This window comes from Haemaphysalis longicornis, unplaced genomic scaffold (genome assembly GCF_048455015.1).
Source record: "Haemaphysalis longicornis isolate Haplotype H1 unplaced genomic scaffold, Haemaphysalis longicornis Haplotype H1 scaffold_6, whole genome shotgun sequence".
Classification (NCBI taxonomy): Eukaryota; Metazoa; Arthropoda; class Arachnida; order Ixodida; family Ixodidae; genus Haemaphysalis; species Haemaphysalis longicornis.
Genome location: NW_027526407.1, coordinates 133,821,981 through 133,966,159, shown reverse-complemented (window position 1 = coordinate 133,966,159; position 144,179 = coordinate 133,821,981). Strand labels below are relative to the sequence as shown.

Here is a 144,179-nt window from a genome sequence, read left to right as displayed (position 1 = left end):
GTGAAGAGACGCGGTACGGTGACTGTCGGGTAGGTCGGGCTCCATCTTCGGTTATTATTCGGTGCTTCGCTAGAGGGGTCTGACGTAGTTTTGCGCTCGACGAAAAACATTCGCTATAGCGACGCAGCAAAGCCAATAATTTTTTCCGTTGTTCTTGCGGTAGCGCCGGATTCACGTCGAAGGGCTGCGGGAGCTTGAAGGTTTCTACGGGGGTGCGTTCAAAGTCGGCGACCGCGATCACGTCACTTGCTTCTTGCGTTTCTTCGAGGAATGCAATTGCCGCGCCCTTGTTTATATGCTGGTACTCCTCGGTGAAATTAGTAACCAAAATGTGGGATTGGTGTTCCTTGAAGCGCGCAATGCCTCTTGCGACAGACACACCGCGGTCGAGAAGCAACCTTTGGTCACTCTCCACGATAGCGTCAACGTCGGGAGCAGCACCTTCACAGTAGACGGTGATCATCAAACTTGCGCGGGGTGGCAGGGTGACATGATCATCGGCTATCCTTACAGCTGCACGGTGTTCGGGGTTCGGTTCCGGCGTCGTGGAGTGACCGGAGAAAAAAGTTATCGACTTGGTCTGCTGATCAATTATTGCGCCGCTGTCCGTCAAAAAGTCCATTCCGACAATTACGTCGCGGGAGCAGTTAGGCAACATGACGAACGCGGCAGGGTACGTCGTGCCGTCTATGGTGACGCGTGATGTGCACGTTCCACTTGGCGTCACGAGGTGGCCTCCTGCTGTGCGTATATGCGGACCGTCCCATCTGGTCATAACTTTCTTCAGTTTAGACGCAAATGGTCCGCTCATTACCGAATAGTCAGCTCCCGTGTCTACGAGGGCGACTACGTCAAAGCCGTCGATGGACACCTTGACGTCAGATGCAGTCTTCCTCGAGTTCAGGGTTCGTCGGGGCGTCGTATCTCTGCTTGTACGTGTTGACGGTCGGGCACTGTGCATCGTCGTTGTCGTCGTCTTCTCAACGGACGTCTCGGTCAGGTCGGGTACGCGTCGCGCCGTGTAGCTGTTGTCGTGTTCAGGAGTCTCGTCAGGACTGGGTCGGGTCGTCGGAATGAGGGCATGTCGTGAATCACTGTCTTCGGTGCGTCCTTGCGTCGTTGGAGGGTTTCCAGTATTTCGCCGTAGAGCAACTTCACCTCCAGAAGTTGCTGCTTTTAGTTTCCCCCGCGTGGGCTGGGGGACCTTCCACGTGCGAAATCAGCATTGCTACGGCGGTTAGGCGACTGGTATGGGTAGGGCGATGGCGATCGGTGTGAGCGCGCTGGTCCTCGTTTGGTGTTGGACAGGTATTCGTCGATCTCAGTAGGGCGCTGGCCGGGTCGGGGGCGTGGGGCGTCGACGGAGAAACCACGCAGTCCGAGTCTACTGTATGGGCAGCGACGATAGATGTGATCGGCCTCCCCGCAATGGTAGCACAGCGGACGATGATCTGGCGTTCGCCAAACGTCAGTCTTCCTCGGCGTCTGGGTTTGGGCTGTGTATGGCGGTACGGTCGACGGCGGCGAGAGTGGGGAAAGCGGCGAGAGTGGACGGCGGTACGGTGGAGCTTCTTGTAGACGGTTTGGAGCAGGGCGGGGTCGACGAACAGCCGCAGAATAGGTCATCGCCTGTGGCTCGCGGGGTGCCTCGGATGGCATAGAAGTGCCCAAAGCGTGTTGAACCTCTTCGCGGATGACGTCAGTCAGGGAAGCCACTTGAGGTTGCGGCGTCGTCGGAAAAAGCTTCCGAAGCTCCTCCCTAACCACTGCTCGGATGGTCTCACGCAGTGTGTCGGAGCTTGTAGCCCCGGCACCGATCGTCTCGGAAACCATCACGTTGACCGGGCGATCGTACTGCCTCGTTCGAGCTTCCAGCGTCTTTTCCATCGGGGCCGCCTCAGACGCAAATTCGGCCACCGTATTGGGAGGATTGCGGACAAGGCAAGCAAAAAGCTCCTGCTTTACCGCTCGCATGAGAAACCTTAGTTTCTTTTCTTCTGTAATTTCCGGATCCGCACGTCGAAACAACCACTTCATCTCCTCAACAAAGATCACTACCCCTTCGTTGGGGTGCTGCGTTCTAGTTTCGAGTAAAAGCGCTGCGCGTTCTTTTCTGACCACGGTAGTGAAGGTCTTAGTTAACTCGCTTTTGAACTGAGCCCACTTTGTCAAGGAGCTCTCGTGGTTCTCGAACCAAGTGCGAGCCGAATCTTCCAAGTAAAAGAAAACGTGCCGGAACGTTTCTGCGTCGTCCCACCTGTTGAATTTCCGGACGCGCTCCAGTTTTTCCAACCATTCTTCTGGGTCTTCTGCGGGGGCTCCTCGGAATGATGGCGGTTCCCGTGGCTGCTGCAGAACGACAGGAGGATTGGCTTGGTTGAGCATGGTGCTGGTTGCGACGTCTTTCTTCTTCTTCGTCTTCTCCGGTAGTAGACCGAACTCGGGTGGTAAGCCTTGCACGCGGAGGCTGGCTCTTGTTGGACTGGCTTGGCGGCTTCCAGAGGTTGTAGTGGGCATTAAGGGTGCATACCCCGCACCTCTACCAGATGTCACGAAGACAAGGACGAAGCAGTTGTCTTGAATGCGAAATACGTTTATTGCAGCGAACTTGTGCTCCCCTAACAACTCAAAAGAATACAGAGGCGGCGAAGCAGCGGTCAACAAAGTGACTTGCACAGGCGAGTGTCGTCGAATCGAATCCCCCGGCGTCCGCACTGCAGGCTTTTTATCTTTCGGCGCGCGTGGTTCTCGAAACGTCGATTCGCATCGAGAACATAGTAGATCCAAGAAGATTATTCTGGGCTGTTCACGTTAGATCGAAACGCTCTCCCTATCACAACAGATAACACATGCGGCACAGATAGAAAGAATAGAACACGTGCTTCCCTTGGCGCAGAGATAACGCAGACCGGCGCAGCCGGGCGGTAAAAGCAATCACAAATAAACAAACCGAATGTATGGTTCGCGGCAATATCCATAAAGTATACACTTGTGGAAACAAGAATCCTAAATAACTATACCTTATTAAAAAAATGTACCATGAACATAACTGACAAACAAAGACAAACATTACCAATATGGAATCATGTGCTAATGATCAGCTCACGTCCTTACTAATAACAAAAAATCAATTCGAATTTTTTCGCCCCCCTCCTAGATAGATTCGTGGGAAACGTACGTAATATATAAGCGAACAAATACAGCTAATGACTTCTTCTATAACTGCTAGTACAATTTCTGAAACATTTCCACAAAGGACGAGAATGTTTTAGGCCGTAATGCTGCATGAATTTTGCATATCCTAGGATTTTATGAGGAGACCATTTTCTACTTGTTCAAAACAGACAAGTTCTCTATACAATAACATAAAGTAGGAAAAGCAGCGTTGGTCAAAGAGCTCAATGCTGCCATTGCAACTCGTACCATCGATACCTAAAAATCGTGGTATTAAGGTGGTGTATTGCTAAACAAGTCAAAGAGCAAATACACGAGGTGCTGTATAATCCACTGTTTCGTCTGCGGGAATAAGCTGTCCTCTACATTGCGCAATTTCTTACAGCTTTTACCTGGAGTAATACTTCAGAGTTGCAATGTCGTATTTTAGCGAAGGAATGACACACTTTCAAGAAGAAATAAGAGCGGCCAGAAGACGGAAAAATAACGAAAGTAAAGATAAACATCGCCTCACTGCTTAATTGTTCGCCTGCCTCCATACGGTCTCTCGTCACAGTTCAGCCTTGCAGGCGCCGTTTTTATCCTACATTGTAACAGTAACCAACCAATATATTGTCCTGATGGCTTTCCCCTATTTTTCTATACTTCACCTGACGTCATGTAACAACATTATGTTTTAATAGTGGTGAAGATTGCCTCTACAGTATGAAAACTCCTCAGGATTTACATACGACATTCGAGGTTTCCATTTATTTTCTTCTGTGCACGGCCATTCTGGCCACTTAAGTGGCAGCGGTTGCTTGAACAGTGGAGACATTGGCGGTTTTTGCAATTATCAGGACCGGAGAAATGGAAGGCAACCTGCGCTCTGCCACATGGTGCAAACGCTCTCAGGAGGTTTCGGCGCGTTCGGTAAAGATGCACTAGTTGTATTTCTGCAGGAAAATCGGTACCGAATTTCTCATTAGCTTTTTAACTGATTGAGGGTTGACTAAACATCGGTTGAAATTACAATAATATTAAACTTGTGCAGTGACAAAAGTTACGAACGCTTTTTTACATTTTAACAACATGTTCTTGTTCCATGCTCGATTACACATAATTGAACGTTTTCTTAATAATTCCACTGATGGCGCATTTTACAAACTTATCCTCAAGTAATTCTGCACTCCTCTGGGCAGCATCAAAAAACAGGGTCAATAGGACGAGCTGTCCAGTTGATACAATATCTGCCATTTTTTCCCTCAGAGTTTTAAAACAGCAGTAGCACCTTTTTACAGCAGTAAGGGCCAGACTTCTTTTTTTTTACGGAAGAACCAGTTTCACACGATAGGAGAATTTCCGCAAACTAATGCAGTGACAATTACCGCTGGTGCACCAACTACAACTGTACCACATGCCATGGCTGTATGGCAGGTATAATTTGAGCTTGTGCCAGCGACACAAAACAAGAATAACTCGTTCTAATAGTTGAAGTGTAGTGACGAAACTGCGGGAAAAACCAAAGCGTGTTTGACATCATGCCGATGCTCGGCCAGCCCGCATGCCCACAATGATCACGCTTTTGTACCAAAACCGAAGAGCCAAGATTCGCACCAAATAAACAATTTCTGACCATTCCTAACCGTATCTCCCACGCTCGGATCGAGTCAGCGACCCCAAAGACCCATCGTCTACTTATAATCGCTGCCTGCCCGGCCACCTGAGACTTCAATACTCCTGACCAGGGTCGCAATTCAAGAAGACCCGAGATAGGTCATTTACGAGTTTCCTGCTGCTCGCCTTAAGAAAGTAGCGTTATAAAGCCATCCGATATACCTCAAGGAACACCCTGGCAGCTTCCGTCACGTCTTTCTTCATTAACCGGTACATTATTGTTTAAGTCGGCGGTAAAAAATTCCCCATCAGTGTGTCTTGGATTGAGCATTGTATTTCACTGTCTAAGTGTTCATACTCTTTGCACATTGCGACAAGGATAGAGTGAATCTCAGCCAAAGTCAGGCCCGCTTGGTTACATTTATGAGGCTTGTCGTAACAAATAAAGCTTTTTACCAACGCTTTTGTTCAGTTTTCTGCACACTTCATAGTTATGTTTTTTTTTTCTAACAAAAATATAATACGCCAATGCAGCCTCACGAACTTGCTATGGCGTCACAGATGCGCTGCCGTCAAGATTTGTCTACATTTTACTTTTCTGTTTACCGACGTGATCCTTCGGCATGGGCTAGTGGTTTCTTCAGAGCTCAGCTTCTCTGTCAAATTCTTTTGACAACATTTTTCATCCCTCGCTGCCAAGAAGCCGACAAGTACATGCTATCTAAAACAGGCGTTATTGCATTGCCACGGAACAAATGTTTTCGACACTCCTACATTGTGCCTATTTCATGTCCATTTATATTTCAGTGCGACAGTTTACACGTGCCGTCGCACCTTAATTGCACACCTAGTTACTTTTCTTCGGTAGGGCAAGAGACTACCTTACCTCTCAGCACAATGTCCCCGTATCTGTTTAAGATACCACTTATCCCCCTCTAGGGGACATCCTCTACACCTACCAAGGTTTTCCTTCTGCGTTTAAAACAGTTACCACTGCAGCTGCCACAAACACATTGGCCTGAGAGCTGAGTCTCAAGTCCTCCATTTGCTTTCAATCATTGCTTCTTTCGACTTACAGCTTCCTTTTAAAATGGGTGAGAAATTTACATCTCACTGCAGTTACCTTTTACGCATAAATAATGCGGGAACTTCGTCAAGTTTTATTTTTTCCTCTGGACCGTGCTCTGCTTATTAGCACGCAACTCTTAAACATGTCACCTCTCTGGGCTCAGTCTTTCAATCCCACAATCGACGAATATTCGATGCATTTTTTAAAGCTGCATTTAATCGTACGTTCCATACAGGAACGTTACCACATCATATTTCAGCAGTATTAGCTTGAAGATTATTTAATGAGGTCGCAACAAAACTTCTCTTGCAAGTCCTTGCCCCATCGTGAGAGAATATTAGGAAGAACAGGTTAAAGGCAAGTAAAAAACGATTTTTTTACTTCTGCTACGCAGCTAGAGGCGACAAAGCTGCGAATTTATCAGTCGCGAGTAAAGAGCAGTTCAAAATATATTTTAGGTGTAGTCACATATCTAACTTGCCGCTTGCGAGTGTGTGGTGCCCCCTAATTTCTTCTTACCCCGAGGAACTTGCTCCACCACTAGATAAATGTAGTCCGGGGCTTCTGGAATGGACGAAGGAAACTTTACGTTCAAAACAACAACCACAGTTCATAAATTTTGAACTGTATGTTTCAAACTTAGTTTCTGATTCCTTATTAATAAGAAGCAGTCTATCAGGTTTTCTGGTTTTTATTTAGGTTTGTAATATTTATAGTGTGACGTTTTGTATTGTTGGCAGCAAATACTTTACATTGCCTGTTTTAAACACGTAGTAAAATATCAGAAGTCCTGTAAAAAAAAACTGCGGAGAATGAGCATATCGTATCCTACTTCTGTTTCGTGGTTACCCTCTTCACAGGGACCAGACTCTGCCGGTCCGTAGTCATGCGATGTTATGAGCAATTCTTCCAAGAGAGCAGCCCCCGAAGAAGAAGACTTCAAGAAGAGGGATCAAAAAAAGACACGGGAAGGTCATGGGCAACCCCCAAACGAGGCGACAGCAAGAAGTGGAAGAGAAAGCGGCAGGCCCGTGAAGCGAGGACATTAAGTGATGTTGACACCTGCCATAAAGCTGTAGGCCACGACCCTGGAAGGATGCAGTCCGAGGTTCCAGATAGCAGCTTAAGTCAATGATTCTTAACGTGGTTCCTCACCGTTGACGGTTTCGGAAACGAGCACCAACGGGCTTGCAGTGCTTGAACGCTGGCTTTGCGCACGCAAGACAAGTTCCCAAGGTACCTGTGGCTGCGTACCCTGAATTCCGGCAGCGTGTCCTGCAAGCTTCTCAATTGGTGATCGACTACCTGACCCTTAGAGATAAAGCTACTACCAGGAACGGAGATGACTGGGAAAGTGAGCGAAAGAGTAATGTATATTGTACTTGCGTGGAGAACATTTTGTTACCTCAGTGATGAGTTCAGTCATGTCTGGCGTTGTGCACAATATTTTCCTACCATATTAAACATCTTGTTCTTTTGCATCCGGTTAGGCCTGGTAATTAAAGTGGCCGGCGAGGAGGTGCACGTCAACGTGTGGAATGCGCGGGAAGGGCGATGCCCAGCTGGCAAAACTAATCCATCCTAGTGTGACCAATGCGCAATTGCCCAGACGGGTGATGGTCAACACGGTACGGACATACAACACGAAGCACAGGGAGTGGTAAAACTCTCAAATAACTCAAACAGAATGTTCAAGATTTAGCTTATTGAACCTTTGTCCATCTTGATAGTGGCCCTAATTTGAATTACCATAACAATGAGCATGAGTGCAAGCAGAAATTGAAGAAATGGTAAAATATTTAGCAATCAGAGTCAAACATTTCAATGGTAAGTTTTGACTGTTCAGGCTAGTGCAACAATAGAGGAGCTTAGCAGAACGACGGATAAAACCGATGTCTAAAAAACTGAACTACATACGACAAAGCCTATGGCCAAATGAAAAAAAAACCAGCCTATAATAAATAAACTGCAGTACGGAATGGTTAAATTTTGCCGATCTTGCTTCTGAGACCGATAAAGCATTACAGCTTTACCCCTTACACTTGTGATGCACTTTTTCTTAACGTCAAGTCTTTTCATTGGCGTGCTTTTGTCCAAAATCCGAAATACTATAACTAGGAATCTTACAATAATGAAAATATTGGCAGGAGTAGAATTTCTAATAAAACAACGAAATGCTCATATTAGCATATCGCCCGGCCTATAGACTTGTGGGCATAAACATTTGCCCCTAAACATTTTCCGACAAACAAAGACAATCATTATCAATATGAATAGTGTGCAATATTGGGCTCAAGACTTTACAAATAAGAAAAAATAAATTTGAATTTTTTCGGCTCCCTTCACGATGGATTCGAGAGAAACGTACTCAATATAAAGGCGAACAAATACAGCTAATGACTTTTTCTATAACTGCTCCAGAATTTTGTGAACAATTTCCACAAAGTACGATATAGTTTTTAGCCATGAATGCTGCGTGAATTTGGCATATTCCAGATTTCATGAGAAGAGAATTTTCGACTTGTTTAAAACAGACAAGATGTTCTATACACAATGATATAAAGTTGGAAAAGCAGCGTCGCTGACAGAGCTCAATGCTTCCGTTGTAACTCGTACCATCAATACCAAAAAATCGTGGTATTCAAGTTTTGTATTCCTAAACAAGTCAAAGACAAAATAAAAGGAGTTGCTGAGTAACGCACTGTGTCAGCTGCAAGAAAAAGGCTTTCGTGTGCATTCCGCATTTCGTAACAGCTTTAACTTGGAGTAACAGTTCCTAGTTGCAATGTTGTGTCTTAGATAAGGGATGGCACCCTTTCTAGAGGAGCACAGTTCGGCCAGAAGACGGAAGAATAACGAGAATTATGATAAACGCCGCCTTCCTCCTTTGCTGTTCGCCTGCCTTCATACTGTCTCTCGTCAGATTTCAGCCTTGCAGGCACCGTTTTTACTCTAAATTGTAACACTAACCGCCAAATATGCGGTCCTAATGGCGTTCCCCTACTTTTCTATACTTCACCTCATGTAATGTACCAACAATATGTTTTACTGGCGGTCGGCATTTAATCCACAGTATGAAACCACCTCAGGATTTACATTCGACATTCGAGGTATTCATTTATTTGTATCTGGGCACTGCAATCCTGGCAACTAAAGTGGGAGTGGTTACTTCAACAGAGGATACTTTGGTTGGCGGTTTTTGCATTTATGAGGACAGACGAAGTGCAAGGCAACCTGCGTTCTTGCGTATGGGTATTACCCCCTTTGGAGGTTTCGGCGCGTTAGCTAAAAGATGCACTATCTATATTTCTCCAGGAAATTCAGAAGCCAAATTATGATGACCTTTTTCATGTTTTAGGGTAGGCTAAACGGCGGGTGAAAAAACAATTTTATTATACTTTTGTATTGACAAAAGGTACAAATCCTATGTTACGTTTTAAAGACCTCCAAGAGGACCTCGAAGAGGACAACGCAACTACACATAATAGAAATTTTTCTGAATAACACCCACTCATGGCGGATTTTGCGAACTGATCCTCAAGTATTCCTGCAATGCTCAGGGCTGCATCTATCAAGAGGGTCAATAGGATGAGCTGTCCGGTTGATACACTATCTGCCATCTTATCGCCGACAGTTTTAAATCTGCAGTTGCACCTTTTTAGAGAAATCAGGGCCAGACTGCTTTTTTTACTGAAGCACCAGGTTCTCGTGATAGTAGAAGTTAAAACGAACTGTGCCATAACTAATGCCGCTTGGGCACTAACTACTAGGGCGCCACATGCCATGTACATTTCATTTATAATCTATTGTGCATACACCTTTTCAAAACAAAAAGCGAAAGGCCGATGCTTCGAAACGGGGGGGGGGGGGTGGTTGACTCAAAGATCTGTTGTTTCAACTCCCATTTTATTATTACAAGTAAGAGGATGTACCTAAATAAGCACCGAACTTGTACCAGCCCTTTACCCGAAATTACCCGACAGCCCGGTGAGGATTTCGGACGACGATAACTAAAAAACCTGCGCTGCAGACCTTTCGCCGCCAAACTGACACTAGACCTAGTTTGTAGGCATTACATACGCAGAGCGCCGCCCTCATCGTAATCCTGCTGTGGCACGAAGGTCTTGGTACCATCTGTACTGACTCTACATTCGACGAATAATTAAGCCCCGCAGTCTTGGGCAAGATGCGAGATGAGAATCATGCCATTGCTCCCGTAGACTACTGCTCTGATGACTCAAACGCAACCTGACAATACTTCTACGAAATCCGACAAAGAAATGTCAAACAATGTTGTCAGAATCCTGCCGGAACTCGACGCCTCTGAGTGATCGTTCAGTTTCCGCAAGTAGCCCGTGCACGGAACTCAACCTAAAAAATTGGCTACCACTACTGCCGGTCGAAGGAGTCGCGAAGGTGGATATCAATTCATGATCCCGTCGTCATTTCAATAAATCATATTTTCTTTCAATTAGAAATGGCCTATGGCGCTTTCAGCGCCAGTAGCACACAAGAATAAGTGGCACTAGCACTCAGGAATATTTACACCAGCCGCCTATCCACCACATAACAGGAAGTGACACCGTGCCTAAAACCACTGCCATAGAACAGAGGAAGAAAAACCTCCGAAACACCACAAGCATTACTGTAGGGTACCAAGATTTACAACTTCATGTGCAAATCAAGGGAGCAACTACTTCTGTCCTATTTGTTTTCTAAGCCCAGCTACGATTTTATGTAATTCTGGGGAGCTTACTTTATCGGCGCCGCTCATTCAGTGGTCATGTGCAGGTGTGCCTCTTGTGGGGGAAAGTCGCGCACCACCAGGAAGTGGGCCACAGCCCCGAACATAACAAACCCTGGACCGACTGAGCATTCCAGCAATGTTCTCTCACGTGTAAACTATGCGCTCTTCATCATGCCACTGTGAAAAAGGCTGCTCAGCAGACCTTGCCGACACTTCTAAAAAAAAATTTAACCTCCCTCATAACATGACATCCTACGGTCTACACAGTTCCACTACCCATCACAGGTACGCTGGTGACAAATAGGGGCACACCCCTATACTGCCCAAATACCAATCCTCCTCCCTGCGTATGACTCCCACTACCCGGCCAGTATGAAAATATCAGCCCAACAACTTCAATAAAACGTCGTACAACTGATCAAGCATCAAAACGCGATCATGCGGCCTAGAATGAAGGACCCTCGAGACGACCATAGGAGCTACTCAAAACCTGTGAAAAATAACCCACTCTGCTTAAAGCACACAAACCACGACCCTTTCGATTGCCAAACAGAAGATTTTCCCGCTAAAGCAATAACTTATAAATTCATATTTTAAACCAATATCAAATTGACACTGCCAATCACATTCTGCACAAAATGAATTCACACACCATTAAATGCTGCTACCATTCACCGAAGTATTCATTGGCCGCATCACCATCACCACAAAATAACTATATCATATCTCCCCACAAGCCAAGGAAAGACGAGGAATGACGTAACAATAATAAAATAATCAGCAATGTCCGTTCACTCGTTAACCCTCACTCGGCGCCTGTGGACGTGCCGGTCTTTTGAAAGCAAAGACACCCATGTCTAGCTCTACATCACCAAGAAAACTGGAATATGACCGCTTTGTGAGTAACCGATGCACCCAAGGGTGAATCATGACATTCCAACGCCTACACCCAAAACTCTATACACCGAACAGACATCGTAATGATTTGTACGCTAACCGCCAAAGAGCACAACAACTTATCCCCCATCGCTACAAGATTATTCGAAGTGATCTCAGGGAAGATTGGTCAGACCCGACTCCTCATGCTGAATGTGTAGAGCTCTCTACACCGGCTTCATGGAAGTTACCCCCTGCTGAGGAAATTCGTCGATACAGCCGCCGATAATTATTAAGTTTTCTTGAGGCCTTGAACGTCCTCCACGAATCCTGGAGATATGTACCAAGCTCCAAGAGGCACAGAACTGCCCTACGTTTCCCAGCGTGTTATAATTGATTTCACCGCACTTTGTTGACTTCTACTGTAATTTTGTGTCAGCTCGTAACCATGAAGATATTAGGAAGACCGAAGACCTATAGAAAACGGTGAAAGAGAGTGTAACAACTTTATTAAAACAAGTTGGTTAGCCGACGCGGCGCGAGATGCTCGCGGAAATTGACAGTCAGAGGGCAGTTTGCCGAGTTAAAACCCAGCTTGATGTCTAGTGGGGCCAGAGAAAAAAAACACAAAACAAGGCTTTCATACAAGGAAGTGTTTTGTTCTTTTTTATTTTAAAAGCACAGAAACAAAGCTAGGGTAACCTGCTACACGTTCATCGGTTGTTCAGGTCGTTGGGGCCCTTCGCCGTCGACATCGTTGCGTGGTTAAACCAAACTACATGCCCTATTAGGGGAGGCTCAAGTACAATTTACAATATGCTCGATAAGCCCACATGCTGCGAGATAACAGAGAATAGTACCTCGCACCCCCCTGCATTCGCTGATCACGAGATCAATTCCCAAAAACAACAGCTGTGCTGCTTTACCTAGAAGACTGCTGTAGACGTAGCGTAAGAATTTCACGTTAGAAAGTACCCTAATTGTCAGGAATATTTGACTTGTTGCGTCAAGCTGATTATGCTTATAACACAGGAAACAAGCTTCACGAAGGGTATGCTGCCGGGCCAGTTGGACATTGTTAAACTCAGAAAAACAGCGCAAACGATGGGACGAAGAAAGTTAAGACTACAGGTACCAGCGCCTGTGGTTTAGTCTTACCTTTGTTCGTCCTGTCGTTTGCGCTGTTTTTCTTAGTTTAAGCTTCACGAGTGGGTCTGAAGCCTCAAGTGGCTGCAATACAACTGACCGTCGCAGCTGTTACAAACGACTTGACCTGAGAGATGAGCCTCCAAGCCTTCGTGTACGTTAGATCCTGGCTTCTTTCGGCTTACGGCTTCCTTTTAAAATGGGTGAGAAATCAACGTCTCGCTACCATTACAATTTCCGCATGAAGGGTGCGGGTATTTCATCAAGTTCTAATATTTGTACTGGCACCTGGTCTGTTTATTCGGACACGACACGCCAACGTGTCCGTTCACCAGGCTCAACCCTTCATCTGCACACCATCGACGAATATTTGATGTATCCTAAAAAGCAGCATTGTAACAGTACTCTGGTGCCGGTAAGTTAGCGCAGGGTATTTCGGCAGCATCATGCTTCAAGATTAGTTAATGGTTGACAGCAAAAGTTGTTCTACTAGTCCTTGCCCCATCGTGATAGAATTTTACGAAGAACAGAATAAATACAATAAAAAGGATGCTCTAACTTTAGCTCCGGACCACCAGGCGAAAACCTGCCAAGTTGTCAGCCTCTTGTAATGCGCTATTTTAAATATATTTTAAGTGCGTAGTCTCATACCGAACTTTCCAAGTAAAACTTTGTTGCGAACACTTTGATGTTCTTACCCAGAGGAACTTGCCCCACCATTCGGTAAATATATTCCAGGGCCTCTGCTATGGACAAAATAAATTTGCGTTCATATCAACGAGCACAATTCATTAATCGTGGACTGGTATGTTTGAATGCTTAGTTTCAGATTTCCTATTATTATGAAGTCGTCAATCATGTTTCTTGGTTTTTACCTACGTTTGCGAGTATTTTAAAATGTGCCCAGTTTTGTATTGTTGGTAGCACATATTTTAAATTCTCTGTTTTAAACACGTAGTAAAATATCAAGAAACCTGTCAATAAACACTACGGAGTTTAAGCACACCGTATCCTACGGCTCTTCCGTGGTTACCGTGTTGACCTGGACCCGACTGCGCCAGCGTGCAGGCTTGTGGTGTTATAATCCTCGAAGAGAGCAACCTCTCGAAGAAGACTAGAAGAGGAGGAAGCAAAAAGAGACAAGGGGAAGGTCAAGGGCAACCTCCCAAACAAGGGGACTAGAAGAAGTGGAAGAGGAAGAGGGAGCCGCAAAGAGCGAGGAGAGCAAGTAATGGTGACACCTGCCATAAATCTCTAGGCCAGGACCCTGGAAAGGTGCCCAGCCAGCCTCCAGATAGCGGCTGAAGGCAATGGTCCTGAGCGTGGCAACACACCTTTGACGGCTTCGGAAACGACCACCAGTAGGCCTGCAGGGCTTGAACGCTGCGCTGCGCACCCTAGACAAGTTACGGTGGTACCTGTGGCTACGCACCCTGGGCTCCCGGACCGTGTCCTGCAAGGTTCTCAAGTGGTGATCGAGTATCTGACACTTACAAACTGCAGCTACAGATGACTGCAAAAATGAGCGAAAATAAACTCTATATCGTGCTTGTGTCCACAACCTTTTGTTACCGCAGAAAGGAGTAGCGTGATGTTTGGCGTTGTGCGCATATGTCCTATCATGTTAAGCGTCTTGTTTTTCTGCATCAGATTTGCCCGAGTAGTTGACGTGACATACAAGGAGGGGCACCCGACCATGTCGAATGGTCGGGCATGGCGATTGTCGGCTCGCGCAAGAAATCCGCCCAACCGCGACGAATGTGCTAGTGCCCAGACGGATCCCTGTCAACACGGTTCGCACCTTCAAATGCTTGCCATACGTAGTGCTAAAACTCTCAAATGACTCAGAGAGAATGTTCAAGATTTCATTGGAGCCATGTAAAGAGATAAATCTCCTAAATAACTAAAACAGGATGAACAAGATTTTATTGACCCAACCATTTTGCATCGTGTTAGTAGAGTCACTTCGAAGTTACATCACAAAAACGGTCTGTTCAAGCTCGAGTTAAACGGTAATATATTCAGCTGGCCGAATAAAATATTTCAGCCTTCAATATTGTCTTTTGTGACTAGGGTAGAAATAGAGGAGCATAGCAGAACTACGGGCAGAACCAATGTAAAAACTGAACTTGATATGGCAAAGCTTATGACAACGCGAAGTGAAACAATATTTTATAATAAATGACCTGCAGTTCATGATGTATAACAGTTGCCGACGTTGCTAGTGACACCGATAGATCATTACAGATTCACCCTTCAAGGTTCAGACGCGCTTTTGTTTCGTGTGAAGTCTTTTTTGTTGTAATTCTATTGGCCAAGTTCTAAAATTATAAATAAAACAACGCTACAAACAAGAGAAAATTGTCAGCCGCAAATTTTCTAATAAAATAACAAAATCCTCATGTTTGCATATCGCTCACAGTATGCAGTTATGCACATAACACTGGATTTTTAGTACACATTTTATCAACCTTACCCTACCAGCAAAGAAAAACAACATCAATAATTCATGCCGTACTATGATGGGCAGATCACTTTGCCATAAAAACAGTATGAAGTTTTGTGGTGCTCGTCACGATAATTACGGGGAAATGTGCGCAATATATAGGCGAACGAATAATGAGCTAATGACTTTTTCTATAGCTGTTGGTCTATTTTGTGAACAATTTCCACAAAGTACGAGATAGTTTTTGGCCGTGAATGCTGCGTTATTTTTAATAGCCCAACATTTTATTGGAAGAACAATTTTGACTCGCTCAAAACAGACAAGAAGTTATATATACAATAATATAAACCGGGAAAAGCAGCGTCGCCCACAAAGCTCAAAATTACCATTGCAATTCGTACTATCAATGCCAAAAAATTGTGATCCTCGGGCTTTGTATTCTCCAACAAGTATAAGAGAAAATAAAAGCAGGTGCTGAATAATGCGCTGTTTCAGCTGCGGGAACGAGCTGTCGTGTGCATTGCGCATTTTGTAACAGCTTTAACCACGCGTAACTCTTTCGAGTTGCAATGTCGTATATTAGATAAGGAATCACATTCTTTACAAGAACAAAAAAGTGCAGGCAGAAGACCGAAAAACGACTAGAGTAAAGATAAACGCCATGTAACTGCTTAGAAGTACGCATTGAAACAATATTTTCATCGTTCTGAATATTTGCACAAATGGCCTATAGGATGAGCATCCTAGTTGATGCAATATCTGCCATCGTTTCGCTCCACTTTTAAAGTTGTAGTAGCATCTTTTTGATCAATGAAGAGCCAGGCCGCTTTGTTTACTTGAGCTCCAGTCTTACGCAATATGACAATGTACGGGAAATAATGCCCAGTAAGCAACGGGGTTCCACCTACTACTGTACCACATGCCATTCACTGTACCGCAGACATAATTTGTGTTGGTGGCACATTTTATTTGTAATATATTGTTGATGAACCTTCTGTAAAAAAAAACTCGTGCAAAGGGGGAGCTTTGAAACGTGGGGGGTTTATAGATTATAATGTGCATTGTGTCGACTCCCGTTTTATTATCGCAGGTCAGGGGAGGTACTTTAATAAGCACCGAACCCGTACCAGTATTATACCAGAAACTACCTGACAGCCGGCGGGGCATTTGGATGAAGATAATAAACAAAAAAGCATCCCCGCCGACCTCGTGCCACCAAACGGAAACTAGGCCTGGTAGGTGCAGAACTCCACCCTCATCCTATTCCTGCCTTGGCACGAAGGGCTTGCCGTCATGTTTAATTATTCTATGCTCATTAAGGTACAATACAATTTGACGCCTAAATTAGGCGCAGCAGTCTGGGCCAGAATGCCGGATCATAATCATTCCTTTGCTCCTGTACACCACTGTGCTGATGACTGAAACAGAATGTGAAAGTACTCCTCTAAAATCAAACTTACAAATGTCCGAAATGTAGCCAGAATCCTGATGCACCCCCTCGACGCCACTACTGAGTTATCGTTCAACTACCGCAATTAGCGCGTGCGCGAACATCAACCTATAAAATTGTAAAATTGGCTACAACGAGTGTCGGTCGAAGCATCGCGAATGTGAATATGATTTAATGATCGCCTCGTCATCCTAGTAGATCATATTTTCCTTCAAGTACACACGACGCACGGCAATTTTGTCGCCAGTACCACGCAAGGATAAGTGGCACTACCAGTCAGGAATAATTACCCATACCGCATAGCCACCACACAACAGGAACAAACACAGTACATAGAGCTACTGCCAAAGACGATCGGAAGAAAAAACTTCCTAACGCCACAAGAATTGCTGCAAGCTCGCGAGATTTTTTAACTCCTGCTTGTGCGAATCATGGGCGCTACCACTTCACACCTACTTACTTTTAAACCAACAGCCGCAAATAGCGCGAACAGACAGGGCAATTGTGCATGAGATATTATTCCATGTCATGAATGTTTGAGTGTTTTACGAGCCGCGTATAAGCATTCTCAGACACAGAGCAGCGAGCATGTGTCAACTAGAGAGCGTTTTAAGCAAAAAGAGGAGAAATACGTGAGGCGTATACAGGTTGGAGAGTGTGAGCGTAGACGTGTACAGAAACGCAAGTGAACGTACGCAACCAAGCTATCAAGACAAGTGGCCACAGTGTGAAAGTGCAAGGGAAGGCAGAATGTAAGCACCAAAAGCCGAGTAAGCCACGTTAACTGCAATGGGATGCGCCACAAGAGAAAGAACTGGCCCGAGAATTTCGCGTGATACCACACTGTTCATGACAGGAGAGTGTCGGCGCCCTCAGATACCATTGACCCAGTGCACGCGTGCTTCGCTCATCTGGAAGCCGGTGTCTACCTCCGCAGGTGCCTGTATCACCCCTTCGTCCTCTTCTTCAACCTTCATCTCTGAGGCATCTTCGCAGGGATTGCCATTGATTTTTTTACTTACGGAGAAGCATTGCCATCAGAAGAGTAAAAATACACTGCTAATTTATTATTCTTTCATTTATTATAAACTCACTCTGGAACTCTCCCAGGATTCTTACAGGAAGGCCATATCCAGAACACATGTCAGAGTTTTTGTGCACATTGGGGCCTACGAAATCGGTGGAATATGGGTCACATGAAATGCCCTACTCGACACTTGATCTGAACATGATCTATTGCTTTTGCAATAGAGCAAAACAAGTGAAGGAATACTTTTTACAAGAAACGTTACCATACAAGATCCAGTATTACGGGGTAAAACATTCATTTGCGCATGGATAACTTAATTTATGCTTTTCATTATAAACCCTCTGAAGATTTCACACTGGCGTCACAAGAGGATACACATTCACAAGGAAAGAACCAATTATTTTTATAGTCGGGAAAGTTTTCGCGCCAGTCTTAAAACCTCTTTCAAATTCATGGTACATTTGTGAAACTGGCTAGCGAATTTTCTTCTCTTGTTGCAACTGGAAACAAACCATATTTAAAAAATCTATCTTGAACCGACACTCCGTCATCCTATGGGGATGTTTTCGTCCGATTAATCTTGTCAAGTCATCTGATGTGTTAATTGAGGCTCTAAATTGAAGCGCACCAGAATCAGTTCAAAAAAGAATTTTATTCCGTCTTGCCTTTCATGCAAGGTGAATAGGTCAGCTTGATTTATTAGCTCGGTCAGTGGGTAAATCATTCAATATCGACTATAGTAAAACGACAACATCTCTTGGGATTTTTTTAAACTTAAAGATTATCTTTAATAAAAGGTGCACAAAGATACTGACGTATTCAAGTACGCACCGACGCAGCCGGCTTCGAAGCATAAATAGGCATTTTATGGCGGTAGGCGTGACTTCTTGGCGATTGCCATCTGTAATCGTCAGTTATTCTTATTCCTAGATATCTATGCGCAGTTGCACGTGCAGGGGTATTATTGTTGATAAGATCAAAAAGTCAAAGAGGGCACAGTTGTCTTGAAGAAGGACAAACTTTGCTGGAGTGAACTTTGCTCCACTAACATCTAAGAATATAAGTGGCGGCTAAGCAACAGTCAACAAACTGACGTGCGCCGGCGAGTTTCGGCGATTCATATGCCGTGAGGTCTGCGGCGCAGGTTCTTCAGCAATTATGAATACATTGATAACACTATACACCAAAGAAGACAATTGTAGACTACTGACTTTATGGCGAAACATTCTCTCTATAAAATTAGATATCCCGTTCGGCATCAGAAAGAATACAACACGCCCTTCATTTACCAACAACACAGCTTGGCGCCGCCGTGCGGTGGCAACAAAAACTCAATTTAAAAAATATTGTGCGTGTTTTGCGACCTTACCTCCCTGTAAGAGTACATTTACCCGATTTCTAACTAAAACGGCATTCCAGAGAACCAACCTGAAGTACATCATCTTGCGAAATAATGGTCTAACCGAACAAGGAGGGCGACTTCGGGCGGCGTGCGCCGTCGTGCTATTCCGGAGTCACCATCGCCGAACACCTCATAGGTAAGATGACCAACACGTAGAGTCTAGAATGGTACATAATATTCGTAAAATCGTCTCACTTAGGCACCATCATCGGATGGGAATTCAAACCCAAATAATATCCCTGAGGTGGAATCGGGCGTCTCGGCTTCGGAGGGTGTAACTCAGGGCATCTATCATCTGCTCGTCGGAACTACAAACTAGAGCCAGCTTCCCGGCCTCTCCCTCACACTAAAGGTATCATTGGGCGTCAGCGTGAAGGTCGTCGTCTTCTAGGGGCGGAAACATGGCGTCAAGCATGGTAGTCGGAAGTCTTCCGTAGACAAGCTCGAACGCGGTCACCCACAAAGTTACATTGATTGTCATGTTGCACGCAAACGAACATACGAAGGGACTTTGCCTGAATTCTTTCGATCAACGTCGACGTGCGTAGACAGGATATCCATTATCGCCTTCTTCGGACGTTCCTTTAGTCTTTAGACCTTTAGGGTGGTCCGCTACTGTTCTTGGGTGAACAGTGTTGTTGTAGCCTAAGATGTTTCGCAAGAGCTCCGCCGCAAAAAGTGTTCCATGGTAGGTTAATTGTACTTCAGAGGCTCCAGATCACAGGACAACATAATTGGCGGAGAATTTTCGATTGCTTCTGCTGCCCCTGTCTGAAGAGCGACGGTCTCAGTGGACCGTTTCAAGTAGTCTTTCGCTACGAATATACAATCGCCCTCGAATTGTGACGTAGCGAACGCACCAAGACATTCCAATATTTATTTATTTATCTATTTATAATACCTCAAGGGTCCCAGTCAAGGGGTGTTACATGAGGGGATAGACAGTTCACAAACAGATGATTTGTTCGGTGGCTTCTTTGAAATGGGCGATGCTGGAGCGGTGCACGATGTCAGCAGGAAGATCGTTCCATTCTATTGATGTTTGCACAAAAAATGAAGAGTGATGAGCAGTGGTATGCGCACAGGGTGGATAAACGGCTTTCGAATGGCTAATACGGCATGAAAGACGATGAGCTGGAATGATAACATGGTTTAGGTGCAATGCAAGATAAAATTTATGGAACAAACAGTCTTGAAATTTTTTGGCGTGAAGCCAAGTTAACCATGTTAGCTTGAGATTTTAGTTCGGTGACGCTACTGTGATAGGAGTAGTCTGAATAATTGAATCTGGCTGCGCGATTTTGGATGGATTCAAGTGTTTGAATAAGAGATATATGATGTCGATCCCAGATGGCACATGCGTATTCTAGCTTCGGGCGAACTAGTGTTAGATAGGTTAAAAGTTTAACAGAAGGTGGGGCAAGACGTAAGTTTCTACGGAGATAGCCAAGAACACGGTTAGCGTCATTAGTGATGTTCATTATGTGGGATGACCAGGTCAGATCTGAAGTTAGAGTGATACCGAGGTATTTACATGAATTAGCTGCTATAATTTCAGAATCAAACAGGAAGTATTTATTGGAGGAATAAGATTGACGGCGATGGAAAGAAATGACACAAGATTTTTTTATATTAAGGGACATCAGCCATTCTTCGCACCATAATTGAATCAAAGGAAGGTCAGACTGTAGGATGACAGTGTCGCTTGCATTGTGAATATTAGGATAAATGACACAGTCGTCTGCGAATAGACGAATGTTAGAAGCTAAGTTATTGGGGAGGTCGTTAATATAGATTAGGAATAGTAGAGGACCAAGGACCGTGCCTTGAGGTACACCGGAGGATACCGCGGATAAGGAGGAGCAATGGTTGTTAGCACAAACGAACTGCTTACGGTTAGTCAAGAAGTGATATATCCAATTAAAAACAAGACAAATAAGGTTAAGACGTGAAAGCTTCAAAAATAATCTTTTATGGGGAACTTTATCAAAGGCTTTTTCAAAATCAATGGAAATGGCGTCTACAGGCATGTTAACATCCAGGCTAGAACTCAGGTCGTTAACGAAGAGGGCGAGTTGAGTGTCACGTGAAAGTCCTTTTTGAAAACCGTGTTGGTTAGGGTGAAAGAAATGTACTGAACGTAAACATTGTACTATGTGGGAATAAAGTATGTGTTCCATTAACTTAGAGCATACACTTGTGATCGAAATGGGGCGATGAATTACTCGGCGAAGATGAAAGACCTTTTTTCGGGACAGGAACGATCTTACTAAGCTTACAGTCCTCCGGCACGAATTGGACTGCTGAAATATGTTTGAAAGAATATTGCTTGTTACAGGCTTAGTGTTTTTCAGTATTTTGGAATTAATTCCGTCCATTCCCGCGGATGACGTTAGTTTCAATTCGTCAATAAGTTTTGGAATTTCGTATGAAACGAATGTAATGCCTGGCATGACCGGATAATCAAGGAATGGGGAGTCTGTGAGCTGGCTGAAAGATTCAGGGGTAAATACGGAAGAGAAGGCAGAATTTAATACTTGAGGGGTAATATGATCTGGAATAGGATCACCGAGTTCATCAAGTAATGATAACGTTTTTGTGGGGTTGGGTTAATGGCTCTCCAAAATTGTTTAGGATGACTGCGTAGCATATTAGGTAATGTAGAAGAGAAAAAAGAACGCTTAGCCTTCGCAGCAAGCCATTCAAATTCCTTTGCTGCTCCGCGGTACCTGTTCCAAGCGCTCGCGGTGTTAGACAGTTTAGCCGAGCGATATAATCGCTTTTTCGTATTGTTAAGACGCTTAAGAGATGTGTTAAACCAAGGTGAAGACGCCCGTTCCGTAATTTTAATTGTGGGTATAAGGCTATTGATCAAATCGTGAATTTTGCACTTGATCAAAGGACAGTTAGTTTCAAGGGGGCGTTGGAAGAAGTCGTTTAAATACCAGTAGCAAAATTAGGATAGTTCATTGTTAAAGGCGGCATATTTACCCTTATCATAGAGCGTGAGGGTTTTCTTGGAATGTTTTGGGCCTGGTAGTTGATTAGAAAACGAAGCGTGAAGTACAGCGTGATCACTTATCTCGGGGAGAGGAACTAACGATACAAGATTGCCGGGGTGTGACGTGAGAATGAGGTCAACAATATTTGAAGAGTGCCCAGTAACTCGCGTTGGGAAGCAAACAAGTGGAGATAAACCAAATGTTAAGCACGTGTTAACAAAGTCGCTTTCCATAGTGTGTTTAGATACCGTGAGCGCGAGGTTAGACCAGTTTATTCCTGGAAAGTTGAAGTCACCCATTAAAATAACCGGTGTGTTAGGGTAAGAGGCATTCAGGAAGTTAAGAGCACTGTGAAAATTAACGATAAATGAAGCATCTGAGTCAGGGGGCGGTAACAGACTCCAATGATAACCGGAGGATATGAACTTCTAATATTAGTGTGTACAATTGACAAAGGTTCAGGGTTTAATTTAAGATTCGCTGGGGTGGGAGGTGGTAGCTAGGGGCGGAGGGGATTACTTTTTCAGAACAGCGATCGAAAACGTAAGTAGTGTCGTCAATGGTTAGCTTGTTGTACCGAAGTTTATACGTCTTGCGAGATGCTTTACCCAATTCAATGAGGTGCTTACAGGCCTTGCGCGTGTTGGGGGAAAGATCTTCACTACTGCTGTAGTTGATGTCTTTTGGTTTTTTGGCGTTAGACAGCACTAGTTCTCGGTCCTTGAAATGGAAGAACCGGACAATAATGGGCCTATTTTGAATTGTTTGAAAACGCCCTATGCGGTGAGCGCGTGCAATGTCTCTAGATTGGACTGAGACTTCAAGATTGGCAAGACATAGATCGATGATGCGCTTCTACGACTGTGCCCAAGTCTCGTCACTGTCATCTTCAAAACCGGAAAAGACAAGGTTGGATCGTCGCTGTCTGTCCTCAGAGTCGTCCATCTTGGCGACAAGGCTAGCGATATCACCGCAGTTTTGCTCAGTTAGTGTCTGCAAGCCGTCGACCTTTTCTTTTACCGTGGCTATTACAGAGCAGTTGTCTTCAATTTTAAAGAGTGTTTTAGTAATTTCTTCAAATTTTTCCTCGTGTTGCAGCATCGTAGAACGTATGAATTTCATTTCATTAAGGATGGCTGCCTGTTGGGATTGGATATCGATGAGGACAGACATAATGTCACTAGGCGATTCAGCATTAGCGGACCGAGTTGCAGGGCCAGGGTTAGTCTCGATGTCACCACATACTAGCAACAGCACTCACAGGGCACGAATACAAGTACAAACAATCTCTAAGCAACAGTTGGGGCTTGGCAGCGATAGCAAAGCAGCGTATTTGGTACGCTTGGAAAGTGGGGAACAGAAAGTTTTTACCTGCACAAAAATCAGGCGGTGCGGGTGAGTACGGGCCATCACTGGTGTGCTGCCGAGCCCACTGAAGAGCGCGCGGCCTTTGGTGGCTTATATCGTGGCTGTGTGACGTCAGTTCTGTTTCCGTGCCTCATGACCATGAGGGGAAAGGCAGCAGCAGTGACGGAGGCACCGGCGGGAACATTGAAGGGCATTCGTGCGGTGCGGGCGGCAGGGTATCCACGGCCCAAGGCAGACGGTGAATCCTGGCTGATGGGTCCAAAGCGTGCAGCGGGTGCTTACCCTGGGGGGCCGGGCTCCGATGTGCAGCGTACTGCGGACAACCGGGAAGGATTGAAGACAGGCCACGCAGAGTATCTGCACAAAAAGCAGGCGTTGCAAGTGAGTACGGGCCATCACTGATGTGCTGCCGAGCCCAATCGGTTTTGAGGGTCTTGATAGGAAGCGGACCGTTGTAGAATATGGTGCGTCTCGGCGGCAGCGTTTTTTGTCACTGGAAGTAATTGCACTACCAGTAATTGCACTACCAGATGTAGTGGGACAGATTGGTTGTCAGGCGGGGCCTTTATTTTTTTAATACTGTGGGCTTCGCCTAGCTGTCCGAAGGAGGTGTCGTCATGGCACGCTAAAAAAATGTTGTCTCAAATGGTTACGCGGATGACAATCAGAGAATTCGTTTTTATTCGGGGTTGAAGTTTTTCTTCACGACAGAGTATTTGAGGCTGAATTCTTACAACTTGCTTTCGAAGGCTCTAGAGAATGTGACGATGCGTCCTTGGAGGTAGTCGATCATGAGTTCCAACTAGGGGTCGGCAGGCTCTTTGGTGCTGAGGTCACTCTCCGTCATGACTCCTAAGGACGCGCTGTCGGCATCACAGTCTTGTGGTGGTGGAGCGACCTTCGGGCGAGACAGGCAGTCGTCGTAGGTGTGTTTTCTGCCGAATTTATAGAGGGCTGTAACGTTGAAACCATGCAGGCGCAATCTGCGCCGCCCAAGGCCAACAGGGGGTCGTCGAAGTTGGCGAGCCAACACAGCGCATGGTGGTCTGTCACAACCTTGAACGCGTTACCACACACGTATGGTCAAAAATCTGTTGTGGCCCATATAATGGCGGGGAAACTTTTTCCCAGGATGAGTAGATTTTCTCTTTTTTTTGGAAGACGACGCCTGGCAAAATTGATTACTTTTTTGCTACCTCTTGGCTTTCGGACGACAAAGCATCGAAGTCTAAATAACTGGATCCCGTGTGCATATCCACTTCGGCGTAACTGTTGAATTCAGCGAGCAGGGGTGGGCTTTCCAGACATTGCTGTAGGTACCAGAACGTTACCTTTTGGGCGTTTTTTCAGCCGACACGGGTGCTAATTTTCGTCAGGTCTGTGAGGGACTATGCAATGCGTGCGAAGTTCGCGACGAAGCACCACTACTATGCACACAGACCATGAATTCTTCGCATGCCCTCCTTGTTTTTTATGTCTTCGGAAGTTAGCGATGGCTGAAATTTTCGCCGTAGCCGTATCTTGCAGGAGTATGACGGTGTTGACGACTGGGCCCAAAAACCTGAGCTTCTTGCAGGCAAAACGACACTTGTAGGATTTCAGAAATTATTCCCGATGTAGGACTGCCTTCGAGTATAGAATCCAACCTTGCAAGGTCTTCGTCGACCGTCCTAGCGAATACCTTAACGTCGTCAAGGTATAAGAGACAGGTGAGCCACTTCAAACCAGTTGGCATGTTGTCCATGCATCTTTGAAAACTTGCTGGTGCCATGAGCAGCCCAAAAAGCCTGACCTTGAACTCGCATTGACAATCCAGGGTTATGAATTCTGTCTTCTCTCAGTCTCTTTCGTCCACCTAAATTTGTCAGTAGCTTGTTTTCAGGTGAATCAAACAGAATAATTTCGCATGGGTGAAGTTGTCGCAGACGTCGTCAATTCATGGGACTGGGCAACGTCCTTGTTGGTGATTTTTTTCAGCCGCAAGTAGCCAATACAGAGCTAATGAGCCGTTTTTTTTCTTCACGACTACGACCGTCACAGGCGAGGGGCTTTTTATGGCTGTTTAAAATCGCCGCTCAGCACTTCTTCGAAAAGTGTGCGGATTGCTCCCGCTTCTGTGAAATCCCGTATTTCGGTGACTGTCGCGTAAGTTGGGCTCTTTAGTTTATTAAACGTTGCTTCGCTAAAGGTGTCTGATGTAATTCTGAGCTCGACGAAAAGGATTCAATGCCGCGACGTAGCAAAGCGCATAATTTGTTTTGTCTTTCTTGTGGTAGTGCCTAGTTCACGACAAAAAGACGCAAAGCTTTAAGGCATCTTCTGGAGCGCGTTCAAAGTGGCGACTGCTGTTGCATTACTTGCTTTGTGCATTTCTTCGAGGAACACCTTTGTAGCTGCCTTGTTTTATTTGTGGCAGTACTCGGTGAAATTAGTTACCAGAACGTTGTATTTGCTTCCCTCCAAAGGCGCAGTGCCTCTTGCCAGGCTTACACCATGGTAGAGTAGCAAACTGAGGTCACTCTATATGATATTGCGTGAACCATGCATTGGGTTTGTTTATTTCTGTTTTCTTTTACAACCCGCCTGCGCCGGCCTGGGTTATGTACTGTGCCAAGTAAACCGCATTCAAAATTCTTTATTTTTATGCAGCGTCTGTTATCATGACTAATAGGGACAGCGATTCGAAATAACGTTAGGTGCTTAGAATATTTTTCTTTGATGTACAGTATTCTGGTTCTGATTCAACGGTTGTAGAAGCAATCACGTCCAAAGATAAATGCCCGCAGAGGCAGACGCGGCGGTATTCGGTTCGTTGACACTCGTCTGCGCCCGCCACATTGTTGAGTGCGGCTTCGCCACGTGCGTTTTCTGTGAGTTCCTTGGAGAGAATACGTTCGCCCCAGTAAACTTGTTTTTCTTTCGAGCCAACTGCGTCATCTTTGGATTCGTGACCAATGGTGGTAGGGCGACGTACATGCACCCTAAGACAACTTAAACTCGTTCACCAAGCCCAACGCATTCCCACCGCCGACAGCAATACCTAATGTTCAAATTTGTACTATTGCGGGATGAATTGAAGAGGGAAGTCGTAACGACTGCTTCTATGCATGACGCATCCATGATCACCAACCCATCAAGCACTTCGTTAGCTCTTCAGGAAGCCCGGGATCCACCACTTTTTTTCTTCACCTACACAAGATCCTTAGGAATGGCTGCAGCATCTCGAGAGGGTTCAAACGTGTAACCGATAGGATGAGGACGAAGCACTCGGGCAACTGTTTTGCTACCTCGAAGGCTTCGCACGGATTTCGTTCCAAAACCACGAACTTACGATGGCGACCTAAGAGTTTTTAACACCATGCTTTTGAAAACATTCACGATACCTGTGCCCAAGAAACGGGCTGAGCAGCGGCTGCAGGCACGCACGCTGCATCAAAATGAAAGCGTGACCATGTTCGTTGATCAGTAGAAGCGACTTTTTCGCCGTGCGTACGCAGAAATTAGGGAAGAAAATAAAGTAAGGGTTTTGATGCGAGGGGTTAAACGAGAGCTCTACGCGAGCCTTGTCTAAAACCGCCAGAACACCGTGGCCGAGATTGCCAGTGAGGCAGTGGCATTGGAACAGACGCTTGAAATACAAACGAGTCAGTACGACCACCTAATAACTGAGGTGGTCTCGCAGTCAATTGGTGCCAGGTCTATGAGCTCCGACGCACAATGCCAGACCACCCGTGCAAGTGTGAGGAAACAGCTACAGAAATTTTTCCCGACGAAGCGACAATCCCAAGTGGCTTCAATAACGGACGTGATCCGGGAAGAAGACACGTTTCAGGAACTTCTACACCGTCCAAAAAATTCCGCGAGGCACAGGTTACGACCTATTCTGCGGGTGTTCGTCAAATCGTTTACGCTCCATTCCGTTTAAGAGAAGCTCGTCTGTACCGCGGTCTAATGCCGCCGGCCCGACCCCCGGTAGTCCAAAACCAGATGCCAAAGAAGGCGGCGGTGTGATGAACCCCCGATAATCGTCCTCTGTGCTACTAGTGTGGAAGCGCCGACCGTATCTACAGTCGCTACGCCTACAAGAAAGTCGGTAAGCAAGGGTTTTCGTTGGACGGCCACGTTGTTTCCTTGGCCAACGACCCCGGGAGGTCGATGGCTACCTATTTAAAACCAGCTGTGTCTCAACCCGTTTCAACCGTTCGCCCTACCCCTACCAGACGCGGAGGCTTCGTAGCGATTCTGGCTTCGCGCGTGGAAGAACACAGCCCACGCAGGGGAAACGAAAAGGAGAACGTCTGAGGGCAAAGTTGCACGAACGGCGGAAAAACGGTAATCTTTCAACAGCACAAGGACGCAGTGTGTTACCTCCCTGGGATGCAGGGTTATCTCCCTGAACGTGACAAGCAGGTGACTGTTCTAGTACAGCTCTTTAGCACGCGAGGTAAAAGCGCAGGCTTGTTGGGTGGGCGTATTTGTTGCCCTTCATTGAGGCGTGAGGGGTGTCCAGATGAGTTGAATGTAACCATTAGGGGGTGTTTTTTTAACACGCGCATTGCTGGCCAGGACACCCAAACCTACAGGTAATTCCAGCAGCTTTGCTTAAAATTGATGACTGGCCTCCGAACCCCTTGTTGAGCGAGAGGCAAGGTGATGGCTGCCTCTTCTGCTGCCGTCATTTCTTGGGTCGTAAGCGAGGTATACGCCAAGACGTTAGTTCTGGAGGTAGCCACGATGATGGAGTATTGCTCCCCTCGATGTTAGGAGGCGTCTGTGTAGATAAGTTCATGATCCCCACCCTCGTCATGTGACGGGTGCATATTTTTAGGCAAAGGGAGCATCGTTAGTATTAGTCGTCAATTCTCTGGGAGTACGTCAAGCGGAGTGACATTCTGGGCTGCCCAGCCAATCTAGTGAAGCATGCAGTTACCAGTCACAGTTTTGAGTCGAACCTTCTGGTTAGAAAGATGGCCTTCTATCAGCTCTTACACCGTGTTGTGGAGCCCCGTGCTAAGCAGCCTCTGTGTGGACGCACTCATGAGAAGACCTATTGGCCTGCTCGACCGCCTTTCTAATCGTTATATAAAGCACCTCTATGTCTTCCTTGTCGGGAAAAAGACAGGGGTTGACGTAAGTAACTCTCCAGAGGAAAAAGGCTTCAATTATTCGAAAGGTGCCGGATTCTTTGGGGCCTCGCTTATTGGTGGCAACTCGCCTGATCCTGTGTATGATTTGAATAATACTGTTTTTGAGGCGCTGCATAAAGACGTCACTCTTGGTGTGAGCCTCGAGATGTAGGCCCTGGATCTTGATGATGGGGTTTCGAGTGATGGCCTGGCCATCAAAGAGTATTTGAATGTATTCCTTTGGCGTGAGGGCGGACGACAAGGAGCTGTGATTGATTACTCAAACACTGGAGGCCACAGGCTTTAGCACATTGGCATACTAGAAGTGAGATGGAATGAATTGGTGTGAGGTTCCTTAAATTTTTGTAACTGTTAGTACATGAGCAAGGTGCGCACAGGGCCGCTAGACTGGCGTGAGTGGTCGCGTGACGCTTTCAGGTGTTATTCAGCGACAACGCAGGGGTAAACCCGTAGATGTGCTTGGTGAGTACACCACCTGTCTTCCAAGTCATCTCGTGGACTCGTAGCTAAATCGGTAAGACAACTGGCTCTCTATTTGTTAACCTATTAGTTCCAGGTTCGATTCCCGGCGGTGACAGTAAATTCTTCTCTTTGTTCGCTGGACTTTTCTGCTGACACCAACGGTCGCGAAAGAGCCCTTGGAGGGTAGAGGTACAAAGCTTTGCTTTAAACCAGAAGCGTGTTTGACATCATGCCGATGCTCGGGCAGCAGGCATGCCCACTAAGATGGCACTTTTGTAACAAACCGAAAAGCCATGATTCTCACCAGATGAATGATTTCTGACCATACGTAACCATATCATCCACGGCCTGAACGCGTCAGCGTCCCCAAAGCCCCCCTCGTCTCTTCAATATCGCTTCCTGCCCTGCAATTAGGTCTTCAATACTCCTCACAGGGGCGCTATTCTAGAATGCCCGAGATACGTCATCTCCGAGTTTCTAGCTGCTCGCCTTAACAAACTAGTGTTATAAAACCTTCCGATATACCTCAAAGAACACCACAGAAGCTGCCACAACGTCTCAATGTATCAACCGGTACATCATTTTTTAATTCACGGTATAAAGTTCCCCATAAGTGTGTCTTGGATTGAGCATTGTATTTCACTGTCTAAGTTTTAAACTATTTGCACATTCGACGTGGATAAAGTGAATCTCAGCCAAAGTCAGGACCGATTTGTTACATATTTGGGGCTTGTAACAAAAAAACTTCTTTCCGGCGGTTTTAATCAGTTTTTCGCACGCTTCAATGTTATGTTTCTTTTCTAATAAAAAAATAATAAGGTAATACAGCCTCAACAACTCGCTATGCCGTCGCAGATGCGTTGCAATGAAGATTTGTCTACATGTTACTATCATACTTATATCGAAACAGCGCAAAAAGACGAGACAAAGAAATGACGAAACAAGGCGCTGAGTGAGACGTACGCATGCTTGATGGAGTAGGACAAAAGGTGCGCCTTGCAGACGGCAGCAGCAGGAAAGCTGGAACATGTGGTGGGGTTTCGAAGAAAACATTGAAGGAAAGGGCGCGTAGTACGTGTAATGAACTGCGTTAGAAGGGTGGTTTGGGTTAGCTGCTTTTGAAGACTGAAATTCGAAACAGCGTAAAAAGACGGGACAAAGAAACGACGACACAATGCGCTGAAAGTTTCAGGAAAGTTTCCTTGTCCCGTCTTTTTGCGCTGTTTCGAATTTCAGTATCCACCACCAACTAGACCAAACCAGCGTTCTAACGCCGTCCAGTATCATGTTTACCGCCATGATACTTCGGTATGGGTTAGTGCTCACTGCATAGCTGAGCTTCTATTTAAAAATCTTTTGACAACATTCTTCATACATCGTTGCGAAGAAGTCGATAAGTAGATGTTATCTTAACACAAGTGTTATTGCATTGCCAGCGATCAACATGTTTTTCGACACTCCTACATTGTGCCTGTTTGAGCTCTATTTAAATTTACTACAACAGATTATAAGTACCGTTCCACCTATATCCCACACCTAGTTACATTTTTTGGTCAAGAAAGAGACTACCTTACCCCTAAGCACAGTGTCGTCCGAATCTGTTTAAGATACCACTTATCCTGCTCTAGAGGACATCTTCTACACCTGTAAAGCTTTTCCTTATCCTTTAAACGAGTTACCATCGCAAGCTGCAACAACCATCTAGGCCAAAAAAAGCAGTCTCAAGGCCTCCGTTTACTTTCAATCCTTACTTCTTTGGACTTCCTGCTTCACCTAAAATGGGTGAGAAATTCACGTCTCACTGAAGTTACCTTTTACGCAAGGAGGGTGCAAGAACTTTGTCAAGCTCTAACATTTGTACTGGCCCCAGCTCTGTTTTCGCACGCAAAACTTCAACGTGTCGCCTCACAGGGCTCAACCCTTCAACCGCACACCATCGACAAATATTCGATGTATCTTTTAAAGCGGCACTTTAAAAGTAATTCCGATACAGGAAAGATACCGCACGGTATTTCAGCAGTAATATGCTTGAAGATTATTGAATGATGTTACAACAAGAGTTTTCTTGCAAGTCCTTGCCCCATCGCAAGATAATATGAAGAAGATCAGGTTAAAGAAAAGTAAAAAACGACGCGTTAGCTTTGGCTCCTCGGGTGCAAGCGACAAAGCAGCGAATTTCTCAGTGGCGAGTTATGAGCAGTTTGAAATAAATTTTAAGTGTCATCTGATATCGAACTTGGCGCTTACGAGTGTATTGCGCACACCTATTTGCTCTTACCCTGAGGAACTTGCTCCACCACTAGGCATATGTAGCCCGGGGCCTCTGTGATGGACACAGGAATATATACGTTCAAATAAGCAACCCAGTTCATAAATGTTTGACTGGTATGCCTCAACCGAACGACCGAAGAAATAAGGAAGGCTTTGAAAGCAATGAAAGGGGGCAAATGACCTGGTGAGGATCAAATAACAGCAGACCTCTTGAAAGATGGCGGAGAAATTGTACTTGAAAAACTGGCAAACCTTTATACGCAATGCCTAATGACCGCAATGGTACCGGAATCTTGGAAGAACGCGAATATCACCCCAATCCATAAGAAAGGCGACATGAAGGACTTGAAAAATTATAGGCCGATCAGCTTACTGTCAGTCGTCTACAAGGTATTTACCAAGGTAATCGCTAACCGAATCTCGGCAATCTTAGATTTCAGTCAACCTAAAGAACAAGCAGGGTTCCGTAAACGTTATTCAACAATGGTCCATATTCACACGATCAATCAGGTGATCGAAAAGTGCGCTGAGTATACCGAACCCTTATATATAGCCTTTATGGATTACGAGAATGCATTTGACTCGGTCGAAACCCTAGCAGTTACTCAGGCATTACGGAACCAGGGGGTAGATGAGCATTATGTAAGAATACTAGAGGATATCTACAATGTGTCTACAGCTACCATCATCCTCGATAGGGAGAGCAGTAAAATACCTATAAGGAAGGGTGTCAGACAAGCAGACACAATCTCTGATATGTTATTCACAGCATACTTACAAGAAGTATTCAGAACATTGGATTGGGAACAGGTGGGAGAGGGGGTTAATGGAGATTACCTCTGTAACCTCAGATTTGCTGATGACGTTGCCTTGCTAAGTAACTCGGGGGACGAATTGCAAAGCATGCTTTCCGCCCTGGGCGAACAGAGTAGAACCGTGGGCATGAAAATTAATATGCAGAAAACTAAAGTAATGATCAATAACCTCGGGACAGCACAGCAGTTTGAGATAGGTGGCGAGGCAGTGGAAGTGGTAAGTGAATATTTCTACTTCGGCCAAGTTGTGACCCCAGATCCCAACCACGAGGCAGAGATAATTAGAAGGAGCAGAATGGGGTGGGGTGCATATGGCGGACATTCTCAGATAATGAATAGCAGCCTACCATTGTCGCTGAAGAAGAAAGTGTATGACAACTGCATCTTACCGGTACTCACCTACGGGGCAGAAACTTGGAGGCTCACTAATAGGGTTCAACTTAAATTGAGAACGACTCAGCGGGCAATGGAGCGAAAAATGACAGGTGTAACAGTAAGGAACAAGAAGAGAGCGGAGTGGGTCAGGGAGCAAACTGGTGTTAAAGACATAATAGTAAAAATTAAGAAGAAGCAATGAACGTGGACAGGGCATGTGATGCGAAGGCAAGATAACCACTGGTCATTAAGGGTAACAGAGTGGACCCCAAGAGAAGGCAAGCGTTGCAGGGGGCGGCAGAAAGTTAGATGGGCAAATGAGATCAACAAGTTCGCGGGGATAAATTGGTCACAGTTGGCAGAGGACCGTGATAATTGGAGAATAATGGGAGATGCATTTGTCCTGCAGTGGGCGTAGATAGGCTGATGATGATGATGATGATGATACTTCAAAGTTTAGTTTTCCTTTTCTTGTCGAAATGAAGCAGACTATCAGGTGTTCTGGTTTTTATTTATGTTTGCGTGTCTAAACGTGTGGGGCTTTGTATTGTTGGTAGCACATACTTTACATTGTGTCTTTAAAACACGTAGTAAAATATAAAAAAAACAGTCAATACACAGTACGGAGAAAAAGCACACCGTATCCTACGTCTGTTTTGTGGTTACCATCTTGACCAGGGCCAGACTCCGTAGGCGCGCAGGCATGCGATGTTATGAGCAATTCTCCCAAGAAGAAGACTAGAAGACGAGCAAGGAAAAAGAAACACGGGAAGGTCATGGGCAACCAGACAAAGAAGGAGACTGATAGAAGTGGAAGAGGAATAGGCATGCGCGTGAAGTGAGGTGAGCAAGTGATGGTAACCCTGGAAAGATGCACTGCAGGCACTCCGCGACCCTGGAAAGATGCACTGCGGGCTTCCAGATAGCAGTTAAAGGCAATGATCCTCAGTGTGGTCCCTCGCCCTTGCCGGTTTCGGAAACGAGCATCAACGGGGCTGCAGGGCTTTAACGCTGGCGTTGCGCACGCACGTCAAGTTCGGAGGGCACTTGTGGCTACTAACTCTGAGCTCCGGAAGCGTGTCCTGCAAGCTTCCGCATTAGTGACCGACTATCTGACGCATAAAAAATAAAGCTACCTCCATTAACGAGGAAGACCGGGAAAGTGAGCGAAAGAGTAATGTAAATCGTGCTTGCGTCTAGAAACTTTTGTTACCTCCGGGATGAGTTGCGTCATTTGTGGCGTTGTGCACATTATTTTCCTACCATAATAAGATCTTGTTCTTTTGCATCCGGTTAGGCCTGGTAATTGAAGTCGCATGCGAGGAGGTGCACCTCACCGTGTCCATTGCGTGAGAAGGGCAATGGCCGGCTCGTAAAACAAATTCATCCTAATTGGACGAATGCTCAAGTGCCCAGACGGGTCCTCATCAACACGGTACGCACGTACAACACGAAGCATACGGAGTGCTAAAGCTCTCAAATGACTTAAACAGAATATTCAACATTTTACTTATTGAAACGTTGTCCATCTTGATAGTGGCCCCATTTTGAAGTACCATAAAATTGAGGATGGGTGCAAGCAGAAATTTAAAGAAATGTTAAAATATTCAGCATGCAGAGTCAATTATTTCAATGGTAAATTTTGACTGTTCAGGCTAGTGCAAACTGAAGGAGCGTAGTAGAACTACAGATAAAACCGATGTGTAAACTGAACTAGATACGACAAAGGATATGACCAACGAAAGTGAAACAATCCTATAATTTATAACCTGCCGTACGCAATGATTAAATTTTGCCGATCTTGCTTCTGAGACCCATAAAGCATTACAGTTTTACCCCTTAATTTTGTGATGCACTTTTGCTTCAGGTGAAGTCTTTTAACGGCGTGCTACTGCCCAATACCCAAAATACTCCAAAAAGGAATGCTAGAAAAATGAGCATATTGGCAGGAGTACAGTTTTTAATAAAACAACGAAATCTTCATTATTGCATATCCCCCAAAGTGTACACTTGTGAAAACAACAATCCTAAATAACTATACCTTATTCAAAACAATCTACCATCAATATAACTGATAAAGAAACACAAACATATCAATATGGAATCATGTGCTAATGATCAGCTCATCACCTTACCAATAACCAAAAATCAATTTGAATTTTTTCGCCCCCTCCAAGATGGATTCGTTGGAAACGTACTTAATATATAAACGAACAAATACAGTTATTGACTTCTATAACTGCTAGTACGTTTTATGAAAAATGTCCACAAAGGACGAGATAGTTTCAGGCCGTAATGCTGCGTGAATTCTGCATACCCTAGGCTTTCATGAGACCATTTTCTACTTGCTCAAAACAGACAAGTTTTCTATACCATAATATAAAGTGGGAAAAGCAGTGTCGGTCAAAGAGCTCAATGCTGCCATTGCAACGCGTACCATCGATACCCAAAAATCGTGGTAGTAAGGTTGTGCATTCCTAAAAATTCAGAGAAAATACACGAGGTGCTGTATAATGCACTGTTTCGTCTGCGGGAATAAGCTTTCCTGTATATTGCGCAATGTTTTACAGCTTTAACCTGGAGTAATACTTCAGAGTTGCAATGTCTTATCTTATCGAAGGAATGACACCCTTTCAAGAAGAAATAAGTGCGGCCAGAATACGGAAAAATAACGAAAGTAAAGATAAACATCGCCTCACTGCTTAGTTGTTCGCCTGCCTCCATACGATCTCTCGTCACAGTTCAGCCTTGTAGGCGCCGTTTTTATCCTACATTGTAACAGTAACCAACCAATATGTATTCCTAATGGCGTTCCCCTATTTTTCTATACTTCACCTGACGTATTGTACCAACATTATGTTTTATTATGGGTCGGCATTGCATCTACAGAATGAAAACTCCTCAGGATTTACATACGATATTCGAGGTTTCCATTTATTTGCTTCTGTGCACGGTCATTCTGGCCACTTAAGTGGCAGCGGTTGCTCGAACAGTGGAGACTTTGATTGGCGGTTTTTGCAATTATCAAGACAAAAGAAGTGGAAGGCAACCTTCGCTCTGGCATACGGGGCCTACCCTCTCAGGAGGTTTCGGCGCGTTCGCGAAATATGCACTAGTTATATTTCTGCGGGAAAGTCGGTAGCGGAATTCTCATTAGCTTTTTAACTTATTGAGGGTTCACAAAAGATAGGTTGAAATTACAATAATACTACACTGGTGCAGTGACAAAAGTTAAGAATGCTTTTTTACATTTTAACGACATGTTCTTGCTCCAACCTCCAAGTGAACAACCCAATTACACATAATTGAACGTTTTCTGAATAACTGATGGCGCATTTTACAAAGTGATGGCGCATTTTACAAACTTATCCTCAAGTAATTCTGCACTCCTCAGGGCTGCATCAAAAAACAGGGTCAATAGAACGAGTTGTCCAGTTGATACAATATCTGCCATTTTTTTTCACAAAGTTTAAAGCTGTACTAGCACCTTTTTAGAGCAGTAATGGCCAGACGGGTTTTTTTACTGAAGCACCAGTTTCACACGATAGGAGAATTTACGCAAACTAGTGCAACGACAATTACCACTGGTGCACTAACTACAACTGTACCACATGCCATGTCTGTATGGCAGGTGTAATTTGAGCTTGAGCCAGCGACAAAAACAAGAAAAACTGGTTCTAATATTTCAGGTGTAGTGACAAAACTGCGTGAAAAACCAAAGCGTGTTTGTCATCATGCCGATGCTCGGCCAGCCTGCATGCCCACAATGATCGCGCTTTTGTTACAAAACCGAAAAGCCAAGATTCGCACCAAATAAACAATTTCTGACCATTCCTAACCGTATCTCCGGCGCTCGGATCGAGTCAGCTACCCCAAAGACCCCTCGTCTCTCTAACATCGCTGCTTCTCTGGCCACCTAAGTCTTCAATACTCCTGACCAGGGTCGCAATTCTAGAAGGCCCGAGATAGGTCATTTACGAGTTTCCCGCTGCTCGTCCTAAGAAAGTAGCGTTATAAAGCCATCCGATATACCTCGAGGAACACTCTGGGAGCTTCCGTCACGTGTCTCTCCATTAACCGCTACGTTATTGTTTAGGTCGGCGGTACAAAATTTACCATCAGTGTGTCTTGGATTGAGCATTGTATTTCACTGTCTAATTGTTCATACTCTTTGCACATTCGAACAAGGATAGAGTAAATCTCAGCCAAAGTCAGGCCCGCTTTGTCACATTTATGATGCTTGTCGTAAAGATAAAGCTTTTTACCAACGCTCTTGTTCAGTGTTCTGCACACTTCATAGTTATGTTTTTTTCTAACAAAAATATAATAATGCAATGTAGACTCACGAACTCGCTATGGCGTTGCAGATGCGCTGCCGTCAAGATTTGTCTACATGTAACTTTTGTATTTACCGACGCGATCCTTCGGCATGCGCTAGTGGTTCCTTCCGAGCTCAGCTTCTCTGTCAAATTTCTTTGACAACATTTTTTATCCCTCGCTGCCAAGAAGCCGACAAGTACTTGCTATCTAAAAACAACTGTTATTGCATTGCCACGGAACAACATGTTTTCGACACTCCTACATTGTGCCTATTTCATGACTATTTATATTTGAGTGCGACAGTTAATACGTGCCGTTGCACCTAAATTGCACACCTAGTTACTTTTCTTCGGTAGGGTAAGAGACTTCCTTACCTCTTAGCACAATGTCCCCGTATCTGTTTAAGATACCACTTATCCCCCTCTAGGGGACATCCTCTACACCTACCAAGGTTTTCCTTCTGCCTTTAAAACAGTGACCATCGCAGCTGCCACAAACATATTGGCCTGAGAGACGATTCTCAAGTCCTCCATTTACTTTCAATCGTTGCTTCTTTCGACTTACAGCTTCCTTTTAAATGGGTGAGGAGTTCACGTCTCACTGCAGTTACCTTTTGCGCATAAATAATGCGGGTACTTCGTTAAGTTTTATTTTTTCCTCTGCACCCTGCTCTGCACCCTCCAGCAATGTTCTCTCACGTGTAAACTATGCGCTCTTCATCATGGCACTGTGGAAAAGGCTGCCCAGGAGACTTTGCCGACACTTCTTAAAAAAATTCAACCTCCCTCATAACATGACATCCTACGGTCTACACAATTCCACTACCCATCACAGGTAGACTGGCGAGAAATAGGGGCACACCCCTATACTGTCCCAATACCCATCCTCCTCCCTGCATATGACTCCCCCTACCCAGCCATGATGAAAATATTGTCCCCAACAACTTCAATAAACTTCTTGCAAAAGATAAAGCATCAAAACGCTATCATGCGGCCCAGAATAAAGGACCCTCGAGACGTCTGTAGGACCTACACGAAACCTGTGAAAAATATCCTACTGTGCATAAAGCACACAAACTACGACCCTTCAGATTGCAAGCAAACAGAAGATTTTCCCGCTAAAGCGATAACTTATCAAAATAATATTTTTAATCAAATATCAAATTGACACTGCCTATCACATTCTGCACAAAATGAATTCACACACAATTAAAATGCTGCTACGATCACCAACGTATTCACAGGTCGCATCACAATCACACAAAATTAACCATATCATATCTCCAAACAAGCCAAGAAAAGACAAGGTATCATGTAATAATAATAAAATAATCAGCAATGTCCATTCACCCGTTAACCCTCACTCTGCGCCAGTGAACGTGCCTGTCCTTTGAAAGCAAAGACACCCAAGTCTAGCTCTACATCACCAAGAAAACTGGAATATGATCGCTTTGTGAGTAACTGATACACCCAAGGGTGAATCATGACATTCCAACGCCTACACCCAAGACTCTACACACCGAACAGACATCGTAATGATTTATACGCTAACCACCAAAGAGCACAACAACTTATCCCCCATCGCTACAAGATTATTCGAAGTGATCTCAGGGAAGCTTGGTCAGACCCGACTCCTCATGCTGAATGTGTAGAGCTCTCTACACCGGCTTCATGGAAGTTAACCCCGGCCGATTGAATTCTTCGATACAGACGCCGATAATTATTAAGTTTTCTTGGGGCCTTGAACGTCCTGCACGAATCCTGGAGATAGGTACCAAGCTACAAGAGGCACAGAACTGCCCTATGTTACCCAGCGTTATAATTTATTTCGCCGCACTTTGTTGACTTCTACTGTAATTTTGTGTCAGCTCGTAACCATGAAGATATTAAAAAGACCGAAGACCTATAGAAAACGGTGAAAGAGAGTGCCACAACATTATGAAAACAGGTTGGTTAGCCGACGCGGCGCGAGATGCTCACCGAAAGTGACAGTCAGGGGGCAGTTTGCGAGCTAAAACTACACACCTGTGTAAAAACCCACCTCGCCGTCTAGTGGTGCCAGATAAAAAAACACAGAACAATGCTTTCATGAAAGGAAGTGTTTGTTCTTTTATGCTTAAAAAACACAGAAACCAAGCGCGCGCTCCGTGCTGCATATTCATCGGTTGTTCAGGTCGTTTGGGCCCACGGCCGTCGTCCTCCTTGCGTGGCTAGACCAAACTACATGCCCTATTAGGGGAGGCTAAAGTACAATTTACAACATGCTCAATAAGCCAACATGCTGCGAGATAACAGAGAATAGTACCGCGCGCCACCCTGCATTCGCTGATCTAGAGATCAATTCCTAAAAACAACAGCTGTGCTGCTTAACCGAAAAGACTAATGTTGACGTAGCTCAACAATTTCGCGTTAGAAAGTACCCTAATTGTCAGGAATATTTGACTTTGTGTCGTACAGGAAACAAGCGTCACGAGTGAGTCCGAAGCCTCCAGTGGCTGCAAAGCAACTGACCGTCGATGCTGTTACAAAAGTCTTGACCTGAGAGATGAGCCTCCAAGCCTTCGTTTACGTTAGATCCTCGCTTGTTTAGGCTTACAGCTTCCTTTTAAAATAGCTGAGAATTCAACGTCTTGCGGCAATTACCATTTCCGCATGAAGGGTGCGGGTGCTTCATCAAGTTCTAATATTTGTACTGGCACCTGGTCTGTTTATTCGGATACGACACACCAACGTGTCCGTTCACCGGGCTCAACCCTTCACCCGCACACCACGGACGAATATTTATTGTATCCTTAAAAGCGCCATTGTAACAGTGCTCCGGTGCCGCTAAGTTAGCGCAGGGTATTTCGGCAGCATCATGCTTCAAGATTAGCTAATGATGCCCTGCAAAAGTTCTCCTGCAAGTCCTTGCCCCATCTTGATAGAATGTTACGAAGAACAGGATAAATAAAATAGAAAAGAATGCTCTCATTTTAGCTCTAGACCGCCAGGCGGCAAAACTGCCAAGTTGTTAGCCTCTTGTACTGCGCTATTTGATATATATTTTAACTGCGTAGTCTCATACTGAACTTGCCAAGTACGAGTTTGTTGCGAACACTTTGATGTTCTTACCCAGAGGAACTTGCTCCACCACTCGGTAAATGTAGTCCAGGGCCTCTGCTATGGACAAAACAAATGTACGTTCATATCAACGAACACAGTTCACAAATCGTGGACTGGTATGTTTGAAAGCTTAGTTTCACATTTCCTATCGATATGATCTATCAGGTTTCTTGGTTTTTACCTATGTTTGCGAGTATTTTAAAATGTGTCCGGTTTTGTATTGTTGGTAGCACTTATTCTAAATTCTCTGTTTTAAACACGTAGTAAAATATCTGAAAACCTGTCAATAAACACTACGGAGTTTAAGCACACCGTATCCTACGGCTCTTCCGTGGTTACCGTGTTGACCGCGACCCGACTGCGCCTGCGTGCAGGCTTGTGGTGTTATAATACCCGAAGAGAGCAACCTCCCGAAGAAGACTAGAAGAGGAAGCAAAAAGAGACAAGGGGAAGGCCAAGGGCAACTCCCCAAACGAGGGGACTATAAGAAGTGGAACAGGAAGAGGGAGGCGCAAAGGGCAAGGAGAGCAAGTGATGGTGACACCTGCCATGAATCCCTAGGCCAGGACCCTGGAAAAATGCCCAGCCTGCCTCCAGATAGCGGCTCAAGGCAATGGTTCTGAGCGTGGCAACACACCCTTAACGGCTTCGGAAACGACCTCCAGTAGGCCTGCAGGGCTTGAACGCTACGCTGCGCACCCTAGACAAGTTACGGTGGCACCTGTGGCTACGCACCCTGGGCTGTAGCATAGTTGACGTAGCTTCTTGACGTACTTTGAATGCGTCAAGGATATAAGGCGCGTTCGTAGCCTTTCATTCTGTGTCGGTATTGTAGCGCATTGGGAAGAGCACCATGTACCTCGCGTTCCGCCCACAGGTAGTGAATGCGTTGTATCAGCAGCTCTTGACGTAGTTTGAATGAGTCAAGAAGATAAGGCGCGTTCGTAGCCTTCCATTCTGTGTCGGCTTTGTGGCGCAGTGGGCAGAGCACCATGTACCTTGCGTTCCGCCCGCAGGGTCGTGGGATCGAAACCAGGCGGGGGTAAGTATTATTTTTTTTATAGGGAAAGGGAGAGGGGTGCCGACGCGTTGTTGAGAGCAAGGAGGGTAGCGTGAAGCGGGAGAGAAGTAGTCGGGGAGAGGGCGCACCTGGAACGGCTGTTGCGGACTATCAATGCCAAAAAATTGTGATCCTCGGGCTTTGTATTCTCCAACAAGTATAAGAGAAAATAAAAGCAGGTGCTGAATAATGCGCTGTTTCAGCTGCGGGAACGAGCTGTCGTGTGCATTGCGCATTTTGTAACAGCTTTAACCACGCGTAACTCTTTCGAGTTGCAATGTCGTATATTAGATAAGGAATCACATTCTTTACAAGAACAAAAAAGTGCAGGCAGAAGACTGAAAAAACAAGAGTCAAGATAAACGCCGTGTAACTGCTTATATGTTCAACTGCGTCCATATTGTCTCCTTATGCTCTGACCACCTTCAGAGTACGGCCTTTTAGATATAGTTCGTTTCCTCAAACTTAACGATAACCGCCAAATAAGCTGCAATATTGGCATTCCCCTCTTCTTCAGTACGTCACCCCACATAATGAACCAACCTCTACGTAGGTCTTAAGTCGGAATTGCGTACACAGTGTGACTACGCCTGAGAATTTACATACGACATTCGATGTTTCTGTTTATTTTAATCTGATCACTCCGTCCTCATTACTAAAACGGCACTGGTTATGTCAACAGTAAAGACTGATTTTGCTGTGTTTTGACTTGTGTGGTGAGAAGTGGAAGGCAACCTGCGTTTTGGCGTATTTTTGTGCTTTCTCAAAAAGATGCACTAGTTATATTGGTGCCGAGAAATTCGGAGGCAGAATTGTTATGAGCCGTGTTTACAGTTTTAGCATGTACTGGGCAGCCGATGATATTATGATATTATTACACTTGTGCAATGACAAAAGTTACAAATCCTGTTTTACGCTTTAACATTTTTTTGCTCCACGTCTGAAGATAAGAACGCATTTAAACATTATTTTTATAGTTCTGAATATTTGCACAAATGGCGTATTTTAGCGCCTTTACCACAGGTACTTCGCTGCTGAGCAGTAGGTAAAATTACAGTTTCTATAGGATGAGCATCCTAGGTGATCCAATATCTGCCATCGTGTCGCTCCACTTTTAAAGTTGTAGTAGCATCTTGTTCATCAATTGAGAGCCAGGGCGTTTTGTTTACTTGAGCTCCTGTCTTACGCAATATGACATTGTACGGGAATTATTGCCCGGTAAGCACCGGGGCTCCACCTACTACTGTCCCACATGCCATTCACTGTACCGCAGAAATAATTTGTGTTGGTGGCACATTTTATTTGTGATATATTGTTGATGAACCTTCTGTAAAAAAATCGCGCAAAGGAGGAGCTTTGAAACGGGGGGGGGATTTATATATTAAAGCTGCATTGTGTCGACTCTCGTTTCATTATCCCAATTCAGGGGAGGTACTTAATAAGTGTGGAACCCGTACCAGTATTGTACCAGAAACTACCCAACCGCCCGGCGGTGCATTTGGACGCAGATAATTAAAAAAAGCATCCCTGCCGACCTCGTGCCAAAAAACTGAAACTAGGCCTGGTAGGTGCAGAACTCCGCCCTCATCCTATTCCTGCCTTATCACGAAGGGCTTGCCATCATGTTTAATTATTCTACGCACAATGAGGTACAATACAATTTGACGTCTAAATTAGGCGCCGCAGTCTTGGCCAGAATGCCGGATCATAATCATTCCATTGCTCCTGTACACCACTGTGCTGATGACTGAAACAGAATGTGACAGTACTCCTATACAAATCAACTTAGAAATGTCACGAAATGTAGCCAGAATCCTGACGTACCTCCTCGACGCTACTACTCACGCAATTAACGCGTGCGTGAACATCAACCTACACAATTGGCTACCACGAGTGTCAGTCGAAGCAATCGCGAATGTCAATATGATTTAATGATCGCGTCGTCATGCAAGTTGATCATATTTTCCTTCCAGTACACACGGCACACGGTAATTTTGTCGCCAGTACTACGCAAGGATAAGTGCCACTACCAGTCAGGGATAATTACCCATGCCGCATAGCCACCACGCAACAGGAACTGACACAGTACATAGAGCCACTGCCAAAGACGATCGGAAGAAAAAACTTCCAAATGGCACAAGAATTGCTGCAAGCTAACGAGATTTTTTAACTCCTGCTTGTGCGAATCATGGGCGCTACCACTTCACACCTACTTACTTTTAAACCAACAGGCGCAAATAGCCCAAACAGACAGGGAAATGTGCATGAGAATTTAGTCGATGTCATGAATGATTGAGTGTTTTACGAGCCGCGGATAAGCATTCTCAGACACAGAGCAGGGAGCATGTGTCAACTAGAGAGCGTTTTAAGCAAAAAGAGGAGAAGCACTTGGCACGTATACAGGTTGGAGAGTGTAAGCGTAGACGTGTAGAGAAACGCAAGCGAACGTACGCAACTAAGCTCATATCCAGACAAGGGGCCACAGTGTGAAAGTGCAAGGGAAGGCAGAAAACTAAGCACCAAAAGCCGAGTAAGCCACGTCAAGTGCAATTGGATGCGCCACAAGAGAAAGAACTGGCCCGAGAATTTCGCGTGATCAAACACCGTTCATGATAGGAGGGTGTCGGTGCCCTCAGATACTGTTGACAGAGTGCACGTGTGCTTTGCTCATCGGGAAACCGGCGTCTACCTCCGCAGTTGTCTGTATCACCCCTTCGTCCTTTTCTTCAACCTTCAGCTCTGGGGCATCTTCGCAGTGATTGCCATTGATTTATTATTTAGGGAGAAGAATTGCCATCAGAAGAGTAAATACACACTGCTAATTTATATATTCATATATTTATTATAAACACACTCTGCAACACCCCCAGGGTTCTTACAGGAAGGCCATATCCAGAACACATGTCAGAGTTTTTGTGCACATTGGGGCCTACGAAATCGGTGGAATATGGGTCACATGAAATGCCCTACTCGACACTTGATCTGAACATGATCTATTGCTTATGCAATAGAGCAAAACAAGTGAAGGAATACATTTTACAAGAAACGTTACCATACAAGATGCAGTAATACGGCGTACAACATTCATTGGCACATGGATTACTGAATTTATGCTTTTTATTATAAACCCTCTGAATATTTCACACTGGCGTCACAAAGGATACACATTCACATGGAAAGAACCAATTATTTTTATATTGTGTGAAGTTTTTGTGCCAGTATTAAAACCTCTTTCAAATTCATGGTACAGTTGTGAAACTGGCTAGCGAATTTTCTTCTCTTGTTGCAAATGGAAACGAACCATATTTAAAAAATCTATCTTGAACCGACACTCCGTCATCCTCTGGGGATGTTTTCGTCCGGTTAACCTTGTCAAGTCATCTGATGTGTTAATTGAGGCTCTAAATTGAAGCGCACCAGAATCAGTTCAAAAAAGAATTTTATTCCGTCTTGCATTTTATGCAAGGTCAATAGGTCAGCTTGATTTATTAGCTCGGTCAGTGGGTAAATCATTCAATATCGACTATAGTAAAACGACAACATCTCTTGGGATTTTTTTAAACTTATAGATTATCTTAAAGATTATCTTATAGATAAAGGGACTTTGCCTGAATTCTTTCGATCAACGTCGACGTGCGTAGACAGCATATCCATGATCGCCTTCTTACGACGTTCCTTTATTCTTTAGACATTTAGGGTGGTCCGCTGCTGTTTTTGGGAGAACGGTGTTGGTGTAGCCTACGATTTTTTGCACGAGCTCCACCGCAAAAAGCGTTCCATGGTCGGGTAAATGTACTACAGAGGCTCCAGATCGCAGTACATGATTGGCGGAGACCTTTGCGATTGCTTCTGCTGCCGCTCTCTGAAAAGCGACGGTCTCAGTGGACCGTTTCATGTATTCTTTCGCTACGAATATACAATTTTCCTCGAATTGCGCCATACAGAACGGGCCCAGAAGGTCCATTACAATCGGTTTTGAGTGCCATGATAGGACGCCGACCGCTGCAGAATTCGGTGGGTCTCGGCGGCAGCGTTTTTTGTCATTGGAAGTCATTGCACCTCCAGATATAGTGAACAGATTGGTTGTAAGGCGGTGCCTTCATTTTTTGAATAGTGTGTGCTTCGCCGAGCTGTCCGAAAGAGGAGTCGTCGTGGCACGCTAACAAAATTTTGTCTCAACTTGTTACGCGGATGACAATCGGAAAATTTGTTCTTATTCGGGTTTGAAATTTTTCTTCACAACGACAGAGTATTCCAGGCTGAATTCATAAAACTTGCTTTAGAACGTCCTAGGGAATGTGACGATGCGTCCTTGGAGGTAGTCGATCATGATATCAAACTAGGGGTCGGCAGGCTCCGGTGCGCTGATGTCACTCTCCGTCACGACTCCTAAGGACGCGCTGTCTGCATCACAGTCATGTGGTTGTGGGGCGACCTTGGTGCGAGACATACAGTAGGGGTAGGTGTGTTTTCTGCTGCATTTATAGAGGGTGGTAACGTCGAAACGATGCAGGCGCAATCTGCGCCGCCCAAGCCCACCAGGGGATCTTCGAAGTTGGCGAGCCAACACAGCGCATGGTGGTCTGTCACAACCTTGAACGCGCTACCCCCACGTATGGGTGAAAATATGTTGTGGCCGATATAATCGGGGGGCAAACTTTTTCCGAGGGTCAGTATATTTTCGCTTTTTTTACAAGACGACGGCTGGCATAGGTGAATACTTTTTCGGAACCACTTGGCTTTCGGACGACACAGCACCGGCGACTAAATAACTGAATCCCGTGTGCATATCCACTTCGGCGTAAGCGTTGAATTAGGCCAGCACGGGTGGGATTTCCAGGCATTGCTGTAGCTACCAGAATGCTACCTTTGGGCGTTTTCTCAGCCGACACGGGTGCTAACTTTCGTCAAGTGTGTGAAGGAGTCGGCAATGTGTGCAAAGTTCGCGACGAAGCACCGCTACTATGCACAGAGACCATGAATTCTTCGCATGCCCTCCTTGTTTTTAGGTCTTCGGCAATTTGCGATGGCTGAAATTTTCGCAGTATCTTGCAGGATATCCCGCTGTTGACGACTGGGCCCAAAACACTGCGTTTCTTGGACGCAAAACGACACTTCTAGGACTTCAGCATTATTCCCGATGTAGGAATGTCTTCGACTATAGAATCAAACCTTGCAAGGTCTTCGTCGACCATCCTGGAGAATACCTAAACGTAGTCAAGGTATACGAGGCATGTGGGCCACTTCAAACCAGTTGCCATGTTGTGCATGCCTCTTTGAAAACTTGCTGGGGCCATGAGCAGCCCAAAAAGCCTGGCCTTGAACTCGCATTGACAATCCAGGGTTATGAATTCAGTCTTCTCTCAGTCTCTTCGTTCACCTAAATTTGTCAGTAGCTTGTTTTCAGATGAATAAAACAGGAAAATTTCGCATGGGTGAAGTTGTCGCGAACGTCGTCAATTGCTGGCACTGGGCAACGTCCTTGTTGGTGATTTTTTTCAGTCGCAAGTAGCCAATGAAGAGCCTAATGAGCCGTCTTTTTTCTTCACGACTACAACCGTCACAGTCGAGGGGCTTTTTATGGCTGTTTAAAATCGCCCCTCAGCACTTCTTCGAATGGTGTACCGATTGATCCCGCTTGTGTAAAAACACGCATTTCGGTGACTGTCGCGTTGGTTGGGCTTCTTCGTTCATTTAACGTTGCTTCGTTAAAGTTGTCTGATATAATTTGTAGCTCGAAGAAAAGGAATCACTGCAGCGACGTAGCAAAGCGCATAATTTGTTTCGTCTTTCGTGTGGTAGTGCCTTGTTCACGACAAAACTATGCGAAACCGTGAAGGCATCTTCTGGAGCACGTTCAAAGTGGCGACTGCTGTTCCATTACTTGCTTTGTGCCTTTCTTCGAGAACACCATTGCAGCTGCCTTGTTTTATTTGTGGCAGTACTCGGTGAAATTAGTTACCAGAACGTTGTATTTGCTTCCCGCCAAAGGCGCAGTGCCTCTCGCCAGGGTGACACCATGGTAGAGTAGCAAACTTAAGTCAGTCTATATGACATTGCGCGAACCATGCATTGGGTTTAATTATTTTTGTTTGCTTTTACAACCCGCCTGCGCCGCCCTTGGTTATTTACGTGCTAAGTGAACCGCTAAGTGAATCATGGGTAATAGGGAGAGCGATTCGAATTAACTTTAAGAGCTTAGAATAGTTTTCGTTGATGTACAATGTTCTGGTTTAGATTCAACGGTTGTAGAAGCAATCACGCCCAAAAATAAATACCCGCAGAGCAGACGCGGTGGTATTCGGTTCGCCGACACTCGCCTGTGCCCGCCACTTTGATGAGTGCGGCTTCTCCAGCTGCGTTACAGTAAAGTTGTTTTTCCTTCGACCAAACTGCGTCATCTTTGGCTTCGTGAGATATGGTGGTGGGGCGGCGTACATACACCCTAAGCCCAATTAAACTCGCCAACCAAGCCCAACGCATTCCCACCGTCGACAGCAATACCTAATTCGGGAATTTGTACTATTGCGGAAATATTTGAACGGGGAAGTCTTAACGATTGCTTCTATGAACGACGCATCAATGATCACCAACCCATCAAGCACTTCGTTAGCTCTTCAGGAAGCCTGGGATCAACCATTTTTTTGTTCACCTACAAAAGATCCTGAGAAATGGCTGGAGCATCTCGAAAGGGGTTCGAACGTGTAACCGATGGGATGAGGACGAAGCACTCGGGCAGGTGTTTTGCTACCTCGAAGGCTACGCACGAATTTGGTTTCAGAACCACGAACTTACGATGGTGACTTAAGAGTTTTTAACACCGTGCTTTTCAAAACGTTCACGAAACCTGTGCGCAACAACCGGGCCGAGGAGCTGCTGCAGGCACGCACGCTGCATCAAAATGAAAGCGTGACCATGTTTGTTGACGAGTAGAAGCAACTTTTTCGCCGTGCATACGCAGAAATTAGGGATGAAACAAAACTAAGGGTTTTGATGCAAGAGGATAAACGAGAGCTCTTCGCGAGCCCTGCCTACAAACACCCGAACACCGTGGCTGAGATCGCTTCTGAGGCGGCGGCATTGAAACAGACGCTTGAAATACGAACGAGGCAGTACGACCGCCTAATCAATGATCTGGTCTCGCAGTCAATTGGTGCCGGGTAAATTAGCTACTACGCACAACGCCAGAACACCCGTGCAGGTGTGAGCAAACAGCTACCGAAATTTTTCGCGACGAAGCGACAATCCCTAGCGGCTTCAATAACTGAGGTGATGCGGGAAGAAGACACGTTTCTTGAACTTCTATACCGTCCGAATCAATCCGCGAGCCACAGGTTATGACCTACTCCGCGGGTCTTCGTAAAACCGTTTACGCTCCAATCCGTTTAGAAAAGCTAGTCTGTACTGCCGTCTAATGCCACCAGCCCGACCTCCAGTAGTCCAACACCAGATGCCAAAGAAGACGGCCGTGTGGTGAACCCTTGATAAACGTCCTTTGTGCTACTAGTGTGGAGGTGCCGACCGCTAATACAGTCGCTACGCGTAAAAGAATCTCAGTTTGCAAGGGTGCTCTGTGGACGGCCACGTCGTCTCCCTGGCCAACGACCCCGGGAGGTCGATGGCTACCTATTTAAAACCAGCTGTGTCTCAACCTGTTTCTACCGTTCGCCCTACCCCTACCAACCGCCGAGCCTTCGTAGCGATTCTGGCTTCGCGGCGTGGAAGAACACCGCCCACGCAGGGGAAACTAAAAGGAGTAATGTCTGAAGACTAAGTTTCACGAACGGCGGAAGAACAATAACCTTCCAATGGCACAAGGACGGACTCAGCACCGTGATTCACGACATGCTGTGGGCCCGACGACACGATCTAACCCAGATGTGACTCGCGAAAACGACGACAGCCACACGGTGCGACGCGTACCGGACATCACCGAGCCTACTGTTGAAGCGACGATGACCACTACGACCCACATTATCCGATAGTAGAAACGGACAAGCCGGCAAACAACGCCCCGACGCATCCGGATCTCGAGGAAGGCGGCGCCTGACGTCTAGTTGTTCATCGATGGCGTTCAAGTAGTCGCCGTCATAGACACCGGACCCGACTACGCTGTAAGGAGCTGATCATTCGCGTCTACGCTGAAAAACCTAAGGACCACTTTGAATGGTCCGCACATACACACAGCAGGAGGACAGCTTGTAACGTAAAGTGGAACTCGCAGATCTCTCGTCACCATAGATGGCACCACGAAGCCTGCTACGTTTGTTCTTTAACCTAACTTTTTGAACAAAGTAATTTTCAGAATGATCTTTTTGACGGACAACGGCGAAATAACGGTTCTGCAGGAAAAGTCGATGACTTTTTCTCTTATTACTTCATGACGCCGAAATCGAACACCGAACACCGCGCAGGTGTGAGGATCAACGATGATTATGTCACCCGGCCATCCCGCGGAATCATAATGATCACCATCTACTGTGAGGATGCCGTCTTTTCTGCAGTCGCTATTGTAGAGTGACCAAAGTTTGCTTCTAGTCTTTGGTGTCTTCGTCACAAGGGTTATTACGCACTTTAGGCATAGCAAATCCCACATTCTGGTACCTAATTTTACCCAGCCGTACCAGCATTTAAACATGGGCGCTGCAATTGTGTTCCTCGAAGACACGTACGAACCAGGTGATGTGATTGCGCTCACCCACATTGGACGGGCACCTGAAAACGCCTTTAAGCATCCCCGACCCTTCGACGTTTACCCGGCGCTACTGCAAGGATAACAGGACAAATATTTGGCGTTGCTGGTCCGCTACAGCGAGTGTTTTTTGTCGAACTCAAAGATACGTAAGACACCTCCAGCGAAGCACCTAAAAATAACCGAAGATGGAGCCCGCCCAACCCGCAAAGTCACAGTACCACGTCTATTCACATGAGAGAGAAATGATCCAGAAAGAAGTCGAGGACATGCTCAGCGAAGACATTATAGAGACAACGAAAAGCTTATGGGCAGCGTTCATCGTATTCGTGAAGAAAAAAATGGCACATTAAGGTTCTGCGTCGACTACTGGTAGAAAAATCACCAACAAATGTCGTTGATCGCTCTTCCATAAGAATCGGGTAAAACGGAAGCGAAAGGGGCTTTCCCAGGAGACGTTAAAACGATAAAGGTATTTCCTTCTTGTGCGAAGGGTTCATGAGCCTGACCCCTCCAGACAAATTGACACCGACGCGCAAGAAACAAAATCAAGGGGCGGTGCCTCAATTCCCGCACCTCCCCAGTACACCAAGGCGCCGGCATTGTTGCGCAAGCTCTGGGCGCTCATTAGCGTCATGATGCGCTACTTCACTTCGCCTCTTCTAGATGGGAAGCACCAACTCAATGACTCATAGGGATAAACATAAGGCACGTTCATAACATTTGCTCACGTCTCTGTTCGTAGCGCAGTGGGAAGAGTGCCACGTACCGCCCGTTACGGCCAGATAGTCGTGGGATCGAAACCGGGTGCCGCCGGGTCAATGGCACTTATTCTAGCGACGTCACTTCCTTGACGGATATCACTTCACCGAAATATTTGTGAAGGCGGGCAGGCATGAAACACTTTCGCGTTAAAAAGGACGTGTACCCCCCGCCACCAATCGACGATGACCTCGACCACCTCTGCAATGGGAAGTACTTCTAATTGATGGAGTTGAAGAACGTCAACTTGCACATTCAAGGTGACGGCCGAGACCGAGAGAAGACTGCCTTCATAACCCCGGATGGACTATGCGTGTTCTAGTTGATTTCATTTTGCCTCTCCATGGTGGCAGGGACATTTAAACGAGTCATGTACACTGTGCAAGCTGGCCTGAAGTGGCACACCTGCCTTGTATACCTTGATGGTGGTGTGGAATGCGCCAGGACGTTCCAGTAAGACCTTGCAAGGTTGGCGGGTATGGTCGAGGCTACTCGTACGTCAGGGTTAGCGTTGAAGCCTGAAAAGTGGCGCTTCGCCTGAGAGGAACGCAAGTTCTTGAGACACATTGTCAACGCCACGGCAGTCCTGTTGACCCGGCGAAAACAACTGCCATAGCGAACCTCCCAATACCGAGAGACCAGAAGGCCGTCCTTCGATTTCTCGAACTGTGCAAGTAGTACCTGTGCTTAGTCGAAAACGTCGTACGCATTGCACAGCCACCAACGCACTGGACAAAAGACGCACTGGACATTGCTTTCAGTTGAGAAAACACCCAAGAGGAAGCATTCTACATGCTGAAACAACAGCTGCAAAGCTCACTGCCCTCTCATTTCGACCTAGACGCCGAAACATAAATTCTCATAGACGCCCCTGATATAGGCTTGGGTGCCGTTTTCGTCGTCTGGGGTTAGAAAAAACTGTCAGCAAAGCGTTTTACAAAACGTAACCCGGTATGCCAGCCATGTTCGGATAATAGAAGAGAAAAACTACTCAGCCTCTGATAAGGAGTACCTGGCTTTTATACGGGCCATTTCAAAATTTCAGCCATACGTGTTTGCTAGACCATTTAACGTTGTGATTTACCCAAATCCGCTGTTTTGACTCGCCAATTTGAAGCATCACAGAGGCATCTTTCGGAGGCGAAGCTTGCGCCTACAAGAATTCGACTTTACAATCGTCGATGGACCCTGCAAGAAACACTCCAACGCCGAATGCCTGCCTCGCGCTCTGTCAATCCACCACCACAAGACTGCGATGAAGACAGCACATCTTTCGGAGTCGTGACGAAGACGCCAAGTAGCAATCGTGATCGATAACCTCCAAGGATGTACTGTCGCTGGCCATAGGTCCGTCAAACGCAAGTTACGAGCATTCAGCCTTAAAAACTCGTGTCTTTTGAAAACACATTTTCCCATTTTCATCACCGCAGACTTTCATGACAAAATTTTTATAGCGTGCCCAGATCACACGTCTTAAGGACATATGGGCGCAGCACGCACAATTAGAAAAACCAAGCCCCGCCTTACAACTGTTCTGCCCCACTACAAGGGTACCATGATTTCGAGCGGCGAAAACGCTGCTTACGAGATCCGCCCGACTTCTGTAGCGATTGTCATTCCATCGAGGCCCTTCTAACCGATTACAATAGACCTTCTGGGCCCGCTCGAGGACAAGTAAATATTCGTAAAAACGCACTACAGGACACGCAACGCAGAAGCCTTCACAAACCTTCACAGATGAAGCAATCGGGAAGTTATTTATCAACCAAGTTGGGCTACGATCTGCAGCCCGTGAAGTCGTTTTTACCGATTGTGTAATGTTTTTTTTTTTTGCTTCGGAGCTTATGTAAAAAATCTTAGGGTGCAGCCATACCGATCACCCCGGCACCACGTCGTACCCTCACCAAACGAACGGGCTGACGAAACGTCTGAACAAGACAATCGCGACTATGCTGTCAATGTACAGCGACGTTAAACATTTTACTTGGGACAATGTGCTCCCCTGCGTGCTGTTTGCGTACAACGCGGCTATCCAGTAGACCACGCAGATGACACCGTTTGCGCTTGCCTACGGAGGAGTCCCGACAACGATGATTGCCGCCATGAGTCCGCATGCAGTACACGGTGACCTTACAGCCGACGTCCGAAGATATCTTTAGCGTGTGGAGGAGACCCGTAAGTTCGCTCCAGGTTCTACAATGAACCAGCCGCTTGTGTATGCCGGATGCTACAACCTCCGATGCCAAGAAGTTGAGTACAACCCAGGCGACCGTTTTTGTGTTTGGGCTTCCATCCTACCAGGCGGACTGAGTGAGAAGCGTCGGGAACGTATTCGGGACCCCACGGGATTCTATGACACTTTGGTCAAGTTAGACTTAAGGTGATCCTCCACGGTGCTTCTGGAACATCATAACGGCGCTCGAGCCCGAAGTCGGCCACCTGGTTAGCCTAAAACCTTACTAGGCAAGATGACTGATTTTTGTTTGGACGGTCGTTTATTTTAGCATCAAGACCATGCCCTCTTAGAGGTGGTAATGCTGCGAACCATGCGCCGGGTTTCTATATTGATAGTGTCTCTATATTGAAATGCGACCATAAAAATTACCGCAAAATGTGCTTACGCCCATCGACCTCATTAGCTAAGCACGCTACGCGGACATTCCACGCGATTATTATTTATATAAGCCGCGTTGGCTGCTGCCACAGTTGTGCTGTGGAGTAGTACCTGGTATTAAACCAGTGAGCACGGGTTCGAATCCGACGATGCGATGTTTTTTTGTTTTCATATGTCTTCGGTCATCATGATTTTGGTAATATTTCTTACCATGATTTTTACTATATCCAGAGATCGACGCGCAGACCTTCTTTAACGAGTTGAATTAGCAAAGTATAGGTTATGTTCTGTGTCGTCCTGCTGGTCAAGACTGGGTTTGCTGAAGCTTGCCTGAATTCGGGTTGGTTCTGACGCATTCGGTTAGGGTATGCTAGGTTTGATGAGGTTCTATTGTGTTAGGGGTGGTTGGGACATACTATTATACACCCAATGTTAAGCCTAACAGCTTTTATGGAAACTGTCGTGAGAAATTTCTAGTGGTAGGGAACCTTGTTGATTTGTTTCCTTTTTACCACGCAGATATGCCGGTATGGATTATCTGCATGCACAGTGAAGCGCATTTTCTAGTCCTTATTTTTATGCCGCATGTATTATCTGTTGTATAGAGGCAGCATTTCAAGCTAACGTATTCAGTCTGCTATATTCTTAGACTTACCGTTTTCCCGCTCAAATTTGACGGTTCTAGAAGCACTCGCTCCCAAAGATAAATGAACCACAGAGCAGACGCCGCGGTATTCGATTCCGTGTCACTCACCTGCGCACGTCGCTTAGCTAACTGCTGCTTCGCCACCTTCGCACTCCTTCAGTTAGGGAAGCACAAGTTCGCTAAAATAAACTTGTTTTTCCTTCAAGCCAACTGTGTCACCCTTGGCCTCGTGAAAATATGGTCTGTTAAAGGTGGCATCTTAAGTATATCTTGTGACCAACAAGCTTGCGCGATTTGGCAGGGTGAGATGATCATCACGCGATCCTTACAGCATCACGGTGCTCGAGGTTCGGTTCCGGCGTCACGGAGTGATCGAAGAAAAACTTATTGACTTAATCTGCAGATCACCTATTGCAGTGTGTTCTATGAAAGACTTCATTCTATGAATTTTATCGCGGAGCCATTACGAAAAAAAAAACGAACGCAGCAGATTACGTTCCACCGTCTATGGTGACGCGCCATGTGCACTTTCCACTTGGTGTACAAGATCGCCTCGTGGTGTGTGTATGTCCGGATCGGCCCTTTGGTCTTAAATTTCTTCAGCTTAGACGAAAATGGTCCGCTCATTACGGAGTAGTCGACATCGCTGCCAATGAAAGAAATTACATCAACGTAGTCGATGAAAAACTGGATGTCCGACAGCCCCGTCAGGGTTACATCGGGTGATCGGGCATAAGGCAAGTAGTGAATCGCTGTCTTCCGTGAATCGTTGCGTCGCTGGAGGGTTTTCTTTATCCTGCGGTTATGTAACTTCCCCTCCAGAACACACTGCTTTTAGTTACTGCGGCGTGGGCTAGGGAGCCTTCTGCGTGCGAAGTCAGCATAGCTACTGCGGCTCGGGGATTGGTAGAGGTAGGGCGGAGGCGAACGGTTGAAGCGGGCTTGGCTATGGCTGGTCTGACATACTCGTCGATCTCACGGGGTCGTAGTCTAGGTAGAGGATGAGGTGCGTCTACAGAGAAACCACGCAGTGTGAGTCTATTGTACGGATAGCGACGATGGTTGTGGTTGGACCCTCTGAAGTGGTAGCACAGTGGACGATTATAGGGGGTCCGCCACACGCCGTCGTCCTCAGCACCTAGGTTTCGGCTACACAGGGTTGGGCGGGCAAGAGTGGATGGAGGTACGGCTGGGGCCTCTTCACGGCGGCTTGGAGCAGCGCGGCGTCTGCGTACAGCTTCAGGCAGCCCTTTGATTGTGGCTCAAGAGATACTTCCGACAGCGTAGAAGTTCCCTCTGCCTGTATTACGTGTGTCACGTCTGTCAGGGAGGAGAATTGGGGTAGCGGCGTTTTAGAGAAATGTCTACTGAGTTCTTCGTGCATGAAGGACGGATTGTTTTTCGTTAGTCTACCGCCTCGAATATGGGGACGTTAAAGGAGATTGTTAACAACGCATTGAGGTCTATTGTACTTTCTCAAACTCATGTCCGAGGTACTCTCGAATAGGAAACCTCAGCCATGAAGTAAGCGACAGTTTTTTTAGGGGGGCGGGGGTGCAAACAAGGCAAACGACGATTTCTTGTATAACGCCCCGCTTCAGAAACCTCAGCTTCTGTTCTTGGGCAATTTTGGGGTCAGCTCGTCGAAACACTATTTGCCTCTATTCAGCGATTACTACGACACCTTCGTCCAGGGATTGATTTCGCGTCTGCAGGAATTGGTCAGATCCTTTTTACGCATATCAGTATTGAGTTTTTTTTTAACATTTTCTTCAGAAGGTGCTGCGTGATCGTAGTGCTCTGTCGGAATTTTGAGACGCTACTCGAGCCACGTTTACGAGGCATAACAACGCTTTACTCGGGGATTTCTTTTTCATCCCATCGTTTGAAATTTTGGATGCTTGCGCCTTGCTTCTCCAGCCCTTCTTCCGGGTCTTTACCAGGTGATCCTCGTAATGATGGGGGCTCTGAGGTTGCTACACAAGGATGGGAGGAATGGCTTGTTTATCCATGATGCTCGATGCGACGTTTTCCTCCTTTACTTTCTCCGGTAGTAGAAGGAGCTTGGGTGGGAGGCCTGGCTATCAGCAGATGCCATGAGTGGGACTTGCTTGGAGACCGGCAGATGGTTTAGGGTGCTCGTACACCGCACTTACCAGATATCACAGAACCAAAGAAGACGCAGTTGACTTTAGGGCAGACAATTTATTAGAGCGACCGTGAATTCGCCTAACAAATAAACAATGCACAGTCGGCGAAGCAGCAGTCAACAAATTCAAGCTGTCAAGCGAGTTTCAGTGAATTGAACGCCGCGGTGTCAGCTCTGCGGGCATTTATCTTTAGGCGTAGGGGTTTCTGGAACCCTCAAATTACATCGACAACACTGTATATTGAAGAAGACCCTTCTAGGCAATTTGGGTTAGAGCGCAAGACCCTCTTTATCGAATGAAATCACCCTTGAGGCATAAAAAGGAAAGCATGGAACATGAGCTTCACCTAGGAGCCCGATAGCACTGACCGGAGAAGCCGGCCGGTGAAAACAAAGCAAAAAAAAGGAATGCATGGTTCGCACAATATTCCAAAGAAAGTCTGACGTGTTTGTTGTTCTGCTCACAGTCAGGAGCGAACACTTTTGGAGTTCAGCAGCATTTTATTTTTCTTTCCCAAATCGGCTACTGTCGACGAGGCTTTCTGTAGAATCGCTGTAAATTACACTCATCGCTGTAAATTACCCTCGTCCGCCGAACGTTTTACATTGACTGGTGCTCTTGAAGATAAATCATTATGTATAAAAACAAAGAGAATGGGAGCCAAAACAATTCCCTGAGAAACTCCTGTTGATACCGGTGTGATGGCAGAGGTCTTATTGTTTAATTGTACGTAGTGCCTCCGCTCACTTCGCTAATCTTTTATCCAGTTAACAATTACAGTGTTTCAAGCACACTTTCATCGTTCTTAGTAGTTTTACGTGAGGCATTGTATCAAAAGCTTTCCAAAAGTAAAAGAGATAAAGAAAGTTTGTTTCTGATTATTACCGCATCGTAGTATATCGTACGTAAGTTGGACTTTCTGCGTCACTGTAGATAGACCTTCCTAAAAACCATGCTTATAGTGCAATGGATTGAAGACCTCAAAGACTCTGCTAATGTGTTTAAGGATGACGTTATCTTGTAGTTCGCGTACACTGCTTGTTAAAGAAATGGCACGAAAGTAGACGATATCTTCTTTATTTTAGGTTTAATGCACTTGGAAAACCTTGCCAATTTCGCATTCCCGTGCTAAGACACCGGTTGATAGGGACTTGTTGGAAATGATGCCTAAATATTTAGCTATAAGTTCCGCATGTCTTACAACAATATTTGAATTTCATCCGGGCCCGCTGCTAATTTTGAGTAAAAATCAAAGACACATATTCAGTATTCTATTTGCGGTACAGTAAGTTTGTCAGTCTGCTTGGAGAAAATGTATTTTATTTGAGGTGATTTACTGTTATTTTCTGTGAATACCCACTTAAAGTACTCATACCACGTAATGCACTAAACATGGTAGTCGAAGTGTTGGTTACCTACTCACTAACAGAGTTTAAGTTCTTTTCCAACACAGCCTCAACACTTCTACCGCATAGAAACTGACTAAACGTATTTATTTTCCAATCGGAGAAGAAATAGAACTAGTGGCAGCACAGGAATATTGATATGGACATTGAGCGCCTTCGAGCAAGGAGTTTTCTAGTACGTTGATCGGTGCGCAAACACCTTAGAGACAATATTTACACAGAGAAGGTATATATGTCCCAGTGGTATAGGCTTCACCCGCTGTAGGTGGTTAACTGTCGCAAATTCGGCTGCGTGCGATGCGGTACATGAAATATGCCTTTTTCGCAGACATCACCATTTTGATTGTATGAAAATCATTTCAACACTTATTTCTTACCCGGGTGGACGGCCACTGGAATGAGAAACTGGCCTTGGTAGTCTGCAAAAAAAGACCAAACAAAAAATACGAATAAAATAAACAGTAAATTGTGCTAAAACTGATTTACTTATTTTGGGCAAATTTTTAAAACCTTTTTTATATTCAGACATGATATTTCCGACTTTTTAAAATGTCTTGATATTTTTTTCTGTTCGGTAAAAATATCTTAAGAACGCGTCTTATCTTTCAAGAATTGCACGGAGGCCTTCTCAATGTATTTATAGCGCATGTTGAAGAACGCTAGGTCTTGGGGGGTACTCCAAGGTTAGTGGAATAACTACTCTTTGGCAGTTATTCGCTAGAGGTGTCTGAATGCGAACACCCGGTAATAATCATTATCAGCTGCTCTCCTGCAGGCATAAACACCAGTACGCTAATCGATCACATGGCGAAAACTTCGAGACTTCGCCCGAGCGAAATGCACAGCCGGGTACGGCGGCGATGGGTTTGTATTAGCCGCGCGCACTACGTCCTTCTGCCTTTGACTATAGGCCGTTAGAGCACGGAATACCATTAGATTGGGCCGCACGTGGTGGGACCCCCCCCCCCCCCCCCAGCAGTAACAGCCGGTGTTCAAGAGTTGTTCAAACAGGCCTTATTTACTCGCAGACTCGCGGCTCGCCGACACGAGTCTCCCTTTCTGGTGTCGGCAGCGAAATCCTCTGGACTCCACAGGTCCTTCTCGTCCATCTTTCGACATGGGAGGGTTGCCAGCTACGTGCCTAATAGAAATACAGCTCGTGGGTGTTAGCGATATGCAAACCTGGACACTTCCTTCGTTTAGTGTCCCAATGACATAGATAGTCGTCAAAATATTGTGAGGAAACCAAAGACGACGCAAGTTTCTTGAAGGAAAAACAACTCTCTTGGAGCAAACCTATGCCACCCCCAGCAACTCAAAAAATAAAGACACGGCGAAGCAGCGATCACCGAAGTGGCATGTGCAGGCAGGTGTCAGCGAATCAAAATCCGTTGCTCCTGCTCACCGGACATTTCTCTTTCAGCGTGAGTGTTTCTCGAACCGTCAATTTACGTCCAGAACAGTGTAGATCAAAAACTGTTCTAGGCTATTCACGTTTGGGCGAAATGCTCTCCTTATCAGAATGAGATAACCGCGTGGTATGAAAATAAATAATTGAACACGCGCTTCATTTAGGACTCAGATAACACGGCCGTGCGTGGCCGAGCAGTAAAAGCAAAATATAAACAAATCAGTCCCTGGTTCGCCGCATTACTCCCCCTCTAAAATTGCACCAACACGATAATAAAATAAAACTGCAGTCCCAACAAAAACAACAAAAAAGTCCGTCACCTTGCCCGGTAGGGTTTGATGTAAACCACGTCGACGACTTCTGGCTGCATGAGTCGTCGGTATTTGCTGGAATCGCCATCGTGGATCACTTGCTAGGTAAGTTGGCCAACACGTCGTTGAATCTGGTATGTTCCGATATACCGTCGAAGAAGCTTTTCACTGACTCCACGTTGTCCGACTGGGGTCCAAGAACCACACACGATCCCCTGGGCAGTACTTGGCGTCTCGAATATGGAGGTTGTAGCATCCGGAATAGAAGAGCTTCTAGATCATTTTGCGAAATCGAGCGAGCTGGCGGGCCCCTTCCACACGCTGAAAGCATTCCTGCGTCGGCATTGATGTTGTCGTCTTCAACGTGCGGAGCATGGCGTCATGCATCGTAGTTAACTGTCTTGCGTAGACAAGGTCGAACGGTGTCATATGCGTAGTTTCTAGGATACCAGTGTTGTACGCAAAGGTGACACAAGGAAGATCCTCGTCCAAATATTTATATTCAACGTTAACGTACCTAGACCACATATACGCGATAGTCTTGTTCAGATATTCTGTTAGCCGGTTCGTTAGGTGGTGGTACGCCATCGCTTTACGATGGTAGGTGTTGCTATAGCGTAAGATCTCTTGCATTAGCTCCACAGCGAAGGCCGTTCGTCGGTTCGTTATAAGGATTAACGTGGATTCATGTCACACCCCAGCTTGGTTAATAAGAGGTTGGTGACTTGTTTTGCAGTCCCTCTTGAAAGAGCGGCAGTCTCTGCGAGCGCGTCATCTAGTTTTTCGCTACGACAATCCACGTGTTTTTAAATTGTGATGTAGGCAACGGGGCCAGAAGATCCATTCCAATCTATTGGAAGGACCTCAGTGGGAGGGTGATCGGCCGCAGATGACTGGCGGGTCTTGCGGAGGGTTTTTTGTCGCTGGTGAGCACGGCAACTCCGGACGTAGTGGCTGACGTCAGATGTAAGGCTGTTTCACTAGTACTTCGTCTTGATTTTGCCAATAGTGCGAGGTGTGGTAATGTGTCCGGAAGGTGGGTCGTTGTGGCAAGCTTCCAATTAGGTTTTACGATAGTCTACCGGGATGACAAGAAGATAATTTGTTTTCGTTCCGGGGCTGAAATTATTTTTCGCGAGGACGGAGTTTTTGAGGCTGAATACTGGTAAGTTCCGTATGAACGCCCTAGGCACGGCGACGTTGCGTCCTTCCAGGTAGTCGATCATGACCTGAACTTCGGTGTCCGCATGAACACGAGGAAGGACATCATCTATTTGTGTCAGGTTGTATACTTCTGGGGGATTTTATTCAGTCACGCGTAGTTAACGCAAAACCTTTATGTGCACTCTTTGTTGTTCAAGAGTACGACCAGCGAAGCCCATGGGCTTTTCGATAGCTTGCCTTCCCCTTGTTTCCGGATAGCTTCCCTCTCGTGCGAACTCACGCGGTACGTCGACTCTCGGGTACGTCGCGCACCATCTTCGTTGATATTTCAGTGGTTTACTGGAGGTATATGACGAAACTTAGAGTTCGATAAATAACACTCGCTTTAACGGTACAGCCAAGTCAATTGTTTGTTTCGTTCTTCTGGCTGGAACGCAGCACTCAACTGAAGGGAATGCGGAAACTTCAATGTATCTTTAGTTGAGCGTTGAAATTCGGCAACCGCGGTACCGCGAACACATCATTGTTTCTTGCGTTTCTTCGACGAAAGGAATTACAGCGCCCTTGTTTAAATGGTGCTACTGCTCGGTGAAATTAGTAATCAAAACGTGGTTTTGAAGTAGCGTTAAGCACGCAAATGATCTTGCGACAGATCACCGCGGTCGAGAAGCAGTCTTTGGTCACTCTCAAGGGTAGTGTCCACGTCAGGAGCAGCATCTTACGGTAGACGGTGATCATCAAGCTTTCGCGGGGTTTGAGGGTGACATTACCATTCCCGATCCGTACAGCAGCACTGTGTTCGGTGTTCGGTTGCGGCGTCATGGAGTGATCGGAGCCAAAAGTTACCGACCTTGTCTGTAAATCAATTGTCGCTCCGTTCTTCGTCAAAAGTCTATTCGAAGAATTATGTTGCGCCAGCAGTAAGGAAAATATGAACACCGGCGAGTGCCTGGTACCATCTATGGTGACGCCTGATATGCGCGTTCCACTTGGCGCTACAAGATCGCCTCCTGCTCTGAGTATATTGGGACAGTCATATCTGGCCGTAACTTTCTTCAGCTTAAACGCAAATTATCTGCTCATTCCTGTGTACACGGCGCTCGTGGCTATTAGGACCAATACATAAAAGCACTCGATGGACAAATATACGTAGGACGCCGCTTTCGTCGAGTTCCGGGTGCGTCGGGGCGTCGTATCTCGGGTTCTCTGTGTTGGTGGTCGGGAGCTATGCTGCGACGTTGTCGTCGCCTTGTCATCAGAAAGCCCGGGCATCTCGGGTACTCTTCACCCCGTGGGGCTATCGTCGTTTTTCGGAGTTACGTCCGGTTTACATTGGGTAGTCGTACTTACGGCACGGTGTTTGGTGCGTCTGTGCATCGTTGGGTGTTTTTTTTTATTTTCCCGCAATTGTGGCATCTCACCTTCAGAAGTTACTGTGTTCAGTTTTCCCCGCGTGGGAAAACCTTCCACGTACAAATTCCGCAATGCTATGGGTGTTCGGCAAATGGTATGCTTAAGGCGGTGGCGAACGGTTTAAACACGCTGGGCAACGAATGGTTTGAGATAGGTACTCGTCGATCTCAGTTGGTTGTTGCCCAGGAAGTGGGCGAGGTGCATCGCTTAAGAATCCTCGTAGTCAGAGCCTCTTGTATGCGCAGCGATGATAGATATGATCGGCCTCTCCGCAGTGCTAGCAAAGCTAACGATTGTGGAAGTTCTCCATATGTCGGCCTTTCTCAACGTCTTGTGTTGTACTACAGGGGTTCGGCACGGCGACAGTGGACGGTGGTTGACGAGGGGTTGGAGCAGGACGGGGTTGATGAACAGCTCTGGAGTAGGCGAAAGCTTGAGCTCGCGGGGTGCTTCAAATGGCGTTGAAGTCCCGAGTGCCTGTTGAACCTCTTCTTGTACGACGTCAGTCAGGGAAGCGACTTGAGTGTGTGGCGTCTTTGGAAAAAGTTTCCGAACAGCTTCCTGACGACTATGCGGATTGTCCGCTGTAGTGTACCGGTGCTAATAGCCCGCATTCGATCGTGTGAGAAGCCAGTGCATTGATGAGGCGTTCGTACTGGCTCGTATGAATATGCAGCGTCTTCTCCAATAAAGCACCCTTAGACGTAAATTAGGCCACCGTTTTGGGTGAGTTGCAGACAAGGTAAGCAAACAGTTCTTCCTTCACTCCTCAATCAGAAATCTGAGTTTTTTCTTGCAATATTTAGGTGTCCACGCAGCGAAATAGTCACTTCATGTCCTCCACCAAGATCACGACCCCTTGTTGGGGTGTTGCATGCGCTTTTGGAGTCAAAGTGCGGCTCGCTCTTTCTGTACGATGGTGCGATTGTTTTAACGAACTAGATTTTAAAGGCAGTCGAGTCGGTAAGGCAGCTCGCATGGTTCTCGAACGACGTTCGGGCAGTATCTTCTTAAAAAAGAAAACATGGTGAAAAGTTTCTTCATCGTCCCATCTGTAAAAGATGTGGATGCGCTCCAATTCCTCCAACCAGTCCTCAGGGTCATTACCGGTTATCCGTAGAGCGATGGTAGTTCCCGTGGCTGTTGCAGAACGATGGGAGGCGTCCCTCGTTGAATCGTGTTTTCTGTTTGAAGGGTCTTGCATCTTTCTGGTATGACACAAACTCGGCTGGTAAACATTGCTGTCGGCGGCTGCTCGGCTTGGGCTGGCTTGTCGGCTTCCGAAAGGCGTAGGGAGCATAAAAAATGCACACCTGGCACGTCTGCGTGCACATGAATCCAAAGAGGACGCAGTTGTACAGAAGGAAAAACAAGTTTATTGGAGCAAATTTGTGCTATCCTAACAACTCAATGAATACAGAGGCGGTGACAAAGCGGTCAACAAAATGATGTGTGCAGGCGAGTGTGGGCGAAAAGAATACTGCAGCGTCTGCTCTGCGGGCATTTATATCTAAGGGGCGAGTGATTCTCTAATCGTCGCATTAATCCAGAACGCAGTGGGTCAACGAAGACTATTCAAGGCTGGTGACGTTGGTTCAAAACACTCTCTCTATCAATGGAGATAACACGTGTGTCATAAAGAAATAAACATGCGCTTCACTTTGCCGACGGGTAACAAAGAAAAAATACGGGCGCAGCCGGTTGGTAAAAGCAAAACATAAATAAACAGAGCCAATGCCTGGTTGGCGGCAATATCGATACCCCTCAGTGAAACGACTACGGCCCGCGATACAAATGGCCGCTACAGGGTCGCATTTTGCTTCGGATATGGCGAATGGCGAAAACGTGTCATTTGATTTCTGCAAGCGGGGCTGTAAAGCGGACATATACCATAACACGGCATTTTCCTATGCAGGTGCTTGGAATGAATGTTTACGCAATGATTGACGCTGGCGGTGGTTTATCGCTAACTGGTGATAAAGCTCCGAGCACGTGGTGGCAAGTATCGCAAATGTGACACTCACTTGCAAGTGGCCAAATGTGCTGTTGTTCAAGCACGTGGTGCTGTTGCTTGCACATTTCTTACGTAAACGAAGGTGTCGGCAGAAATGTTTTACGGCCTCGCCTTGGCGTTGCCGGTATTTTGGGCAGACAGTTCATGATTCGTGAAGGCCTACTGCTTCCCTTGGCTGGAGATAGGTAGAGATTGGGAAATGAAGCAGAATTAGAGCTTTTGAGCCATAAACGTATTCAACCTCAGCAAATCATGCCATTGCTTGAAGGGTGTTCTTGCAGTAACTATGAGCGTGAGCAGGTCGTCTGTGTGCATGCGTCGTTTGCTCAATTGTTCACGGAAGCCGCTTGGTGGACAACAGTCCTCGAACATAGCATTGACATAGGGGACGCCCCGCATTGGAGCATCTATACTGCTCAGCATCTAAAGGAATAAAAATCTGAGCGTCATCCTCACGATATGCTGAACCCGGGGAGGTTGGCGCAAAAAAAAACAGCAGTTTGCCTCCCTGATGGGAATAACACCACCTCAACAACGCAACCATAAAAAATACCTGCACTTTTCCAGATGTTTTGTATGTTTTGTTGGCTTGTTACGGCGCGCGTGTTTACGAGTCTGGACTTCTCACGTGGCTTTTTATATATTGAAATGCACCCGCATTATATTTAGAAAACAGGTTTTACGTGCTACAGAGTAATATTGGAGTATGAGAGTATGCTGTTCGGACTAAAGAACTCCCGGAGATCCCTTCAAAAATTACATTACTAGGTTGTTGACGACGCATGCTATTTATAAGTTCCCGATGGCCTGTACTGATGTAATAGTAGTATCTCCGCGCACCTGTGAGGAGTATTTCATGCATCTTGAAACGCCCTTGTCCGCATCAAAAGCGCCTTTCTCATCTTTCATCACAAGCTGCTGCGCCTGGGGAAAGTAGGGTTTACATGTCCATCATTGTTGCTCTCAAAGGGGTGCTTAAGGCAGTTACAAATTACCCATTCCCACGTGACGTTGCGGCTTGCAGCGAGACTCCCGCATGACCGCATTTTACGAAGCTTCATTCCTTATTTCACGGAGCTCTTGAATCCGTCTAAGAAGCTTGTTGGCAGAGGTGTAAGATGGCAATAGGTGAAGGTGGAGCTGCAACGTTTGAGGGATCACAACTCGTGATTGCGGAAACAGCGCCACGAAGATTAAAAGACATAAAAAAGCGGTTTGTTTTACCGACCGATGTTAGCGAGACTTGGAGCAGTGCTGATGCAGGAGTTTGATAGCTTCCTCAGTAAAGTCGCGTTTGCTAGCCATACTCTCACCGCACCTGAGCGTAATTACATGGTCATGGAAGGCGATTGTCTAGCAATTGTCTTCGCCCTAAAAAAATTGTGTCTCGATGGTTTCTCCTTCGCAATTCGGGCAGGCGACATGTAAATAACGTGTCTGCAGCATTTGAAATATTCTCTCGTCGTCTTGAGCACTAGGTGTTTACGCTTTAGCGCTACGATGTACCCATCCAGCGCCCTAAGGATTCCCTGAACCAAGTCACTGCCGCGCTTTCATGCGCTTCCCTACCGTCATCTTCGGATAGGAAGTGCCGGTGTTGGTTGTGGCAGCAGATGCTGATGCACGAAAGTGTACCCTGGTCAGCAGGACCAACCTTCTCGTGGCGTTCCGAGCAGACAGACTCGGTGGGATGTGGATGGGGATTTGGGGTGTACAGGGCGCTTCTTCCAGCAGCATCAGCGACGGGTTTGATTCATACGTGCCTACGCAGGACGGTCTCCTGCAGCACCCCTTCAAAAAGGAAGGGGACGAAGCTAATTCGCCATTTCGTCTTCCCGAACCGCGTCAGCTTCGAGGAGCTTTCTTTTCTTACTTTCTTTATTGAGTACTGGTTAGGCACAGCCCTCGCCGCAAAACCCAGGAGACGTCATCATGGTGCAATGTCTCGTCGCGCGGAGCGACAAAGAAAGTTCTGAGGAATGCCAGGAGCCGTAACTTGTGTCGGACACCAAAAACTCGAGTTGCTTTCTCGTACAAAGTGATAGAGTTGTTCGAAAGTAAGAGCCCCTGGTAAATCGTAGTTTGCTATAACATAGGCTCTTACGCCCGCCAACACCAAGGTAATTGCTATTTCCTTGTAGCGAAAGACCACTTCGAAAGTAGGTACAGTTGTTTCCGCAACGCATCAGCAATACTCATAGAATCAATACTCAGCAGCAATACCCAGTAGAAGTGTTTGCTTCCTTTAGATATCACAACAAACTTATAACCCAAAACGCTTCTTATTCTACAAGCAGGTTGTTTGAGGACACCTGTGTAGCCGAAGGTGTGAAACACAAGCGTACGAGCACATATAACCCGCCGCGAACACCACTAGGCCTGCTCACTGCAATATCAAGTCACTGCTGACTGCTAACACGCAACACATAACGATTAGAAGGTAAGAGGCTTGTGATTGCGTTTCTACTTGTGCAACTGTGAACCGTTCGACCCGGTATACGCCGACTTGTTTGAATTACAGTCGGGAGAAGCACTTTCCTTTCGAGAGCACAAGTCTGCCAGATTCGGAAACGGTTTCTGGTCTGCCGCCCGTTTCTGTGACCATTCGCCAGCTTCTCGGCGAAGCGATACGCGCTGACCGGAGAGCTCAATACGTGTCTTATGTTGAGCAGGTGAACCTATACAATCAGGGCCCTCGAGATCTTCAGTTTGCGGTTGGCAACCAGGTTTTTCGTCGCCACAATCTGCTAAGCGGCACTGCGTACAAGCTTCCTGCGTCGTTAGCCGCTCAACAGGAAGGCGCCTTTGTGGTAAGGGAGAAGCTATCGGCTCCCTCACATCGCTTGTGCAACCATAATATGGGTGAACATATTGGGCCTGTGAACGTTACACACTCTAAACGGTGCCATATTGACTGATCAGGTTGCCTCTTTCTAGATTATGCCCTGTTCTAGCGTTGTGTATGATCATTAGCATAATCATACTACTCAGGCCCACTACAGGAATAAGGCCTTTTGGATTTACCTCCAACTGTCCTGTCTTGCTCTGCTAGAGTACGGAAGTTACACCAAATTTTTCATTTCGTGACTCCGGCGTATTTCTGGCTTTTCCTTTCTTCTAAACCGACTTCTTGGTATCCACTCTGTTACCCTAATGGTCCACCAGTTGTAGGTTGGCCTCACTACAAGGCCATTTCTTACTAACCATCTAGAAGGCAAACGTAGGTCGGATGAATGAACCATGTTAGAAGTAACAAATAGGGAAAGGAAAAGAACTGCCTGGATCAGGGAATTATATAGCGTAAAAGATATCAAGATTGAAATTATAAAAGAAAATGAACTTGCGTATGAGCGTTAGCAAATATTTCACAGAAACATTTTTAGATTTTCTCTTAGTTTTTACTTCTTTTTCTTCCTTGCTCATTCTTGAACGATCCCTTGGTAAAAACGTGATCTGTTAAGAATATTAATTGTGGTGTTCACCTTCCACATATTACCAGCTGCGCTTCCCCTTTCTAATTTTGCCTTAAATATTTTTATTGCGTGTACGTTTTCCTTCGACGAGGTTTCGTAGATGCCCCCCCCGCCCCCCAATCACGAAATTTTTCTAGGCCCTCTATAGGATGGGGTATTTCCGGTCATGCAATCGCACGTTTTCATCACTCGCTTCCCCGAGCGCCAGGTCTTCGCCCTCTATTAACCCTTCGCACCAGGGCCACTTGGACGGTCGTGGAGGCTGATTGCTCGCTTGGATAGGGGTCTCGGCTCTCTGGGATGTTCAGCCACGGGCCGAGGAGGATGGGAATAAAGCGGTCAATGTTCCACAACCTCCATGGGGCCGAGTACTGTCCTGCCTGTTTTACATTTGGTAATTTATTTGTGTCCATAAGGTTTTCAGTGGAACGTCGGAGCCACACTCGGACCAGATACCTTTACTCGATGCAATAATCACATTCATGACACAAAAGTTCTCTAGACTAGGTCATACCAAAAAAAAACATGCCTATATTTACTGCACTGCAGTGGCTGTTTGCATACTCTGTGCTTTCCAATTCCAGGTTTTAACAGCTGTGGGTGAAAAGGTTCGACTGAGACAAAACGAATTTTGACAACAAGGGTGGTTTAGGAGAGCGTGTAGACTGTCTCCAAGCTGTCCCCGGAATTTCGTTACCCAGCAGGCCAGGTAAAAATAGACAGGGGAACGGTTTGCCTTGAAAGTTTATACTATATTTTAGATAACCAGCATAAGGAGCGGCCACCTACTGTGCAAGTAAGTGTTGAAAACACACCCAGTTGAATATCCCGAAAAGCAAGGTTATCTTCTCAATAGAAAATTTTTTAACCCGAGACTGTAAAAACAGCCTGTCTGCCTGCTGGCCTATTCTGTCGATTTAGTATAAAGCCTTGAAACAGCATCCACAAAAACTTTGGCTGTGAAAATATTACACACCCCAACTACAGCAGATGCAGAGAAATGCGAAGCGTGCCAGCAGTTTGTGCTGGACAAAAATAACAAATATTTAAAAATCAGGTAGAAGGTCCATGTATAAGGAGGAAGTCTAAAACTTGATTGTATTTTAATAACCAAGATGCCAGCCGCAACAATCGACAAAAGCAAGCTCTAGCTTTAAAGGAGCGCCGTCAAATAGGCAATCGAAGATTGTCAGCTTACTTCCTTCCTTGATGAATTTTGTTTTAACTTCAGCATTCTGATGATTACTGAAACGTGGTTTACTCCAAATGATATCATACCTGGAATTCCAGGATATAAAAACTTTTCCATTTGCCGAGCGCAAGAACGAGGGGGTGGTGTTGCGATGTATGTTTCCGATGCTCTATCTCCAAAGCTATTGCCACAGTTCACAGCTGTGACGCCTAATTACGAAGCGCTAAGTGTACTAGTCAACAACACAATTTTCGCAGTCTTGTACCGACCGCCCTCTGGAGATGTCAATCACTTCATTGACTTTGTCGATTCTTTGCTCGAGTACGCATCCTATGGAAGATATCGTCTCGTTCTTGGCGGTGATTTTAATATTAACCTTTTCTCCGACACTTCAATGTCTAAATCATTAATAAACCGGGTAACGTCTTGTGGTTTCAAAAATGTAATTAATTCTCCTACGCGCATTACGGCAACTAGTTCGTCAATACTACACATTTTCATCACTAACGCTGATACACCTGTTACAGCCTCGGGAACAATAAGTTCTGATATCAGTGACCACTGCCCAATATTTATAGCATATTCCGTTTCTGCGAAGGCAGCGCAAGCGAGTGGTACTACGTTAAAATGTCAACATATAACACCATTTAATCTTGATGCGTTCAGAGAAAAAATACAAAACAGTAACTGGTCCCAAGTCCTTGCTCAGTGCTCGGCAGATAGTGCATGTGATTCATTTATGGAAATTTTCCAAAAACACTACAGTGAGTCCTTCCCAGTGAAAGAATTTAGGCCCCGGCGACAAATACGAAAACCCTGGATTGGTCCAGAGCAGTTTAAATTATGAATGAAAAGAATAAATTATATCGTCATTTCCTAAGCACGCGAAATTCATCGGTTCTTGCAGCTTTCAAAAAACTCAGAAATCGCTTAACATCTGAGCTGCGAAAAGCGAAGGCTCACTACTATCAACAATTGTTTTCTGACGCGTCACACCGACCGGATTACACATGGAAAATTATAAATGACGCTCTTGGCATGCGCAGAAACCCAACCGACATGCGCGAAATTACTGTAGACGGCGTGGTCCTTTCACGCACTTCGCTCTCTAAACATTTCAATAGGCATTTTATCAGTTCAATTGCAGATACCACGCTTCCTTCAGCTGAACCGTGTACTCTCGGCTTAACCGCCTCGGAAACTCGGTTTTTATTGCCAACTGACTACAGTGAAGTCCATCGCACATTTCTTTCCCTGAAAAACAGTAAAGCCACTGATACCGATAACATTCAAATTAGGCCAGTCAAATATGTCCTCGATTGCATATGCCCGTCCCTTGTACACATTTTCAATCTTTGTCTAGAATCTGGTTGCTTCCCCTCAAAAATGAAACGAGCAAGAGTTTCAGCAATATACAAAGCAGGAGACAAAAATGTTCCCACCAATTACAGGCCGATTTCTGTTCTCCCGGTATTTTCGAAAGGTCTGGAAAAAATCATTCTTTCACGTCTAGAATCATTCTTTTCAAAACACAAAATGTTATCACCTCGCCAACATGGCTTCCCCAAGGGATGTTCTACGGAATCCGCACTGCTTATGCAAAAAGAAATAGTTTTGAAAAATATAGAATTGGATAACCCAACTCTGGGCGTTTTCGTTGATTACAGCAAGGCTTTCGACTCTATTAGTCATGAAACACTTCTAAAAAAATTATATCGGTATGGCGTGCGTGGAGTGCCACACCTTTTGCTGAAGTCTTATCTGACCGATCGCATGCAATCTGTTGTTATGAATGGTTATCCATCTTCGTTTCAAAATATACTGTTTGGAGTTCCACAGGGCAGTGTTCTCGGCCCCTTTTTATTCAATGTGTATGTGAACGATATTGTAAATATTGATGAAAAAACTGAATTCGTTTTGTACGCCGATGATACCAGCCTCTTTATTACTAGTGACAGTACTATGAACCTTTTTTCACGCGCAAATTTTGTTCTGTCCAAATTGCTCGACTGGTCTAACCAAAATAGTTTAAAAATCAACTTTAAGAAATCAAAGGCTATAATATTTACAGCAAAGAACAAACGTATGCATATTAGTAATGAACTATACCTGGGTTCATCACGCATCGATATAGTAAAAGAGCATAAGATCTTGGGGGTGGTATTCGCGCAACGCATGACATGGAACTCTCATATTGAATTGTTAGCGAAAAAGTTATCATCTGCTGTTGGTGCGCTATATCGTTGTCGTGACATTTTTCCAGTAGGTGTTAAACTCCAAATTTACAACGCCCTTTTCAGATCTCACTTGAATTATTGCACTTTAGTTTGGGGCACGACCACTAAAAAGAACATTAATACCCTCCTACTACTTGAAAAAAAAAGCAATCCGATGCATTAGCAATGTTCCGTATCTGCATCCCACCAAAAAGTTATTCGAACAACACAACATAATCAACATTCAGAATCTGTATAAGTACCGCCTCTTGTATTATCTTCATTTTTCGAGCACTGCCCACCATGCTTTTCTTGTTGAATTATCAGGTTTATTATTGCGAACTGAAACAGGTCGAACTCGTGAACGAGATAAATATGTGGTTCCTCGGCGTCGCACCGATTACTACTTACAGTCACTTAGTCACAACATTCCTGTGATGCTGAACCGCTTGCACCCACATACTGCTGAATGTGATAGGTTTAGTCGCAAAGAATTGCACTCTCTAATTTTTAACGATAAATTGTAGTGATGTTCTTATTAACAATGTTTTCTGTTCTTTTTTGCTCTTCTTAGTAACGTTTTCCGCAATATGTTTTATATTTCCCAAAGATGATTTTCTATGATTGTTCAGTGTATAGTAATGTTATTTCTATTTAATGTGTTGTTTCCTACCAAAGTTGCCGCAGCTGCACCGCCACTCTGGCGCCGTCAAGCCGTCTCTACAGCTTCTTGCCAGAGTGACTGTAAACATTGTCCACTGTACCAATGTTGAAAAATAAAATTTGATTTGATTTGATTTGATTTGAAGATCAACTAACTTGGAAACACTTGGGAGGCAAAATTCAGTAAAAGTGCTTTAGAAAAAAACGAATGAAGAGGTACAATATGGCCAGCTGCGACAATTCGAAATGCGGAATCTCGCGTAATGAAACCATAAAATTAGCAAAATTTTTTATGTATTAACATACACAGCATGTGGTCGTTGGTTTATCGAATGAAAAACATGCTATAATCCAGTCAGCCAGGAACCCTTAAATTTGAACCAAGTGAAATTGAACCCAACACGTCCTTATAATATAATAGAATATATAAAAAAAATATTGTTGCAAATAATACAAACAGTGGTAGAAATTTAAAGACTGGAGGAACAAGTTCACCTACTTGTATACACGGCGAGTCACCCCTTGTCTTAATTTTGTTTAGCTTTCAGCCCCCAAGAAGGTTCTGCCAGGCAGTTAGAAAACGGACTGCCTGATGGACCGACACCGGTTTTTGTTGGCCGCCGCAAGCCAGCTAGATAAAAGCGCCGCAGAGACGTGGGGAAGGTGCCAGCCTTTAATTTGCGGTCAAGAAGCCAGGTGATGTTCTTTTTTTGACTAACAGCTTCATCCAGGCATACTCATTTGAAATCGCTGGTGTCGACTTCGTCAGTTCCTTTTCATCAAAAAACATTACTACAAATGTACGCAATCTGGATTCTTGTACAGTGTCACGAGCACAATACACCCAGGAGTTTGCGGGTTGCAATTTGTATCTGACCTTTCTTCTGCTTTTTGCAATGTTTTCTTTACTAAAACTGCTTAGTACAACAACAAAACTTTCAGGAAGTATAAAAGGTAACCCATCACAGTCATTGTAACGCAATGAGGTAAAAAGTGTGCTTTACTCCCAAATAAAACACAACTTCAAGTTACAACGCACGAAACAGAGTCGCGGCTTTACACTCCGCACGGTTAGACTCACTAGTGAGTGGTGAGGAAGAAACTAGGAATACGAGTTTGGAATTTTTAGACCTAAGAATTACGCTCAACAAAGTTACGGAGATATATTTCCACAGTCCCACAAATACACCTACACAGAGGTCGATAAGCTTCCACTGCGCCTTCCAGCTATGTTTTTACTCAAAGATAGACTCACACAGCAATCGAAAGTACATCCCGGTTCAACCTCAGCCAAAGTTTGCTAAAAACAAAATAGCTATCTAATGGAGGAAAAGATGGCAATCTCTTTCTTGATACATAACCTTCAGATGCACGAGGAAAAAACACTCGAGAATACAAAATTGAAACTCCTCTTATTTATTACAGGGTGGGGTTACCTAATAAACCAATGTTCTCCCTACTGGATGCTGCCCCAACTATATGCAAATGGTCTTTTACCTTATTTTCAGGAGCACACTCAAACCTTTGGCCGCAAAAAATGCTAGATATGTTTTTTAAATCAGCCGAAATAGTAAGGCTGGCTCCATAGGAATGATGCTATGGACATTCTGTGACCTCGGGCAAGACGTTTTGTAATGACGTGTCAACAAATTTGTTTTTCCTTGTAAGTTGCTCAGTGTGCGACAATCTTAGGTGCAATATTTTAAAAGAGGACTTGTAACCCAATCATGGCTATTGGCTTCACCTTTGGTAGGCCTTCAAGCAGTTGCTTTGCTGCCCCATGCTTAGTCTCCCCCATGTTTTGCACACTCATCATCACAAGCATCACCACTACATTACCACACCAGCCCTAGTCTGTGCCAGGTAAAAAATTGTTGCAGCTCTTTGTTCTTACCCAGGTGGATGCCCACTGCTATGTGATAGTGGTCGTAGTGGTCTGAAAGCGAAAAGAGAGACCAAAACATAAGAATAAAGTAAACAGAAAAACATTGTCGCAATCTATACTACTCAGTTTCCGCGCATGCTGAAAATTTTTTTTTGTATTCGAAATTATTACAAATTGTGTGTTGTAAAATTTCCTCGGGATTTTTTCGTCTCAGCTGAAATTATCCTACGAAACCCCCTTACATTTCAACATTTGTGACCACGCTTTCTCTATGTAAATATTGTGCACGTTCCAGAACGCTACATCTTATGGGTACTGCAAGACTATCACAATAACTATCCTTGGGCACCCAATCACTTCACATGTTTGGAGGCAAATGCCCTGAAATAGACATTATCAGGTGCTCGGCTGCAGCATTGTTTCGGCATTATATTTTAGTTTTCGTTTTTATGCCTTTTGATGCAAATCAATACGATCGGCTTCTTTTTTGCCGCACAGTGTTCCCCTCTCATTTTAGCTTTTCTTTAACTCCCTTGTGGGCTGGACTACGCCATCAAAACAACTGTCACACGCTGTAGCCTCGAAGGGGACAGAATTTTGTGCAGCTGGTGGCACCTCTTCTGCTCACTGCCATTGCCTTTATTCGTCGAGTGTCACACCCTATTCTACCACATTTGAAAGTTAAAATATTCATTTGTAAATTTTTGTGCGGAACATTCGCGCTGGTTGCTCCTGATTTCTGCTTACGCCCGCATGGCATTATGCAATGAAGACAGTAAAAAACCACGTATACGCCCTTCCCCAGCGGTCAACAAGCTTAGATAGCACACCTCGGAGAACATTACCCTGCTACTGAGCATGTTCGGGATAGAATTTTATGGGGCGACATTTGTGCATTCTGTTTATATAGTTTTAAAGGTCCTCGTCTTGACTGGCACACAAGAACAACGGCAGTTTTTCTGCAGTAGGGGGAGATGACCTCTAAGTGATTTTGACCTAATCTGCCCTAACTTGTAGCTCGTCACTTTATAAATGAAGCCTACAGGGGCGCTGTTCCAGAACGCTCGAGATTGACCGAAACTCAGTAATGAACGAGCTGTGTACCCGCCCCGTGACGTAATGGAAATATTTCAAGGCGGGCCCAAAGTGATTTAAAAATGCGATTCTTGCTCTTTGCTGATTATTGAGGTGACGTAATCGGTCCAGGGCAGTGCGCACCAAGGATGCGCGACTAGGGCGTGGCGCATCTTTCAGTGGTTTCCCTCACTCCCCTGCTACACTGGTGGCTACTGGGGACACGCGAAGCCAATCACTTTATTTTGTTGTACTTTTAATTTATTATTCCGTATTTCAATGCCAAGTCCACTTTATTTTTTATTTCATGCGTTCATATAAGCTTTTTGATAGCACTTTTTTCGTCCTAAGAAGTAGTTTCTGCCGTTGGTGGCACCCAGTGCAATCAAGTCAAGTCATGTCAATATTTATTTTCACAGAGCCTTGCTATGTTGAGGGGCATAGACAAAAAGCCGTTTCTGATCTTTTTTTTCTTTACGTTTCTTTTTATAGGGCTTGACAAAGACCTGTGCCCCGTATACAGTTACAGCAGCGTTGTAGAAAATACATGTGTCCTAAAATTACATAAACCAGAAAACAAAGCACAGCTTCACGATTATAATGTCACATACAAAGACATGTACAATGGGTGTGGGAAATACATGTGCCACAAAATTAAACCAGCATAAAGAAACACGAACAAAAATTATGTCACGATACAAAAGCCAGGAGTGCCAAGGAAACAGGAAATGTAAGAGTACATGGTTAAATCGGGGATGAATTTAGTATAACAGGTAAAATAAATCTAAACATTTGTCTTCCGTAGTTCGTTCGTATATATGGTCTTCTCGAAATGTCTGTACAGCGTGTGTCATAAGTGCTTACCCGAAGTGTCAGAGCAGCAACGTCTCTCAAGAAAGAATCATTCTTTTTATGCTATTATTGTAGCGCATCCGTAATAATAAATTATATAAATTTTGCACAGGGAGTAGTTTAAGGTTGTGAAAAATAGGCCCAGTATGTGCGTCGTAACGAACATTTACAAGAGCTCTAACAGCTTTTTTTTTTAAGGATGTGAATTTTATTTATATTTGTCTTTGCCGTAGTACCCCATACAAGAAAACAATAGCCTAACGTAGACAGAAAAAGTGAATTATCAATCAAGATTTTAACATTTTGGGGTAGGACAGTGCGCAAGCGGGATAATACACCAACCGTACGGGCAAGCCTATGGCACACACTTTGTACACGCGGATTCCATGACATGCATTCAATAAATATTATGTCTATATTTTTTACAGTTGGACCTAGTTCAATGTTACATGTACCAAGGGTGAAGGATCATGACAGATCAACTTTTTATTTCTGGGACAAAAAAGGACTGCTTTGGTTTTAGACAAATTTATACTTAGAGAATTTGTTAAGCTCAATGAATTAAATAATGCTAGTACCTTGTTTGCCTTTGTTTCAAGTTCTGTTATTGTGTTCTCACAAAAATAGACGGATATAATCAGCGTGCATAACAAAAGGACAGGCTTTTATCAGTATATGCGACATCACTGACAAAGATATTAAATATAAACTGTCCAAGAATACTTCCATGTGGTACACCTCCCCACAATGAAAGAAACGTTGATTTGGAACCATCTATTATTACATGCTGCTTCCGGTAATTCAAATAGCTGTTTAAAAGCTGGAGAAATTGTCCACAAAAACCATGGTGTTCTAGTTTTTCGGCAAGGGTTCTAAGATTTATTCTATTGAATGCTTTTGAATAGTCCACAAAAATTCCAAGCAGGTAAGATTCTTACTCAAAAGATTTCAAAATTATTTCCTTCTGGAAATAACCACGTGACTATGGCCCACTGGACCAAAAAAGAAAGCGGGTGATAAAAGCGCGCCACATTCAAAACAGTTGCTCCTCGTATTACGTTATCGAAACCCTTCGATTTTCGACAGAAATTTTCCTCGGCACGGTCCCGTCTGCTTACGTGCTTTTAAGGCAAATCCCTGGTGAGATGTATTAGCAACTTCTTTTTAATAATTGCATTTGCGCATTTTTACTCGATTTTGTTTGTTTTTCTTTTGCCAAGGATTATTTTAAACGGCTTTTTTTGTTCTGTTGCGGGTTTTCTCAGTTTCTTCTGTTTCATTTGTTCACCTTGTTGTGCAAGCAGAGTGGAACAAACCACAGCTTCTCTAGAATTGGGGTTCTGCGAGGGTGGTGTCCACCTGTCCTACTCCCGTGACATCACGTTCAGGTGCACCCTGCACGCACTCTCCAACATGTGTTATTGTTCGAATCCACAGTGTTACTAATTTAGCGAACCGGGCACGTTATTTCCTCAAAGGTCGAAATTCCGGGTCCGTCCCACAAGTGGCCATGTGTTACGAAGGAAGACGTAGCAACAAGGAAAAAAACTTTTCAGGGTTGTTTTTTTTTATTTCATTTTGCTGTTCACCGCTCTTGTTCGAAGAAGCTTTCCACAGTCGTTTTTTTTTTCGTAGAGTTCAATCACTCACAACCCTCTCTTCTTTTGCGCCCTTCCCACTGCCGGTTACCCTCCCTCAGGCGTAACGCGGTTGCTTCAATTCTTGCATCTCCCTTTTGCTTGCTTTCTATGTTCCGCTTCCTACTACACTAAGGTGACGCCGAACAAAAACCGTTGAAAGGTGTTAAAATCGCCTCTCACAACAGGCACACACCGTTCACTGTATTGTAGAGATGATAATGAAAAGATTCAACAGGCCATCAAGCTATCTTGGGTATTCGCCCTCACAGCCACGAGCCTGTGGAAGAGGGAGGCAGGATTATGTCCAATCCAGACACCGGGATATGCGCCAAAACGTGCCAGTGGAAGAAGATGAACGTCATAAGGTGCATGCGTGGAAAGAAGCTGGGTTACCTCAACGCCCCTACCTGCGTTCCTATCGGCTTCAACCCTGCAAAAACACCACTTCAACCTACTATGGGGGCGTCAACTGTGGCTTTGGCAGCATATGTTATACGTATAAGCTATCCTGTCAGTAACGTTTTCACAAAAAATGCACTCTACGCAACCCCGCGAGGTAGTCTGTCCGCCGCGCTGATGATAAACAAAATAGATGGTCATGCAACGCTTCATTCGAAACTGCTTTGCGAGTAGACGATAATTAAAGCACACACTCCGGCTGCACACGGGTAGACGTGCGGTAGAAACCTGCGGAGGCCATGTCCACCAAACCACCTAAAAGAAAGGCGAGGTCTGCAAAACACATTACCACTGATTATATTGCGCACCCTTCCGCTGAAAGTCGACTGGTGACGGTCGATGGTGCGGTCGCCACCAAGGCTTCTGTAAAAGCTGCCTGCCGAGTCAAACCGCAGCGCACACTACACTTGCTCCTCGGCGGTCATGGAGCTAAAGACGCCTCTAAGTCATCGCAAAGAGGGATCTGACGCCAAACGACCTCAAAACAAATGCAAAGCACTTTTTGATAGAAAAAAACGGGCTCGAAATTCCTATTTCGTTTCAAAGACAAGTCGGGGCAGAATTATGCGTGCTATGACGACCATACAAATAAAGCATGCCACAGCAGCGGCCACCACGAGCGTCCCCAGTTCAACTCGGCCATGCAAAACCATACCCCAGTTTCCTACAAGTTTCAATGTCAGTCAAACACATCCAAACTCTTCGGGAGCGCGGCGTAACAATCGAAGCCACACCCACCCGTGGCGTCCGCTTTGTGGGGGCGTAGCGTTGTAGCCACTAAGTCATCACTTGATGACCCCTAGCAGCGATAAGAACTTAGCACAAAACAAAAATGAAGTCCCCAGGCCACCGTCAGCTAACAATGTCACAGTCGCGAGGGTGTCCGGCCCGAACTGGAGTACAACCCGACAGGAGAGGCAAAAACGACACGATTTTCCCATGGGAGCCTTTTTCATACACCGTGAAAACATTGTCGATGAATAATGACACAACTTGAACGCCTAAAACGCACTTGCCAATTCTCAACCACACTCTTCAATTGACCGCGACAATTTCTGATAAGCACCCGCCGTGCTCGCTCGAGCAAGCCATAAACAAAAGCCAGATTTGATGGTTGGGAGCAGGGCGCGCTCTATTTGCTACACTGGATCCGCTTGATTACTTGGTTTGCCGTTGCGCAAAGCTGCACTGGGACTGCCCTCAGGCCACGTTGCAAGCATAATTATTTGGAAGAACAGAACACCGAGAACACCGGACCGCCCTTTGCCCGGCATGGCCAACAGCCACGCTGGGGATTTCTATGTAGCAGTGGGGTTATCTAGTTTATGCTCGGGAATGAGCGTTGCAGAGCAATTTCAGAGGGTGCTGCATACGGAAGATAGCAGGTGCAGTACTTTATCAACAAAATCAGCCCAACGCTGCGCGCTCAGTATGCCAGGCGTGCTGCGCACGATCCCGGAGGTTTCGCTCGAGGTGTAACGAACGCTTCACTATTTCTACTTTCATAACCCAAGCAACTGGAAACTCGGGAGTAGGCGAAACTCGGGGCTTCTGGAATAGCGCCCCAGGAAACCATCCGCATGTGTTTCCCATATACAAGACAATTCTGTATTATTCGGAGGAAATCTGCAGAGAACTCCCCAGAGTATTGTCGTCAGGGTATGCAGCGGTATTGTGTCGTTAGTAAGAGTTTTAGAGCCGGCCTGAAGCATATGCATTATTGAATTTAAGAGTTTTTATTGTGTTGACACGAGGAAATATACCAATGTTCTTTGCGTTTGTGTGGAAGCGGGCGCAGTTTTATTATCATTAAGAATGACAAACTTTGGTTATGTAAGGATGGATCGCTTTATTAGTGGCTGTCGATGTTAGTCTGGACTTTCTTCTGGAGTGGCACAGCGTTTGTCATGACCACGGTAATAAACAATGACTGTTCGGTGCTGACACTGAAGGTGGGATAGTATTCACTGCACCTCCGCTGCTAGCTGAGGTGAAGAATTGTTTTATTATAGAGCAGATTTGAAACCGCGTATAGGATGAGTCCTTTTTGTTGTCCGCATGAGTCGTCACTGCGGCCGATTGTAGTTGTAGTCTAGTTAACCCTTCTTGGTACTACGTCGTGGAATAGTAGTGGTAAGGACGTTTGGCGCCGGTATCTGACTAGCGCAGCGTACACCCACAGCTCCTAATGATGCCTGTGCCCCAAAGAAAATTGCATATCGAGTCTGATTACGCTATCAAATTGTTATCTTACCTAAGGAGAATAATTAAAATCAAATACTGAAACGTCGACCTTCGCCTACTGATGTTCGCTGCAAATTTCTCATGGCATCTGAAATCCGAGCCATTGTCCTCCGCTTTTTAGTGGAGGTAAGTGCGAACCATGTGCCCGTGCTTCAAGAATTTCGAAATACACTTGCTCGAACTACACTTGTCACCTGGACGGACAATAAACCCAGAGATTTCACTGACCTAGCATATGCTATATCGCCGTGCCTGTCGCGTATCCGCATGTATCTGTGTATCGCGGGAAATTGAAAGGAGTTGATACTTCAGCAGGTGGTTATTGCACCACAACTACTCTGCCGGCAAGCTACGCCAAAACCTTGGTGTTCCTCAGAAACATTTGGTTAATGCGGTGACACCGAATAATAGGCTCAGTCGGTCACTGCCTCTCAAAACCCATCCCTTCTGCTTTCCACACCCACACCGCACTTCCCCGTTTGATAAATTAGTGTACCGGTTATATCAGAATACGTCGTAGGTCACCTCCTTAGCGTCTTTCGCAATATAGACAATGGCCGTGAGGCTTGTTAATACTTCCTTTAAATTGTGCGTTTTTCGACAACACAGTATAGTGTACCTCCCACTGCTCTAGTCGCGACAGGTTCTTGCACATGCGAATAGAGTTAATCCCTTTCGCGCTACACATGATTAGTCATGAAACTTGCACATACTAGATTGTTATGCTTACTGAGGACAACTTGACGGTAATTGCTAGATGGCGGCCGCTAAAAGATTGGGATACCCCCAAGAACAATTTTAAAATGATAGCGGATTTTTTGTTTCAATAAGCGTTGCTGTCAATGCACACTATTTGGAATAAATTGATTCTACACAAATGTTCTGGTATTTACTGTTTATTAAATCTTTTTGATTTTGTATACTTGTGCACCGGATGAACAACAATACGTTTTTTTTTTCGGATATATGCACCTCGAAGTCGGGTTGTAACTTTAATGAACTGTGAAAAAGCTCTTAAAGAGATTATCGGCAACTAGAATAACACCAACGCGTAAATACACCACCTCGCTTTGCCATTTCTCTCTTACCATTTCTTAACAAAAGCGATTTCAGCATCTTAATCACATAGAGTAACATCAAAGTACATTGAACAGCTTATGTTTTTGTGCAATAAATTACAATACAGGCTCCGCAATTCTATTGCCTACAAAAATTCTTCATGGCGAAAACGTGTATGTGTTCCACTGCGAAGCGGCGTCTCACACGAAAAAAAAATTTATCACAGTAAAGTAGAAAAATAAAAAAACACATTTTCACCCATTGTGCTTCCTAGGCCCATCAGCTGTATTTTTGGGTTATTTTGAATTTCCTATAGGATTTCAGTAACTACACGTATGATATAACAACAGCGCCCTGTTCGATTTTATGAAGCCATTTATCGGCATCGTGGTGCATTTCAAGTATAATAAATAAGGATAATGTTCGTAACCATGCGAGATAAGTTGCCAGAAATGACACACCCTTTATTCAGGAATCACCTCTCTTCAATAAACTTATTAATTTCGTTAGGGTTTCCTATATGTTTCACAAAGTGACATACCGTCGGGATACGAAACAAAATTCGTGTCGATACAATTGATTTTGAAGCGGCCTTTTTTACGGCCTCGCAAGTGTTAACAATTTTACTGTTAACATTTGGCTTGCGATTCCCGATGTAGTTTTGATATACTGCAGTGCTTCTTACGTAAATTGATTGTCTTTAAGCTTATGTTTAGGAACAGTTGCCTCACAATAGCCAATAGCGTCCTACTTTACACTTCCCGCAAGAGTTATCAGCCCTGATGTTCAGAGGGAGCACGTAAAACTGTATGGTGATCTCAAATGCAAATTTTTTGACTGAATGGTTTAGGCCATCGGTGTGGAGGTTGAGCCTATAAAGATTCACTATATCGAATATTATAAACACTCACGTTTAATTCACAACGGATAAACCTGTAAGGGGAGTTAGTTGCATTTTATATTAATATTTTTGTGCATCGCACGCTTATCTGCTGATGTCCTTTTCACGACTGGAACAGTGGGCGAAAGTTCTTAGCTGTCGTAATTATTCTTTCTTCCGCTTTGAAGATAACACCCTGACAGACATCCGCCAATGTACTAGTAAGCAGTGAACTAGGGTTAATGTTGTCCAACCCTACGCTAGCCTCCAAACGGGAATTTTGTACGTAAGGGGTTCTTCAAACCCAACAACCCACAAAGCTCCTCCAACATTCGGACTTCTGTGTGCTCTATGCTAGCTTCAACCGCATTCTTAGATTTTAAGACCGGTCAAGTCTACTGTGGTAACACCCCTGCCATACGACGTGCACTTGCCATTATCAACACCACACGAAATTTAGGTTAAAAGAATTGAACGTCAACGCTCTATCTTGTCATTACGTCACCTTACCTAACAACGGATATAACGACGTTAACGGTCCTGCCCCTTGGCTGTTGGTTCTTCACACATTAAGCCACGAGCTGCAGCAACATCCGTTAATCTGACTGATACTCAACACCTCTGCTGATAGCCTACGAACGCCTATATGAACATTTCTTTGCGTTTATATAGCAGCCTATTTCACCGGCACTACAGCACTATAGACCTAATTTACCTTTCCAGTGAAGAGACAGCTTGTCTTGTTCGTCCAACTGCAAATTCGTTCGTTTTCAATGGCGCACCATATTCGGGCTGATATAACGTATGATCACGTGTACCAGAACTTTTATTACTGAAGTATCGACGCTTCGCTGATGAGCAGTTTTGGACTTGTAAACTCTTCCCAAACAAAAAACCGTATTTTACGTTACGCATGCTGCTCCCAACCTATCGTGTTTCACACTTAATATTTTTTTCGTCTTTCCGTGGCCATATCGGCTCTTATTATTCTTTCTTAGATGGCTGTAGTGCATAAAGGCAGGCTTTATACGTCTCACCGACTCGTGTATGGGACCACAGAACCAATTCGGCAAATACAGCTCTCTCTGATGATAACGGTGGTTGTAGAGCCGCATTAAAAACGCTTTCAGTAGTGCATCAAACCTATATCCCAGACGTTATGCCGTCGTCTTTCCGACACTTAAAAAGCAGGTTCCATCTAGAAAGGGGCGCATGAACGTGTAAAAATGCAAGCAAATATCACACGCTCCCCAGTGTGGGGACAGCGATGGTTGAAAGTGATTCTTCGTGCAAAATAATTCGATGAAGGCTGAAAATAAAATTCCCCGTGAACAAAAATCAAACCTTGTGGTGGTCAAGCCCATTCTTCAACGAGTCAATTTCAAAACCATCCGCTAGTCACAGCTAGATCGTAGACGCACAAAATTACCGGAACGCGAACTTTTCATGCTGATCATTAGGTTCCCGAAAGCGACTAAAAAAACTGGCTTCCTATGGCTCGAAACATATCTCGCGACGCGCTGTGAAGCCGATGCTAATCCGAACGTTCTATGGAGCCAGGTTAATGTAGCTCGGATTTGAAAAACGCGCATACACGTGCAAAATTTGGCAGAACAATATATCTAGCGTACCCTCTATACATGACAATTGTGGAACAGCCGGTTTAGTGGTGAGAGCGAAATCAAATTGCAAAGGTACGACGTCAAAGCTTCTGCGAATAAAAGGGAACTGTGTCAGCCAAAGTCAAAACTGAAAAGGTATAAGGCTAAACTCGCAAAACATCTACGGAATCCTTCACAAGATAGCCTCGGTTTCAAACACCTTCGTTGTTAGGCGGGGCAGTTGAATTTTTGTTTTGTTTTTCGCTAATTGGGAATTGAACGCCGTTCTTCAAAAAAATTTCGGGAAGCTTGCACTCGCGTGGCAGACTATAATAGCGATGCTGTTGTAGCTGAGCCTTGCCAGACACATCATTGAAGTTCCAGCGCTATTGTTCGTTTGCATAGCTGTGGCGCTACTAATCGTCGTGATGTGCATTGAAAGTTGGTCGTCTTCTACGCAGCGAGTGGTGGACGCAAAGTCTTCCTCAGTATTGCAGACTTTCACCAGCTCTTCGTCAAGAATTCGACACAACGGTTGTGGGATCTGCAAGTCTTATTAGGAAGTATAGGCACACCCGTAGCCCGGTCTCCAATTATCTATAACAATGGCTTGTAGAGAATGTGGCGGCCGCGGTGACTTCTCTGTTACCTGGTGTGTTTTAAACTTTAGCATTATCACTCGACTATTTTTTTTCACACGCGTGGTAGCGTTTGATGGCAGCGATGCAGCTTTTTGTCTAGAGCCACTGCGTGAGCCAGGCAATCGTAGGTTGCCTCTAGGTGCGCACTCATAAGTGCTGGCGCTTTCCTGGGTCCTTGGTGTTTTTGCCACTTTTTAAGCACAGCTAGAGCACGGGACACTCGGTATTAGCCATGAGGCACGCGCTTACGAGCGCTCAGCGTTTTCCCGGTATTATTTCCTGCAACAGCGAAGTTGCCGCTTGTAAAAAAAGCTCTGCTGTTACAAAACGAACCCAAATTCTTGAGAAATAAGCTAAGTTTTGTGGTTGTATGAGAGCTTGTACAAAATTGTGCTCCCTGTTCTCTATTTCTACTTCGAGGAGCCTTGAAAATCTTTAACGTTATATCGTCTCTCTTTACTAATGCCGCGAACCGCGTATTAGGTTGTTTATTTTTGTGTTTTGTTTACCACCAAGCTGCTTTTTCAAGTGTTATCTTTAGACCAGTAAAGTACGTGCTTCCTTCTTTCCTTTTTATGCTACACGACGTACCTCATTTATCAGGGAGAATGTTTTGCATCGTCCTTACTCAACTAAAATATTCTTCTGTGATCTCCAGTGCTTTGACGTAATTCGATGGTTCGAGAAACAATCACGCCGAAAGATAAATGCTGGCCAAGGCATTCTTCGCGGCGAATTTTGTTCATAGCGCCTTTGCCACCTGCGTATTCCTTGAGTTGTTAAAGGACCACAAGTTCGCGGCATAAAAATAATTTTCCTTATGCACAGCAGAGCCGACTATTGCTGCGTGACAATATTTACAGCCCTCTTTGTTAACAGCTCCTAACAATTTTTATAAGGTCAGTTGTAGTTCAATGGATTTCCCGCCTTCTTATGAAATATTCCTACGCGCATATAGGATTCCACCAACACGGGGATTTTTTTATTTGTATTTTCCTTTTAATTTGCTGCGTCATTGAAACTGCAATTTTAAAATACCTAAAAAGCATACCTAAAAAGTTGTTGGTCCTCAAAAATACCATATTGTTGTAGGATTAAACTTCTAAGGGAACAAACATTGCGCATCAAAACTTTCCATGCAATCTATGTTTTCTGTGCATGCCTCTGGCTCAACCAGAAGCATTTAATGAAGTAATTCTTCCTGTCAGAGAAAATATTTTTTTACCTCTAAAAAGATTCTAATTTAACCAGATCGCATTGTTACCCATCACAATCTAAATGGAGATTCTCCTGACGCTTCAATTCATCGCTGCTATTTCGGCTCATATTATGCTTAAAGCGTAAGGGCCCCGGAGGTAGAAAATGATAATGCTCGCCGCGCTGAAATGTACACCGAAAGCAAAACGGACAAAAAGTACGCACTCCCAACAAAAATGTCCAACGTTCGGCGCAAAATTCCCATGTGCATTGTTTTCTGTTCGTTTACAATATTTTGTACGGTGAAAATTGCAGATTAGCATGGTGACTTGCGATTACATACAAGCCACCACTTTTTTCTGGTTGTTCACATTCTCTTCACGGAGCAAGTGAAGAAAAAAAACGTCGCTTCAAGCACCGTGGTCAAACATACCAATCCTGCCGTCGTTCTGCGGCAACCTCGGGAGCCTCAGTTTTTCCAAGGTTTCCCTGGTGAGTTCAGCAGCGGTGCACGAAGAGCCCGTCTTAACCCACCCTTGCATTTTTTGCAGTAATTCGCCGCAAGAAAATGCCATAGTGAACGCTGTCTGCGACTGCGCGTTGGCTGCTTGCGCAGTCTCATCGTCGGCGTCAACAGCGCATCCACGGATCAGGCCCGGCCTACAAAAGGGACGCAACGTGCCTCTGGCTGAACAGTTCGGCAGCGGTGCACAAAGAGGCCATCTATACCCAGCCTTGCATTTTTTGCAAGTTACCATGCTTCTGTAGAAAATATTGCTCGACCTGTGTGCACTGCTGCCGAACACAGCAAACGTGTTTTTTCCAGTTGTTGGCGTTGCTGTTCTTGTTGACCGTGGTTGACTGCACGAAACTTGACCATGAATAAAGACGTCAAAGAAGTAGCGAAACAACTAGATGAATTCGGGAAGAGGCTGCGCGCAGAAATGCGGTCTCTTAGGGATAGCGTAAAGTTTTGCTCAGACACAACTGATAGCATTCTGGAGATCCGGAAAGACTTGAAGGAACTGAAGGAACTGCACGTAGAAGTGCAAACTCTAAGAGAGACCGTAAAGTTTTGCTCCGACACAACTCATAACATCCTTAAGATCCAGAAAGACTTGAAGCAACTGAAAGGGGACATGAAAAACTGATAGTCAAAAACGTTGAACTTGAGCGAGAAAACCACACTGCAGATTAGAGTGGACGAGTTGGAGCAGTATCAAAGACTCAACAATCTTGAAATCAAAGGTCAGCCCAATAACTGTGATGAGCTGGAGACTCTTAAGGAAATTCGTAGAAAGCTGAATGAGTTCATTGACGAGTCAGATGTCGACATTTGCCATAAGATTGATACCCCGAACTCGACGGTCAAAAATGTGTTTGTACAGTTCACGTGTAGCTCAAAGCGGAACGAGATTCTTCCCAAAGCACGAAAAGCGCGACTAAGTACGCAATCGCTAGGATTCCAGGATACTTCAAAGCCAGCGTTTGTCAATACACATCTAACGCAAAAAAACAAACAACTGTTGGGCGCAGCTATCGTACGCAAGAAAGTCGTTCAGTGGAAATTCGTCTGAAGCAGTAATGGAAAAAGTTTTGCACGCCGAATGGAGTCAACGCCCGTCATTCGAATCGCATCGCTCACTGACGTAGAACGAATGACACTGTCAACCTATGCTGAGCACATGATGTCAAGAATTTCTCTTTTTTTCATGTCAGTTACAAGTAGCTCCAATCACATAAATAATAATGACGTAAAATCGTACCTCGGCGCTCAGTTTTTGTCTTGTACAGGTGGGAAATGCTTCCAAATAAATGCTCGGTCAATGTGCAATAAATTTGACGAGTTTACTGTTTTAATCAATAACTTCTGTCTTGATTCTGACGTATTCAAGGTATCATAAAGTTTGTATGTAGACGACAATTTTTTTGAGCTGCCGATGTATGAAACATTTTTGTTAATCGTGAAGGTGGGCGCAGAGGAAGAGGTGTGTCCTTACTTGCTCATTCTGCTATAACGTGCGAGCCGCTTTCGCCTTTTCTGTTCACATCTGATTACTGTGAGGTGTTATCTGTTTTAGTAGCAACAATATTTATTCGGTAGTATATCGCCCTCGTAATGGTGATGAACGGACTTTTCATGCGTGGTTAGACAGTTTTCTTCAGTACATCAATAACAACAATTAGACGTTTATCTGTGGCGGTGACTTTAATATTGATATGTCGTACGATACGCCACTAAAGCATTGTTTTACCACCATCCTTCTTGCAAACGCATTCTTTAATACGATCACACCACTGCCTCCCATTACAGCGCACTCTGCTACACTTCTTGACCTTTTCATTACTAATTTTGAGCTGTCACTTGTGAAGTCATGTGTTGTTTGCTGCGACCTGAGTGATCATTTAGGTATTTTTATATAGTTTTCGCAATGACCTGCAATATGTCGGCTGGGGTGAAGTATTTTGTCCTAGTGACACTAACATGGCCTCCGATGTTTTTATTCAGCAATTTTCCAAAGTATGTAAGAAGCATTTTCTCACAAAATAAGAAAGCCAACGGAAAAAATAATAAAACCATGGATAAGCGCAATATTATACCATAGCATCAAAAAAAAGACAGGCTTTACCAAGCATCCATTGCCTCAAGAGACCATTCGGATTTTGTAGACTACAAGAAGTTCGGTAATAAATTGATTATTGATATCAGGTCCGCTAAGATTCGTTATCATGCCGAAATGTTTGAGAGCTGCAGTTCTCGTACCGATGTCTTATGAAAAAACTTATCAGCAGTTATGAATCCATCTTCTCCGACTAGAACTCACAGCACCACTTTGAATGACAATAAAATTAGCGGCTGCACACTGGCAGACATGTTTAATAGATCCTTTCTTGATGTTCCCCTTCCAAACAGTAGCCGAGGCGGACTGCAGTATCTTGATTACAATAACTCGTCAAGTGTTTTTATTTTCCCCGTTAGTACAGTGGAAGTTGTTTCGAAATTTTCCAGTTTAACATCAGTTCTTCTTCTGATCCAAATGGCTTTAGAATCACACCCATCAAATACGTGATTGAGTTGATAGCCCCTGTATTAACACATAATTTTAACCTGTCCCTAACATCAGACACGTTTCCCACGCGTATGCAAATTGCTAAAGTTGTACCGGTTTTTTAAAAAGGCGGTAAGAACAATGTCCCTAATTACGGCCCTATATCTTTACTCCCTGTTTTTTTCTAAAGGTCACGAGAAAGTAATTCTAACACGCCTGCTCAACTTCGCAAAAAAAACATAAAATTATTACTCCTTTTAAACACAGATTTCTGAAAAATTGTTCCACCGAAACAGCTTCGTGTGCCCGAAAAGAATTCATTCTTCGTAACTTCGAAAATCAAAACGTAGTACTTGCCCTGTTTTTCGACTTCACAAAAGCATTTGACCGTATTAACCACAAAATCCTTCTAGCTAAAATGAACAGGTACGGGGTAAGAGGTCAAGCATTGGCTCCTATACAGTCCTATTTGTCTGATCTATGCCAATATGTTGACATTAAGGAAAGTGCTTCGGAGCTTTTACAATTTTGTTGCGGCGTACCACAGGGCAGCATATAGGGACCGTTTTTGTTCATCCTATATATCAATGATATTATTAACATTACCTCAAATGCGTTTTTTTAGAATTTATGCCGACGATACGACGATATGTCTCAGTGGTATTAACCCAAACGAAATAATTGATAAGGCGAATAAAACACTCTCTGAACTCGCAAATTGGCCAAACCAGAATGCGTTGCGAATAAATGTTTCTAAAACTAAAGCCATGTTCTTACGTCCTAAGGGCAAAACCTTTTCTATTTCCAAGAATTTAAAATATGGCTCTGATTATATTGAAATAACACAATCATTAAAAACACTAGTTGTGTGGTTCACAGAAAACTTACTATGAGAAACACAAGTGGATCAAGTGTGTCTTGAAGCTGCACGTTTTGTTGGCATTTTGTACCATCACCATGATCTATTTCTAAAAAGTATCAAATTGCTTTTAATCCAATATTTATGTCGCAGTTGAATTACTGTACTCTCGTCTGGGGGACAGCTAGAAACACACATCTTGAGAAGGTGCATCTCTTACAGAAAAAGGATTTAGGGATAATTTACAATTTACCGAGGGATCACCCAACACCAGAACTTTTTCACGTTGCCAAAGTACCGAATATATTTTGTATGTACCAACTGCGACTCGCATTACGCTATAGGCACGAAGTAAAAAATAACCTATGTTTTTCCTGTGAGCAAGCTGAAAGCGAATGCCCCAAGGTATACCTTGCGCCACAATAAAAAATTCGACATAACTATGCCTAGAACAAATTACGGCGTTCAAATGTTGCGTCACATCCGTCCTTCGCTTTTAAACAGCTTAGCCCGATCTGGATTAGACATTTACTCATGCTCCCTATCAGAGCTGCGGACGTTTTGCTTGAACTTGAAGCCATAACAAAATGTATTCACTTAATTTTGTTGCTTCTCGAGAACGCTGTTTCTGTGGTAAGGTGAACGGAAAGCGTAAGTGGCCAACCACTAGGACGCTCAGATGGCTGGATCAGGCTGCCTGAAGAGGAGGATATGGAGGATGAAAGAAGAAACGGGCTACCGGAAGCTGCCCCATCAGTTGTTCGCGCTCAGTTCTTTGACCTCCTGGCCAGCAAGAAGACGCGACGTACCGTTCTTCCTTGTTTCTGAGGAGCACTCATACAGCCCTGGTGCCCGCTTGCCTCGCGGCGTAGGCCCGAGGAACACCACCTCATCAGCAGTCTCAGCCATTCACCGACGCTGACATCCTCGCCTGGACTTAGGCTGGTGAGACGCCATGAGGACATTCTCAGAAGACTTCTGTTTTGCGTACCTGACCGTCTGTGTGTGTTGGGTCCTGGGAACTATTCGCCAGTCTTTCGTTTCGTGGTCTTGTCTTCGTGTTGGAAATACAAGTGCTGGCAACGTGCAACGGAGCGAGTCGTAGGTCTTGTGCGAGATACTAGTTGGACTCCTGATCATTACAATAGTGGCAAGCCTGCCAGGATCCGCAGTTTACCCTCTGTAGTGAGGACCCAGGCGGCACAGAAAGTGTGCCCCAAGACAGGCCCGTCTATGGCCGCTTTCTGGCATGTCCGGCCAGCATCCAGGTTCTGGCAGCCACTGATCATGCGTTGAACGGCCAACATTCGGCAACCAGCGCTTCGGCAGTTTTCCGTCCGCCCGTGTCCGGACGCACAACGGCAGCTAACCGGCTGCCAGATATTCAGTTCTCTTACGGCTGCCGATGTTGAGAAAGAGAGCGGCCGAAGTACGGCCTAGGGCATCCGTTTTTTTTCGGGAAGCGGCAATCGGCCGAAGCACGGCAAGCGACCGGCCACAGAATATGCGTATTCTTGCGGCAGTTGGTGTTCGAAAGGAGACCGGCCGAAGCGCGGCTGCCGTGCATTCGTTGTTTCAACGGTGAACCGCGCGTCCGGCGGACGTACGGCCCCAGAATATACGCTTTGCATTCGGTTAGCTGTCTTCGGCCGAATGACGGCCAGCGAATGGCCACAGAATATTTGGCAACCGGTGTTCATGAGGAGACCCGCCTACGTAAGGTATCTCGTTAAACGTCCTTGTTTCGGCAAACGGCATCCAGCTGAACAACGGCTCGCGCCTGGGCGCCGAGAATTCATGCACAGACGTGTTTGGAAGGAGACCGACCGGTTTTTTCCTGGGGGGACAAAGAGCCGTTAGGGAGCCGAACGACGGAGACGCGTTTTTCATCCGCTCCATGTTTCTACGTTTTAAATGAATGAACATCGTTTGTCAAACAGTAATGAGTGTTCTCGGTGAACGGGCAAGGTACAAGGACTCACTGGACATTAGCAGGGAACCTTTTAGGCCATCGAAATGTCATTTATTGCCACAAGAAGACTGTGCCACACCGACGGGTGAGCTAAGCCTCGCCAGTCATCGCCGCTACCACGCGTCTGCCTCCGGCTTCGTCGACGCATCATCTCGAGGCTATTCGCCCGCTCAAGAAATGGAGAGCATTGGAGACATCGACCCGGCAGAGATCTCCGGTCCGAGATGGAGATGGTTCGGCAAAATAACTGGCCTTCAAGGGCGTCGAGCAAGCAGCCACCACGCAGGAGATAAACTGCCACCATGTCAAGGACTCCCCACCAAAGAAAGGCAAGTGCGAGCAAAAGCGCAAGTTATTCTGCTTACAATTAAACTGCGACAGGCAATGTTGCACTATGTTGTTGGTGATAAACGTAGAAGAGACTCGCTCGTGCATTGGTAGGATCAACTTCATGCCCTGCACTGTTACTTCAGGGGATTTTACGACTGCCTATTTAGAAAAAAAAATTATTTTAAATTTGCGATAACAACAGAGCCTTGTCACTGACGAAGCCTAGCTGTTAATTTAGTTCCGAAGTTTGAAGGTGAGCTTAGCTACTCTTGGGACATCACTCATTTGGTTAAACATAATCGCCAGCATCCTAGCAAACACGGATTTTGTAAGGATTTTCTTGCTCAACGCAGATTGTTGAGTTCACGCACGATTTGGCTCTTGCAATAGATAAGCTTAAAGTGGTTGACTGTATATTCTTGGACTGCAGAAAAGCAAATGGTGGTGTTGCATATCACCTTTTGCGTAGTACATTTCATCCTATGAACTGAATGAATCGGTTTTTGCATTGTTATTACTATTGGCCCTATAGCTTTGTTCAAAAGTACTGTGTAGTTAACCGGACTATAGCGAATGAACGTGATTCCGTATACCTGCAGCTTTATTCGCATTTAATAACATCCTGGTGTGCTGATTCACAAAAGTTTTTGGATGTTAAACAGTGTGTTAACGGCACCTTTACAAGAAAACCTTCATTCCAATTGGATACGTATACCGTAAATTATGCTGCTGTGACAACGGCCGAGGAATATAAATACCTAGGAGTTTATGTAGGGAGTGGTTAGAGGTTAAATAGGCAGGTTCACACCATAAAAGTTACGGCTGCATATATTTTTGGCCTTCTGAGACGAAATTTCGGTGAACCTCCATCTAACTGAAAAGAAAAACCGTATTTCACTCATGTGCGCTCAATCTTGGAGTACGCATGTGTTTTCGTGGATCCCTACACCAAAGAGTTCGTTGATACGCTCGAAAACATACAGAATATGTCAGTGCAATTCGTATTAGGTAATTGGCACGCTCAACTTAGCATGAGAGAAAGTAAAAGTAAACTCAAATGGCAGGACGTGAAAGATCACAGACGAAACCACAGGTTTAACTTTTTTCGTAATATCTATCATGCGAAAACTGTTGTAGAAGGGGAGAAGTATGTCCAAGCGCCATTCTACATATCTGAAAGTGGGACCGCTAGCTTAAAGCAAATTATTAACTTTTCTTTAAAGGTGACGCCTTGCGCGATTCCTTTTATTTTACATCAATGCTGCAGTGTAATTGTCTTCGACGTATGATTGCATTAACTGTTTATATTGACAATTTTCAGCGCGCTTTGTAGAATTATTTTGTTATTTTGTCTCATATTTAATGCTTAGTGTTATGTATCTCCCTTCTGTAATGCATGCAAAGGAAAGCAGGTATCAAATAAATAAATAAATAAATAAATAAATAAATAAATAAATAAATAAATAAATAAATAAAAATATTGAATAAATAAATGAATAAAAATAAATAAATAAACAAATAAAAAACAATAAATAAATAAATTCAAGCACGGGGCACCTTGAGTATTCATGGTGACGGTGAGCAGCGACACCGCGGACCCCGAGCTCCCAACATAAGCCGTGTCTAACCGTGGCGAGGTGTTTAAAGGTGAAGGGTAGAAGCCGTAAACGGTGGCCGTCGGAGCCTTGGTCAAGCTCCCGCCGATGGGCTTCCTGCCTGTCCACCAGGCAGGGAGCTCCGGGACCTCTTTGACTACCAGGGTAAGGTCAAAGGAGAAAGTACCCCCGTCACCCTGCTTTTCAATGTATCATATGGCATTTTCCAAACCCCCCCCCCCCCCAGACGTGATCGGCCCCCGAAAAGGGGCCGCACCGAAGTTTCATTCCCACCTCTGTCAACAACTGTCCTTTCAACAAACATGAATAACTATTCTCGTTTTCTTGTGATCGAGTCAGCTGACCCAACGAGACCCGTCGCTTCACTGTCGGTATTCCTTGTCTCGAAATTTCTGCAAAGCACATTAGGTGAAAAGTATGAAGCCAAAAAGCTCAGGACAGGAGAAATCCTTGTCGAACTCAACAATGAAAAACAATCCCGCACACTTCTTGCCCAAACTCGCATCCATGATCTCGACATCAAGATCACGCCCCACCGGAGCCTGAACAGCTCCCAGGGTGTGATTTCAGAGTCGGATCTCCTGACAGAAACAGATTCCGACCTTCTTGAAGGGTTAAAGGACCAGGGCGTCACAGCTGTGCGCCGCATCACGATGCGCAGGGACGATAAGATAATCCCCACCAAACCAATCATCCTGACCTTCGACCGTTCGAAACTTCCGCAATATATAAATGCAGGCTACATCCGATGCTCTATTCGCCCGTACATACCGAACCCGCGCCGCTGCTTTAAGTGCCAGCGGTTCGGGCACAGCACAACCTCTTGCCGTGGCAAAACAACCTGTGCGAAACGTGCAGCGCAGGACCAGCCCACTGACAATTGCAATTCTGACAACCTCACATGTGCAAACTGCAGGGGTCCTCATGCGGCCTACTCCAGGAAGTGTGAGAAATTCCAAGTGGAAAAGAAAATAATCCATCTAAAAGTGACAGAAAACATCACCTTCCCCGAGGCGCGAAAGAGGTTCGCCTCTTTTCCCTTGGGGAGGTACGCCGACGCAGCTCGCCGGGGGGCGGAGCGGCGTCTGGTTTCGGCGGGGACCCAGTACCGCGAGTCGGACTTGGTCCCGGCTTCGCCCCCCCCCCCCCTGGGTTGCCTCTGGCAGCCCAGCCCGCCTCCACACCGCTCGCTGAGCCAGCAGCGGTTGTGGTGGCAACCTCTTCCGTCGGGACCGGTGCCGCTCCCGTCCGTGCCTCCCCATCGTCCAGTGCGTTGGAGGGTGCCATGGACACCACGGGCCCCAGACCGGCTCCCACCACCACCGCACCGCCCGTGCCACTTCTGGTGCCCCCGACACCAGCGGCGGTGGCGGGTCAAACGAAGGGCCCCCGAAGGGGGGCCAAGTCCGGGGGGCCCGGTTCGACGGGCACACCCAGGACATCGGACGACGAGATGGACGTCGTGCCGTTCTTGCCTGCAACGCAGCGCAAGGAGCGGCCTCCATCGTCCAAGCCTACAGATAGGCCGCCCAAAAAGCCCAATCCAAGAGTCACAGCCCCGAAAGACGACACATAAACTTACACACTCCAGTAGCTCTCACACTAAATAATGGGAAAAGAAAATATTGTTCAATGGAACTGCAGAGGCCTTATGAATAATCTTGAAGACGTGTATGAGATTCTGCATACCAATCAGCCAAGTGTAATGTGTGTTCAGGAAACACCTTTGAATTCTAAACACACAAATTTCTTGAATAGTTACCTGGTATACCGGAAAGACAGGGATGGCTGCACACACTCTTCTGGCGGTGTGGCCATAATCGTCCGGAAATCCTTAGCATGCCACCCTGTCACTCTGAACACTATCCTTGAGGCTGTAGCAATACGCTTGATAATATTTAATAGGTTGATAACGGTATGCTCCATATACATTCCTCCTGATGTTTCACTTTTAAGCTCTAACTTCGAGGCGCTGGTTGACCAGCTCCCCGAACCATACATCCTGACAGGCGACCTTAATGCTCACAACACTCTTTGGGGCTCTTCTCGCCCGGATGCCCGAGGTCGCCTTATAGAGAAATTCCTTACATCTTCAGGAGCATGCCTTTTCAACAATAAACAGCCTACATATCATAACATAGGACACAACACATATTCATGTCTTGACTTGGCTATTGGCTCCGCAGTTCTCTTTCCTCTTCTCGAGTGGGGTGTGGTAACTGACCCATACGGTAGTGACCACTTCTCCACCTCACTTACATAGGCCCATGCAGTCCATCTTCGCATAATAGGTTCAATGAAGCACGAGCTAACTGGAATACATTTACAGAGACATCCAAACTACACCACACATTCATAGGACACCTACACGTAGATAAAGCCGCACAACTCCTCACGGCGCACATCCTCGCCGCCGCCGAAAGGTCCATTCCCCACGCCTCTGGTGCCCCGCGCAACCAGCGGAGGCCGTGGTGGAATGAGGACTGTAGGCGGGCGCGAGAGGCCCAGAACAAGGCGTGGGGTGTCCTTCGTCGGTACCCCACGTCGGGTAACCTCATTTTGTTCAAACGGGCCAAGGCGTTAGGAAAACGTGTGCGCCGTGAGGCAAAACGAGAGAGTTGGCGTACATTCATAACATCAATAAACTCTTACACAGACACAAGGAAAGTATGGACACGAATACGTAAACTCAAGGGACAACAAACACACAGCCTGCCTCTGGTCAGCACTACAGGGGACACACTCGAAGACCAGGCTGACACACTCGCACAACACTTCCAACACGTGTCCAGTTCAGCACACTACACAAACACTTTCCTGAAACATAAGGCCTGTTGTGAAAAGAAGTCCCTACGCGACAGCAACAAATCACAGACTTCTTACAACTCCCTGTTTTCACTACATGAGGTGAGGGCTGCTCTAAGCACGTGTAAACCCTCAGCTCCAGGCCCAGACAACATCACATACACAATGATACAACACCTGCACGCTGACACACTTCTAACACTCTTACACCTCTATAACAAGATTTGGCTTTCGGGGCACATTCCAAACTCTTGGAAGGAGGCTATAGTTGTAGCTTTCCTGAAGGAGGGAAACGACCCGTCGTCCCTCTCAAGCTACCGTCCTATAGCCCTGACGAGCTGCCTGTGCAAGCTCAATCGAGAAGATGGTAAATCGCAGGCTCGTGTACTTCCTCGAGTACAACGGTCTTCTCGAGAGCTGCCAGGCAGGCTTTAGGGTGGGGCGATCGACGAACGATCAACTGGTAGCTCTTGACTCGTATATCAAGGATGCCTTCGCGCATAAGCAGTATTGTTTAAGTGTCTTTTTCGACCTTGAAAAGGCATACGACACCGCTTGGCGTTATGGGATCCTTAGGGACCTCAAGTCATTCGGTGTATCGGGTAACATGTTAAACACTCTTGTTAGTTACGTGTCAGACAGAACGTTTCGAGTAAGAGTTGGTTGTGCACTATCAAACGTTTACGTGCAAGAAAATGGCGTGCCACAGGGTCGCGTGTTGAGCTGCACTCTCTTCATAGTAAAAATGAACTCTCTTGGTAAGGCACTGCCACCTACAATCTCTTATTCCATGTATGTAGATGACGTGCAGATATCCTATAAATCATGCAATCTGTCAATCTGCGAACGTCAAGTCCAGCTTGGTGTAAAGAAACTTGCCGGCTGGGCAGACAAGAATGGTTTTAAATTAAATCCTGTAAAAAGCTCCTGCGTTGTGTTCTCCAGGAAGCGCGGGGTCCATATGGACCCAGACATTACTCTTAATGGCGTGTCGCTTCCTGTGAACAAGGAGCACAAGTTCTTAGGTGTTGTTCTTAGGTGCTTTTACGCTTTCGGTACCTGGGAAGGCCACATTATGGGATACGGCTCATACTTAATTACTGATGTGAGGCCTGGAGGAATATTTTCTGTGCTCACTGTTCTAAAAGCAGACGATGTTCTCATTGGTATGTACACCACGTGCGAATTTGGATACCCTCCACCACCGCCTTTCTGATGTATGAATTGTGGGCGCTTTGATGCCTGTCAGAAAACACCATTGAGGTTTCCGTGCTCATAAGTTAGGAAATTTGCATGCCAGATACGAAGCTGTTCAAACGAAGCATTACCGAACGAAAGATGTTTTTTTACTCCCAGTTAAAGCCAACTACTATATATAGAAAGGGAATGCTTTTGGTTCTGTTATAAACTAATGCTATGTTTTAAAGTATCGTGCAGGCTTCATTCTTTCAAAGATCCCCTTTCATTAGCTTCGTTCACAGCAAGAGTTCACACACTCTATTTCCTTGGCTAAGGTTAGGTTGTCATAACGTTGAATATTCAGGAGAGTACCAATTACATGAAGAACGCAAGTGCGTCAATTTCCAATCTTTTCGTAACGCCCACATACCTCACACCTGACACCGTTGCCTTGGCTATACGGTCTCCGATATACATCGTATTTCTCATAAGCTTTGGTACGACCCAGCATTGCTATCGATTATCTACCATTTCTGATCCAACGCAATGGCCACATTCAACGCATTAATACTCCCGGGAGCAATCGGTCAAAACTTCCGTGCCAAAAAATAAGATATCCTGATGAAATTGGCCGATTACCTTCTCCCGATGTAGTCCGGATATGTACGTCGCTTTTATATTTCTCAAATGTGGCGCGGCCGGTCGTACGCTGGGGAGACTATTGACCAATAAGCTCACAGTCGTGTGGCCGGCTTGATGCCAAGCGTAATAGTTTTAAAAGAGTTAAAACCCAACTGCGAAAATAAACGCTGATTACATTAGGATGTTCCACCTAATTTTCGGCACTGTAAGCTGTTCTTCCCCTTACCCATAAATTGTTGTGCTGCAGAAGCTAAAATAGTGTTCTTTGTTACGCCAAAATTTGGGCGCTCAGCAGGAGATCTGCTGCTGAAGTAGTTTTTTTTACGGACTGCGCTCTTAGACTACGCTCGTGGTTATTTACCTGCCCACAGGTTTTATAATTTGTGACAGATTTGTGAAGACCTTCTAGCCCCTTACACTGCCAAAATATAATCTGGCATTACCATTTAAGATATTTCGTGGCTCAGTGAGACTGCCCAGGGCGTGAATGCAATATATAATTATACAGCAACAACAAAATTCCAAACTTGATGTTTTCATTTTTATGTTACCTTTTTCATACCGTAGCTAGGATGCTGGATATCCTTCCTTCTGTGATATTCTAATGTGTTAGTCAACCCTTCAGGACGACATGATGCTGCCTGTTACAAAAAACGGCGGCGTTAGTTTTTTTGTACTGCAGAGCTGGTTAGGCCGCACAAATTCGTCCTTCCAACCCAGAAACCATGAATCCCAAACATATGTGGTTTGGAAGATCCCGGAAATCCAACCCTGGGCGTTCATGGCGTCCTGATAAATGGCCAACCCAAAGGCAGAAGGGGTGCGGGTACGAACCGATGGGAAGCAATTAAATGTGTAGCCAACTGAAAGCAAATGTTTCTCGGGGTCGGAATCTAAGCCGCGTATCTAACGCTATAAAACCGCCGTCATTCTTATTGAGCTATCAGCGCATTTCGGGAGCGCAGAAACTTTTTTGCGTTCATTGCACCGGCGCTGGCACTCGACTTGACCACGGGCTACCACACATTAGTTTGGCAGAGATATGATAGACAGCGAACAAAGCTATTGGAGCAGGCGGGTCGTAGAGATCTTTCAGCGGCTATTTCGTGATGAAATTTAATGGTGAAAAAATAAACAGCGGCGAAATCGGCACTCTACAAAACAACTTCAAAGCTAAAATTGGCCGCGTATCTGCTCCTTTCGTTGCACATGTCGTCAAAAGATGAGAGTCTTTGTTGACATTTCCCAAGGAAATGCTCCACTTTGTTTTCCCGCTCACCTCTCATCCTGTTTCTGTTTCTTCGCCCTCATCCCAAGGTAAACACGCTTAATGCTTGGTCATGGCGATTTGAATTTACCGCGTTCCACTGCTACAGGCCAGGTTGCTCGATACCAGTGCTGCAGGACGGCGGAGATGCGCGGAAATTGAGGCGGCCGACTTCAAGGTTTATAGAACCGCTTTGCCGTGCGCCACGTGCGTTCCTAGCAGAACGTGGAACATAGTTAGTCGAACCTTTCTTTGTTGTTGACGCATGATTTCTCATATGCCGCCAGGAGGTGGCGCAATCAACAACAGGCGGCAGTTTTCTGAAGTAGATGTACAATAACATTTTCCATTGAAAAACAAAGCATCCATGAATTTTTTTAATAAAGACACACTGTAAATACCCCTTGTGCACTAATTTCCTCTCTTATATTATGTAATGTCTTCTTCTTGTTCAACAAAGATGACACGTACAAACATATAGGCCAGGCTTAGGCGTTTGCATTTGGCTACGAGCATAAAAGACTTGCGCAGTACCCATTTTTCTTCGTCCGGGTTGCTTAATCGAGTCACAGGACGACAGCCAAATAATCATAGACAGACCAATAATTCTGGGTTTAAGTAGCCTAAGAAAGACCAACCGCAACAAGACGAAAAACAATCGCAGTAACACTTGGAGACTCAAAACTAGCTGCCGGGATCAGAGATGAAGTGGGAGAAGCAGATATCGATGTCAAATAAAGAAAAAGAAATGGACTTGGACTCGCCACGTAATTAGAGAAAAAGTAATCCATGAACTACACGGCGGATAGGACGATAAGGTACACATCAGAAGATAGGTCTAGAAAACTAGAAAGTCAAATTCTTTATGGAGGGAAGAAATAAAAGAATTTGGAACCAGAAAAATGATCTCGAGAGGCGCTGAGCAGTATTGGTAGAAGATTGACTAGAGATGCCTTCGCCCTGCACCAGGCCTCGAGGGCTGCTGTTGAAGATGATGTGCAATTGCGGGGTCTCTGACGAAGAGAGCAGTTCAGGCAGTTTTGCTGTTTCTCCAGCCTTGCACCAGTAGTGGAAACTGCTCAAAATTTTGTGACGTATTAATACGATCTAATCATAAGAAGAATCTGTGAAGTATCGATATCACGAGCGTCAACGCACTGTTGGCTGTTTTCTGTGCTTCTTAGTTCTTAACATGCGCACTTCGTCCACTGCAATTTATTCGAAGCTCTCTTTGAAATTCCTGTGATTTTTGAACCTTGTGCTAGATGATTTGTTACGGTAATTTAACTGCTGTGTCCCAACTTCGTCTATTCACTATGCCCCTAAGGTTCATTTGATGCCCATTTCCACCAGTAATGCCAATTGTTTGCATCTGCACATATTTTTTTATTAAAACCTTATCCTGTTCCGGTCACAACGTGCTCACGTAAGAAAGTTTGGGAACTTCACAATACAAGTATTACAAACTACTGTGAATAACTTTATCTCTACTAAAAAGCATGTATTTAGGAGAGAGGAAAATAAGTTTAAAAATATTATAAAGACGATGCACCAAGTTCGGCTACTCTTACCCCAACGGCCATCTTAAGGAGAAACTGAAAAGAGAAAAAAAGGCTTGTAAATTACAATGAAGAAGTTTATCAACCTGCGTTATGCAAGTGAAAGGTTCTGAATATTGTTTGAATTATTAACATTTAGCAGCAGTACACTTTTCTGTTCTTACAGTTACTGATGCCGACTCTCAACAGTCTTTCTTAAGCTCCAATATATTATATGTAAGAATAAAGCATTTTCCATAAGAATATCAAAGATTATGTTACATACAGAACATTTTTAGTGAGGTAATGTTACTATGGTCAAGTGTAAAGGTTTTTTTTTAGTTTTTGTTTTCCTCAGTTTGAGGGGGTAGAACCGAGAGAAAAAGCAGCTTGCATAGATTGCCAAGTCTACGCAATCACAATGCAAGCCGGCTGCATGGCCAAGCAACACTACAGGTATAATTGCAGAATTGAGAATAGAAAAGCCATAGGCAAGTATTACAAACACAAAAAATAACACAGTAATTGCTGGGTACAACCAAAATAAGATAGCAATGAACCGTAGAGCAAAACTCTCTTTCACGAAGAACAGAAATATGAAAATAAAGCAAAAGAAAACTGCACATTTTACGAGTGTGCATGTGGTCCATGCCAGATACACTACAGGCACTTTGCAGCTCTAACACGAAAAAAAAGAGCAATAACATATCCAAATGCGTACAGTCGCAAACAACTCAAACACATTTCATACTGACAAATTAAGTGATGGGTCCGAAACAAGGAAGCCGTAAAAGTAGGGAGAAACAACAGCAGCTTTGTACTAGGTTAAAATAAAACAAATTTGAGGCCGCTGTCGTCGCTATACTGCAGTAAATTAGCCTCAATAAATATTAGGGCGTCAATATGCTGGGTAAAGTATTCTGTTGTGACTGAGTACATAATGTTATTCGGCACGTTGGGTGTTTTGGCATTGCTTTGGTCGGATAGTATAGGCAAAATAGCTGCTCCAGACAGGTGCTAAAATTATAAGTGTGATGTGTTTTTCTCTGTAGATTTTTATTTATTTCTTTATTTTGAGAGCATACAAATGAAATATACTTATACATCCGCATTTTCACAATAGGTCCTATGTACGATCCAAGTAATTTTTGCTATAGATTGCACGCAAAGCCCTCTCTGAGTATGTTGGATATCAAGTGGGTGGATTTCAAGTGCAATATACATATTGAACTATGCCGCACACATTTTTGTTTGTTTGGGATTTTGCAACAATAACCCCTTTTTTGCCCTGCAGTTTTAAGAATTTCCTTTCTAACTGTATCAACATGATCTGCCCAAACATCTTTTCTATTCAATGTGACACCTAACACTTTGGTGCTTCGAAGACGCGTATGTTGTGGCTTTTAAACTAAAGCCCTCCTTTTCATATGAGCCCTTTATGTTTTAGAGTAGACATATTTGCAGTTGTTCATTGTCAACGTTTAATTAAGATTCATGTATAAGTGGCCAATACGTATTTTGCATCAGTGTGCTATTTGCTTTTCGATAGTAACACCTGCAGAATGAGATGTAAACAAAAGGGTTATGTAATCAGCGTACATGATATATCTAGCGGACTTTATAGATGTTACGAAACAATTTGTATAAAAATGTAAAAATTATAAAAGGGGCTCAATTGCTGCAGTTCCTATGGCCCTAAACTATACGTACTAAACTATCTACAACAAACCAAATCTCTGGGCACACATTAGCCAAATACTGGTGTTTAACAAAAGTGTTTTGATATAAACGCACCTTGTTTATTTTAAAGGGTATGTGGATCATGATAGGGACAGTGATTTTATACAGTGTCATTCAAACAGAAATGTGGGGATACGGTGACCCGCCATGCAACTCATGAAATATTTAAGGAGTTCAAGCTCCACAGAATTCAGCGATGAAAGGCTTTTGAAGCTGTTTATGAAGCAAATTAGGTTCTAAAAAACATTTGCTATCCTGTCGTAGGACATTCGGTGTCGGTTGCTACTGTTTGGGTCAGGGGCTTCTGGAGGTATTATTGGTTACTGGCTACGCAAAATATGATGAGCGTGGTGGGTCTCAATATAATAAAATCAATGCTGCTGTCCTGAACGCTTGTGGACAACGCTTCTAAAAAAGTTTTAGCATCACGGGTAGCGTGCGGTAACGCGATGGCGGCTGGGTACTTTGGGCTTGGCTGGGTACTTATTGAATTGTTATGGTGGGGTAATATCTCTGACGACGGGCTATAGGCATGCCCACCTGTTCCGCTGACGGGTGACCTCAGCGACATCCACGTGCGCATAAGCGCAGCAGTCGGGTGCGATAACCCGCCACCATAGGATGAGTCTCAGAAGACGCTACGCCAAAACTATTTATACATGATGCTATAGTTGCTATAGGCTGCTGAACACGCCTTTATTGTTGGGACGATCATTTCGATGGGTACACATTCCTCTACCTAAGGGTTTGTTTATTTCAAGCTTACTTCTTGCCATTTTGGAGCAATATTATTGCAGACTTTATAAGCAATTTTTAGCGGAGCAAACGTATTCTTGTAAATCATAATTTTAAATACCTTAAAGGTGTGAACTTACGAAAATCACCAAACAAAATTTTAAATACGCAAACTGTGCAACTTTTTTGCAGCGATCGGAACCTTCACCTATAAATTTCCAGCTTGTCAGGAGCTCTCTTGCTCCATGAAACTATTTTTTTTTCAATTAAACTTTTCCAAATTAGTCATTCACCTTAAAAGTAAATTAATCCCAAGAATGTGGGATAAAAACTATGCAAGGCCGAGACAGCACATTGTTGTTTTTCTCAATGTAAGAAGGACATTTTACATTTCGGATTTAGATCTAGACTACGTAGTGGTGGCTACAGCAGACGGTTTCTTGAAAGTACCCCGAATGTGAATGTAGTAAAACAACGAAGAATGACTATTAGTTTATAAACCATAACAGTGATACTGTCGAACTTGGAAGCTGCACAAAACAGAAAAAGTGATTGCTCGAGTTGTGACAAACCTTTAAAGGTACTCCCACAAAAATAAACGTAAATCACGTCATAAAAAGGGTTTGTTTAAACAAAACAAAGGCCAGATATTTACAAGTGCAATGTTTGGGACGTTGTGCGGGTGCGCACCAGAAATACAAAAAAAAGTCTCAGGGGCAGACGCCCTTCTCTCACGCGGGCAAAGCATGCAGGAAGTCTAGAAAACATAAGGCAGAAGGTGCAAGGGAGTGTGTGATTGAGCATTACATCGCGATCATTAAATAGTACTTTGTACATTTTGTGTGTAACACCTCGATCTGACGTTTATTTTGTGTACGTTCAACACGTTTGGGGACCCGCTTTTTGCGTACCACTGTAGTTGTGAATGAGCCGTGCTCTGAAGTGAACAGTACATCGCCACTAGACAAGACTTGGATTGGATAGACGGCAGGGTTGACACGGTAGAGAACCGTTTCCTTGCAGCGTCACTGTTCCACATTCCCGCATTCTGGTTATTTAAAAGTAAATTTCTGCTCTAGCTGTTTTAGCGAAATAATTGTACCATCTTAATATAACCGCCAAGCTCGCTATTGCAGCCCTTTTCCTTAAGAAAACGGCGCGCTGTCGAATGGAAATCACGAGAGCAAGAGCCGTCATTACGAGATCTACAAAGAGGTAGTAAACATTTCTTTCTACAAAAAGCAATGAGAAAGAGTCTTCTGTTTACATCCCTTGGAATCTTCCAGCCTCAACAGCCCTCAACACACACAGGCGGGGATCTATAGGTCAGAACTGGTAAGGGCACAGTCCTAAAGCTCGTATATTTTGGAGGAATATTCGTATAATTAAAGCTCGTATAATTCGGAGAAGTCGTGAGGCATGGTTACAGGTCTCGATGATATGAAGGAGCACTCCGCAGGCTTGGCAAATATGCAATAGCCGAGACTATACAATTGGGTGCAATATGGGATATATAGGGGGCTGAGGAAAGGTATTTGCCTGAACTGCACGTAGCTGCAATGATCCTCTTTCGTTACGTGCTGCTGCCGTGGTGGGTGCGTAAGACGCCCTAACATACAGTTCTCGTTAATTTGTTTCATGTTATCAATGAGATCAGCCTATTCTGCTCGCTTCGCATGCCAGGCGGAATAACTCTCTGGCTAATAGCTGGTGGTTTGCAATACCGAAGAGAGTGGAAAACAGAGTGGATAAATTTCGCACGCAGTAGTTTTCTATTTGGCAGGAGCGATAGATGCTTCTTTGGTTTGTAAGGGATCGTATCTGGTTAACGTTAGGCAGCTGTCGTGTTCATTGTGCGGGCTGACCAAGGTCATCTTTGCTGTATGCCGGGAAGAATCCGCGTGCATGCATGTTGTTGTTGGTTTCTTCTGGTTTAATGTGTAGATATCTTTATCTGTAGTTTTCCCCGCAAAGTGTGAAGCTGAAGAACTGCGTGCATGTTTCGCCAGAACGTGCAATGCAGAATTCTGTTATAATATCATCATTGAAAATTGTGTTTGTATATTTGACGCCATAGAGCAGTTGTAACCCCAGAAAAGCGAGGAGATTCGTCTCTGTACTCGGAACCCCCAGCCTCAGTATTCGGCTCAAAAATAGGGTGCTATGAGCTCATCAGCCATATTGCTTAAATCAATATGTATTAGCTTGATGGTAAGTAAGAATGCAATTATCACCCAATGGCTTGCATCCGAATTAAACAGAACCAAATAGGTTTCCTGAGACGTTTGCCAACACAAGACTGCGTCACTTTATTGGTCAGCACAAGAACCACAGTTCGCCGAAGAAGGGTAATAGATAAGAGGAAAGGGATGGAGGAGCTATTCGAAGCATACGTTTCAAAGATATTACCAAGAAATAAACGCAGTACCACTCGAAATTACCCGTAAAGAAGCAGAGGCCTTTTTTTGCCATATTCAATCAGCAATAAAAAATGGAATGAACGTCCTTGAACATTGCATAGAAGTAGCAAAATAAGATTTTGTCAATTTTAGTCTATATAAATCTTCGCAAATAGTGTCAGTGCAAAACGCTGCGGAAAATAAATGCACCCGCTAAAGACAAATATTATCTCGAGCTTAACGGTTCATGCAGATAGCATGCGTGAATACTGTGTCGTACGCAAAACAACCTTCCGGCTTGTATAAGACACGTGCTGTATAAGGTAATGAGCATTTTCTCAAAAAAGCACTCTTATCAATGCCTACGATTTATTAGTACATCGATGTTGCATTACGGAAAACATTTCCACTGAATAAAACGTATGCGCACAGTTGTGCAAAATGTCAATTTTGCACGGAGTGTGTGAGTTTTCAGGGTCCAACTTGTGCTGTCACACTGACGTTCAGGCCTACATAAAATAAGAGACGAGGTCATTTCACTGCGATTGATGCTCTAGAAGTTTATTAACAATAAAATGCTGTTCAGCAGAAGTTCGTGTATAATAAAAATTCCGGACCGACACACCGAATCCAGTAGCAAGTACCCTCAATACACAATGTAACGCAGATTGACAAAAATGTAGAAAAAATCTAGCGGGTAACATACAGTAAGACGTAAAATACAATATTTAAACAGCACAAAATAACACCCATCATCAACTGAACAATTCAAGAGACTCTAACAAAGAAAAGATGAATCACTACCAACAGCGACAACGATCGCTGAAGGCAACCGATTCCACTGGAAAGCTGTTTTAGGGAAAAAAGAATTACTGAATGCTGCGGTCTTACATCGGTACTCTCACACTTTGTAAATGTGATCGACTCCTCCAGACACGTAATTAGGTAGAAAAATGGAACTGTCACAAAGAATACAAGTTCTAGATAAGTATATATCATGGAAAAGCTTCAGACGCTGCTTAGCCCGGCATGTGACCAACTGTTCACACCCGGCATGTGACCAACTGTTCACAACTGTTCACAACTGTTCACACCAACTGTTCACAACTTAAGCGCGTCATGCTTAAGTTGTTGCTCTTAACAATGTTTCCCAGGACCTAACGGTCGCCATGTTTTGCACTTTTTTTAATTACCCTACCGAGTGCCTTGATCTCTGGCCCCTATCACTGCAACCGTGCACCTTAATTGTCGTCAACAAGGGCTTACATTTGCACAATGACGCCGACGTCTCGCTTGTTATCCTGTCGGCCCGTCCGACCAGGCTGAGACCGCTTATAATGCCCGTGTATGGCCCAGAAGAAGCTTGTATGAGATACGCGAACCACAACGCCGTGTCCCTTCCTTTCCCACAATCATGAAACACTTCAAAAGGGACAGTTCTGACAAACCCCTAGCAACCTTCCCTCTGCCCGACGGGGCCTCTACCATTGTAACGACCCCTTGGTTATGCCTGAATTTTTTGCACCCGAGCATTTACGCCAAGTTTTTTTTCAGCAACTTGGCTTAAGCGCTATGACGTGAGCCTTGCGTTCAAACCTCCCAAAAAGGTGAAGTAGTACAAAACTGCAAGGCTTAAGAACCAATATACATGAAGGTACATCTTGAATGTCTCCGTAAGTGTCATGCCACTTCTCGTGAGCGGCATGCTTGCAGAGGGCCTCTCACTGAAGGCAACAGAATTTGAAGAAACTGCCGGTGTAGCTCAGTGGCTAGGGGGTCGCACCGCTGACCGCAAGAATGCTGGGGGTATTTAGGACCACGGCTGGAACTTTTATGATTGAGGCGTAAACCAAAACCAGCCGCGTGTGCAGATGTCTGAGCGCGCTAAACATCCCCCGGGGGGGATGAAAAAACCTAGGAGCTTTACTCTACGGCGCGCTCCCAAACGTGTGGTTTTCGCGCATTAAACCACACAATCAATCAACAATTTCTAGTGCCCTTAATATGTTCGCAAAGGTGTTGCGTTCTTTCAACGAGAGCATGTTTACCCAGCGTGCAAATAAAAAAGCTGCTTTGATGTACCTTATTATCAGTACCTGTACTGAAATATATTACAAAAATCAATTCGTTAGACATTTTTGTGGAGCGAAAATAGCAGACCCTAATACTGTGATGTTTCTTTCTCTTGTTACGATGGCATTAACGTAAGACTGATAAATACTCACTCTTATTAATTTATTGTAAAACAACCGATCCTAATGAAGAGGGGTGGTCAGATGAGGCCATATGGAGTTACCAAGCAGTGAAGGATATTGTTCTATGTGCTCAAATAGGTCAGGTGTTGCTAAACATGTCAAACCTTATACCGCTAACCATCAAACATAATATATTAGAAGGCGCTCACAATTCTTTTCATAAAGACGTAATTTTGGAACAAAATTGCCAGCTGTAAATTTACGCTGCCTAATCAAGCCCGGCAAAATTGATCCAAATTCTCTACAACATTTTGACATAAAACATAATGCCCAATGTACGAAGACAAAGAAGCTGGACAGGGGTGCACCAACCATGGACGCTCAGGACCTAGATAACAATTCTTTGAATATACCGTTCACATCTAGCACAGTTGCTTCCTTTGTTCTGCCGCGCGAAAAAATGTATTATTTTAGGCTGTCGCCATCAATACCCGCTTCTAGGGACGTCTTCATCCCAGCAGAGAAAAACAATGTGTATCAGTATGACCATTAGAAAAAAAGGGCCCCGAACAATTCAGTTACGAAGTATAGTGTAGGGCTTTCTGTGCCTTTGCAAGGTAACAACGTAGAACATATTTTAACAAAGCCAAAGAAGACGCCGTCGTCCTCAAGGAAAACACGTTTATTGGAGCGAACTTGTGCTCATCTAGCAACTGAAAGAATAAACAGGCGGCGAAACAGCAGTCAACAAAGTGACGTGCGCAGACTGGTGTCGGGGAATCGATTACCGCTGAGTCTACTCTGCAGGCTTTTATCTTCCGGCGCGAGTGTTTCTTGTAGATCGAGAACCTTGTAGATCAAAGAAGACTATTATAGGCAAGTGAGGTCAGTGCGAAGCGCTCTCCATAGCAGGATGAGATAACAAGTGCGTCATAAAAATAAAGAATGGAACACGCGCATCGCTTGGGACAAAGATAATTTGGCCGGTGCGGCCGGGCAGTAAAAACAAAACAAACCAACCAAATTCATGGTTCCCGACATTACTCCTTCCCTAAGAGTGCATCGACCCTATGTTAAAAAAAACTGCAGTCACAACAAACAACAAAAACCTAAAACGTCGGCCACTTTGCCCAGTAAGGTTTCAGGGGAACCACGTGGACGACTTCGGGTCATGTGCGTTGTCGTGATGTTCCGGAATTTCCATCAGGGATCGCCTCGTAGGTAACTTGGCCAACACGTTGTAGAATCTGGTAGGTTCCAAAATAACATCGAAGAAGCTTCGGGCTGAGAATGCATTGTCGGATGGGAGTGCAAACCCACACACGATCCCCTGGGCGGTACCCTTTGTCTCGACGTCACAGGATGTAGTGTCCGGGATCCACCAGTTGCAGGTTCGTCGTGTGATACCGAGAGAGCTGGCGGCCATCCTTCAAACGCTGAAGGTATCCTGGAACTTCAGATTTGAGGTCGTCGTCTTTTACACGTGGAAGCATCGCGTCAAGCATCTTGGTCGGCAGTCTTTCGTAGCCAAGCTCGAACGGTGTCATCTTTGTTGTTTCCTCAACCATGGTGTGTTACGCAAACGTGACATACAAGAGGACTTCATCCCAAGCCTTGTTTTCAACGTCGACGTACGTACCCTATTCGTCATTGCTTTGCTTAGTCCGTTTGATTGGGCGTGGTACGCCGTCATTCTCAAGTGATCCGTGTTGCTGTAGCGTCAGATTCCTTGCATACGCTCCGCAGTCAAGAATTTTCCGCCGTCAATGATTGGGACTTCAGGGGCTCTATGTCATATCAAAACTTGGTTTCTGAAGAACTTCGCGACTTCTTGTGCGGTAACCCTCGGAAGAGCAGCCATCCTGCGTATCGCGTAATGTAGTTTGTCGCTACGACAATCCGCTAGTTTTCGCCTTGTGACGTAGGGAACGGGCCCAGAAGGTCCAGTTCAATCTGCTTGAAGATCCTTGATGGGACGGCAATTGGCGGAAGAAGTCCAGTGCGTCTCGTTGGCGGCGTTTTTTGTCGCTGGCAATCACGGCAGCTACGGACGTAGTGGGTCACGTCGGATGCAAGTCTGGGCTAGTAGTACCTCGTCTTGATTTTGCAATAGTGCGAGCTGTGCCAAAATGTCCGCAACACGGGTAGTCGTGACGCGCTTCCAAATTTTGCCACGAAGGTCGGCGGGGATGACAAAAAGACAATTATTTCTCGTTCCGCGGCTGATAATATTTTTTGAGACTACGTTGATAAGTTCTTTTTGAGAGCTTTAGGCATGGCGACATTGCATCCTTCGGGGTTGTCAGTCACAACGCGTAATTCGGGGCTGGCACGGTGGTGGTTGGTAGGTCGGTGTTCGTCTCGACTTCGAAGAACGCGCTGTCTTCATCGGACTGTTCTGGCGGTAGATCGACCGATGCGCGAGACAGGTAATCGGCGTCGAAGTGCTTGCTCTCGGATTTTTAGACGACTGTAACGTCGAACTCTTGTAGCCGCAAGCTCCACTGCCCAAGACGGCCGGAGGGGTCCTTGAAATTGGCAAGCCAACAAAGTGCATGGTGGTCTGTCACAACCTTGAACGGTCTACCATACACGCACGAGCTAAATTTTAAAATGGCCCATAAAATTGCGAGGCGCTCTTTCTCAAAAGCTGGGAAGTTTTTCACCTCCTTCGACAGACCTCGGCTGGAAAAGGCGATTACTTATTTCGCAACGGTTTTGCTTTTGAACGAAGACGGCACCCAACCATACATGACTGGCGTTAGTGGGCACTTCTGTTTGGGCGTTTTATTTGAAATGCGTGAGCACGCGTGGGTTTTGCAGGTGTTGCTGCAACTCGCTCAATGCTTTTATTGTGTGTTTTTCCAGCTGATGTGGGTGCAATCTTTCGTAAAGCACGTCAGTGGCTCTCCAGTGCGTGCCTAATTTGCGTCAAAGCGCCGCTTGTGTGTGCACAGTCCGAGAAACCTTCGCACACCCCTCTTGTCTTTTGGTCTTGGCAAGTTCGCTATAGTTGAAGTTTTCGCTGGCTCAGGCAGGAGTGCCGTGGAGTTACTGGCATGGCCCGAAAACTTGAGCTCCTCGTAGGCAAAGCAGCACTTTTCGTGCTTCAACATTAACGCCGACGTGCGAATAGCCTCGAGTACAGACTCCATTCTTGCAAGGTGTTCGTGGAAAAGTCGGGCGAATAATACAACGTCGTCGAGGTATATGAGACAGGTTTGGTACTTTAAACAAGCTAGCACGGTGTCCATGAATCTTTGAAAGGTGGGTGGGGCTGTGCACAGCCTTGAACTCGTAAAGTCCTTCCAGGGTTATGAATGTAGTCTTCTCTCGTTCTCTGTCGCCGAATTGTATTTGCCAGTAGCGTGTCTTTAAATCCATCGATGAGAAGTACTTCTCTCCCCGCACGGGGCACCTTGAGCAATCTTGGTGACGGTACTGGCGATACCGCGGACCCCGAGCCCCCAAACATAAGCTGGATCCAACCGTGGTGATGTGTTTTTTAAGGTGAAGGGTAGAAACCTCTAACGGTGGCCGTCGGAGCCCAGGTCAAGCTCCGGCGGATGGGCTCCCTGTCTGTTTACCAGGCAGGGAGCTCCGGGACCTCCTCAGCTATCAGGGTAAGGTTGTGGAAGAAAGTACCCCCGTCTCCCTGCTTTTCAATGTGTCATATGGCATTTTCAAACCCCCCCCCCCAGACGTGATCGGCCCCCGAAAAGGGGCCGCACCGAAGTTCCATTTCCACCTCTTTCAACAACTGTCTTTCCAACAACTGTAAACAACTATTCCCGTTTTCTTGTAGTTGAGTCAACTGACACAGAAAGATCTGTCGCTTCATTGTCTGTCTTCTTGTTATCGAAGTTCCTGACGAGTATAATTGGTGAGGCGTACAAAGCCAAGAAACAAAGAACTGGGCAATTGCTGGTCGAAGTGACCAAGCAGCAGCAGGCAGAAAAACTCTTGAGCCAGACCCGAATCGGTGATCTTGACATCAGGGTCACGCCCCACCGCAGCTTAAACAGCTCCCAGGGCGTGATCTCCGATCCCGATCTACTAAACGAAACTGAAGCCGACCTGCTGGAGGGCCTTCGAGGTCAGGGCGTAACAGCAGTCAGGCGCATAAACATACGTAGAGAGGACAAACAAATACCTACAAAGCATCTTATCTTAACTTTCGACAGGTCGAGCCTTCCAGAATACATAAATGCAGGTTTTGTTCGATGTCCGGTCCGGCCTTACATCCCTAACCCGCGGCGCTGTTTTAAGTGCCAACGGTTTGGGCATGGCACCAACTCCTGCCGCGGCCGCCTTACCTGTGCGAAATGCGGCCAACATGACCACCCGTCCGAAAACTGCAACACCCAGAGTTTCACCTGTGCCAACTGCCAGGGGCCCCACGCAGCTTGGTCTCGCACTTGTGAGAAATTTAAGCAAGAAAAACAAATCATAAATGTAAAGGTCACTGAGAACATCACCTTTCCAGAGGCGCGAAAGAGGTTCGCCTCTTTCCCTCTGGGGAGGTACGCCGACGCGGCTCGCCGGGGGGCGGAGCGGCGTCTGGTGTCCACAGGGACCCAGTTCAGCGAGTCTGACCTGGTCCCTGCCCCGCCCCCCCCTGGGTTGCCTCGGGCAGCCCAACCCGCCTCCGCACCGCTCGCTGAGCCAGCAGCGGCTGTGGGGGCAACCACGTCTGGTGGAAGCGATGCTGCATCCTCCACTTCCACTCCAGCGTCCCAAGCCACAGGCGAGGGCGCAGAGGAGATGGACTTGGGGGAGCCAGCGGCAGCTCCCACCCCCACCGCACCGCCTGTGCCATCCGAGGCGTTCCTGAACCCCTCGGTGGTTGCGGGCAAGGAAAAGCGCGCCCCAAAGGGTTCGCGGTCCAAGGAGCCTGATCCCTCAGGCGCTCCGAGGACATCCGAGGATGAAATGGACGTCGGTCCGTTCTTGTCTGCGGTGCACCGCAAGGAACGCGTCCCGACGCCAAAGCCTCCCGACAAGCCAAAAAAGACGAGAGTCACAGCCCCGAAAGACGACGCATAAACAACACAGTCCAGTAGCTCCGAACACTTCATAATGGGAAGAGAGAACATAGTACAATGGAACTGCAGAGGCCTTCTGAATAATCTTGACGACGTGCATGAGATTCTGCATGCCAACCAGCCAAGTGTTATGTGTGTCCAGGAAACACATCTGAATTCCAAACACACAAATTTCTTGAATAGTTACCTGGTATACAGGAAAGACAGGGATGGCTGCACACACTCTTCTGGCGGTGTGGCCATAATCGCCCGAAAATCCTTAGCATGCCACCCTGTCACCTTGAATACCGTCCTTGAGGCTGTAGCAATACGCTTAAAAATATTTAATAGGTTGATAACGGTATGCTCCGTCTACATTCCTCCTGATGTTACACTTTTAAGCTCTGACTTCGAGGCGCTGGTTGACCAGCTGCCAGAACCGTACATTCTAACAGGCGACCTTAATGCTCACAATTCTCTTTGGGGCTCTTCTCGTACGGATGCCCGGGGTCGCCTGATAGAGAGGTTTCTTACATCCTCTGGAGCATGCCTTTTCAACAATAAACAGCCTACATATCATAACATAGGACACAACACATACTCATGTCTTGACTTGGCTATTGGTTCGGCAATTCTCTTTCCATGTCTTGAGTGGGGTGTGGCCACGGACCCATATGGTAGTGACCATTTCCCTACTTCATTAACGTACATAGGTACAGGCCCAAGCAGTCCATCTTCCCATAAAAGGTTTAATGAAGCAAGAGCTACATGGAATACATTTACAGAGACATCTCAACTACACCACACATCCATAGGACACCTACACGTTGAAGAAGCTACCCAACTCCTCACGGCGCACATCCTCGACGCCGCCGAAAGGTCCATTCCCCACGCCTCTGGTGCCCCGCGCAACCAGCGGAGGCCGTGGTGGAATGAGGACTGTAGGCGGGCGCGGGAGGCCCAGAACAAGGCGTGGGGTATCCTGCGTCGTTACCCCACGTCGAGTAACCTCCTCTTGTTCAAACGGGCCAAGGCGTTCGGAAAACGTGTGCGCCGTGAGGCAAAACGCGATAGTTGGCGTACATTCATAACATCAATTAACTCCTACACAGACACACGGAAAGTATGGACCAGAATACGCAAACTGAAGGGACATCAAACACACAGCCTGCCTCTGGTCAGTACAACAGGGGACACACTCGAAGACCAGGCTGACACACTCGCACAACACTTCCAACACGTTTCGAGTTCAGCACACTACACAAACACTTTCATGAAACACAAACTCGTGGCCGAAAAGAAGCCTTTACGTGACAATGACACGTCAGCCACTTCTTATAACTCGGAGTTCACAATTCATGAGCTGAGGGGTGCTCTGAGCACGTGTAAACCCTCAGCTCCAGGCCTAGACAACATTACATATACAATGATACAGAACTTACACACAGACACTCTTGTAACACTTCTTCACCTTTTCAACAAGATATGGCTTTCGGGGCACATTCCAAAGTCTTGGAGGGATGCCATAGTTGTAGCTTTCTTGAAAGAAGGGAAGGACCCTTCTTCTCCCGCTAGCTATCGACCCATTGCCCTGACCAGCTGCCTGTGCAAGCTTCTTGAGAAGATGATAAACCGGAGGCTCGTGTACGTTTTGGAGTATAACGGCCTTCTCGAGAGCTGCCAGGCAGGCTTCAGGGCGGGGCGATCCACGAATGATCAACTTGTGGCACTAGAGTCGTATATTAAGGATGCCTTCGTGCATAAACAGTTCTGTTTAACTGTGTTTTTCGACCTAGAAAAGGCCTATGACACCGCTTGGCGTTATGGGATCCTTACTGACCTGAAGTCATTCGGTGTTTCTGGTAGTATGTTTAACACCCTTGCTAGCTATTTGTCGGAGAGAACCTTTCGCGTCAGAGTTGGTTCTGCACTGTCAAAGGTACACGTGCAAGAAAATGGCGTGCCGCAAGGCGGAGTTCTAAGCTGCACTCTCTTCATAGTAAAAATGAACTCCCTTGGGAAGGCACTGCCGCCTACAATTTCTTACTCCATGTATGTAGATGACGTGCAGATATCTTTTAAATCATGTAATATGTCCATCTGCGAACGTCAAGTCCAGCTCGGCGTCAAGAAGCTTGCCGGCTGGGCAGACAAGAATGGTTTTAAATTGAATCCTGTAAAAAGCTCCTGCGTTGTGTTCTCTAGGAAGCGCGGGGTCCATATAGACCCAGACATTACTCTTAACAGCGTGTCGATTCCTGTGCACAAGGAACACAAGTTTTTAGGCATTTTATTCGACGAAAAGCTTACATTCATCCCGCATATCAAACAGCTCAAATGCAAATGCTTAAAAACAATGAATATTCTTAAGGTCCTCTCACATCAATCTTATGGGGCCGACAAACAACTCCTGCTGCGCCTTTACACGGCCTTGGTGGGGTCTCGGCTCGACTATGGCAGTGTCGTGTATGGGTCTGCTACAAAAACAGCACTGAAAATGCTCGACCTAGTGCTGCATCTTGGCCTTCGCCTCTCATGTGGCGCATTCCGCACTAGCCCTGTTGAAAGTCTTTATGTCGAGTGCGACAAATGGTGCCTAGGGCATCAGCGGGAGTATGTTGACCTGTTGTATGCATCCAAGATCGTGTCTCTGACTAACCATCCTTTTAATCCCACCATGAACGATATCTCAAATTTACAACTCTTTTTAAACAGGCCATCGATTCCCTTACCGTTCTCTCTCAGAGTTAGGGAGGAGGCTTCTGCACTCAATGTCCCCCTTTCTGACACGCACAAGACACCCATTTATAATTTCATCGCACCATGGCATCTTCGTTCTGTATCATGCGACTTGTCATTCACTCTTGTAGAAAAAAATAGGGTACCCAGGAATGCAATTCTGCAGCACTTCCTGTTCCTGCAGGACAAGTACAGGTGTGCAGAATTCTATAGCGACGCGTCGAAAACTGGTTCTACAGTATCTTGTGCAGCGCACGGACCGAATTTTAGAGTCAGCAAAACAATGAATTTTCATAACAGTATTTACACGGCAGAAGCATATGGCATTTTACTCGTTTCAAACCACATCATCAGACACAAAATTCCCAAGTCCATTGTGTACACAGACTCTCAAAGCGTTGTACGGGCACTGTCATTAGGAAGGTCATCTAAAAACTATGTTATAAATGCTCTTTTCAAAGTACTAATGTCTGCATATGCCTCAAATCTTGAAATAACTGTCTGCTGGGTACCAGGGCATTGTGGAATCCCTGGTAATGAGGCCGCCGACCAAATGGCTGGTGATGCTGCTCTCATGACTACGGTTGACATTACAACAGTACCTTACACCGACCTAAAGACACACATCAGACGACAGCTTCGTAACACATGGCAATCACACTGGAGTCAACAAACAGACAACAAACTACACGTAATAAAACCACAACTGGGACGCTACATAACTGACTCACACAACAGATACACTGAAGTCGCCCTGGCTAGGCTGCGGATAGGCCACACACATGCGACGCACTCCCACCTGCTCACTGGAACTTCGGGACCCACGTGTAGCAGGTGTGGAAAGGGCCTATCTGTAGTCCACATACTAATCACATGCAAGGCACTTGACACAACACGACACAAACATTTCCCTGAATTATACACACGACACATCCCTTTGCACCCATCACATTTTTTAGCCGACGAACCCATGTTTTCTAGTCAGCGTGTTTTTAAGTTTTTAGCTGAGGTGAACTTTCTGCAGCTCTTGTCATATCACGTATAATCACCCTGGCCCTATACACCAGCCATCTCCATTGTCTTTTGTTTAGCATCACTTTTACTTTTAGTCAAATGTTTTAGTATGTACGGTCTCATCACAATTCAGTAACTTCTTCTTTGGCGCTCTTTGCCCGTAGTCGGCCTTGCGCCAATAAAACCCAACCATCATCATCATCGAGAAGTACTTCTCGTGGCAGAGAAGGTCGAGGGGGTCGCCGAAACGCGGGAGGAGGTACATGTCTGTTTTGTTGAGTTTGTTCAGTCACCCTTAGTTAACGCAAAACCTTAACGTGCCGTTTTTTCTTCACCAGTACGACCAGCGCAGCCCAGGGGCTTTTCGATGGCTGTATAATGTCGTCGCTGTGCATGTCTTCCACTTGTGTCCGTACGGCTTCACGCTCGTGTAAAGACACACGGTGAGGTGACTGTCGGGTAGGTCTGCTTCCATCTTCGGTTATTATTTGGTGCTTCGGTAGATGTGCCTGGCGTATTTTTGAGTTCCTGAAGAAACACTCGTTGCAGTGACGCAGGAAAGCCAAATTTTTTTTTCGGTTTTATTGCGGTAGCGCCAGACGCGCGTCGAAGGGATGCGGAAGCTTGAAGGTACGTTGGGATGTGCATTGAAAATCGGCGACCACAGTCACGTCACTTGCTTCTTGCGTTTCTAAGATTGACGGTATTGCAGCCCCTTGTTTAAACTCTGACACTCACCGGTAAAATGAGTGACCAAAATTTGCGATTGGCGTTGCTTAAAGCGCGCGATGTCTCTTGCGACGAAGAGCAACCAAAAGCAATTTTTGGTCACTCTCTATGACCGTTTCGACGTCAGGAACAGCAATTTTACAGTTGACCGTGATCATCAAGCTTGCGCGGGGTGGCAGAGTGACATAATCATCGGCGATCCTTACAGTGCATGGTGCTCCGGTTTCGGTTCCGGTTTCGGGGTTCGGTCACCTCAGAGCGGAAAGAGCGGGGCGAAGTCTTGCTGCAAACGTGGACACAACACCCTAACAAAAGCGTTGGGTTTGTCGAAGAGATGAAGGGGCTTTCAGGAGCGCGGACCTTGTCATAGCGGAAGAAAAAAAGTTACGCTCTTTAATGCGCGGCATGAAAGAGGAACAGTTTGCTGGACTTGTCCAAAATCCGCCCATAACCGTCGCGAATTCGTCACCGAAGCCTACACCATTCAGGAAGCCCAGGAAGGGCGTACTAAGCAATAAGACTGCAACTTGTTGGCATGGCAAATTGGAACTGCGTCGTCAGCATGCGGATTCCCGCCAATAGCCTATGCGAGGATATCCGCGAAATAGTGAGGTGGGACCTGCGGAAACCCGGCGGTGCCGCAACCACAAGTAACTGCTTTTTTCGAAGTCATTAGAGAAGCGCAGCAAGAGGTGGGACCTTCAATGACGTCAGACGCACCCCGCGAGCCTGAAGCCATGGCCTAAGCGGTGGCTGTTCGTCGCCCACGCCTACCTGCGCCCTTTCGTCACGAGGCTCCGTACCGTCACCGCCTGACTCCGGCCCAACCACCTCCGGTGCATCCTACCGCCCCAAGGAAGACTGAAGTGTGGCGAACGCCCAATAACGGTCCGCTGTGCCACCACTGCGGAGAGGCCGACCACATGGACCATCGCTGCCCCTACGAGAGGCTCGGTTTGCGAGGGTTCCCCGTCGACGCACAACGTCCTCGATAAGTCAAGCCGCGATCTGAGATCGAAGAATACCTATGCAACACTAGCCGTTCCAACCGTTCACCGTCGCCCTACCCACAGCTCCACCAGACGTAACGAAGCCAAAAAGGGCGCAGTTGTCTTCAAGGAAAACAAGTTTATTGCACCGAACGTGTGCTCCCCAAACAACTGAAAGAATACACCGGCGGAGAAACAGCAGTCAACAAAGTGAAGAGCGAAGACTAGTGTCGGTGAATCGAATACGACGGCGTCTGCTCTGCAGGCTTTTTATCTTTCGGTGGGACTGTTTGTCGAGCCGACGATTTGCATCCAGAACATTGTAGGTCACTGAAGATTATTCTAGGCAAGTGATGTTAGGGCGCAACGGTCTTTTTTTTGAAGAATGAGATAACAAGTGCGGCTTAAAAATAAAGAATGCAACACGCGCTTCATTTGGGACACAGATAACACAGCCGGGCGCGGCCGGGGAGTAAAACAAAACAGACTGAATGCATGGTTTGCCGCAATGTCGCCGAAACCCGCAAGACAAAATGTAACAACTTGACAGTGTTATGAAGAAGCTACGCTATACACATAAATAAATGGGGCTGTTTTTAACGACACCGTCATTTAACATCTTTGGTTTGGCATTATGATAACAAGGAATACGACTTCTGTACCGTGACACTCTAAAGTGGGGTAGTGGATGTAGCCTTTCTAGCTCGGCTACACATATTCCTGCCTATGTTTTTATAACAATTTTTCACAAAGGTTATTGGTTGATGTTCATTTTGAGGTGCACGGCAAATAACGAAAGATAGCTGAATAAGCCGCATGAGAAGCGCAAAGAATCGCTTAACTAGTTCCTTCTTCCTCCATTCGTGTGTCTGCGCTGTGCTCCTTTCTTTTATTTATTCCTTGCTATTGTTAGTGTTTGGCCCACTTGGAGCACTGCTAGAACTACGTGAGCTAAGATGTAGTATAAAAACGTTTGCGTAAAGGCAAAATTTTACATATCCTTTGAATAGAGCATTAACAGCCGCGGTTTGGTAGTTTATTTTAAAAGGAAGAAAGAGAAATGTCCCAGTTTGTTCACTGTGACCTGTGAGTGCGATGCTCCTTGGAGACGTGGCGACTTTTTAAATGTCCGACCGTTGCCGGGTACTTATTCGTCCGTTTACTCTACGGTTGATGTGCCTTGCAATTACAAAGCTGGCAGCGATGAATTCTATTGCAACGTGGTGACAATCAGACAATGCAGCGTGCGGGTGCGCCTTTAGTAAATGTTTTTATTTTATATTACTAGACCATAAAATTTGCACCCAATAGGACACATACAGTGCATAATTACTACCATACACCATAAATCAATTATACCTGTACTGCTCCTTGAGGCCTTGAGAAGATAAGAGAAAAAAATCTTTATATGTTTGTGTAATATGGCCGGTTTCTGATTCGTATAGTATTTAGGAACCGATGCAGCGACAATACTCAGCAATTTTTAGTGGCGAAGCGCCTCTTTCTCGGGCCCTGTCCAGGCCGTACATGGCCTATTGTACACGCCACATTGATGATGACTGTGGCCGGATCCCCCTAGGGATTTGCCAACCAATGATTTGCTGAAGACGTCATAACGTTCAACGCATTCGTTGCTGCCCAAAAAAAGGAGAGGAAAAAGAAGAGATTGTCGTTCGACGCCTGCGAGTTCAAGAGTCTTGCTCTGGCACTGTCCCGTCCCTCGTTGCTGCCATACACGGCGGAATGATGATGACTGTGGCAGCATCCCCCTAGGAGTTCGTCAACCAAACATTGTCCGAAGATGTCAAAACGTTCAATGCGTTTGCTGCTACCCAACAAGAAGGAGAGAAAGAAGAAGAGGTTGTCATTCGTCTCCTGCGAGCTGAAGACACGTACCAGGGGTACGCGACACAAGACGCTCTGCAGAAGGTGACGGCCAAGGTGGCTAAAATGTCACACACCGAATTCGCAAACTTACCCGTGGAGATTCTCATCGTCCCAAACAAGCCGTACATAATCATCACAAACATCGACGTCTTCGACGGGCTTGTAACTGCAGCGGTTTACAGTTTGACGTGTCGAGTTTTTATATAATGTGTGTGCGAATGTTTCACGGTTTTACCGATAAGCATTTTAGCTTCGCCCCTCTCATCATCATTCAGTTGGTGGAGATGGCGGGAATTTTTGTTGCCGGTAATGTTCTTCTTGGCTAAAAGCTTTGCAAAATAACAAGCGATGGCACAAATAAAATAACTGTTATAGACAATTTATAGTAACGAATATTATGAGGCGACCATTCTACTGTAGAATAACTTTCCTTCAGTCGTCTCGAAAATGTTTTTGCAAAAGAAAAGTGCATTTCCACTACTTTGGAAAAAAATATTTCGTTACACTAGAGATGTATTGAAAGTGTGACCGGCCAGTTTCCTTAGAAATAGTTACAACCGATACTAAGTCCTAGTGTTTAGAGAAAATTCGCTGCGAATGTATTCAAATATTGCACCCAAAATGGTTACGTCCTATAAGAACTTGTGTCTAGTAACAAGGCAGTGGATATATAAATTACTCAAAAGTAATTAAAACGTCTAAAGCGAAAGGGTAACAGCGCATTTATTAAAATTCCGCGTTAATAAGGAAAGAAAAATTGCTTAATTCTAACAACACACGCATTTAAAGTTTTACAAACATAAATACGATGTGGTAAAAAAGCGCCCTTTTTTGCATTGCTAAGTCCATGCCTCGGCAATAGCCTAAGAGCCGGGTCATTTTGAAGATATACGCACTCATCGCTGTCGAAGTTCGTAGAATGGCAATATTTTTTTGCTAAAGTAAAACAGTGCTGTTAGCAGCTTTTTTAGAGCTAGGGTAAACATATTCATAACAACGGCACAAATCGATACAAATGCATCTATTCTGGTTTCAAAAATACAGGTAATGTTTCTTTGAGACTAAGAAAGGTGTGACTGATGATACAAAAACGTTTACTATTTCTTTGCTCTTGAAAAGTCCTCGATGAGGGACCTCATTCTTTATCTCATGCTCCAATTAACAAGAAAACAACGTATAAAACTCGGCAAGTTGATGGTGAGCAGACATATCTATTTTTAAATCTACAATTACATAGTTATTACTGTTTGCAGCAATCAAAATGCAAGATATTGAGTTTTCATTAGTGCTTCTTACCCGGGGACTGGGTTGGCGTCGCCAGAGAGGACAAACACACAAAGAAGTAAAACGAAAGCTACCGCTGCCTTCATGCCGTGGTTTTACTATAACTCAGGGAGAACAGAAATTCGCAAAGCAGCTTCACGAGGGTATGTTTCACGAGGTCCTAGTGAAGAATGTATGGGCTCTTTATATAGAAGCTTTCAGCGCGCAACGCATTGTATAAAAACGATTATTCAAACTGTCCAAGAGGAACAATATATGAAGACCTTACGAAGGACCAGTGCCCTACAGAGACGAAAAAAGGCGATAGAAATCGGCAACCACATTTATATAAAGATTTCAGGCAACCTTTTGTTAAAAAAGCTTCTGGATCGCAAATCTGGAGGACAAAGTACGAATTTTTTTGTGTGTCTAGAAATAACCCATTAAAATCGACAGTGGCCTTTGGATATTAAACGCAGATAGCATATTTTAGCGGTATATTGTAGTGGCAACGAACTACTACGAATTACACATCTTAACCCTTTTCCTGTTCTTTTTGTAAAGAAATCAAAACATGGTTTCGAGCAATCTGAAAAAATGGGAAAAAAATTATTTTGATCCACCTAAGGGGTACGCGCTCGTAGAGAGTTTTTATAGTCCGAATGTTAAGCACCTGGATATCTTTTTCCCAAAAGGGTCTGCAGCAAGTATATACGCGCTACTCCGGGAAGTTGGCTCCCTTTTGGTCTAACGCAATGTGCATCTATATATCGACAACTATTGCGATATTAGGTTCAAAAGAGTAGCAAGAGTAGCAAAAGAGTAGTATTAGGTTCAAAAGAGTAGCAAGAGCTACTGCACTGCGATCATGCACATACCAACAGCTCCATGACCTTAAAGGGACCCAGAAAAGCCTTCTGTAAAAGTTAAGAAACGCCTGTATTGTCGCGTAGCACCAATATAGAGATGCAATGCCGTTGGACTTATTGATCTACATTCAGTATTAGCTGCGCCAGAAGCAATTAAATGCACCTCTCCCCACTTGCCGATCGACTCCTCCTCCCTCTCTGCTTCCTTCAAAGCAGCTGGAAACACTGGGAATAGCCATGTGACATCGCGACGCTCGACTTCCGTTCTGCGCTAGCTACATTCTTGCGCATAGGCACGCGTCAATCACTGCGGACCCGTATTTGCCGCCTTTGCCTGGGCATCGCGCAGGGAAGAGCAGCCGGAAGCCCATGGCAGTGACGCCGCCGGCAGCCGACCTCGACGGCGATTGCGCGAATCAGGGGGCGCCTTCGTCGTTGCGTCAGCCTCAATCGCCGTTGCGTCACCCGCGGTAGGCTAGCTGCGGCATCGCGCTCATCGGCTGAAAAAGGGAATCTTCAAAAATTGTTTACAAATTATCCGTGCAACGTATGGGGCTCACACTTGGCTCAAGAATCTCCCGTTATGCGTTCTACCAACTGAATGCATTTGATTGCCGCCTTCACAAAGCTTTTCAGGGTCCCTTTAATGTCGCTTGCACGTTGCGGTCGGTGAACTAATATTAGGTGGGGTAACAATGTCAAATCAGATTCTTGAAAATATTCGCACTGCCTTGTGTTTGGTAAACCCTTCAAATGGTATCATCTCCTCAATTCTAACCTAAGCTAATATTGGACATCAATCACCGCAACCCCGCTTCATGAATGTTTCAGCAACTATATCCTTGGTTTTGCGCTTGTCCATAAGTTTCCGTCTATGTCTAACATGTCGTTTATGCATGCAGTAATATAATAAAACAGAAAGTACTCCTTCGCAATCAAAACCATCGTCAATTGTTATTATAATGCGTATCCAAACGTCTGATAACAGCTGTAATGAGCCGGTAATTTTATTGCGGATTGTAAGTTAGAGAACTGACCAGCTACCACTTTGTGTGCTATCTCCCCAAAACATCTGACTGGCAACGAAGGAAAGCTCGTTTCTTCACCTTCAAAAATAACTATCAGTACTTTTATCACCTTTGCCAGAAAACCATGCACGTCCACGCGTTGTCAAGATCCCCTCAGGGAAGGCGGCGCCCTTTTACCCCAAATATTGGGCATGAGAATAATTTTACCACGAAAACATGGCGTTTGTGCAGTGGTCTTAAGAATAAGTCACTTTCAACTTGGACGTTGGTGAAACAAAACAATGCGTATTCCTTTTTTGCCTTTCGAACAGAAACAACTCCGCTTTTGATGTCGGGATTTACTAACATTTTTCAACTGCGATATGAGCAGGTTGCCAACGGTTTCGGTGCTTTTTTGGTTTCTGCTCAGGACTTTGTCTCCATTAAAAAGAGAAGTGCAGCAAGAGGGCCCTCAGAATAATGCGTACGTAAGGCTACTGGTGCGGCATATTTCTTTAACCGACGCGGTCATGCATTTGCATCCACTATGAGCAAAACACAGTTCCCGCCTCACGAATAATCGGTGCGATTGCAGCCTCTGCTGTTTCCAAAGCTATATATCTACCGTGCAGAAAAATATATGAGGGTATGGTTCCTTGTTTAAAAAAGAGCTATAAAACAGTGGTGATAACGATAACCAGAAACGCGGAAACAAAAAGTTGCAGAGGATATCTACGTTTAGATCTCACAATGTATGACGTGATAGCGTTACTTCGACTCCAAGGGAGCGTTTTGGAACTAAATTGCGACCTTTAAGGTGTAGGCTTCATGAAATCTGAAGGTCAGCGAAGAGAGAAGGACTAGCAGGAAGATTGCTTTGAGCGCGAAAGATCCGGTAACCAGGTTTTGGTCAGTGTTATGCAGAAGGTAGAAGTGTAAGTGTCTCAAAGTGTTCATTTTCTATTTTTGTGCCGGAATGAAGGTTTCTGCTTTTTTTGCGAAGAGAGAAACCAAGTGCAGATCTTTGTTGCGGAAGAAATACTTCAGGGGTTTGGAAAGAGGGGTTAAACAGCTACGACAGAGCTTAAAGGTAGAACTTGAAGACTGGGCCATGGATGCAGAGGGTCCTTTTCTTGCCCTTCCGATCAGCACGCGCTGATCCTGAGGTAACGAGCCTGTCAAAACAAGCACCAATGTCGCGATGGATGTAGAATGTGTGATGTTTGAATTTATCGGCCCTGAGCATTTGGCTCTACATGCCTAGGTTGTGCAGAAAGGGGTACATATCTGCCCGAATACAGCGGAGTTTTACAGCGGAATACAGCGACAAAAGCCACCTACCTTTTGGTCGGTGGCTCCATCTCTTCAATCCCTTGTGCCCGGGTGTCCTTGCAACGTCCTTAAGTTTCTCAATTATGAACTGGAGTATGTTCACAAATCTTTTAGCTAGTCAGAATTAAGCAAACAGCCTAATGCCCTTTAAGAGTCTAAAGATATTACGCTTCTGTTTTCTACTTCAACTATTGGGATTGTCAAGATTATGGCTCGAGGGTCGGCTTCTTTTTTCCTACAGGTAGGAGGGTCACGCAGTCACAAAGATTGCCAGAATAGCCACGTACGACAAATCCTGCATTCTACTACCATAAACCCCACAGTCTGTGCATACTTTGTTCTCATATGATATTTCACTTCCCTTCAAGTAACTTTACCCTGTCACATTTCCTTCCCTTGCGCAAGTTTGAATCCGTGTTTCTGGTAGAGAGCGGTTTTAGTGAAGCAGCTGGATGATTGACATGACCGTGCTGACGAGCGCTCGGTAAATCCTCATGTGTGTGTGGGGGGGTGGGGGGGGGTGGTGAGTGTTTTGTCTTTCAATAAATGACCCTGCCCGATTTCATTTTCGGAACCACGCCTTTGATTCTGGGCAAGCGGTTTCTCTGGTTTCTTCAAAAAAGCCTTGAAGGTACAATTTTGGACCTATTGATTGTTAACATCAACAAAAAATTCATTCAGGCATACGGGAAAACAAAGGCCTTCACCAGCGCTTGTGCGGCGCTGGGTAAATTTATTATTTGCCTCCGAATTTTTTTTCTGCTTTCTTCCATTGAGCGAAAGACAACCTTCTTTTAGACCTGCCCCTGTCTGTCTATTCTTTCACGTTGCTGGCCCCCCGGATGTCCGTTTGTCTCAGGCTAAAATATGCGAGTTGGAGGGCTGCTTTATAGGCTGTCCTGGTGATGGCGTTCTTTTGATCTTCTTCGATGCGGATAGGTTACAATAGTACGGTCGGCTCACCAAAATCCACCGTGAGATTAGGGCTTCTTGAGTCTTATCGCTTCATCTCTAAATCTTTCTCTTCTGTTTGTTAAGTCTCTGATAGTGTGGGCGTGTGGTTAGATATTTTCTCTCTTTTGTGGTGACTTTGAAGCCAGCTCTGCTGCTTGACTCTATGGCAGGACGAGCATTCTTACGCGACTGGTCTGTGCGCGGATATCCGTACATATATTCGAGGTGACTTTTAACTTCGCCACATGGGGCCTTGTGTTCATGTATTAGATTTTATACATTGGGATTTATTTCAGTTGGTTTCTTTTCATATTGTATGCTTTCCATGTTGTTTGAGTGACTGGCGTCCTGAGTGACTGGGAGCATTGTCTCGTCTTCTTTCTTCGTCTTCAATTAGTTTTCGCAATGAACATATACGTATGCGTCAACCCTTTGCCTCCTGTTTTAGTTTGGCGACCCAACCATGGGGCCGGCATCAGTTACTGTGGAAGACACGCAGGGGTGGCTTACTAGGTAAGGCATTTTGCTACTGAGGCCAAAGACACAGGGTAGATTCCCTGCAGCGGCAGCACTTTCCCTGGCGGACGCAGGAAATTAAAATGGCAGTGTGCCGACCTTTCCGTGCCCGTTGAAGATCCCCAGTCTGTTGAAATTTATCAGGAGCCCTTCACTTGTTCGCGCCTCGTAACCCTCGTGTGGCTTGGGCAGGCGAATTACCCAAAATTTAAATTTTTATTTTCCGGTGGAGGGGTGCTTTAGTTGGCGCCAGTTTCGGGCACGACTGGCTTATGACTCTGCCCAGCATGCTACCACGCACAGGACGTAGAACGATCTTTATTGCGCAGGTGTGGCAGCTGCTGGAAATGCGTGTCCTGTCATCTATTTTCGCCGTAGTATCATTGTCCTTCTTTCCACACATCAGTTCTCCATCTGTCATATTCCAGATTTACACTCGCATATCGCTGCCTAAGTCGTAGCTTCCAGGTGCAGCGATGACGTATTTTTGTGGTTACTTAATGGGCACAGCTGACTCCAGACGGCTAGTAGGGACAGGAAAATTAAAAAATCAGATTAATAACGCTATCACGTTAATTAAATGCTTAAGCAACTGAGGAGCGAAATTGTTTTAGTCGCATATTTCTACGTGCTTTGTAGTTTTTATGTGGCGCCTAAAAAATTACGCCCACCTCCCCTCGCGGGAACCCTGGTGTGATGCGACGCTGAAGGGGGTTCCGTTGGCGTCGCATCAAGCAACCGTCGGGTACGGCAAGAGAACAAACGCAAGCACAAGCGCGGACGACCGTCCACTGAGAAACCGGCCAGAGCGCGGCACTCCGCTTCTATGCGCAGCGCGCACGAAGGAGAGGAGACCGTGGAGAGAGAGAAAGAGTACTGCACATGCGTGCAGTGCGCAGCCGTGCACAGCGTCGCGCGCAGCATGACCGCAGATCTTGGGAGAGAGTGTTTGCTTTGGGAGAGAGGAGAGGAGGCGAGCGGAGGAGAGATGCAGCTGTGCGGACGTGGACGACGGCCGCACGCAGGACAAGGCCGCCGGCAAGTGATGCTCCTATCAGCGTTTCATCTAAAACTACATGTGATGTGTTTTCTTCGCTGGAGTGACCGAGTTTTCTTGTTTTGATTAAAATTATTGCAGTGAGAGTAGCATATACGACATAAAAACACTATTCAAAGTTGGACGAGTTAGTGCACACTAATTGTGAAGTGTAAGAGAGCGAAAAAAGACTAGAGACAGAAAAGAAGTGCTCCCGGCGTGCGCTTTCCAAACCGGTAATACTTGCCTCACATTTTACTAGCTTTTACAAAGCATATCTTTTCTAGCATGCCGTTTTCAAAACGTAGGTATACAACATTTATTGTCAAAAACTCAAATCATAGCACTCCATCAAGTCATACGGCAAGACATTGTTTTCAACCACACCTGAAAAAATATTTCTTTGGATTCGTGCGAGAAAAGGGGCATCCTATTGTTTTTAGTGGTTAAGTTTCTCTTGCTTGTACGAAGTTGCATATGGACAGGTATAACTATTCAATTCATTTTATTTTGGGGGAAAGAGGTACTGGGGGTTTGACAAGCATTATGCTTGGGTTTTGTAGTTTCCGGCATAATGCGGGTATTACAAAAGTGGAAGGGGGTGTAACTGTTCTATAATGTTTGTACGAGAGGTTTTTATTGAAACAGTCTATCGTGAAGGGAACCACCAGATCTCTTGTATTGTTTAAATATGTTTATGTTGATTTATACTAAAAAAATGGTGGTTCATGTAGTACGCCGCAGTTTAAACTTTTAATGTCCTAAAAACCCTTCTACTGATTTGTTTAAAAGAAACAAACTAACTAACGTTTGGGTTTGGGCTAGTTGGTTCATAATTAAACTGTGAAACAGCGCTTTAAACGAGCACAGCGAGAGAAGAAGACACAGACACTAGCGCTGACTATTCACTGAGCAATAGTTTATTGATTGCGGAAATATAAACGAAGAATACAATGACGTCACACCCATGCTTGAAAAAGAAAAAAATAAAACGAAAGAGAAACACAAACTACAGGCGCATTTGTTATGCAAAAATAACTCGAAATTACATGTTCAAGTACAAGAATAAGCTGTCGGCACTACTCGAAGACCGTACGACGTACTCCAAAGTTGCAAAAGATTCCACCTCGAGAATTCAAAAGGAATTGCAGAAACTTCTTTCCGAGGTATTCAGTGGCTTACCTTCGTCAAAGAAAAGCCTATACCGTCAACTTCTCTGCACGAACGGGTCGGCGCCTGCAATTTATGGACTTCCAAAGATTTACAAGGGTGAAACCCCGTTACGACCAATTGCGGATTTTACACGTTCACCGCTTATCCGGTTGTCCCGCTACCTGCACAAGGTCGTCGCACTGCTGGTAAAGAATACAGGTACGCACTTACGAAACTCAGAAGACTTTATTGGCAAGTCACAGGTATAGTTCTGGAAGATGACGACGTCCCGGTTTTTTTATGTGTGTTCAGTGTTCACAAGCATTCCTGTCGAACTGGCAGTCGAATCCTGAAGAAAACTATTGGAATTGGACGATCGTCTTACGGACCGAACTCCGTTTGATGCCGCCGAGCTTTGCAAGCTCATGTATGTTTGCCTAAGCAATACGTATTTTACGTATAACGGCTACATCTACAAGCAGACGTTTGGGCAGGTTATGGGGTCATCGATCTCTGTCACAACCGGAAATTTTACAGGTGGAAGCGATTGCGGAAAGAGCCTTGGAATCATTCTAACCACAGCCGAAGCTGCTCGTATGGTACGTCGACGATTGGTTCTGTGCCATGGACAAGCAGCATGTTCGGCTCTTCCAACAGTATCTGAATGATACAGGGGCTTCGATGAACTTTTCTGTCAAAAAGGAATACAATGGCTGTATTTCTTTTCTGGACACGCTCGTAAAATGCTCCCAGAGTGGACTATTGTTCAGCATATACACAAAGCCTACACAATTCGGAAGGTACCTAAGCTTTTAGTCGGTGCACCCCATGTCCCATAAACATTCAGTGCTGACGTCACTTGTCAACAGAGCAAAACGGACGTGCTCCGACCCTGAAAGCTTGATGGAAGAAATTAAGACAATCGAAAGAGACGTGCAATGGAATGTCTAACCAAGACAAGTTATCCGAAAAAAGCAAAGAGGGCGACGAATACGACTTCGCATCAAGATGAGCAGGCAGAAGCGTCCAAAAGAAGCGCGCTAAAGCGTGCTGCGATTCCTCACGTCCTAGATATCAGTGAAGCTCTCGCACGCATTTTCAGGAAATGTGGTGTGCACATCGCGCATGCGCCCACTACCAAACTGCGCTCTGACCTCGTCAACGTAAAAGACCCCTGTCATGCTCCACGTTTCCAGGTGTTGTTTACAAGATTTCTAGCGCCAAATGCAAATGCTTGTACATTGGCGAAACGGGCAATCTTCAAAGAAGATTAACGCAGCACCGGAACGACTTAAACAAGGGCTATGCAAGAACAAGCGCACTGGCGGAGCAATGCGAGAAAACGGGACACGTGGTCGACTGGGACGAGGCGAAAGTTCGGACAACCGAGCGCATCCTGTCGTCTCGATTGCTTCTCGAATCACTCATCATTCAGACGACGGCCGACACTATCAACAGAACAGACGGCCATCTGCCCCGCATTTATGCGACCTCATTGTGACGCCTCATGCCGAATATATAGCTTCGTTTTCCACGCACATGCTCATTGTGATCAAAATACCATTAGGGGTACCGAAACGTGAAACCGCTTCTTTGACTTGGTAAGTTAAGTACGTTTCGTCGTCACAACCGAAAATGTCTTTATCTACCCCTACATTTCATACCGAGCGCATAAAAACCCAAAATTATCGCGAATATATAGCAGCATGACAAATAACGGGAATAAAAAATACAAACAATTAAAGTGGCAACAATTTCAAGCAGGAATAATTTTTTTGCCTCCGTCAAGGAATGTGTGATTCAGTTTGACGTACAGCAGTCTCGTTCGCGTTCATAAAAGGCTACCGTACTCTCAATATAATTGCGAAGGAACTGGATATTCGTCATTAACCTAATCAAATCAAAAAAACTGAAGACACCACATTGAATTTCTACTCGCCGAACTAAATGAAGTGAACATCAGTAGGCCGTCAGCAGACAGGCCGTTTTGTACCGTTACCAGAATGCGCCCACCTGCAGCGCTTGCAGGTTGGGTTGACTAAATGTGCGATCTCTTACAGGACCGCTTCTAAATGGTGGTTTTTTGGGTTCTAGTTGAAACCATAAATTTTGTTCTGTCTGTCTGTCTGTAGGTCTGTCTGTCTGTCTGTCTGTCTGCCAATCTGTCTGTAGGTCTGTCAGCCTCGCTTTCTGTCTGTGTGTATGTCTGTCTGTTTCTCGGTATGGCTATCTGTGTGTCTGTCTGTCTGTTTCTCGGTATGTATATCTGTGTGTCTGTCTGTCTGTCTGTCTGTCTGTCTGTCGGTCCGTCTGTCTGTCTGTCTGTCTGTCTGTCTGTCTGTCTGTCTGTCTGTCCGTGTGTCTGTCTTTCCGTCTTTCTGTCTTTCTTTCTGTCTGTCTGTCTGTCTCTCTGTGTCTGTCTGTCTGTCTGTCTGTCTGCCTGCCTGTCTGTCTGTCTGTCGGTCGGCCTGTTCCTCGGTGTAGCACACGGATGAAGTTAAGATTGCTTCTGAACGCCGCATTGATATACCCATATACACCTGGTAGCAGTGTTCATTACCATCAACACTGTTGTGAAAACGAACACAATATGCAGAGAACTGTATAAATATATGGTGATACGTGAAATGTTCTTACGCTAAAAACCAACGGATGCTTGATTTTTGCAAGAGAAAAAATATTTTGTCGGCCAGCGCGGCTATCGCTCCCGACGCCAGACCTCCTGGTAGATAAAAGAAGTTATGCAATTACCACCATTGCCCGTGACAATATTGCGCGCCACCCGGCAGTCTTTCAATGAGTTTAGGATTAATGTAAGTTTCTATTATATGCCGCATCCAACGAGCGTGTTCGTCAGTAAGGCGCGTTAGTACAGCTATCCGGACATGACTTCATGGGTCATTCATTACAGCATTTCGCTTCTCACGTTGCACCCAAAGTGAACGTGGGCTGGAAATCTAGATCCACAGCCCATAATAAACTTTTTCTGCTGATGTCATTTCCGTGACGAATATGACGTGAGGTACGATTGTGTGCACCAGCATAAAACACTTTCGTGTTTATATTGCCATAGCTATCATCATTGCCAGACAGACCCAGCGGCCCACACCCAGTGTTCGAATTGAAAACGTTGAAGCTAGCAGCTGAGAAAAAGGCGAAGAGAAAGACGATCGAGCAGTTTCGGTGAACGCTGTAGCTAGTGGTGACAGCGAACTTACGGGCACAAGTTCACCCTCTAAATATAGTGCTTTTCTTTATTGCTACAAACCCAAGTGCTCAATTTCGCAGTTACAAGTGGTGGAGTTGCGGGGTACATGATACCCGCTCCTACCAAGACGCCGACTACAAAGCATCCAGGTACCGAAATTACGCCAGTTCACCAGCGGACCAGCCGACCCCCGTGAAAATGGGAAGAGCATTTCTAGCAAGAAATCAAATTTTTCAGCTTCATTTCTGAGTAGATTATTAGATTCTAGCTGGAATCGACAACTTTCTAGCTAGAAAAATTCTTTGTCTAATTAGAAAGAATTATATCCAGCTTACGGTTTTTGTCCTTGTAGCTGGATTGAAAAATGCTAGCTAGAAGTAAATCTCAATCCAGCTAGAACTGAACTAGAAACTGAATTTCTAGCTAGAAATTCTGCTATTTCTAGCTAGAACTTTGCCTTTTCTTGATAGAATATTTCTAGCTAGAAATTTCTGGTTCAATAATCCAGCTAGAAAAAAACACACATTTTCACCTGGGGATGCCTACGCGGATTGCCTGCGGAGTGCGGGCCCTTGGATTACCGGAATCCGAAGATCACGGGGCGAAACACCGGCGTCGTGGATGCACCTCTTTCACCTACCACATGCAATCAGTACGAGGTTCATCAGCCACGTACGCCGAATATCTTCTCTGGGGAGAGCATTGAAGATGTGGAGGACTGGCTGGACCAGTTCGATCGCGTCGCCGCGTTCAACGAATGGAACGAGGAGAGCAAGCTACATAATGTGTACTACGCTCTGGAGGAATGCGCACGAACGTGATTCTAGAACTACGAGGCCACGATGACATCCTGGGGAAGTTTCGCCGGCGAATACTTGCGGCTAACGTGACCGGTGACCGCAAAGAAACGGTGGAGGCTGCGCTTCAAGCCAGGAGTCAGCGTCCTAATGGGAGCGTCATGACGTACGCCGAAGACATGTCTCGTCTGTTCAGGCGGGCAAACCCCGCCATCGCTGAGGACAAGAAGGTGCGGCAGATCATGCGAGGGGTCAAGGAAGATATCTTTGCCGGTCTAGTACGGAATCCGCCATTAACCGTTTCCTAATTTATTAAGGAGGCTACGGCGATCGAGAGGGCGCTTCGGCAACGGTTCCGGCAATTCCACCGCGAAGGAGCCACTGTGTCAATCGTAGCTCAGCTCGGTATTCCTGGGCTCCGCGAGATTGTGAGGCAAATAGTCAGAGAGGAGCTCCACCACCTTCAACTGGGAAAAGTGTCACCTGCCTCGGTGTCAATCGCCGAAATTGTCAGAGAAGAACTCAGCCAAGCTGTGAGGACATCGGAGCAAGCAGATATGGCGCGACAAGAGCCACGCAATTCGTACGCGCCTACCTTGAGGAACCCTGCCTACTTGTCTCCGCCCGTGATCGCCCCCGTTTCGCCGTAGCCTAAGGCACATTTCGGACCCCGCGACGTGCCTTACCAGATGGATGTAACACCCCGGAAGAGTGACGTATAGCGTGCCCCTGACCGCAGGCCTTCCTGCTTCCACTGTGGCAGGGCAAGTATACCGCAGAGAAGGAAGCAGGGCAAGTGTACCGCACCTGTGCATACTGTAGGGCTGGATCACGGGGATTTTTGCCGAACGCACCACGCGCAAAATATGGAGAACTACCCTGGGATATCAAGGAGTAAATCGCCGGACGTCAGAACTTAATTTCTCCCATATGCCGTCAGTCCTGGTCACCGTCTCGTCCTACCCGACGCAGATTCCTGAGTCCACGTGTCACGCCAGGTTCTACCAGCCGTCGCTCTGGTATCCCCGAGAACCGGCGAAACTGAGGGCAGCGAATCCCGGAGCTGAGGCCGCTGACGTCGCTAACCGCCAACATCCTCCAGTGCGACAACCACGACGACGACTACGAGGAAATAGTCAGCTTAGTCCCAGTCGCTGCTACGCCGAACAGGTATCGTGTGAAGTACCTGTGAACATCGACGGCTGCGAGACGACTGCCTTGGCTTACACTGGCGCGGACCATACAGTTATAAGTCAAACTCTCGCCGCTACTTTAACGAAAGTTATGACCCCCTGGTCTGGCCTTCAAATTTGTACAGCTGGAGGCCACTTGATTACTGCCATCGGTAGGTGCACTGCCCGAATAAAAATTCACGGCTTCACCTATGTCAATTTATTCATTGTGCTTCCGGAGTGTTCGAGAGACCTAATTCTTGTCATGGACTTTCTGTCGACCAATGGAGCAATTATCGATTTGGAGAAATCTAAAATTAACTTTTCTACCAAAGGAGCTCTTGTCAGCCATGTGGAATACGAGCGTGTCAAGGCATCGCGCATTTTTGACGACGATGTCACACTACCAGCTCACACTAGCGTGCTCGCGAATGATAAAAATGATGCATTCCACGATTGTTCTGCTATTGCCGAAGGTAACAACGGGTTGCTCATAGAGAAAGGCATCTGCATAGCAGAAGGATTAGCGAGCCTACAACGGAGATGTACGTAAGTCTCCCTCACTAATTTTGCCAACGAGCGTCGGCACCTCGTAAAAGGCACCGCCATCGGGCTCATTGAAGAGATCGCTGACATAACGCACGTGAGTGCTCTGGAAACGACGGGATCTTATCCACTGGCAGCGGCTCTGTGCATACTCGTTAATATCAACCCCGAATTCTCGACCGCTAAAAAGGAGGCCTTCAAGTCCCTCGCCCAAAAATGTTTCGGCTGCTTTGCCTCGTCATCTAAAGTGCACCAGACACCCATCGCGAAGCATCACATCTTCACTGATGAATCTGTAAGGCCAGTGTGCCAGTGACCTTAGAGGGTGACGCCAAGGGAAAGAGAAAATCATCAAGAGTCAAGTGAAGCAGATGCTCGATGATTATGTCATTCAATCGTCTAAGAGCGCGTGGGCCTCTCCTGTAGTTCTAGTGAAGAAGGAAGACAATATGCGTTGGTTTTGTGCTGACTACCGCAAATTGAACAGCGTGACACAACGAGACGTCTACCCGCTTCCTCGAACTGACGATATGTTAGACCGCATCCATGATGCTAAATTCTTGTCTTCCTTAGATTTGAAATCTGGTTTTTGGGAAATAAAGGTAGATGAGCGAGATCGCGGAAAGACGGCGTTCGTAACACCTGAAGGCCTCTACGAGTTTAAAGTCGTCCTGTTTGGCTTGCGGTCCGCACCTGCAACCTTCCAACGGATGACGGACACTGTACTCGCGGGGCCCAAGTGGCAGACGTGTCTGGTTTACTTAGATGGCGTGGTCGTTTTTTCCAGGTTATTTGAGGAGAATCTTCTGCGACTGACATGCGTTCTGGAAGCTCTTCGCTCTGCAGACCTAACTATCAAGCCTCAAAAAGGCCATCTCGGGTTCAAAGAACTAAAATTTCTTGGACACGTTGTCAGCGCTAAAGGCGTCGGAACCAATGCCAACAAAACAGTTGCCGTGCGCTGCTTTCCACTGCCCACCAACAAGAAGGCGATACAGCGCTTCTTAGTCCTTTGCGCGTAATTCAGACGTTTTGTAGAAAGGTTCGCCAAGATTTCCGAACCATTCACGCGCCTTACCAAAAACGATGTGCATTTCAATTGGACAGAAGAGCAGCAAGCGGCATTCGATGAACTATGTTCCACCTTCAGAACGCACCTATCGTGGCACATTTCAACGACTCTAGCGAGACAGAAATCCAAACTGATGCCAGGAATGTTGGAATTGGCACTATCCTAGCGCCATGGCAGCAGGGAACAGAAAAAGGTATCGCATACGCCAGGCGCATGCTTTCGAAAGCCGAGACAAATTACTCTGCAACGGAAAAAGAAGGCTTAGCGGTGATCTGGGCCATAACCAAATTCCGATCCTAACCGTACGGTTGCCCATTCAGGGCGGTAAGCGATCACCACTCCTTATGTTGGCTGACCAACCTAAAGGACCCATCTGGACGACCTGCTCGTTGGAGCCTACGCCTCCAAGAGTGCGACATTACGGCCGTTTACAAGTCAGGAAGGAAACATACCAATGCAGACAGTTTATCGCGGGCGCCGATTTCATCCGACGCACGAAAATCAGAAGAGGACATCCCGTTTCTCGGAGTGCTCCGCACCACTGACGTGGCTGACTACCCGATGCAGGACGCCTAGCTATGGCCACTCATCGAACATCTGCGCGGCAGGAACTCCACCGTGCCGTGTCCCTTCCTTAGGAATGTAGCCGCGTACTGCCTGCGGAACAATGTGCTGTATAAAAGGCGCTATGATAGTTAGGAGAAATTTCTCCTTGTCGCGTCAACTGTGCTATGGGGGGAACTCCCGCACGCCTGTCACGATGAACCTTCAGCGGGCCATCTCGGCGTAAGTTCCACAGTTGTGCTGATCCACCAGAGGTACTTTTGGCCGAACCTTCATTAATCGGTAAGACATTACGTAGGGACTTACTGCGATTGCCAGCGCAGAAAGACACCTCCCGTAAAACCACCCGGAATGTTTCACCCAGTTGATCCCTCCAAGGCGCCGTTCAGGCAGGATGGAATGAATCTACTTGGGCCATTTCCAACATCATCTCCCCCGCACGGGGAACCAATGAGTAATCTTGGTGACGGTGTTGGCGACACCGCATATCCCGAGCCCCCATACTCTTGCTGTAATCTACCGTGGCTACGGGTTGTAAGGTGAAGGGCAGAAACCACAAACGGTGGCCGTCGGAGCCCAGGTCAAGCTCCGGCGAATGGGCTCCCTGTCTGTTTACCAGGCAGGGAGCTCCGGGACCTCTCTCGGCATCAGGGTAAACCGAGCGAAGGAAGTACCCCCGTCCCCTGCTTTTTTCAATATCGCATGGCGTTTTCTTTATCCCCCCAATTCCATGATCGGCCCCCTAAAAGGGGCCGAACCATAGTACTAGCTAAAGGTAAAACAGAACATTTCCACAAATTTCTTGTCATTCACTCTGCAGAAACCACTCCTGTTGCAAAGAAGTCTGTCATTCTGTTGGCAAAGTGCATTGAGTCTGTTGTTGGTTCAGACTATGATGCTAAGAACCTCGCATCAGGTGATGTACTGGTCGAAGTAAAAAGGAAAAATTAAGTGAGAACCTACTAAAACAGACGACGTTGGCCAACTTGACTGTCACTGTGACACAACACCGGACCCTGAACTCCTCGCAAGGAGTCATATCAGAGAAAGAACTAGAGTCTGAGATGGAAGCAGATCTTCTTGAGGCGCTCCGACCTCAACATGTAACTGCAGTAAAACGAATTGTAATTCGGAGAGCAAACCATGAAATTCTGACAAAGCATCTAATCCTAACGTTTGATCCCAGAACGCCTCCAGAAAAGGTCAAAGTGGGTTTTCTTAGCTGCAAGGTACGACCGTATGTCCCAAATCCGAGGCGCTGCTTTAAGTGTCAACGATACGGCCATGGAACCCAATCATGCAGAGGGACGTTGACGTGTGCCAACTGTGCTGAGACAGGTCACTCCTCAGAAGCTTGTGAAAGCACCACTCAGAAGTGCCCGAATTGCAGAGGACCACACGCTGCTTATTCGCATGCGTGTGCACAGTTGAAGTCCTGAAAGGAAATAATTCACATAAAAGTAAATCAAAACATCACCTATCCAGAAGCGCGCCAAAAGCACAAGCTGCTTTCGGCCACATCGTACGCAGACGCCGCCCGCCGGGGGTTTGGGCGGCGTTTGGTTAGCCCGGCAACACAGTGCAGCCTTCTTGCTGACGTGTTGCTGTCCCAACCCCCATCTGAGCAGCCACCTGCGACCTCTACAACACCTGTAGAAGGTGCGCGGGCCCCGTCTCTTGCCGGACTGCCTTCGGTAGTCCAGAGTGGTCAGGAATCGCCCAGTGTGGCGGCTCCAGTGAATGTGGCGAGTGCGATCGCCGCTGGAGCTCTGCCGCTCTCACTGTGTACTCTCCACCGGCCCTAGGGACACCTGAGGGCGCGGAGGAGATGGACACGGTAGGGCCCACAGAAGCGCCCATCCTAGCCCCACCGCCTGCCCCACCCGCGGCGCTTGCGGCTAGAACCAAAAGCACCCGGAAGGGTGCCAAGTCCCGATAGACAAAACATGCCCCGATAGACAAAACATGAACCCACACACACATTTTAGTAGCTCTTAAAGGTACATAATGGGAACAGAAAATATCATCCAGTGGGACTGTAGAAGCATTCTTAACAATCTTGATGATGTCTACGAAATATTGCATTCCAATCAGCGAAGTGTGATGTGTCTACAAGAAACACATTTAAACTCCAAACACACAAATGTCTTGAATAGTTACATGGTATTTAGGAAGGACAGGGCTGGGGGTGGTACAACATCAGGTGGTGTGGCCATCAATGCCCGAAAATCATTGTCAAGCCACCCTATTCAATTACAGACTGTCCTTGAGGCTATTGCCATTAGAACCATAATTTTCAATAGGCTAATAACAGTGTGCTCCATCTACACCCCTCCTAATTTCCAGCTTTTAAAGTCCGATTTAGAGGGCCTTGTAGATCAGCCAGCAGAACCTTTCATTCTTATAGGTGACCTCAATGCACACCAGACTCTTTGGGGCTCTCACCGCACAGATGCCCGAGGTCGCCTAATCGAAAAATTTTTAATATCTTCAGGAGCATGCCTATTTAACAAAAACAAGCCTACATACCATAATATAGCACAAAACACTTATTCACACCTCGACTTGGCCATTGGCTCTGCAGTACTCTTTCCATCACTTTAGTGGGATGTTGGCACTAACCCATATGGTAGTGACCATTTCCCTACCTCACTAACATGCATAAATAAAGGCCCTAGCAGTTCCCTTTCCCATTGCAAGTTTATAGAAGCAAGAGCAAACTGGAACACATTCACAGAGACATCTCAACTACACTACACAGACATAACACACTTACCTGTAGAGAAGGCACCCCAGCTCGTCACGGAGCACATTCTCGCGGCGGCCAAAAAGTCAATATCCCATGCCTCTGGGGCCCCGCGCAACCCGAGAAGGCCCTGGTGGAATGACGACTGCAAGCGAGCGCGGGAGGCCCAGAACAAGGCGTGGGCCATCCTCCGTAGACACCCCACAAGTTTTTAACCTTATTTTTTCAAAAGAGCGAAGGCATTAGTTAAGCGTGTGCGCCGTGAGGCAAAAAGGGAGAGCTGGCGCGCCTTTCTCACATCCATAAATTCATACACGGACACCCACAAGGTATGGACCCGAATACGTAAACTAAAAAGACAGCACACACATAGTCTGCCCCTGGTTAGCACGACAGGGGACACTCTAGAAGATCAGGCTAACACACTTGCACAACACTTCGAACACGTGTCTAGTTCTGCGCACTATACAAACACTTTTATGCAACACAAAACATCTGTCGAAAAGAAGCTTATACGCGACAAGAACAAGCCAAAGTCTGCATACAACTGTGAATTTACACTCCATGAGCTGAAGTATGCTCTTGCCATTGGTAAACCTTCTGCTCCAGGTGCAGACAACATCACATAGACTATGATTCAACACCTACACGCAGACACCCTTGAGACACTCCTGCACCTATACAACCAAATATGGCGATCGGGGCACCTTCCAAGGCTTTGGAGGGAGGCCATAGTTGTGGCCTTTCTGAAAGAAGGGAAAGACCCTTCTTCTCCCGCAAGCTATAGACGTATTGCCCTGACAAGCTGCGTGTGCAAGCTCTTCGAGAAGATGATGAACCGGAGGATCATGTACTTTCTAGAGTACAATTGTCTTCTCGAGAGCTGCCAGGCAGGCTTCCGGGCAGGGCGATCCACAAACGATCAATTAGTTGCACTGGAATCTTACATTAAGGATGCCTTTATACACAAACAATACTGCATGACCGTAATTTTTGATATCGAGAAAGCTTATGATACGGCATGGCGTTATGGCATTCTTGCAGACCTAAAATCCTATGGTGTAACAGGTAACATGCTGAACACTCTTTCCAGTTAGCTGTCTGAACGAACATTTTGTGTCAGAGTCGGTACGGCACTCTCAAACGTTCACGTGCAGGATAATGGCGTGCCTCAAGGTGGCGTATTGAGCTGCACCTTGTTTATAGTTAAGATGAACTCTCTCCGAAAGGCACTGCCGCCAAACATATTCTGCTTGATGTATGTAGATGTCGTTCAAATATCATTCAAATTATGTAACATATCCATTTGTGAACGTCAGGTCCAGCTTGGGGTAAACAAACTTTCCCACTGGGCAGATGAAAATGGATTTAAACTTAATTCCTCTAAATGTACCTGCGTTGTATTCTCAAAAAGGCGGGGCATCCTTCCCGATCCCAACATAAAACTATTTGGTGACTCGATTCCAGTACAAAAAAAGAACACAAGTTTTTGGGTGTGGTGTTTGACGAGGAACTCACATTTATCCCTCACATAAAACGACTCAAAAAAATTGCCTCAAAACAATGAATATTTTGAAAGTCTTATCTCACCAATCATACGGTGCAGACAAACAACTCCTTCTTCGATTTATGCCGCGTTGGTGGGGTTCACGGTTGGACTACGGAAGCGTTGTGTTTGGGTCAGCCACAAAAACAGCACTTAAAATGCTCGACCCAGTGCTTCACTTGTGGCTTCGCCTGTCTTGTGGGGCATTCCGTACCAGTCCTGTCCACAGTCTTTATGCAGAGTGCGACAAATGGTGCTTGGCGTACCAGCGAACTGATGTTGACCTCCTATATGCCTCCAAAATCTCATCAATAAATAACCATCCCTTTAAACCGGTTTTTATGATCCCTCCACAACTACAATTTTTAACCCGCCCATCAATTTCCGCTACCTTCTCGCAGAGAGTCAGGGACGAGGTGACTTTTCATGAGGTCTTCTTCGTAAACACATTCAAATCATCCCACACTGATCTTGTAGCACCATGGCATCTTCGTCCTGTAGCATGTCACTTGTCTTTCGTACAAAACAATAAGAACACGACACCAAGAAGTGAGATTTTGCAACATTTCATGCATCTGCAGAATAAATATAGGACTGCAGCGGTTTTCAGTGATGCATCTAAAACGTTCACTGCAGTGTCTTGTCCTGCGTATGGTCCCAATTTCGAAGTATTTAGAACAATGAATGTTAACACAAGTATTTCTACGGCAGAAGCATATGGCATATTTCTGGTTGTAAGTCACATATTTCAACATCATATTCCTACATCCGTCATTTATACAGATTCGCTGAGCGTCGTCCGTGCATTATCATCCGGAAAGTCATCAAAAAACCATGTCATCAATCTTGTCTTCAAAGCAATTATGGTAGCTTATTCCTCAAACCTTGGGGTGACTATGTGTTGGGTGCCAGGCAACTCTGGCATTGGCGGTAATAAAGTGGCAGATGAAATGGCCGCCAATGCTGCACTATGAAACACAGGAGACATGGCAACACTACCTTACACATTCCTCACGCCACACATTAGACAACAACTCCGTAAAACTTGGCAAGGAGACTGGGGCGAACAGACAGACAACAAACTGCACGTAATAAAACCACACTTGGGGCAACACACTACTGACTCACACAACAGGCACATTGAAGTTGCCTTAGCTAGGTCACGGATCGGCCATACGCATTTAACGCAGTAGCACCTGCTCACGGGATCTCCAAGACCCCTGTGTGGCAGGTGTGGGGAGGGCCTATTTGTAGTCCACATACTCATACAATGCAAGGCACCTGACACAACACTACACAAACACTTCAGAGAATTCTACAGACAACATATTCCCCTACATCCATCGTTGTTTCTGAGTGACGATGCCATGGTTTCTGTGAAACGCGTGTTTAAGTATTTGTCAGATGTTAAGTTTTTAAACCTCATCTCCTATCATGCAAAATTATATCTGGCCGTATACACCAGCCATCACCATTATGTTTATTGATCTTACTATGTCCAGTTTACACGTTTTATAACCTTTTGTGGGAATCACTTCTTTTCATTAAATAACTTCTCTGGCGCTCTTTGCCCTCGTCGGCCTTGCACCAATATACTCCAACCATCATCATCATCCAACATCATCTCTGGGAAACTAATGAATATTGTAGCCAATAACTACTTAACACGATATGCCGAAAAAAAGGCTCTTTCTTGAGGAACCACCGTAGAAGTAGTCACATTTTTCGGTAAGAACATCGTTCTGCGACACGGCGCACCTACCACTGTACTTGCTGATCGGGGCACCAGCTTCACTTCTTCCGTCACGGAAAACGTCTTTAGGCTAACTAACTGCGAACATCGTAAAAGCACGGCGTATCAACCTGAAACTAACCGGCTCACGGAGTGCCTCAACAGGACCATCACCGATATGTTGTCCATGTACGTTGATTTAGAACACAGGAATTGGGACGAAATTCTACCTTACGCTACCTTCGCTTATAATACGGCTACGGACGAAACAACTTGACCCACCCCGTTTCACCTAGTTTACGGACGCCCGGTGACCACACACTGGAAGCTATGCTTACTGTAGATTACCCCAACGTTGCCGACAATGGCATGGAAGGTATCACGCAGTGCGCTGAAGAGGCTCGTCAGTTTGACCGATTCCGCATTCTAAGGCAACGAACCTTTGACGCCCGAAGATACAACCAGGGACTACGCAATCCTGAATATCCAGCTGGAGACCTTGTTTAGGTGTGGACACCGGTCCGTCGCCGTTGGCTTTTGGAAAAGCTTCTCCGCCGATACTTCGGCCCTTATCAAGTCTTTCGTCGCGTACCTGATGTAAACGACGAGGTAGAACCCAAGGCAACACCAGCGTGCTCATCGAGATGGCGGCCTACCCCCAGAGATCGCACATGTGACACGCATGGAGCCCTATTACTTTCGCTGAGACCACGTCCAGCCTGGCTGAACGAATCTGGTTGGCTTTATGTATTTGCACACAGAGACGGCGCTTTCAGATACTACGCTTTCCAGACTGGTTAGGCTGGAATAGCAAGGAACAAACCATCCGGTTTCGGTCCGATGCCCTTTTCAGGAGGGGGAGTAGTGCCAAGGCATTATTATCATCACTGCCATACAGACACAGCGGCCCACACCCAGTATTCGAAGTGAGGACTTCGAAGCCAGCAGCTGAGAAAAAGGTGAAGAGAAAGATGAAGGTGCAGTAACCGTGGTCGCTGTAGCTAGTGGTGACAGCGGCCTTACGGGTACAAGTTCGCCTTTTAAATAAAGTGCATTTCTTTATTGCTACAAACCCCAGTGCTCACTTTCCCCGTTACGATATACACAAAGTAATTATATCTTTTCAATGCCTTCCGAATACATTAAACCGGCTTGTTTTCGCTTGCGCATCGACTATGGTGATGTCCTTGGGAGAAATAAATTACGGTGACATGAAAGACATCCCCACATTGCTCGTTAAATGAAGAAGAAAAAACCCTACCCACGCGAGCACTACGCAGCCAACTACCAACACCAGCATGGTAACAGCAGCTAAGATATGTGATGCCCAGCTAACCCTCTGGAGCTGCCCCTGCACCACACACACTTAGTCAAGACGATCGCAAATGGGAATTCACCTTCACGTCATCTAGCAGGTGACATAACAAAAAGTAGTGGCTGGTTAACCACTGCGATAAGTAAGATCAACTTGACCTGGTGACTTTCATCACCTTGCTGGACGGAAGCGGCTGATTTCACAACACTTCCAGCTTAGCGCACTGAGCAAAATTGTAAATTTTCATCTCCTTCCGTCACTTGCTACGTGCAGCTATTTCTATTTTTCTAGCGAAGTGTGGCTTTACAAGCTTAATATGTGTACCTCGTGCCATGCGGCATTCAATTCTGCGAAGCTTCACCTTGACATTGTTTACAGCTTTCTTGTGTAATTGTCTACTAGTTTTTGTGTAATTGTCTACTAGTTTCCTCAAGAAACTAGTGTACTTCCTGTCTTTTCATTTCCATAAAATTCTGAAATGTAGCCATTTATGCTCTGACGAAAGGTAATTATAAAATGGACAACGTATTCAGATTCGCTACCCAATGAGAATACTGGTTTCTCTGTCACGATTTTTGTTGATTCATTCCTTTTGCTTTGCAAGTTTTTTTCCCAAACATATGTGTTCAAGGTGCAGAGACAACCCAATTAAAAAGGGCCCTTGCCTTTTCTGCCCCTTGAGTTACTTCTGCCTTTCCTTATTTAGCATTGCATTAGTTTTTTTAGGGTTTTTATTGTGCTGTTGTGTATGCCATGTGGTTGGTCATGTCCTTTTATTTCGCTCACCCTTTTATGAGTAGTTGTTCGTTGCATCCGGAAAAGCCGTTTCTTATCTGTCATTTCATTTTTTGTGCTTCATTTGTGTCCCTCTTTGTTTTCTCGGGTCTTTAGCGGTAGAAACAACAACCGTTTCATTTTCATTGCTCCCTTTTAACGACTACACAATAGCAGAGCTTCCTAGTGCCGCACCAGGCAGCAGAAACGCTTACCTGATAATTATGATGCGGACACTAAAGACACAAACTACTGAAGTCATACTAGTTAAAAAATTTTCTTCAAAGTTTAAGTACTGAAAAACAACAAATAGTAAGATTTTATTCATGATACATTCTTCTCTAACTAGGCCTGCCGAGTAATCGTTGCCGTGGGGCTTTGATGCTGTGGTTGCATGTATACGGCTTGCGCCTGATGAAAAAACTGATGCTTTAGTGTCTCGTAATTTATAAGCTAGGCGACTACTCCCGTTTAAAGCTGCTACACAGTACGCAGCGCATGATTCCAAAAGCATTGCTTTTATTGCAGTTTATGGGTAGGTCGCCAAAGTGATGGTGCTGTACTCGGACACTCGCCCGCTCGTGGCCCATCTGTTTGGGGTGCATCGTGGTGCAATGTTCGTGGTGCATCCAGTTGGATGGGATTCTATGCCGTTGACTCGGTGCAGCCAAGGCTTCAATTGCGGCGCCGATGTCCGGCACCGTCCCCTCTTGCTTGCTCTCTCCTTGGATGGCCGTCTGCGAGCCGTTCCCTGATGCCTGCCGGTCTGCGGCAAAATTATTCTCCGGCATACAAAATCAAGTTTGTATGGTCGCTTTTAACTCTGTGCAGAATACGGCCTCTTCATGGTGCTGCCGCTTGTTTTCGAGGGTGCCTCTCTAATTACACGTTTGAATACGCAGAATGTAGCTTCTACTGGTCCCTGCATGTTTATGTGTTTGAAAGGCGTCTCGCTAAGGGAATAGCCATAAAATGGTCAAAAGGCGATTCACAAAATTCAATCCCAGGGCACACCGAATGTCATAGTTGAAAACTCCGAGAACCCAAATACCCCCAGGCAATACGATCCAGTACAGTGCGGTCACCAAACATCGCTCTTGTCGTAATAGATTTATCTAATCCAAAGTCCCCCTTCTTACAGCATTGCGGGCTTTAGTAACTCAGCCATCACACCCCTAACCACAAATTTCTCCCTGTTTCCGCTTTTGTATGTACGACCATATGAATGTTCTGTACACCTTTCAAGTACGCGTGGTCTGTAGAGACGCATGTCCAGCGCAAAAAGTAAATTGACTCCAGCGTTCGGCATCAAATCAAGTACATCGAATTTAGCCTCGACGATGGGTACATATT

At 45.6% G+C, this 144,179-nt stretch overlaps 1 long non-coding RNA gene across 1 annotated transcript; it reads right to left on the bottom strand.

Annotated features, from left to right (window-relative positions):
- Positions 1-57,500: 57,500 nt before the first annotated feature.
- Positions 57,501-120,651, bottom strand: LOC144143253 (uncharacterized). Its single transcript, XR_013317081.1, has 4 exons — positions 120,522-120,651; positions 99,808-99,831; positions 72,879-72,920; positions 57,501-57,546 (listed from the first exon to the last, which is right to left on the bottom strand). It is a non-coding gene; the product is annotated as an uncharacterized LOC144143253 (long non-coding RNA).
- Positions 120,652-144,179: the final 23,528 nt, after the last annotated feature.